This window comes from Crinia signifera, chromosome 6, assembly GCF_055691185.1.
Source record: "Crinia signifera chromosome 6, ASM5569118v1, whole genome shotgun sequence".
Lineage (NCBI taxonomy): Eukaryota > Metazoa > Chordata > Amphibia > Anura > Myobatrachidae > Crinia > Crinia signifera.
This window is the reverse complement of record NC_139222.1, coordinates 211,338,578-211,482,756: the sequence shown is the minus strand read 5'-3', so window position 1 is coordinate 211,482,756 and position 144,179 is coordinate 211,338,578. Positions and strand designations below refer to the sequence as shown.

General features: G+C 44.0%; 1 protein-coding gene and 1 long non-coding RNA gene across 2 annotated transcripts; one reads left to right on the top strand and one right to left on the bottom strand.

The window, feature by feature from the left end:
• Positions 1 to 44,706: 44,706 nt before the first annotated feature.
• Positions 44,707 to 66,810, bottom strand: LOC146008934 (uncharacterized). The gene is made up of 3 exons (XR_014444592.1): positions 66,674 to 66,810; positions 48,412 to 48,609; positions 44,707 to 46,962 (listed from the first exon to the last, which is right to left on the bottom strand). It is a non-coding gene; the product is annotated as an uncharacterized LOC146008934 (long non-coding RNA).
• Positions 50,435 to 88,759, top strand: SOX9 (SRY-box transcription factor 9). The gene is made up of 4 exons (XM_083148771.1): positions 50,435 to 50,546; positions 83,040 to 83,757; positions 84,795 to 85,048; positions 86,498 to 88,759. The coding sequence occupies exons 2-4, from the start codon at positions 83,327 to 83,329 to the stop codon at positions 87,259 to 87,261; spliced, it is 1,449 nt and encodes a 482-aa protein (XP_083004897.1). The 5' UTR covers positions 50,435 to 50,546; positions 83,040 to 83,326; the 3' UTR covers positions 87,262 to 88,759.
• Positions 88,760 to 144,179: the final 55,420 nt, after the last annotated feature.

Sequence of the window (144,179 nt, the reverse complement as noted above, 5' to 3'; positions counted from 1 at the left end):
CCCCTGCCAAAAAATTTGTGGCGCCCCAGACTCCTCTCCAGTGTGTTTCCCCAGCTTCTGACGTAATGACGTCACACGCATAACGGAGAAGCTGAAGCAGGATAGAGGCAGAGAGACCAGCAGACACTGCTGCATCCCTTGGCTCTGACACATCCCAGGCTGCCCTAGCACACCCATCCGCCTGCCCATCCTGTACACAGTAGCCAATAGCCGGCTCTGTATACAGTCAATTGAATCAGTGGATAGATTTGTCATCTCTGCCATGGCCGCACCCGCGCTGCAGCTGACTTGTCTCCGGTGCTCAGCCAGAGGGCAGCTGCAGGCAGCATCATATCAGTGCGTCGAGCGGGTGCCGGCGCCCACACAGACCCCACTGTGGCTTTCTCCCCCAAGCGGCAGCTGGGGCTGCCTTACAGTAGTTACGCCACTGAGCAGTTCTCATGCTTCTCGACTTCATACCGCTCATTTTCGAGGATTGATTTGAAAAAAGTTCATTCCTAGAGTGTCCAATATAGAATATAGGTCTAGAGGGATATCTGACCACTCGCCAGTAGTGTTGGATCTAGAGGATGGTAATGGTAAAATGGAATACATGTAAAGTAATACGCGTCCCCTCACCACTCTTCGGGCTCGCCACACTATATAAAATCAACTCCACGCCGATGTGGATAGTTGGGGTATGAAAAAGTCAGAGGACGCATACCGCAGCCCCTCGCGGGCTCTTTACGCTCGCCACACTTCGGATTTGCGTTGATAGTGGGGGTGGTGTTGGGGGTGCTTTTAACATAGTAAGCACCCATTACGGTGCTTATACAATTAATTATCTTATAGGGGGCACATTTAACATTGAAAACACCCATTAGGGTGCTTATACAATTTTAAATCGCGTACCATTGTATATGGCATACAATGGCCTACAATGCGATGGTATACAATTTAAAATTGTATAACATCGGCTGCCATCGCGTAACATCGCATTGTCCACTGTCTTCCAGTCTGTTTGCTATATTGATTGAGCCACTGGCCTGTGTTTTACGCGATCATCCGGGAATAAACGGATTTAGAATTGGCAGGAAATCAGATGTGGTGGCATTATATGCCGACGATCTCTTAATTTTCCTGGCTGATGGTGTGGGATCCGTTCCAGTGGTGCTGGGAGAGATAGAAAAATTTGTTAACCACTCAGAATTCAGGGTAAACTGGGGGAAATCAAGTATCCTTTTGGTTGGAACCTCAGACTCTGGCTGGTCCTCAGATAGATGTACCTCTCAAATACGTGAAAACGTTTAAGTATTTGGGAATATGGATCTCTCGGGACCCTAAGGAATATATAAAACTGAACTTAGAGCCACTATTGTCTTACTTAAGTGTTAAGAAAAAACAATGGGGTAGATTGCCACTAACTACAATAGGCAGAGTAAACCTTTTAAAAATGGTAATTCTGCCAAAATGTCTTTATGTGCTACAGCAAGCACCTTGCCATATGAAAAATTCCTTTTTAAGAAAAATAAACAGTATTTTTTCTTCTTTTATATGGAAAAATGCACATCCTAGAATCAAACTAGAGACTTTGATGAGGAAAAAAGAGAAGGGTGGAATGTCCATACCAGACCTTAAACTGTACTATCTATCTGGGCAAATAACATCACTGGTGGGGTGGATGGATGGAGCAGTAGATAATGAATGGACAAAGGAATTAATATTGCAGAATGGAGGTGGTAATACACCTTTACAAAAATTAGTAAAGGGGCAAGTGCTAAAACGAGATCCCCCATTGGTTACACAGGTGGCGAAAATTTGGAGGGAATCTAACAAAATAATGGATTTCCAAGCAATAGAGGTAGACTGTCCGTTAAGTGACGTAAAGGGTTTAAGGTAGTTAAAAGACCTCCAGGTAGCGGAGGTATGGGGCCCACATAGGATTGTATCACTAAGTCAACTGTATAGGGTAGGAGAACAAAAATCTTTTAATCAATTACAAGAAGAATATTTATTACCACCATCTTACTTCTTCAGATATGTTCAGCTGAGAAATGCATTAAGTACACAATTCAAGGGATCATTCCCAGAAGAAGAAGATATTAACAGAAGGTAATAAATTTACAAAGGTGTCAAAAATGTACAATCTTTTATTACGGGCGAAAAACAAAGAATGATTAGAAAATTTAAAGGAGAAATGGGAAAGTGATATAGGGCAGATTGATATAGAAGAGTGGAACACCGCTGTTGCATCGGTGTACAAAGTAACGAACTCTAGCAGAGTACAACAAATATAACTGTACTTGCTACACAGATCATATATCACTATGGGGAATCTGGTGAAATTTGGGGGGAAAACATCAGATAAATGCCCAAAATGTAACAAGGCACCAGGCACATGTTACCATCTGTCTTGGGAGTGTCAGGAAGTACAAGGGTTTTGAGATAAGGTTAAATCAACCCTGGTAAATTTGGGGATTGAGGAGGTGATCCTTACACCAAAATGTTGCTTACTAAATATAATGGGAGATGGAATAAGGAACAGAGATGATAACGTATTCATTGCCAATATGTGCGCTTTAGCAAAGGTTATGATAGCCAGAACATGGATGGCAAAAAAGGCCCCAGACTTTGAAGGATGGAGAGCACTGGTGGGCTATACGGTACAACACGAAAAACACATTCATATTCACAGGAACACGTTAAGGAAATTTAATAAAATATGGCAAAAATGGTTAAAAAAGTAAATATTTTAGGGGAAGAAGGTGCATAAAGTGTTGATGATCTAGATAAATTCATGGAATAAAGACGAAATAGACACACAGAAAAATGTAGTGATTATACACAAGCAGAATACATGTAAAGATCATCTGTACATTTATTACATTTATTAAATAGTATAAAAAAAAGGGGGGGGGGGGAGTGTATATAAAGAAATGGTCTCGTGTAGAAACAGTAGCTCTCCAGGCCTATCAAAGAAACTAATACAGATATGTAGAGACGGGATGCGGTCATTTGGTCTACTGCATTATGGTCGACAGTCATTAGGTCGAATCCATTAGGTCGACATGCTAAAAGGTCGACATGACTCTAGGTCGACATGGGAAAAGGTCGACATGATTCTAATTCGAAAGGTCATTAGTTCGACAGGTCATTAGTTCGACAAGGTCATTAGTTCGACATTGTCTATGTCGACATTCACAAGGTCGACATGGAGTTTTTCACTGTTTTTTGAGCCAACATGTGCCGACCGGCGGTATTTCATGCCCTACCATCCACTAGGGCGTGGTGGGAGAATAAAATAGTGTGCCGAGCGTAGCGAGGCACCGTGCCCGACGCATAGCGAGCGCAGCGAGCGATGCGAGGGGATGCAGTGCACTTTAAACTGTGTCCATGTCGACTGTGTTGACATTCAGGTAAAAAAACAGTGAAAAACCCCATGTCGACCTTGTGAATGTCGACATAGACAATGTCGAACTAATGACCTTGTCGAACTAATGACCTGTCGAACTAATGACCTTTCGACCTAGAATCATGTCGACCTTTTCCCATGTCGACCTAGAGTCATGTCGACCTTTTAGCATGTCGACCTAATGGATTCGACCTAATGACTTTCGACCATAATGCAATAGACCAAATGATCCCAACCCGTAGAGACGGGGTTATGAGATAGTATTTATAGACTATAGCATTACGAATCCCATGTGCGTATTTATAAGGCAATGAAGAATAGTTAAAACAAAGGAGCAATGATGTAGTGTACTGTAAATAACGTAAGTAAAGAGATAAGATGTATTATCAGGGCGAACGATCTATGATTATATGTGGGAGAGAAGTGAAGATGGGCGATTGGAAAACACTAGGTTTTTTAATCTGTTGAGAATAAATTTAATAGTATGGGCAGTACTGGACGGACTTCTTTTTTTTTGTGTGTAAACGTTTATGTATACATTCCCAATGGATAAGTATTTCATTATGTAATAGCATCTGGGATGTATTTAATTACCCATGGAAATGTATGTCTTTTGTATCGTAGTTGTTTTTTTAAATAATAAAAAAAATAAAAATAAAACGGGTCAAAGCAAGTTATGCCCCATCCAGACCGCACATATTAACCGGTATTATACCGGATCTAAGCAGGTTTTGTGATGTGAAAGCACACTACATTTGACGGGGCCACTGATCGGCAATGAGGCTGTAGTATTACCTGAGGTTGCCCCGGGAACATGGCGGAGTCCGGCGGAGGGGAGTACGTCTCGCTCGTGCAGAGCAGATGAGGAAACCCCGGGGACGTGGGAGGCCGTTCAATGACAGGCAGTAGGGGAAATGCAAGGCAGGCCCCGGGTGGAGCTGGCTAGTGGCGGTGACACTACGAGAGTCCGGGGGATCCAGCAGACAGAAAGGGGTGTGGAGCGGCCGGCGGGCTCCGGCACACTTATACCCCTTTCACATCACCACTGAGGTCCCGCTCTGTGCATATCTAATTAGCTGGACCCAGTGCAGTAAATATTTAATGAGCGGGCCCTGCTCCCTGCATATGGAATTAGTGGGACCCGCTCATTCCATATACAGGGGGCGGGGACCCACTCATTAAATATTCACTGCTCTGGGTCCCACTCATTAGATATGCACAGATCAGGGCCAGCTCAGTGCTCACTCCTGCCAGGGTCCTAAATACCATTTCAGACCCATTCAGACTGCAAAAAAAAACGGTCTGAAATGGGTAGGACCCTGCTTTCTTACCGATCTTGAAATACAATTTTTTTTTTAAATGGTAAATTCACTCCGGAACTTTCAGACCGCACATATTATCGTTTTAAAATGATAAAAAACTGCACTATAACGGGGATTAAGTGCGGTCTGAAAGGGGCATTATTAATTACCACTGGCTCTTACCATACATATTGCATCTGTTTATCCCGGGGTGGAGGGGATAATACATGTATTATTTTTTAGCTGTGTCTTATATATAAATATGTTCTCTTCTTTTTTTAGAACTGAATTTGTTGGGGGTAGCCATAGGCAAATGCAGGGGGGGGGGGGGGGTTGGCAGGGGTGGTTCCGGTAAATGCTGCAATTCAGGGCTCTTCGGGGGGGTGGTGGATTTAAATTATGTGATTTTCATAATGTTAGTCCTGCCCATAGATCTGTGAATAGTATTTGACTGGCAGAGGGAGGGGGTGTGGAGGCTGATACAGGGGGCCCCGCTAATGCGGGAGTCTTGTCTATCCTTCCAGGTGTGTGTGTGGATAAGAGTCTTCAATCAGTGAAATGGAACTGAGAGTAGCTACCAGGAAGAAGAGACAGGTGCCTTATCATGAAGTGGAAAAATGTGTGCTTAGAAGTGCAGTACTGATTCTATTATGTTTGTGTATTTCTTTATTATGGGATGTTTAACATTTTCCTTACCACTTAATATTATTTAAATGTTTGATGCAGTCTGTACTATAGACCATCTAAAGTGGTAAATATTAATAACGTATTCCATGCAGTAGAGGTTAATCAGTAAGGATCTCAAAAGCAATTTTTTTCTCTAATGGGCAAAGCTATGTTGCACTGCAGGTTGGGCAAATTTACCATGTGCAGAGAGAGTTAGATTTAGGCGAAGTATATTGTTCCGGTGCAGGGTGAAGAATGGCTTCTTTATTTTTACACTACAATTTAGATTTCATTTTGAACAGACCTCATCCAAATCTAACTCTTTCTGCACATGTTACATTTGCCCCACCTGCAGTGCACATGGTTTTGCCCATAAGAGAAACATTTTGCTTTTCAAATCTTTACTAAATAACCCCCAGGGGTAATTTTATTTAGATGGGAGTTCTATTGAAGATGGGATGTTGCCAACGGAAACCATTCAGATGCTATATTCTGTCTTCTAGAAAGAAGTAGAAACTGGCAACATCCCATCTTCCAAAATACTCCCATCTTACTAAATTTACCCCCCGTACCCAGTGTATAAATAAAAACAATGTTTATGCTTATGTCTACGGTCATTACTGTGTTCTTCTACCGCTCCCCCCAGACTCCCGCTCTTGCTCCAGTGTTCCACAGAGTGGGAAATTGTAAACTGCATTTGGAACCCCCCCTCTAGAAATCCTGCTAGAAAATAGTATTACTTTTAGTCATTGCAATAAGAATGTTGATAGAAATGTTGCAGAATATGAGTTGAATATTGAGTAAAAAAAATGAGTCACAGCTGTATCACAGCACCTTGAATCCCCATTCACACTGTAGGCTTCCCTCTGCCACACTTGGAGATGACATCGGTGATCCATATGCTTTTAGCTTGACTTGAGTCACTCATTTACACCACAGGCTACTTGGGTCTTTCTACATGCCACGTTAACAATATAGTCAACGTTGGCAAGGCAGCACAGACGATCATGGGGGGGTTCTTAACCATACATGGTCTTAGTATACACTGGTATATATTGGTCTTAAAATATACTGAATAGTGTCTGTAATACAGTATAATAATTAATACAATATCAAATAATATTTGTTAAATATACCCAGGAAACAGCCATTTGCAGGAGTACCCACAAATGCTAAGTTTTATATATGGGGGACCACACCCCTTTCAATCACACAAGCAGCCCCCATGGGTGCTGCTTAATTGCCAAATATACCAAACTCAGGAATGCTTTGCTAGTGTATAACTGAGTACATAGAGGAAACATGAGTATAGTAATAGACTCATTTCATAAAAGGAATGCCATTGTCTGGCAGAAGAACGACAGGAGAATCCAGGTGGCTAGAATCCCAACAGATCCCAATAGTTTTTTCACCTTACCCCTAATCTTACCTCTAACCCTACCACCCTCAAGCCCAACCCTAAGCGTTCCATCCACAAGTCTAACACTACCCCCCCTGCATCTGAACCCTAATCTCACACAGCCTAATTCTAACACTCCTCCTGGTGCCTAACGCTAACCCCCAACCCTTAATATCACTTTATCCGTCTGGAAGAAGTTTAACCACAATTTTGACCACATTCCATTGCACCAACTGCAAAAGCCACTTCTGTCCGTCTGATATTTTTCTGCAATAGCACGTAGGAATCATATTACAATTAGAGGTAATCATTATGTGGACATTTAGAATGTTGACATGAACAGAATGTTGACATACAGCATGTCAACATACAAACTGTTGACATTGACATAATGTCAACTAAGAATATCTACAGCCATAATGTGAACATAGGATTGTAGGGTTAGGTTTCAATTAAAGAAATGTGCAGACCTTCGTGTTTAGGTTTTGTTTTGTTTTTTGTTTTTTTAGCAAAACTAACCTGGATTCAACTTTGGATTTTTTTAAATTTTTCAAAAATAGCTAAAATCATGCATTGTTTTTGTCCTATACTATTATTAACATCAATAATATTAATTTGAAGGCATTTCCAGACATTTCTGTCACTCCAGCAGCCTTAAAATAGCACCTACAACATGTATGTGATCCTACAATAGGGGAGGACCCAAAAATGGGACTTCAGCTTGGAATCTCAAGAGAACTTATCCGGGACTCGGTTCTCCTTGGAGCCCCTAAATTCAAAACAGCATATTTGTAGTTTCAAATAATGTTAGGGATAGGCTTAGGCTGCAATTAAAGATTAGTTTAACTTGAGGTGAGAGTCGGGCTGCATATAGAGTTAAGGTGACGATTAAAGTTGGGTTGTTGACTGTTGGCATTCAAAATGTTGATATTATAAGTACTTATAAAGTAACAAACCTTATTGTATAAAGTAGATGCATTCCTCAGAGATAAACATTTGACCATGGATAATACAGTAAGTGATCCGTGCCATAACCACACATCTAGCTTACATTGCTTCAGGTAAAATCATGCATGCATTTTTTCTTTTGTAAAATCCTACATTGTGCGTCTCCCAAATCTAAGGCAAAAAAGTTTGGAGCTTTTTTTTTTTACCAAGAATCCGCCTATGTGAAAATTCTGTAAACTAACCTTAAAATCATGTTGAAATCCTGCATATAATGACGTAAGCAGTAGACACCATAGCTAATAGTATCACAGCGGCGTGGCATAAAGATGACTCCATGATAAAGTGGCATCTGGATGAGCAAATAAACATCTGCTGTAGTGCAATGCATCCCGAATGTGACTGAGTCCAAATAAGCCACAGTCCAATCTTTTATAGTGCATTGTGCTTTGTCTTATTGTCCTTACTGTATATCTTAAGATGACTTTATGAGAGAGCTAGGTAAAGGTGTGTACTATTATATAGTGGCCAAGGATACCTTTCTTAAGATCCATTCATAACAGCAAAACAACATGGCAATTGTTCTCTTCTATGCCATGGTTCTTTAGGCCGCTAATCTTACCATCCTTCCTTTTTTATCCATAAACTTTGGTATTCTGCAGGTCTCTGCGCTCAAGTGCTTACAAGAACATTTTTATTTTGGACAGCGTGATTGCTTGGCTGTGCAGTGCAAATCTCCTCAGGCCTGTTTTTTTGTCAGAGGTTCTAAGAGAGCGGGACGGGGATTATTAAGAGGGGAGAGGGAGAGGACAGGTTGCCATCAGTGTACCTGCTCACAGCGAACAAAGAAGCTACACATTCACCTGTCCCTTCATACTGATCTCTCTCCCTCTTTCTCTCTCCTTCAAAGAGACTGATAACTGTGAAGGGGAAGAAAAAATAGGAACATAATTAAAGGGTTACTTTCTTGTTTTAAATCCAGCATTCGATGTCTGATTGACTCTGTGGGTTTCACCCCATTGAGGTCAGAGCAAAGAACTATCTGATTTCACCTGCTGCAGGTGCACGGTGAGAGATTTAACCCTTACCTGCTCTACATATATCTGAATGTAATATATTTACCTTATACAAGTTACTTCCAATTGACTGCAATTAGGCCTCTAGTTACACTAAATAAATGCCCATAGTAACACCGACCTAATGATAGGCAACACTATACATAGCTTATAGGAAAGTAAGGATAGCAAGTGCTACTGTCCTATAGTGTTATGAAGTATAAACGTAGAATCTGACAGCAGATAAGAACTACTGTACTTTGCCTCTCTATTCAGCCCATGTACATACCTACACATAAGAGTTACTTTTTGAGCGGATCAAAATAACCTACCAGTGTATTTTGGAGTTGTAGGAGGAAACCAGGAGTACCCACAGAAAACCCACGCAAGCACAGGGAGAATATACAAACTCCACAGTTAAGGCCATGGGGGAATCGAACCCATGCCCTCAGTGCTGTGAGGAAGTAATGCTAACCATTACACCATCCATGCTGCCAAATGTATAGATCAAGTGGGAAAAGAAATAAGAAAGAGAAAAGCAGCTTTATGGAAAGAGAACATTATTTATTCAGTGTAATTTAACCTTTGAGTGCCAAGTGAATTTGTCAAAATAGGTGTAAAAATTACCAAGAAAACCTTTTTATTCATCATAATGATCTGAAGCTACTTCTTATTTGTTTACCACCCTCTAGAAGATAGTAGACAGGATGTGATTGGTTACCCATAGCAACATGACCTGTGAAGTGTATTTCACATCGAAGTAAATTTCACCCATAATCTTTTTTTTACACAATATTTTTTCGCTCTCCTTGAAGGTTGCCTCATAATAGTTGATGGATATACAGTATATGTCTGCAAAAACCTTTACAGAGTAAAAAAAAGTATTTTTTAATTGATTTAGATTTGTTGTAAGCTTGTAGCCAGCCTGAGATGGTGATAACAGAACAGGTGTTGTGGTTCTACATGATACTTGTTAAATAGATTTCGAAACTATCACCAGCAAACTAACCCGCCATCCAGTGTCTGATTAACCAATAGGCTGATTAGACTGCAGCCTAGGGCTTCAGGACTGGGGGGAATGGGAGGGGGGGGGGGGGGGGGATTGCAGGTGACGATGATTTTGATGATCGAAAATGATTTCTCTGGTGTCACATCTACGAGCGCCATGTGCAGAAAGTGGGCGAGCAGCTGACATGCACTGATGTGTCACCGGCAGGGGCGTAGCAAGGGTGGAGTCGGCGGAGCACGAGCTCAAGGCGCCGAAAGATCACAGGGCACCGGAGCCGTGCACTGCAAATTCTGCCGCTGGCTGCCCCGCCCTGCTCGCCCGCTCCCCGCTGTGCCTGGCTGGAGTCCACCGCTATTTTCAATTCAAGTCTCCCGTTGGACCACCAGCGACTATGCTCATGCGCAGACCCCCACCATTGGGAACGGGGCCGAATATGGACCTGTGCAAACAGCTCTGAATTGGCCCCTAACTTTAAAAGGCCTGAAGCCTCTGAGTGAACTCTAAGGAGTAATCTACTAAAGTGTGAGTTTTTAGAAGTGAGAGATATGCTCTTTGACCAGTTAGATTTTACTTGTCATTTATTTAGCACCTTCTAGAGCAGGCATGTCCAAACTATGGCCCTCCAGCTGTTTTGATACTACAATTCCCAGCATGCCTTGTCCCAGTTTTGCTATTAGGGAATGCTAAAACTATTGGCAAGGCATGTTGGGATGTGTAGTTTCACAACAGCTGGAGGGCCACGTTTTGGACATGCCTGTTCTAGAGGATAATAGCTAGAACCCAATTGGTTGCTATAGGTAACATCTCTCACTTCTAAAAACTCACACTTTAATAAATTTACCTCTAAACGGTCATACACATGGGGCGATTCTATCCCCATTTCTAAGTGATCTGACCAGATCGCTTACAAATGAAGCAGGGATAACTCAGTGTGTACGGCCCAGAGCGACGGTGTTGCGTGGGTGCATCGCTTGTGTGCCGCAATGTGTGCTGAGCGATCTGTGCATAGCACGTCACTCAGCGTGGAGGTAACGTTGCCCTGTGTGTATGAGGCTTTATTCTGTATAACACCTAAAAAGAGCAGCCTATGAATCATTGGTTTAAACATGTGTATGAATGGGTTATGCGCAGAATTATTTTTTACACTATATTTTTAAAAACCCTCAAATTATACAAAGACATTTAAAAGTAATATATGGAATCAACAGGCCGAATGGTTAATTACAATGTGCATAGATTTCACGATGTACTAGATAGCTGAATATGATTTAATATGGAGCCTGTACTGCTGGTATCAGTCCCCAATGTAACAGGCCAGTATTGCATGTTGACCTCAGGGCATTTGGCAGGTACTCACAAACCTTGTGACGTAGGTGGGAAGAGGCACATTTTGCAGTCAGCATGGCCTTCCCAGGGTGCCAGAGGTGAACTGTAGTGTTTAAAGTTTACCTAAAGATAAATAGAAAGTGTCAACAGGGACTCTACCCAAATCTGATGGGAGATGGCTACTGCAAACACTCAATCAGACACATAAATCAAATCTGCTCAGAGACGGCTTAACCCCTTCCATCCCTAGTAGCTGCATGGTTAGCTAACAAAAAAACACACAGCTCTTTTAAAATATGGTCTTAAAAATGACAAGTAGTGCTTTGTAATTAAAGTAATATTTAAGATTAATTGTAAGTTAAAACAAAGTGTTAATTTTACAGAATATTTCAACAAAGTCGGCGTACACAAACAGCTTTAATTATATATCCTGTTTTAGTACAGGTGCACTAGTGTCAGTCACTATTACCAGTTCTTTGGTAATTATCCAATCTCAGTCCATCTGGGATCAGTGAAATTCACCAGGTCCTTCGTTATAAATGGGAACGCTGCTCCCCTCTTTAAACTCCCGGGGTCGCTCGGGCACAAAGTATAGATTATAATAAAAATGGAAAAGGGGGCGCTTCATAGTGTAATACCGTCTTTATTCACACACATAAAACAGGTAATAGTCATAGCTTTAAATAATCAAGACTAGTATCAAGTAGGGTGGCCAATCCCGGGATCGGGATCGGCGGGGTCCCTGGATTTGGCCCCAAAATGTCAGGGATTTCAATCCTGGGATTGGAGTATCCAATCCTGGGTTTTTGGGATTAGACTGACGCTGCCCGGCTGTCCCCGACCCGGCGTGCGGCCTGTGCAGCGTGATCAGGCCATAGCACTCACCACCAGCGTCGGAACCCGCTCGCCGCCGGGTCTCCCCCAGCCGCCTGCCTCCTCGCCGATGCCGCCTGCTTCCCCCGCTCCCCAAAAGTAAGTGTGTGGCCCGGAACCTGCTCACTGCCAAGCCACCCCCAGCCGCACATCTCATACCCGCCGCCTGTCTCCACACCGCTGCCACTTGCCCACCTCCCCAAAAGTCAGTCAGTGTACGGCAAAGGGGCAATTTTCATTTAGGCATGCCAATCCCGGGAATCCCGGGATTGATCATTTTTCAATCCCGATTCCCGTCAAGTCATCCCACTGTCTCGGCTAAAACCACATGGTTTGATTATATATTCATCCAGCACAGCTGCATACAGATCTCACTGGGAGAGAGCACTCGTCACCGCGCCATTAGCTTTCACTGCACGCCAGGACTCCGGCTCTCCTGGTTAAAGCAGCGATCTCTGGGACTCCAACAAAGTCACACTGGCCACAACCATACGCATTGCATCATATGCATAGGCGTGCGCACAGGGGGTGCCGGGGGTGCACAGGCACCTCCTAATGACCCCCCGCACGATTGCTGACTTCCATTTTTTTTTTTTTAAACTAAAGTTCGCCGCGGACGTTGCGTGGTGGGGGGATGTTTGGGATGCTGTGTGCCGGGCGGGGGAACGGATCTCTGCTGTGGATCCGTGGCACTGCTCCCCAGACCCCGAGCACAGTCTCAGCCGCCGGCGCAGTGCGGGGCTGTGATGCCTGACTTTAATGGTGTCTGCGACTGTGCAGCCTGCACTGCGCAGGCTGCAGGAAAGAGACCAGAGCCCAGCAGAGCCTGCAAAGCAGGGAGGCGCTGGGCTGGAAAGGTACCCTCCCTGCTGCATGGCTCTGCTGATGTCTTCACTCTTCAGTGATGTATGGAGCTACCGGCTGCCGCTGCGCCTGGCTGTCACAGTGACAGTGTATGACTGACAACGGCCGGCGCCGGCAGCGGAGGGGTACATGTAGAGGCCTCAGAACAGGGGCAGCTCAGCCCCACGCCCCACCCCCAAACATGACAGACCGGCACCACTGCAAAAGAGGAGTGATGTGCGGACAGGTGAAAGACCGCAATCTCATCCTCCGCAGCCATGTTCACAAATATTATGTATAGCGCCGTCTTCTGTGCTACAGCGGTGCTTGCTCTGCTGCAACGCTGTTGGGGTATCCTAGGTTGAAGGTTCCCCCTGCCCCATCGGAGCAAGGCCGTCCCTGGGACTCTCTCTGCCTCCTCCTTCAATGGTGATGCCCCCTCCCTGCTCTGGTGCCGCCTCCATCCCAGTGACGCTGCCCGACAGCCTGCCTTTACTGTCTACATCAAGGCATGGATCAATTTTGGGTACTACTACAGAACACAGCCAAATTGTGACCCAGGATCAGGCAAGTTGGAAGGGGAGGGGTTAAAAGTAAGTATAAGGGGGAAAGTTATGGGGATGGGGGGATATTTGCTATTATGGGAGTTAAACTTTTTTTTATAGTGAGGGTGGTAATGATTGATTAAATTATGTTAATTAACTTCATATTTGAGAGAAAGCTGACCTATGGTGGAGATGCTGGCAGTCAGAATACCAGCACGGCTATCCTACAGGAGGGAATCCTGACAGTTTTGGTGCACTTACCTTTACCCCATACTTGCCTACCTGACCCTCTCCATGAGGGAGAAAATGCTCTGTTTCTGGACTTCCCTGGTAATGTATGATTGCCATCACCTGTGGGGAGCTAGGTAAAGGTGTTTCACCACATGTGATGGCAATCATACATTACCAGGGAAGTCCAGCAACAGAGCACTGTGTCCTCCTGGAGAGGGGAATGCTGGGAGGTATGGATAATGTATGATTGCCAGCACCTGTGGGGAGCTAGGTAACTGATAAGAAAGGTATCACCACAGGTGCTGGCAATCATACATTACCAGGGAAGCACAGAAATGTTCTCCCGCATGGAGAGGGTCAGGTAGGCAAGTATGCTTTACCCTGCCCCCTCCTCCCCCCCCCGCAACCCTAATCCTCCCTTCCGCCCCTCAGCCTAACCCCAATGCAGCCTAACCCCAAGTACCCCCTTTGTGCCTAAACATTATACTCCCCCATTTCCCAGTGTAAATGTGCAAAATGTGATATTTGGCTCATACTACAAAGCTTTGAAATGGCAACCCATTGTGCCTGGTGGTTTACTTCTGCAGAGTGCCACCGTAGAAATCCTAGTTTCAGCCCTTGATTATGGTGTGCTTTATATTGTGTAATGGGCATTACGGTGTGCTGCATACTGTGTAAGGGTCATCATGATGTGTGGCATAATGTTTAATGGGCATTACTGTGTTATTGGTACTTTTATATGGCAACACCCCTGCTCTATAAAGCCACGCTCCTACATTTTTGCTGCGCGCCTTCGGCGCGCACTTTCCCTGTGTTGTCTGTGGTGGTGGGGCAGTTATCAATGCTCTTTCTGGCACAGGGCACCAAAATGGCTAATTACGACACTGGTGCTGTGTATTATGAATAATGCCCAGTAGGCGGTAATGGAAACGCCCAGTAGGCGGTGATGGACACGCCCCTCCAATGGTGCACCCCCTAATAAAATGGGCTGCGCACGCCTATGATCATATGACTATGTCAATGAATTATATTTGTATATAATTATACTTCACTGGATAGCGGCACTCATAAATAAACCAAATCTTAGACAGAAATATCTTCAATGTTTTGAAGCGATTTAATAAGCTTCTTCTTCAGGACACCAAAAAGAATCTTAAATTGCTGCAAAATGTTGTAGTCATTTCTGTCTAAGATTTGGTTTATTTCTAAATGCCGCCATCGAGTGAAGTATATTGCTGGCCTCCATGCCAGGAGGACCTAGGAAGGCACCAGGCAAGCTGCTCCTGTAAGGCGCACTCTCCCATCTTGTTGCTGTATATAATTATGTGTATATTATATTTATGTATATACAGTATGCACTGTATATATTTTTATACAGCTGTAATTTTTTGAGGATTCACAAAAAAATTAAAACTTCTGGCAGTAGCCTGAGGGGGGCAGCACAGCACACGGCAAGGCCCTCCCAAATACCTGGTTACACCCCCTTATGTCGTCCAGACCATGAACACTCCTCTGTTGTCTGGGCCATGCCCCACAATGTTCCGTTCGGCCCTTGCACTGTGTTGCATTTTTCGCAGAGTTGAGGATTGCACAGATTTCATCGCAATTTTTTGCCAATTTTCCAATAATACTGAATTAGGCCCATTATTTTGCAGTTCTACAAGAACTTCATACAGAATACTGTGTTTGTGGCACCAGGAAAAGTTGTCATTGAATAGTAATTCAAATAAGTCCATTACTTTCTTTCTTTCCTTGCTTAATGTTTCATCCTTTTCAGTATTAGAGAAATCTTAACAAACTATAGTCTGCCTCATACAAAGTGCAATGGGAAGTGAGAGAAGAACTCAGCTTCAGCCATGAACCTATATGTAACATTAGTTACATCGGCGACATGCACACTAGATAGTGTATATAATACAGAATTAATCATTAATACTATATGTAAGATGGTATAGATGGTATAGATTGATACAGCAGAGATTCCCAACCCCAATTCTCAGGGACACCAAACAGTGCATGTTTTTCAGATGTCTTAGCTGGTGCATACGTGTATGCATTACTGACTGACACATTTTCAAAGATCCACGTGTAGTGCTTATTATTATGTGTACCCAGCTTTAATGTTCCCTGGATAATTGAAAAACACTGGTATTTAGCATAAGCCATAGGTGCACCACTATTGGTCAACAGGTCAACCCATGAAAAAGATCAACATGCACTAGGTCGATATGGACAGAAGGTTGACGTGAGCATGCCAGTGGTCGACACATGAAAAGGTCGACATGAGTTTGACGTAAGTTTTTTGTTCTTGTATCCAAGTCGACATAGAGGGAAAATATAATAGTGTACTGAACACGAAGCGAGCCATGCGATAGGATGTGTTACACTAATTGGGGGACCATGTTGACCTTTTTCCATGTCGACCTTTTCATGTGTCAACCTTTGCCTGTCTACCAATAGGGACTGACCTATTGACTGTCAATGTAGATATTGTCAACCTAATAATACACACCCAGGGCAATAGACCAACATTGGCTGCAGGATATTAGTATCTGTGGCCAATAGAATTACAATACAATAAATTGGATGGAATATCTCTAACGGTGCATACCCACCTAGCTGTTACCGCGGCCTCTGGGACCCAATGGGATGCCAGCATCAACAACTGCCTACACACCTGCAGATGCTGGCGGTCAACGATCAATGGAGGAGGGGAGCAGAGCATGTACTGTGCATGTACCTTAACAAGGGGCAGTATTACGGAGGCCATACTGCCCCTCGTTAGGGTACAGTACATGCATAGACAATGTCTACTGTCGCTGCATACGATGCTGTCACCATTGTAAAAATGGTGGAGGATTACTTTGGTGACAGCATCCAAGTAGACATGTCAGATGGTCCTTACCTGTACCGGCAGGAAAGAGAGGCAATTTGGAAGTCCCTGTACAAACTGGCTCTATTTTACCTGAGTTGTCCCCCCTGCAGTGTGTACTCCGAAAGAGTTTCTAGTGCAGCCGGGAACCTGGTCAGCGAGCGGCATAGGAGGTTGCTTGCACAAAATGTGGAGTAGATGATGTTCATCAAAATTAATTATCAATTCTACAATAAAGACAAGCAATTGCCTCCAAAAACTACAAGGGGACCTGTGATTGTGTCCAGAGGGGACGAATTGATAATCTGAGGATGAGGATGTACACACTGAAAGAGATGAGTAAATCGGAGAATGAGGATGAGGATGACATCTTGCCTCAGTAAAGTTGGTTTGTACAGGGAGAGATGAATTGTTTCTTTTTTTTGTGGGGCCAAAACAAACCAATAATTTTAGCCACAGTTATGTGGCAGACCCTGTTGCTGATATTATTGGTTTGATTTAACAGTGTGCATGTCTTATTTAAGCAACAAAAAATGTTGTGTAAAAAAGGATCATAAGGTATAAGGTATTAAATGAGCTAAATCACAGGTCATTATGATGAATAAAAATGTTTGCTTGGCATGTTTCACACCTATTTCAAAAAATACCCTTGACACTCAAAGAGTTAATTAACTCCCCTGTCTAGTTATCTCTCTTGCTCAGTACATGTAGCTTAGAGAAAAAAAAATCAATGAGTTAAGCATTAACATTAAACTTATGGAGTTGTGTGTATGTTTGTAGTTAGAGAGATAGAGAGAGAGAGAGAGAGAGAGAGAGAGAGAGAGAGAGAGAGAGAGAGAGAGAGAGAGAGAGAGAGAGAGAGAGATAAGCACTGTTTGTGAATTTCATTTTAATTTGACACCTCATCCCCTCAATCTGATTTCTGTTCCACCCACTGCACATGCGCGATCTGGCTCATAGCTGGGCATTTCTCTGCAGACTGGCTTATTGGGCCTTTAAATTAACCCATACTGCTTTAGGCCAAATTTGTTGAGTATCGCTCAGCTATAATACCCTTGCTATGTATATTTTATTGATATACAGGTTTAGTATCCCTTATCCAAAATGCTCGGGACCAGAAGAATTTTGGATAATGGATTATTCCGTATTTTGGAATATTTTTATATTTCAATGTTGTATAAGCACATGACACACATGAAATACACACAAATATATTTTATTTGTGCATAACACAAGGTTTTAAAAAATTAAACAAAGTGTGTGTACAATCTCAGACACTGTATATGAATGCCAAGCAATCATGTCCTTGCACATATTTAGTGCCAGTTACATGTTATTTCCCCAGTGGTGCCAGTTACAGATGTCCCCAGTAGGTTTTCAGCAAAAAATAAAAGTACATTTTGGAGACTGGTTTTCAGAATAATTTGGATAACGGATATATGGATAAGGGATACTCAACCTGTATTACAGTATATTATATTTAATCATCCTTATTTACTATTTGCCCTAGCTTTACATATACTTTATTTATTATTATTATTTATTAACAGTTTCTTATATAACGCATACATATTCCGCAGCTCTTTACAGAGAATAATTGAACATTCACATCAGTCCCTGCCCCAGTGGATCTTACAATGTATATTCCCTACCACATGTACACGCACACACATTCATTCTAGGGTAAATTTTGTTGGGAGTCAACAAAATTTATGAGCTTTGGCAAACCTCCCTTTCGCTTTTTTGGGGGATGTACTCTCATATTAGGGATCGGAGCAGGGCCATGTAACCTGCTCATTAAACACTCTGACCATCAGCATATTACACTGAGCAGCAACCCAGACTGTGGCTGCGCAGAATGGTTTTTTCACAACACTATGGGCCAGATTCTCTAATCTTCAAAAGTGATAAAATGGAGAGTGATAAACAGCCAGCCAATCAGCTCCTACCTGCCATGTCACAGACTGTGTTTGAAAAATGTTAGGCAGGAGCTGATTGGCTGACTGTTTATCACTCTGCATTTTATCACTTTTAAAGATTAGAGAATCTGGCCCTATGGCTTTTGGCTAAAGCAAGAAAAAACCCATGCTGGAAAACATGCTGGAGCCTACAAGTGCATCACACTATGGGGTCTACTATATGTACTAAACCATGTATGGAGAGTACGTGGATGGAAATAATATGGGACGCAATCAACTCCTATTTGCTATATTAAAAGTTGGGAGGGAAGATGTATTAAGCCCGGTGAAGTAATACATTGGAAGATGATAATGCAGCAGCTAGTCTGCTCCCAACTGACTGATTCAAACCCATCTTGTAACTTGGCAGTTGCGGGCCAGGGGCGTGGGGTGGCGGAGTTGGGTTTCACCCATGGGAATGCCCAGCATTTCATGGGCACCCCCTTGAAAATGCTGGGGGTTCCCATTGGATTGTAGGCAGGAGGAGGTGTGCCAGGGGTGGATAGCTGACCTCACATGACGTCAGCCGTCCGCCCAGTCTTCGGCCTGTATCCTGCAAATATGTCAGTCTCCACTGACTTATATGCGCGTGCCCAGGAGAAATCATTTGATGGTCGGCGACCAGGGAAGCCGAGGTGGGGGGGGGAGCGAGTACTATTTACCTGGGCCCAGGCTTACTGGAGGGGCCCCGCAGGTGTGTAGGTGTGCTGCTGAGATTACAGTTTTTAGAGTTTTCTTTCACCCTCCTCTAAACATTTTGGGGGTGTGGCCTAAGTGCGGGAGGTGCCCACACCTCCCACACTTAGGCCACGCCGATTTTTTTTTACCGGGGCCCGGCATTCCTCTCGGCTGCCCTGTCGGCGACCATCGAATGATATTTCCGGCAACAGGACATGCAAGGGGATACGGAGGCAGGGGGACGGTGGGGCAGGTCCTCTGGGACTGGGTAAGCTGCAAACTTTGCTGTTTACTGAGTCAACCAGAATCAGGGCTATACTGCTGAAGACAAGGTCAGTCTGAGCATGATCTGCACCATGTATACCCACTTTGATGAAATATACAAGAGTGCACAGTTTGGCTGGATCACTCAATCTGTAAAAAAAGGCCTGTACTGGGCGGCTAATGTGCAGATGCACGGAACAGGTCTATCTCATGGGAGTATGGCAGGCATGAAGGCAGTCTCCGGTGCCTGTTTGCAGACAGACATGAGATGTCTGTATCATATGGACCGTTTGCAACCAGCATGTGGGTGTAAGCTCTGATACAATTTATGACAGTTACTTATGTGCAGGGAAACACGGGGTTCAGTGGTACATGCAAGGGCGTAACTACCATAGGTGCAGGGGGTGCAGCTGCTATGGGGCCCAGAGCTCAGAGGGGCCCACTTTGCCTGTCACAGTATCATGTGCTGTATACATTTTTCAGCATTAGATGAAAAATAGGGGCCCTTACAAACTTTTGCTATGGGGCCCACATGTATCTAGTTACACCACTGGGTACATGCACACGAAGATGGACGGAACCTCACATAGATGCATGGATAATGCATTTGTCTAAGGTAGTAGATTTGGCAGCTGCGGGCTGCCATTTTGTGTACAACTGAGAATCAGGTCCCATATGTGAACCTGCTTGGTTTTTTAACTGTGTGTGGGGGAAATTTACTAAGATGTGTATTCTACTTCACATGTGATGTTGCTATGGGCAACCAATCAGAATGTACTTCTTATTTATTTAGCACCGTCTAGAACAGGCTTTCCCAACCACGGTCCTCAAGGCACACCAACAGTGCAGGTTTTAGTGATATCCAGGCTTCAGCACAGATGGATTAATCAGAATCACTCAGATACTAATTAAGTCACCTGTGCTGAAGCCTGGATATCACTAAAACCTGCACTGTTCGTGTGCCTTAAGGACCGTGGTTGGGAAAGCCTGCTCTAGAAGATAGTAGATGGGATCTGGTTGATGGCCCATAGCAACATCACATGTGAAGTAGGATACACATCTTAGTAAATTTCCCCCTGTGTGTGTGTTACATTGCGTGTTTTGGTTGTGGTAGCAGGTCAGTTTTTTGGTTCCCTAAAGGAGGAGGTGTAGCCTTTGGACTCCCACCTCTATGCATGGTTCTGGAGGCTTTGTATATAGGTGGGCTGTCAGCATAACACAGGGGTAAAGGGGAATCCCAAAATCCTAAGTAATAGGGAAGTAGGAATATTATTACTGTCTGGTATTAGATTACTATGGAAAACACAAATCTCCATATCAGTTATTATCAGCAAACAGGACGAGACAAATTATCAATATCCTGTATTGATGCTTTGTTGTGGCTGCATGAGAAAACACCATCTGGATTTCTTTATAAACTCCTATTATCATACTATAACATATTTACCTCTACAGGATGCACGCTGTTTGCATTCAATGGATGGTAAATAATTCTCAGATTAGATGTGTCATAAAGTTTTAATGAGAAAGCGAAAGGGGAGAAAGATGGTTCTGAAATTAAATGCACATATCCACCATATTATTGTCTAGCCAGTGATGGCTAACCTTGACACTCCAGCTGTTGCTGAACTAAACATCCCAGCATGCCCTGCTACAGTTTTACTATTTGGCCATGCTAAAACTGATGCAGGGCATACTGGGATGTGTAGTTCAACAACAGCTGGCGTGTTAAGCCGTCACTGGTCTAGACAAATAATTTGTAACCTACACTAAGATCCTTAGTATAGGGATTTGGGCCAATTTCACCCTGAGCGTGTGTGATGTCCCCTCAGGTCCAAATCGCAGCCCCTTGCACATCGGACCTAAGTTGGAGGTTGAACTGGTATGCCGGTCCGACCTCTGGCCTCGGACCCTCCTCCCGGCAGCAGAGAACAGGGGTTGCATGCGATCCATCACATGTTGAAGGACCACATGTGATGTATCGCATGCGACCGTGCCACCCAGGAAGGTCCCAGCAGCTCGCAGGGGCTTGACTGGCCATACAATGCTGTCAGAGTTTGCAGTAGTGTATGGCCAGCTTAGCACAGCATGCCTATGATATACTCTAGAATGTAAAGAGCAGGGTCCTCTTCCCAATTGTTTTCTTCTCTTGCACTTCATTTACAGCTCTTTCAAACTCAGGGACTGGCTATACCCACATCTCTCCTCCAGGGCCACCGAGAGGGGGGGGGTTACTAATTACCCAGGCCTGGGCTTGATGGAGGGGCCCGGCGGGGGCGCTGGTCGAACCCCCCATCTCCCTATCCCCTCTGTCCCTCCTGGGCAGCAGCAGCAACACACACCTCTGCAGCATGTGCTGTGCTGACAGCAGGCTCAGCATTAGCATCTCACTCACTGACAGCGTGAGAGCCTGAGGTCATGCTGAGCCTGCTGTCAGCACAGCACATGCTGTAGGTGTGTGCTGCTGCTAAGGGGGAGGGGTGACAATAACACTCCCCCTCACCTTTAGAGTGTTTTTTCAACCCCCACCAAACATTTTGGGCGTGGCCTAATTGTGGGAAGTGGCCACGCCTCCCTGATTAGGCCACGCTCCAAAATTTTCACAGGGCCGGGCATACCTCGCAGCGGCCCTGCACTCCTCCCTTGTAATCCTTCATCTCTTTCCAGGACAACCTTTCCCTGGACAACTCCTCTGCCTCCCTACATCTCAGCTGTATTGTGTACTGAGAATTGTGCTGCTAATTGTTACCTGTGTTATGTTTTTGTTTTTCAATTAATATTATGTCTAGTTCTGTGTACCCTGTATTGTTCTAATGTATGCCATATGTGCCGTGCTGCGAACCACTGGTGGCACCTTATAAATAATTGCGCTAATGCAGTTTTGTGCAATATCAATCACCAGTTCATTTTGATGCATATATATGATCAATGCCGCTAATCGCAGCACTGAACCAAGAGGGTGGGGCCACAGTGACACCCCTCCCTTCCCTGCATCTTTGGACCTCTCCCCCCCTCCCTTATTGAGTATGAATATAGACATTGGGTCACCACCAAGTAGGTCAACAAGCATTAGCTTGACACCACTAGGTCGACATGCAGACAGGTCGACATGAGTTTAGGTCGATGAGCAGTAAAGTTGACAAGACTTTAGGTTGACATGGGTTAGGTCGACAGAGTCAATAGGTCAACATGGGTTAGGTTGACAGGGTCCCTGCACGATCCCTACTAGTAAAGAAATCCTGCTACTTTTTTCCTTCGCGTCATCTCCAGGCTGCATATGCCTGTATTAATCACAGCCACCAAGTAAGTCCAAGGCTATGTGGTGCTTTGGGAGGAGAAGTGGCCAATGAAAACATAATTAGGTGGTGTCTTACCAATGGTTTTGGACATTTGCGATTGGCTGTGAAGTCTTCGGTAGATGTACACATAGCAGGCCCATTAATTCACATGGCAGGATTCACTATAGCGAGGCGGCGTCTTACAGGTTGTTGGCTCCTGCACATTCACTCAGCAGCGAACAAAATCTCCACATGGGTATGCACCTTAGAGAGACTCCCTGCTGTCCTCATGACCCTTCAGCTACCGTAGCTTCTATCAGGAGCTGAGCCTGGTGAAAGGTGCAGATACTCACAGCAGAGGCTGCTATTTCGTTATTTCAGTATATTATATAACAACTAGGTGATTCATCGCGCCCTACGGGCGCTCTTCACACCGTCGTAAGGGGCTGCGCCCCCTTAATTTGTGAACGTTTGTATATGAGAAATATGGTTAGAATTGTATGAAAGATGCCCTGTATTGCAACTTAGGTGTCCGCGAATCGTGGGAGGGGGGGTCGCGGAGGGTGCCGCGAATTGCAGGAGGGGGGGTCGCGGGGGGTGCCGCGAATTGCAGGAGGGGGGGTTGTGGGGGGGTGGATGCTGCGAATAACGGGAGGGATTGCAGAGAATCGCGGGAGGGGGGTTACGGGGGCGGGGGTTGCGGCGAATCATGGTAGGGGGGGTCGCGGGGGGTGTGCCGTGAATCACGGGAGGGGGGGTCACGGGGTGGGGTGCCGAGAATCGCGGGGGGGTGTGTGTGCCGTGAATCGCGGGAGTGGGGGTTCCGGGGGGGTGTGACGCGAATCGCCACAAGAAAAAATCAACACAGAAAGGTCAACACATGTAAATGTTGACAAAGTGTGGCACTTCATTGGTGTCCATGTCGACACATGAGAATGAATATGAAAACATTCAAAAAATAAAAAAAAAAACCCTTCAAAAACTCATGTCAACCTTTTTCATTGTCGACCATAGCCATGTCAGTGTTTTCCATGTGCAATTTAATTCTGGAGCTGCCGCGAATCGCAGGGGGGGGGGGGGGATGTGCCGCGAATTGCGGGAGGGGGGGGTCGCGGGGGTGGGTGCCGCGAATCGCGGGAGGGGGGGTTACGGGGCGGGGGTTGCGGCGAATCATGGGAGGGGGGGTCGCGGGGGTGTGCCGTGAATCACGGGAGGGGGGGTCACGGGGTGGGGTGCCGAGAATCGCGGGGGAGGTGTGTGTGTGTGTGCCGTGAATCGCGGGAGTGGGGGTTGTGGGGGGGGGGGGGTGGGTGGGGGGGGGGTGTGACGCAAATCGCCACAAGAAAAAATCAACACAGAAAGGTCAACACATGTAAATGTTGACATAAGTGTGGCACTTCATTGGTATCCATGTCAACACATGAGAAGGAATATGAAAATATTCAAAAAATGAAAAAAAAAACTTCAAAAACTCATGTCAACCTTTTTCATTGTCGACCATAGCCATGTCAGTGTTTTCCATGTGCAATTTAATTCTGGAGCTGCCGCGAATCACTGGGGGGTGCCACGAATTGCGGGAGGGGGGGTCGCGGGGGTGGGTGCCGCGAATCGCGGGAGGGCGGGGTTCACAGGGGTTCCGGTGGGGGGTTGCCGCGAATTGCGGGAGGTGTGGGGTCACGGGGGTTGCCGCGAATCGCGGGAGGGGGGGTTGCGGGGGGGTGTGACGCGAATCGCCACAAGAAAAAATCAACACAGAAAGGTCAACACATGTAAATGTTGACATAAGTGTGCCACTTCATTGGTGTCCATGTCGACACATGACAATGAATATGAAAAAATTAAAAAAAATTAAAAATAAATCTTCAAAAACTCATGTCAACCTTTTTCATTGTCGACCATAGCCATGTCAGTGTTTTGCATGTGCCATTTAATCCTGGGGCTGCCGCGAATCGCGGGAGGGGGGTCGCAGGGGGGGTGCGGCCCCGAATTGCGGGAGGGGGAGGTTTTGCCGCAAATCGCGGGAGGGGGGCGCTCACCTGGTGGCTGTGGAGTAGCAGTGCTGGGCAACATGGGAAGGCAGTGGGTGTCTGGCACTGTCTGTGGGCTCACTGGGCTGGTTCTCTGTCACATACCTCCCAACATGACCCTCTCCAGGAGGGACACAATGCTCTGTTTCTAGACTTCCCCTTAATGTATGATTGCCATCACCTGTTTTAAACAGGTTAATTTCTCAGAAAGGTGTTCAGCACAGATGAAGGCAATCACACGTTAAGAGGAAAGTCCAGGAACAGAGCGTTATAGACACAGACACCCACTTTGAGTGACAGATGTAGCCAAATATATAAGAGATTTGTTATTACTATTGTCTGGGAGGAATCTACAAATACATATATGTTCATTCCACATATATAGTTTAATCTGGTTTATGAAATAATTGGCATTGAACAAATTTGCTCAATTCTATTATCTTAAGGGGTGTACACCAGGGTTACCTACTTTTAAAGTCTCCTCTCTGGGAGAAGCCCGGAGAGGAGACTGTAAGCAGCACTTCGGGAGCGAGGCCTGATGGAGGTGTCATCACGCCCCGCCCCCAGTATAGCAAATCCCGCAATTCACAGGTCTTTGGGGAGGTGGCGGGGCTAAATGACGCAATGTGCATATTTAGACCCGCCCCTCGAAAAGCCGCGAATTGCGATAATTTACCGTTGTGGCCAGGAAGGGTTGCCCACCTTTCTGGTGTACACACGGGCTGCAGCTGGGCGATTTTGATTAAGAGATTTTGCTTAGTCAGAATCGCAGTGTCGCTGCCGGAAATAAGCCAGCAGCCATCCCCAGCAGCAGCCCGCATGTACAGCCGTATAGACACTGCGGCGTCTAGTCAAAATATTCTTGCCTGCACTGTCTATTCAACTGGGCGATAGGGACGTTGCAGGGCCGCGCATCTCTACCGCCCGCTGTGTACACACGGGCAATTCAGGCAAACCTTTCTGAGCGATTTTGATGATGTAGTCAAAATGGCTTAGAAGAGTTGCCCTGTGTGTACACCCCTTCAGCCGTGTGGCAAATCTGTGCCTGTAGGATAAATGCAGTCCTGTCCCTGTTACACTATCTGTACAGCAGTTATTCTTCAAGCCCCTGGTATGAAGTACGTTTGTTCATGTAGTCATCGTGCAAACAGTATATTTCAGTTAGAAATGTGAGTGAAAGTGTACCACAGGTGTGCGCTTAGTGAACACCCAGCCCCCACCTCTGCTACCCTCCTGTCACTTATCTTTGTGGATGGGAGACCCCGTGGAATTCCTCTCATATTTCACAAGGTCTTTAACCGCTCTGCTCAAACACTGTTGATGACATTCTCAGCTAAATGAGCTAATGCCAGTGACTGTTCCAGAACTGAGACTTTCTGATAATCAATGTAGCAGATTTTTTTCCCACACTTCTTATCATGTGTTTTCGTGCCCCTTTTCCAAGGACCATGAGATGAGGTGTTTGCTTGGCGTTTGGCCGAATGAGAGGCAGCTACTGGATGAGTGGGAGAGCAGTGTACAGTGCAATAAACCCTTTCACTGTCAAGGAGAAGCAAAGCAATGATTTCCCTCTTCTGAATACAAACAAGCAGGATACCCCAGAGCCGAAAGGTTTACGAGCCACATTGGTATTCATTTCTGTAATTACACATACACAGCAGAATGTCCAAATGGTTTAAAATGTCAACAAGCACCATGTCCACCTCCTCAAACTGTCAAATAGTTCACAGTATCGACACCAGAAACGCTGGCACGTGAAATGTAGACATTCTGAGGATACCAGCAGTTAGGGTTAGGTGCCACCAGGAGGCTTAGTGGCCATACACTAGTCCTATTTGGGCCCTTTAAACCACCCTTGTGGAGGGGGGATATTTCCACATGACCATCGGCCAAGATGCCGGAGGTCAGAAGACTGACAGCGACATCCCAATAATGAAAACACAGGGGCTAGGTAACTATAACTACCCTTTCAAACCACCCCCTAATCCTACCTAATGCCTAACACCCTCCCACCCACACAAAGGACTTACCCAAACCTTCTCTATTAGTGTCATTAGTGACTAACCCTCCCTTACTGCAGCTTAATAGCCCCATACACTTGTGCAAGGTATTTCAATGCCTCCATCGCATACGATACCCTGCAACTGCCCGCTGGGGAGTGGATGTTTTGTATGTGATCCCAGCAAGAGCCCGTGCATCGGTATCAGAGGTTAGGAACATCCGATTCGATCGGCCTGATGCTTCAGAAATGGGAGAAAAGTGCCCAAAATGTATGTGCATGGGCACCTTTACCCTATCTCTCACCCCTTATAGCCTACCACTAACCCCCCCCCCACCCGGCGCCCCCGATATGTGATCGCGCAATATTTCATCGCATCGCATGCCATACACCCGATGCACTGTGATGCGATTTTAGCCCCCTATGCGATGAAAAATTGTATAAGCACCGTAATGGGTGCTTTTAAGCACCCTAATGGGTGCTTACAATGTTAAATGCACCCCTACCCCACCCCCCAGTATAAACGTGAACCCGAAGCATGGCGACCGCAGCGAGCCCGCGAGGGGCGGCTTTACGCGTCCTACGACCTTTTCATACCCCCACTATCCACGTCGGTGTGGAGTTGATTTTATAAAGTGCCAGCCAGCGCAGCGAGCCCCGCGAGGGGACGCGTATACCTGTGAAGTTATATGCGGGGCTCGCTGCGCTCGCCACGCTTCGGGCTCGGTGGCTCGCTGAGCTCGACAACACTTTATAAAATCAACTCCACGCCGACGTGGATAGTGGGGGTATGAAAAGGTCGTAGGACGCGTACTGCCGCCCCTCGCGGGCTCGCTGCGCTCACCACGCTTTGGGTTCACGTTTATACTGGGGGGTGGCGTGGGGGTGCATTTAATGTTGTAAGCACCCATTAGGGTGCATTTAACATTGTAAGCACCCATTAGGGTGCTTATACAAGTTATAATCGCATCCCATCGCATTGTATGGCATTGTATGCCATATACAATGCCATACAATTTTAAAATTGCATGACATTGTACAACATCGCGCGATATCGCATCGCATACCATCGCATGCCTTATGGTATGCGATGCGATGGGCGCCGTGATAATACACAAGTACCAAACCTAATGCTTCATCCCCACAGCAAAGTTGGGATTCCGGTGACTAAACGATCAACATGCAAGAGACATATGGAGATATATGGTTTATTTTGGAAAATAAGAGTACATAGTAAAATTATATAACATTGGCGGACAAAGAGGGCAACTCAATGAACCACAAATCGCACAAATGTGTGTTTCCTGTTTATGTAATTGCAAAGCCAAAATTCAAAACACTTACAAATTTACTGGGATAAGAAGAAAGTAAATAGGGCTTAGGGGCTCTTTATGTTTTTATTTTAGTTTATTTTTTATTTTCCCAGAGTAAAAAAAAAATGTTTTCCTGAATAGTTGACTCATTTTTCAACTAAATATTTCCTTTGGAGGACATGACTTCAGGTGAGTGTTCTTCCTGTGAACTAGCATTTGCCCGCTGTAATTTAACCTTTTCCATGCCAATGGAGATATGCTGTGTTTAAGGGTTAAGACTGAGAAGGGTAGTGCCCTTCTCACCCACTCATAGAGGATCTCACACGTCCAAACCGATTCCAAGTTTGAATTCCTCCACTGTTGTGTGAAGCCCTGGTGTCTTGTGTTTACCTTCTGCAGGCAATAAATCCCTGCTTGATGTGGGAATGTAATACATATCTACAAACACTGTGTTTTCCCCTGTATGCTTCTATTCCATGATATTACCTTTTGTATTTTGATTTTTGATTTTTTTTTTAAAGTTGGTAGGAATTTGTACAACACTGACCATGAATAATAAAGTTATTTGGATAAAGAAGAATATTATTATTATTAATAATATTATAGGTACAGTATAACTCAGGAGCAGAGTTTTCTGAAGCCTGAGTGGCGGGACAGAGCCATGGTTCAGGGGAGGAGCTGAGAATGTAACTATTCTCGGCTTCAGTTGTTAATGGTTACGCGTTGTGTCGCTTTTTTTTTTTTTTTTACATGCCATGGATGCCTACATGGAACCAAAAGGACATGATCTTTGCCAGAGGCCTCGTTAAGTGTAATTTCCTTCCACAGGTACCCAAACAGAGTCTACTGGAGAAGAGGACTGGCCTACTATGGAACCCCTAAGTATGTATACTGCGATTCATTGTAATGTGAATTAAAGTTATACTTTTCTTGTGTCTGTGTGTTTTATTATTTCACTATTTTTAATGTTGTAGAACTACAAGTACCAGTGGGCCCTTTATTGTCCCGCATGCTGTGACTTGTGGTTCCTCAAGTCCCTGCATACAGTGCAGCCTTGCTGGGACTATTAGTTTCACAACATTCCACGATAGTTTTTCTATTTTTTTACACTTAACTCATCAGCCCAGTGCCCACCACCCTAGGCAGGGGGTATTCTGGAGGGGGGACCCCTTCATTGAGAGGGCCACCACTCCACTACGGGCCATGCCTCGGCTGAACAGTCAGGGGGTTTAATGCGTTGACCGGGGGTACTGGTGTAAATAGCTTCCCCCAGTTGTGGCATTACCCTGCTGCCTATTTGGGCCCGGTGCTGGTTCTCAAAATATGGGGGGACCCCTATTCATTTTGTCCCCTCTATTTTGTGAACCAGGACTGGCAATTGAGCCTGGTGCTGGTTTTAGAAATTACAGGGATCCCCTATCTGATTTCAACCCTGATTTTCTAAAGGTGCCCATACATGGTACAATTGCTGGGTGCGATGAGATGCGCGCTCCCGTCACACATCTCATCGCACAGTTTAAAAAGTATGTGCTGCACATACTTTTTGTACTAGATCTCATATCATCTCATTGCATTGCAAAACCTATGCAATGCGATGCGATCTAGTCCAAATTGTATACAATAATTGTACCGTGTATGGGCACCTTAAAACTAGGACCGGTTCTTTGAGCCCGGGGCTGGTTCTAGATGTGGGAGGGAGCCCACAATGGTTTTTTCAATTATTTATTTATTATTTTTTACACTGGACAGCGTTGCACAGATCACACTGATGCATGCAATACTGCAACTCCATATGTATTTGCCGTATATATGGCTGCCAAATACGTATAAGACTCGTTATGAATAAGAATGAGTATGAATAGCTACGACATCGGAAAATATGAATGAGAAGAATACAATAGCTTTGTATATTTGTTGTATACTTAATTCGTATTTTTGGGTCGGATACGGCCAATCCCGTTCATTCCCGTTCCTGCGGGAATCGGTTGTATTCGGGCCTGATTAGTAAATTTCCCCCGAGTCTGTGAAGAACCTTTTGTATTTAAATGCAGCATTGTGGGGGTCAACTGTGGGTGCCACAGGGGTCAGGGGGTGTTCTGGGAAGCAGCAGCATGGTAGCATGAGGGGGAGGAAGGGGTGCACTGAGCACAGACTTTATGGGATGTGTGTGTGGATGGGGGAAACATGGGAGCATACAGTGTAGGAGGTGGAGTGGGACAGGGGAGAACTCCTAAATTAAACACTCTCTGCCTTTCTGACACCCACTGCTTCACTCTACTGTTACCCAATGACATTCTCTGTCACCCACTTTCAAACCCCTTCCAAGACACCCTCTATTTCCCCATCACCCTCTTTCACTCACTGCCTCCTCCCTGTCACCCACTACCTCCCTGCCATCAGTGGCGTAACTATGAAAAAATCTCCCCCCTGCCACAAATATTTTGCGCACCCCCACCCCAACCCCCCCCCCACCTCGACCCCCTAACCCCTTTACCCCTCCACATAGTGCCGCTGCGTCTGCCCCCTGAACTTCCGCCAGCGAATCAGTCTGCACTCCGGCTCTCCGTCTCCCTGCTCCTGCTGTCATAAAAAAACATGTTACTCAGAAAATGGCTGCCCCCGTACAGCAGACCGTTTTTAAGGATGCTAGAGGAGGCCTCCGCCTCTAGTAGCATTCTCAAAAACGGTCTGCATTATGGGGGCAGCCATTTTCTGTGTTTCACATTTTTTATTGCAGTAGGAGCCGGGAGAGCAGGGAGACGGAGAGCCGGAGCGCAGACTGATTCGCCGGCGGAAGGTCACCTTCCAAGCGCCTCCCCGCCACCGCGGCGGCTGCAGGGTGATAGTTACGCCACTGTTGAGGGCTCGAACACAGATCTCTCCCAGCATGTTGATGCAATGAGGAAATTTACTAACAAATACAAATATGGCCGATGCTGGGTACGACTGCATATGATTGGAATTGGACGTATTTTTTGGGAAAATACAATATGTAAATAGGGCAGATTTACTAATGCCATATTTACGGGAATCGGCAGTCTGATTTGCAGTGTAAAAATTAGTATCAGTAGCTATTTGGTTCTGTTGTGGAACTTTAAGTCCCAGCAAGCCTCCCCTACATGATGAGACTTGGAGAACCACAAGTCCCAGCATGCGGGGCATTAATTCCACAGCAGACCAATAGCCCAATAAACATACCAGTACCAGCCCTTGAGCATGGTGCTGGTTTAGGAAATTCCAGGAATCCCCTATTCAGTTTGACCCGTTCATTTCTACCACCAGGACCGGCTTTTTTTTTTTTATTATTTCATTATTCTATTTATTACACACGGCAGCCCACGCAGATCTGAGGAGTATTTTCCAGCCATATTTTTGGTTCAATTACCGGCCGTATATTACATCATAGTTGCCTACCCTCCTGCATTCTGCAGGAGGCTCCCTGACATAGCAGCAATCTTCCTCTCTCACCCAGTAGTCTAGCAATCTCCCTCATTTCACCTAGCCCACATTACACTGTTACATTTTTTGGGGAAAAAGGAATGAGGGATAGGTACATTTACATTGAATCATCTGTACCATTTCCCAGCACTGTACTAGGTATAGTAGCTCTTACTATCTGTTTTGGGGTCCTCTACATTCGGATATAAGTCATTTAATAGATTACTCTCAGATGTAGCAGTACACACTCACGCTTCTAGGTGCCACACTCACAATCTCTTTTCATAATCTCACCATATATGTAACTAGACACACCCTTTGGGCGGAGCATGACATGTCCCCTCAATGGGGCTCATGGCAAAATTCTGTTACCAACTATAATCTCCCTGAAACTAGTTTTCAAAAGTAGGCAAGTATGTATTACATATCGCTAGTTAGTAAATTAGGAATCACCAATCAAATGAATGGTGATTTCTATTCACATTCTTTCGATGGCGTATGCATTTGTACTCCTGAATAGGAATACGAATACGCCTAGAATACAAATATGAATGGCCCTGTATCGGCCATAGTATATTCTAAAAATATGAATTTATGGCCGTATACGGCCAGAAATGGCTTCACAAAGGGTATTCTTAGCCATTTAACCTTAGTAAATTTCCTCTAACATGTGTACTTCCCGCTAATAGCATCGATTGCCTCGTAATGGCTCAGTTAATAAATTTGTGTAATATGTCAGTTGCCTGTAGCATTCTTTTACTGTTTACAAGCACAAGATGGATCATAAACTTGCAAAAATGCACAATGCTAGATCAGTTATAATATTAAAAGGTCTTGTCATCAACCAGTTTTGCAGCTGCTTACATCTCTGGGAAGATAAGTGCGATAAGGGCAGATAGGCTAGATCTGTGGCACTCATTTTGTTTTTGGAAATGGTGAAAATCATCTAAAAGTCTTGAAGTTCCTCCTTGGGTGACGCTGCTCCATTCGGGAAATATCCTATACCTGTTTTGGGTGAATAAACTGAAATACATGTGCTGGTAGCAGATCACCGCTGGCCAGAAAAAAATAATTGAATAGCTCAGTTGGGCATTATCTGTCTGTCCCTCCATCCCCACAAAAAAGGTTAAACTGAAGTTTTAGGTTAGAGTTCACTAATGTTATAAAAATGTATTTGCCTGGGGTGTTGTGTTCTCTTGATCTTACAGGTCCCCCGGACTGTTTATCTGTCCAAAGCAGCAATGCCCTAGGCCAGTGGTTCCCAAACTGTGCGCCTAGGCTCCTTGGAGTGCCTCGGGACACTTGCAGGGGTGCCTCGGGTTCAGTGGCGTAACTATAAATTTTGCTTCCCCCTGCCATAAAATTTTGTGGCGCCCCCATATAAAAATGTATATATATATATATATATATATATATATATATATATATATATATATATGCAGGTGCTGGGGGTCCGGGAATAATACTGCATGTACCCGGGGCTGGCAGTGACAGATTAGTGATGACCTGGTTGGCGTCCATTAATGGGGGGGTGGGGTCAGGGCTTGGGGTGAAGGAGCCCAGCTGAGTGTGTGGCTGTCAGCATGTGAGAAGATCCACCGCCGGCATCTCTCCAGAGGGAGGGATGTGAGAAGTGAGAGAGAGTGCACAAGGGAGGGAGAGAGAAAGAGATGGGTGGGAGTGAGGTCTCACATTACATACATACATTACATACATATACTGCCTTACTCATAGATACATACTGTACACTGCCTCCCTCATAAATACTGTACAAACATACATTCACTGCCTCGCTCATACATACATACATACATACATACATACATACACTGTCTCTCTCATACATACATACATATATACATACACACACTGTCTCCCTCATACATACATACATACATACATACATACACTGTCTCCCTCATACATGCATACACTGTCTCCCTCATACATACATATATACATACATACATACTGTACACTGTCTCCATCATACATACATACATACATACATACATACATACATACACACATACATACTGTACACTGTCTCCCTCATACATACATACATACATACATACATACATACACACATACATACATACATACATACATACACTGTCTCCCTCATACATGCATACACTGTCATACATACTGTACACTGTCTCCATCATACATACATACATACATACATACATACATACACACACACACATACATACTGTACACTGTCTCCCTCATACATACATACATACATACATACATACATACACACATACATACATACATACATACACTGTCATACATACTGTACACTGTCTCCCTCATACATACATACATACATACATACATACACAAATACATACATACACTGTCTCCCTCATACATACATACATACATACATACATACATGTACCCCTCCCCCGCTTCCCCGCCACCACCTCCAGGTGCACTTACGGTTCTCACTTCTCAGTGCTGCTAGGGGTGCTCCTATTTCCTTATTCCAGGCGGGAGGAGCGGCGGTAAGCAGCCAGGGCCACGGATGTAACTTCCTGCCGCTGATGCCGTGCTGACCCCACCGGTGGAGGTACAGGGATGGGAGGGAGCCGCAGCAGGAGAGTGCACTGTCTGCCTCTCTGAAACCCTGCCCGGACGGACATCATCATATAGAGCGGCGCCGCTGGAGCAGGAGGAGAGCACATCACAAACACTGTCCCTCCTCCTCCTCCCTGCGCGCGCCGCAGCGGTGTGTACAGTATGTCAGACGTCACTCACTGAGATGATTTCTCAGTGTGTGCCTGCGGGTAACGGCGCCCACACAGCCCCCGCTCCCCCAAGCGGCAGCGGGGGCTGCCTTACACAAACTACGCCACTGCCTGCCATATCCACAGCCTTTACAGCAGGTATAACTTTAACATTCTGATGAATATATTGAAAACACATGCAGGGCAGGGATGAACATTATGCAGTAACTTGCTGGGTCCTCTAATAATTTTTATAGGCTAAAAAGTTTGCGAACCCCTGATTTAGAACATCTTACTATTCTTTTCATTGCTTTAAAGGGAAAATAAACACCTGGGACCGGATTCATAGTTTTACATAAATCCTATATTTACAGAACTCTCCAATGATTTGTGCATGTGCAGATCAGGTCCCGTCCTGTTGATGTTGTTTACAATATGGCTGCAGACAACGGGTGAGTGACAGTTTGCAGCTATTTGGAATTGTGCAGGAGTGGGGGGCATTTCAGAAAACAGAGATGTGTGGTGTGCCGAAACCAGTTGGTGCATACTCAGACACAGTTTTGCATTGCAGGCCCCAGCTGTATTGTTTTAACAGACATCCTGAGTACTCTCAGGGTTGCTCACATGTCCAGTGTTCCTGCAGTACTCTCAGGGTTGCTCACATGTCCGTTGTTCCTGCAGTACTCTCAGGGTTTCTCACATGTCCAATATTGCCCACATGTCCAATGTTCCTGAAGTACGCTCAGGGTTGCTCACATGTCCAATGTTGCTCACATGTCCGTTGTTCCTGCAGGACTCTCAGGGTTTCTCACATGTCCAATGTTGCCCACATGTCCAATGTTCCTGAAGTACGCTCAGGGTTGCTCACATGTCCAATGTTGCTCACATGTCCGTTGTTCCTGCAGGACTCTCAGGGTTTCTCACATGTCCAATGTTGCCCACATGTCCAATGTTCCTGAAGTACGCTCAGGGTTGCTCACACATCCAATGTTGCTCACATGTCCAATGTTCCTGCAGGACTCTCAGGGTTTCTCACATGTCCAATGTTCCTGCAGTACTCTCAGGGTTTCTCACATGTCCAATGTTGCTCACATGTCCAATGTTCCTGCAGGACTCTCAGGGTTGCTTACATGTCCAATGTTCCTGCAGGACTCTCAGGGTTTCTCACATGCCCAATGTTCCTGCAGGACTCTCAGGGTTTCTCACATGTCCAATGTTCCTGCAGTACTCTCAGGGTTTCTCACATGTCCAATGTTGCTCACATGTCCAATGTTCCTGCAGGACTCTCAGGGTTGCTTACATGTCCAATGTTCCTGCAGGACTCTCAGGGTTGCTCACATGTCCAATGTTCCTGCAGTACTCTCAGGGTTGCTCACATGTCCAGTGTTCCTCACATGTCCAATATTCCTGCAGTACTCTCAGGGTTTCTCACATGTCCAATGTTGCCCACATGTCCAATGTTCCTGAAGTACTCTCAGGGTTGCTCACACATCCAATGTTGTTCACATGTCCGTTGTTCCTGCAGGACTCTCAGGGATGCTCACATGTCCAATGTTTAACAGTAGACGATCCCATGCTGCGTCTTTGGACCAGCAAGCGGATCGCAGATCCCTTCAGTGGTGTTTTTTTTAGTTAAGACGACTCACTGCAGCATTTACTTATTTTAGTGATTCTAATGGTAATACATGAATCAGGCCATTCATACGACGGCAGAGAAAATCTTGCAATGAGTATTTAGCCTTGCAATAGAAAACATAACTTTGCCTTATAGCAAACCAAGCAGACGTATGTTGAACTGAATAGCAGCAGCCCTCACCCACCTTCACTTTGTTGGCTCCTGTGTTTTGAAAAGCACAGCCTTCGGCCTTACTGTCAATTGTGCAGAACCCTTGTGAAAATGTATACATGTGAGCCGTCTTCCTATATCATTGTGGTTGATCCAAATGCTACCTAATTGGCTTGACATGGTATTGAAATGTAATGCATACACTGGGTGCAGTTGTGGCCATGGAAGGTAAACACGGCTGATGTGAAACACCAGGCGGAATGTTCAGCTGGGATTGGATTTTTGTTTCATAGGACAACCACTGCAAGGGAGGAGAAGTGACATTTAAGATTAAATTCCATAATCACTTATGGTTTTTGGGGCCTTCAAAGACGTGGAGCAGACATCCTGTGCCCCACAAGTACTCAAGGCTGTTAACCCATTATGAGCTGAAAACAAACAGTAGGTGAAATTTCTTATTATCAGAATTAAAGATTCCAGTTGGTCATCCAGTTCTTCTAAACATATTAATTTTGCCTAATAAATGATGGTACTATGATACAGTAGTGAAAAATGTTATTTTGAACTTTCATCCACCAAATGCTGTGTTATTTAAATTGTACCTGTTCCCTGCATGCACACTGTGGAGACAGACATTTTATGGGCTAAGCTATTATTAACAAGATTGTAGTTTATCAGTTCACTAGAAACCAGTGACGTTGCTGAGGAAGGAGGCATCGCATGTCTTAATGATGTCTCTTATTCCTAGTGTATTAATAAACATAATAATGGTTCTGTTCACATAATGGTACCTATGCATGGGTGACATGTACACGGTAATGGGACATGTATAACCAGGGATCCACTGCAATTTATTATTTATTTTATTTCAAAATGTAAAATTAGTGATGCAACCCCATCCTTAACAAGTGTAAACACATTCATTTCAGCACAATTGCGCCACTGTTTAGTAAATTGCTTTTCAGCAACACAGGGCTGTATATATGCGCAATAGGACTGGATAGAAGTTGGATATAATAGATTGTAAGCTTGCAGCAGGGCCCTCCTACCTCCAAGTCTGTCTGTTGTTACCGGGTTTGTTCTATCACTGTCTACCATTGTAAAGCGCAACGGAATCTGCTGCGCTATATAAGAAACTGTAAATAAATAATATAAAGTAATAGCGATCGCTCTCACATTACTGTAGACTTTGCCATTGTTGGACGCTCTGTCCAGCCTGATTCTAAAGTGTATATTTACTAAAGATGAATTTCCATTGATTGCTATTGCTTTTATATCCATTACAGTCAATCTAAATCCAATTTGTGCTTAGACACACATTGACTAACAAACAATTTTTTCTATAAATTTTTACATTTTATCCCTGGAAACCCAACATCAATATAGATTGAATTTTATTTATTAAAATCGACCTTTAGTTAAGAAACCCCTAATGATAAATTGGTCTAAATCAGTGGTTTGCAAACTCAGTCCTCAAATACCCCTAACAGGTCACATTTTATAGGTCATCCAGGAACACTGTGCATCACCAAGTGTCACATTTAAAAATCCACAGGTACCTGGAGAATGTAAACTGTTAGGGGTCTTTGAGGACCAAGTTTGGAACCACTCACTTGTGAGATTTTGTGAGATTTGACTCAATTCAGGTGGATTGAGTCAATTTATCTGACAAGATCTGATGCGCCTGTCTGACAAAATCTTATGTGCCTGATGTGTAGGACACAATCCACAATCCCGTGCCATTGGGTATAACCAAGAGATTGGAAGAGATTGATCCTCCTGCACATAGGATAAATCTCGAGTCAATCAGGTCCAATTTGTTGAACAATAAGTTGAACAAGTGTAAGGGGGCCTTAAAGTTTCATCTCTTATCACTGTGAAGAGCAGTGTAAAGAGATTATTTTAATGCCATGTTTTGGTAAATCTACATAGATCATTCAAAAAATAATTATTTACTATATCAGAATAAAATATGCGCAGAGAGGGCACAGGGGTTTATTCTGGTTCACTTGCAAAGGCACAGTCACTCTCTAATGGACATAACCATATGCACTGCAGGTGGGGCTGATAAAACATGTGCAGAAAGAGTTAGATTTGGGTGGGGTCTGTACTTCAAACTGATATCTATATTGCAGTGTAAAAATAAAACAGACAGGATTTACCCTGCACAGAAACAATAAAACACCCAAATCTAACTCTATCTGCACATGTTACATCTGCCCCACCTGCAGTGCATATGGTTTTGTCCATTAGAGAGTGATTGTGCCTTTGCGAGTGAACCAGAATAATCCCCAAAGCAACATGGAGGATAGCTGCTAAACATTTACAGGTGCCTAGGGAATTGTATCAATTAAAAAGTCCATAGAACATGAAAAAAAGATACTTGTATATTCTACCTGTATATTTATACTCAGGTAACAGGCTCTTTCCATATGAAGCATGAAATCACCTGTTGAAGGTGTTAACAGTGGCTTATTTGTTTTGTAATAAATGCTTCATACCAAACAGGCATCTGGATCAGTTGCTCCTAGTGCTGTTATGTACGTTACAATCAGCCGCTCTCTACCAAACCTTAATGAGTCCCAGCACTTCAGCTGCAGTTATAACCATTTATTTTGTGTTGTATTTATTTTCACAAAACGATTTTTTAAACAAACGTGCCCAGCTCAACCACTAGCTTTTGCTTAAGGGGTTTATTTAAGAATAAACATTATTTTGCTGCTGTTTAAACATTTGCCACCTGAACTACCTACAAAGTGGATCTCATTAACAGTCAAGGAGTTAATTTGTGTTGTTCTGTGTCATTTTAGAAAGTAGATTGCCCTAATGTCTTGCTCTATGGTTTCCAAACAAAATAATTCTCCAAAGCAGACTCGTCTGCCTGTGATTTAGGCCTGTTTAGACAAACCTCAAGCGTCCCATTTTCCTCACCCCATGTCCCCGCCACTAGTTGGTACCTCCAGACTTCCCAGCAGAGAGAGACTAAACATGAAGCAGGGAGGGCAGCTGAAGACAGCTTTCAGTCCTAGTAAAATTAACCACACAGCTATAGTGTAACAAATTTCCATTTTAAAATAAATCAGTAGGTGAATTAAAGGCTCTTATGTTACTGGGTGGCTTATTCTGCTACCCAGAATCATTTGTTCAACTTTTTATTGACTATATGTGCATCTGGCAATTTGAAATAAGAATTAAAGATTCAATTACAGATTTAAACAAGAATCATTGCTCACCATGGACTTTATTTATGCCTGGTCGCTTTGGTACGGTATCGGTACTTTGTGCATGCAGAGGACCCAATCTGTGTGTGCAGGAACGGGTCATGCAATGTAGGTATTGACTGAGAGTCTGCTGCTCTGTGGACTGGCAGGGAGGGGGCAGCGACAACTCCAGTTTGTGAAAATGGAGATATGCCATTGCCGTTTAGGGGGAGGGAAGAGCTTAGGGATCTCAATCATAGGACAGAGATTTCCAAACCTCTGTAACCGCTGTCTTGTGCAAGCTGGCCGATGGTGTTGAACAATCTAATGCTGCGGCTCAGATCACTACTACAACAGAAGGAATCTACTTATATGTGTCCTGCTACATTACCATACAATGTTCCAAAGAAGTAGCAGTGATAGCAACTCCAGCCACATCTTAATCAGGTTCTACATTATAGTAAATGCATTGCCATAAGGCACTGACACTTTTCAAATGCTTGACAGATCAAGAACTTTGAAATTGCCTTTCTATATGGATAACAGGTTTTCGGTAGGAGGTCAATTCAATTAGAAGTGTGTTTGTGAAACCAAATTTGTTTCATGAAACTTGCGTACATTGCACAAATGCACACACCCAAGTAATGTGAGATTAGGAAATGACAATCAGCGGTGCTTGTGAAGAGGTTGCATGACATTTCCACAAAATACACACATAGGAGAAGTGCATGCTAAAAGTGGGGAGACCATCCTGGACCTATAAAAAGTAACAACTGAGATAGCAGAACCATTTAGAAGGTTGTTGGTGGCCATACTGAAAGCACTGGAGTTTGAAAGGCGTCAAATGGATTTATTTTTGTGGTATAGAAAACGGTTGTAGAGTAAGTGTTTAATTAAACCCATCCAAGTGTATAATAATTCATTACGAGGGGTGCCCTAGAGGTTCTGTGCTGAGTCCTGACATTGTACCTTATAACAAGGATGTTCTCTACCTTTCACCTGCTCAGTGTGGTACCCTCACACAAATGTGGATTTCCTCTGAAAATCAATTGAATTGCAAACCAAATTTGCCGTTTCGAGTTCACTGTAATAATGGCCCCCAGGACCCAATTACAGTAGCAGCTAATTGACTTGACTCCTAGAAACCATGACTTTCACAAGAGGAGCTGTGCAGGCCAGGTATAAGAGATAGGTAACAAGTGCTCTCATCCCAGGGTCCCCACACATTAGGAGCTCCCACATTCTGCAGTTTCAATATCCTCTTGTGACACAGCCAGGGCTGCCATCAGAAATTGTAGACCTGGGTCTGACAAAATAGGCAGGGCCACCCTCTCCTTCTCAAACACCTGGAATACCTGGTGAGACCTGTGTCTGCAGCACTAGCCGCACTACTCATCCTCTACATTGCTTCAAGGGAAATGTGAACTTTTTTATGACAAATTATACTTTATAAACTCCAGTCCTGGGCCCCCGTTCTGTCTGGGCCCAGGACAGGAGTCCCTGCAGTCCCCCCTGATGATTGCCCTGGGAATCTTCTCTGCCACAGGGAAGCAGGAGTTGGTGTCTTAGGGTCAGTGTCTTGCAGAATTTCACAACAGGTTTAGTCTCCCGTATCCAGAGATCTCTTATCTGAAATATTCCAAAAAATGTATTTCGGATTTTTTGTTCCCCCCCCCCCTTTTCATACTTCCCAAGTCCCCCGATGTCCACGGTGGCCTACATTGCATTGGTGCACGTGCCTGCAAACTCACGCAAGCACCCCTGGGACCGCTGAAGAAGATCCTGAAAGCTGCCGTGGACACCGGTTGACGCAGAGCATGCCGGGGGATGCCGTGGGACCATTGGGGGACCAGGTAAGTATGTTAAAAAAAATATCCAAATACCGTAAACATCCCTTATCCGAAATGCTCGTGGTCCCGAGTATTTCGGATAAGGGATACTCAACCTTTGCTACAATGCAAGGCACTGACCCAAACTGGCTGAACCTGCTGCTTTGGCATGCTACTTCTTGGCTGTGGTTTCCTTCAGCGAGTGTCTCACAGGAGGGGGGGGGGTGGTCTTTTGGCATTGACAGCAATTATAATTGTGGGGCCCCCACTTGCCTTGATCCAGCCCTGGAGCTGTTCCCCAGTCAAATTTTAGTCACTTTAGTGGGCAGGGACATCTTAAAATTGTCAGGGGCCCCGGGGCAGAACATTAGCAGGGCCCCTGGGCAGAACATTACAATAATCGTCCCACCACTGCATGCAATAGTGCGGGCAGTGTGCAAAAAATCACACTTGGATGTGATAAAAGAGTTAACTGTTTGTTGCAACTGCAATCTGTGTTGACTATACAACTGGCAGTTATAGTTTATTTAAAACACATTACTGATTTGCATATACAATTAGCAATCAGTGATTGTGCAAACCAGGATATGGCCGTCTATATATCACCTAGCAATGGGATAAGTATGTTTAATACTAAATTACAGGATATGTGCATCACGTACTGTACATGTGTTCATAGATGCTGATGGAGAATTCACAGTATTTGGCCCTTTTCATTTGTAGTTTTTTACAGTAAGAATTCGTTAAGGAAAATATATTCCAACAATTGTGCGTCTGAGCAAGAAGAGCTGCCATGTGGTAATTACTTTTAATAAACATCTTGCCTGTGTTTAGGAAGGAGGCCTAATTACATTACACTATGACAGTATGCGCACTTTTCTAGGTCATAGATGCACAAAACTGAATTCTGTCTTTTGTCATTCAACAGATCTGCCGTACTAACAGTGAGGTCAGTTCTGGGTTCTTTCTACTGTATTTGTATATGTGGATGTTGGTTTATGCAAATACATTCATCAAGTGTCCATCCAGGAAGACACAAACTAATGTTTCATTCTGTTTGCAGGACAATTTACAGGCGTTTCATTGGGTTTTCCACTATTGTTAAAATCGCAACGGTAGATATTGGTGAAAGGTAAAGAATATGACAGGACAAATATACATTTTGTGTAAATATAATAATACTGTACCCAGTGAAACATTAGGTAAAAGTAGGAGAGCACTTAGGACTTTGAGCACTAAATTAAGACTTTAACACCTTTGCATCAAATTGTTGAAGTTAAACATCTGGCACGGGTGTGTAAGTCCTGGGCAGGGGGCTTAAAACATGATTTAGCAGTTTGCCTCCAACGTTTGTTCTGAATTCTTACAAAGTCACTCGAATTTGAACTGAGAAGTTTCCCAAGCTCCACACTGGACACAGAGGTCCGGCATGCAAACAACAACGATGAATCTGGCTCCGCCGTAGGATGCTAAGGACGTAACAATATCCATCTAGGAATGTGTCCAAGACTCTGTGTGCCTTTGAACTCATTAATTCACCAGAAGTCTTTTTTTTTACAGATACCAACGATCTTTGCAGCACATCTGCCTTGGGTTTCCATGTACAGTACATGGTAGCAGGCTAACTTGTCAGTATTCTAGTCCCAAAATCAATTGGGCTCACGGCTTCAGTGCGACGCACTGAACTTCCTATAGGCAACTGCTCTCAAAAATATAATAAGGAGAACAAATTCTGGTTTAGAGGTTTAAGATGATAAATGTTATTGTGTATGTATGTTACATTAGCCATCCTTGTCCTGTCATACATGATGAGAAAGCAGCATACATGGTGATGACAAAGCAAACCTGATTGTACCCTTGCAAATAAGTAGGCCAGGCGATTATCGATAGATTGCGCAGGCGTACAGATTGAAGTGTGCATGCGCAAGGCCGTCCTGCGATAAAATCCTGCTCATTTTTTTAATTACTGGCTGTACGTAAGTTGATTGACAGGAAACCGGCGTTTGTGGGTGGTAAGTGTGGAGCAGCTTGCGATTGGATTTGCAGCTAATTGCCAGTTCCGTGCTAAGCAATCCGCAGGCTTTCATGGGGCTGGATTCTACTCTGGCTGGGCAGTATACCTGATCCCATCACTCTGCAGTTTAGTAGCGCAGTGATCAGGTCTGAATAACCACTTATGAATTCCTCCCAACTGTCCCGCTTTCCGTGGGAACGTCCCGGTTTTTGGGGACATTCCAATGTCCCGCCGGGGCCCGGCAGTGTCCCCCGGTGGGGTGGAGCAATTGGGAGGCTGGGGCTGGCCAGCAGCTGACAGAGCTGCTGGTCAGGCCCCCACAGCGACAAAAATGGGGCGTGACTTCGTGGGAATACCGTAATTTGTAGGCAACGCAACCTTGACGCTAAGCCATGCCCCCTCATTTCATGGGAGTGCCTTCGGCGCACGCAGATGTCCCTCTTTACTTGTCTGAACAGTTGGGAGGTATGCTTATGTCTCATCAGGCATGTGTATGAACAGTTCTGCCATTTTGCACAATCGCACTGTCTCTAAAACTAGATTCCATCCATACAGTTGCAGAATGGCACAGCAAATGTGAAGTGTTTTTGTTTTCTGCAGCAATGGGGTTAACACAATATTTAAGACTTTTCTTTACAACCTTCTGTCTGAAACAATTCTGTTCCCTAATCCTTTAACTTTGTTCAAAATATTCTCAATGTCTCTCAGATTCTAGGACTAATTGGCCTATGTTTATATTTGAAAAGGGATACCAAGCATTGAGCATAATTCTCTCCAGGTCTTTGTCAAGCAATTCCAAACGACCTGGGACATAACATGGAAATCAGCGGCTGATTAGACACAACTCTACTGCAATCACACCTTTCAAGAGTAATTATCCCAGCCGGGGCTCTGATGACATGAAACATCCGCCCCTTGCCCCACGCAGGCGTTACTCCATGCTTTCTGTCATAGGCTGAGGACAGTGATTTAAAGGGACAAAATAACCTAGCAAGGCTTTCTTTCTTAAGCTACAAATGAAGGAGACTTAGAAGGTCTGATTGGCTCATGTACAAAGTTTATGTGTATAGTACATGCTAGAATGCAACACTAATACCATGTGATGTGTCTATTTGACATTATATTTGTCAAATAGATTGATCTCAAGTATTATTATTATTATTATTATTATTACTGTTGTTGTTTTACGGGCATATTTGAAGGGAGGTTGTGTGAAAGCACCCAGCTCCTGTCACTGAAAAAGAGCTTCCAATTTGGTGTCACTCCTTCCGAGGGTGACAACCGGGTATGGGATGTACCCCCTGCACCCTCCTTATGGCATCACTGGATCAATGGGTAACAAAAGCATATGGAAAACGATAAAGAAAAGAAAGAGAAATATAGTAACATATTTAACTAGGATGATATGCTTTAATTTGTCTGCCTTGGAATTTGTGATACTGCATTAAATAGCTTCTCGAAACTACAATGTGTGTCATTGTGCTGGGTGTGGTTGCTGTGTTTTCATGGAACTAGGTGACCAGCTATTGGCCACTTTTCACAACTTTGTTTCTTCTGTGGTGCATTGCTGGTGATAAAGTAGAGGCGAAAACTCTATCGTTCTATCTTTGTTAAAAATGAATTAAACCTACACCGCAACTTAAAGGCACTCACAGTGTTGTATTTTTGTGCAGAGTTCAAACATACATACATCAATTTATATTTCACAAACATACATATGCAGGCGTACTTTTAAAAGTGAAACACTGGAAATAAACAGTAAGCATTACAATTGATCTTTGTTATGTAGGAACACAAAACAATCTTTAGAACATTGTTTACAATATAGTGTCAATAACATCATCAATCACGTAATTGGAAATTGAGTGATTGCGGATGCTGAGAACTGTAGTTTAACTAGAGACACACTGGTTGCTTAGTATGATTCCATGGTTTCTTCAAGTGATAGGGACACACCGGACTATCTCGACCATATTTAGTAAATACATTTTGGAAGTGTGTGCGAAGAAGATTTTTCTTTTTGCTTTTTTTTTTTTTTTTAAGCTGGATGGGAGACAAAAAAGCCAGACAGGAACAGAGAGTAATATGCCGTTCCATCCTCTAAACTCTTTCAAGTCTACCCACCTGTTGCTTTCGCATCCAACATTCCTTCTGTTCCACAGGAGAGGGTGTAGTCTCTGATTGCCCAATGTTCATTTCCAAGCAAGAATTTATGGACCAGTAACAATAGCACATTGTCTTAGACATAATTGTGTTCTACTTTGCTTTCTGTAAATAGAAATGCACTGCAGGGTCTGTGTGTTTGTCAGACCAAAGATGGCTTTTATGTTGTGTGTGGATTTCAGAGATATGTACCTACACGCATCTAGTGGAAATCTCTTAATCTTTCAAAGCCTATAGGTTGTGTTTACTGGCAATGTATAGTTTCAATCGTAAAGTGGGTTCACAAAAAGTGTCTACAATATCAGATTATGAGGATGCCATCTACTCTTGTCTTTGACCTTGGGCACTGTTGCTGATCAGTGTATTAGTGGAAAGTTGGCTGCGTATGTATTTAATTACATACACAGTCCTGTCCGAAACATTTCAAGGTCCCAGGTGTCCCAGGTACTAAAACCTCAGCTCTTTAGAAGGGTGGTTCTTCGAACCACGTGAGAACTCAGGGTTTTACAAAACAACCCTAACAATTACAACTAGATCCCAAGGCTATTTTGCTTAAACTTTGTGGTGTATATGAGGTAAAACCAAATTATGTTCCCTAAAAGAATAACAATGCAAGTGCTCATCAAGTTGTTTGCATGCCAGTAATAGCAATGGGTTTGGATTCTGAGGCTTGATAATGAGGCATAACGATGGGTGCTTCTAGAATCACATCACGGTATCCGCATTGCTAATGCGTGGGAATCCGCAGGGCAAGCTGATATCATTGCTACACTGCCTGTTTGTTTTGGACGTTGGATATGGCATTAAAGGTTGTGACATTACTCCGTCTGACCTGTTATTTCCTGAAGCCTCCGTTGATGTAGGGCAAGTGAGTTGTCAGTTGTACATTCGGATGTAGGGCAAGTTATTTCTCAGTTGTACTTTCGGCGTGCTGAATTGGTAAATATGCATAATAAAGGTTTTTTACCCACAAGATATGAGATTATTAACACAAAGGAGAGCTCTTGCGAAAAGAGCTGTCCTTTGCGAAGTGTCTCCGGACTTCTGGGACTGAGACTCGGGAGACCCTCTGCGCATGCCTAGAGTGACGGCAACAAGCTCAAGGCATGCTGGGAGGGATCTGCAATGGATAGGCATCTATAGAGGATTCCCTCTGCAGCAATGCCCAGACGGAGGGGCTTTAGTGCATTCAAAGATGCGATAAAAACCCAGGAAACTGGATTTTTACAGCACTTTCACTGTAGTGCATCCCGCCAACAGAATGTAACAATCTGTAAAACTTTTCCCTCAATTTATATTGTTCCTTATTTTCTCAAAAGGTTTCATTTACTAATTTTATTGTGGATTCCCTATTCCCTAATGTTATAGTGGATTCCCTAATCCACATCAAACATTGCACTGATGTAGTGACTTGTCAACAGTGCTACAGTATATTCAAATATTCTGCAAGTATTCTTTTAAAACAGTGATAGTTTCACAAACATCTATTATGTTGTCCTTGTGAACAGACTGTAGTGACTAAGTAAGTATAGGTGTAATTCTGGTTACTTTTCTTACATTTTATCTGCTATCTATCTATTTATTTATTTAATATGGTTCTAAGAAGGGAAGGTGGGACCAGGAAAGTGCAAATTAGTCTAGGAAGACAGGATATGTGAGTGACTGGCTGACTAGCTGAAGATGACACTATGATCATTGGGAGTTAATTAGGGGAAATGTATTGAAAGATAATGTCAAACTCCTTCTTTGAACCAGGCTTCCAGGTCGTGGTGCATAAACAGAGGTTGCAAGAGGTCAAAGATCAGAGGAATATGTCACCTGTCGAAGAAACCAGAAAAGACCCAAATTAGCATGAAAAAGTCTGTATTGAAAAGGTTTGTGGCTTGGAGTGTTTGAAACAATTACAATTGGAGACTGCTATAAATTGAATCATTGCTCCAAAATGTATACTCTGCTTGGATTCTATGGACTTTCGTATACCCCAACACTGTACATATTTGGGGAAGGGGTAGGGTTTGAGCCTATTTATCAAGTATCCCAGTAGTTTTTGTAGTGATTCATTCATCTATTTACTAAGCCTCGGGGAGAGATAAAGTACCAGCAACTGTCGTCTTACAGGCTGTCTTTATAAAATGACAGGAGCTGGTTGGCTGATACTTTATCTCTCTCCGCTTTATCTCACAGTCTTAGTAAACAATCCTGATCCCGATCCTTGATTCTTTTTGTGTAAATGTAACAAACTTTTCCACCCCAAGGGCATTACTAACCCTTTACCTGTCCCGGGCCTTAAGTACAGAAACAGGGTATATACTGTGAATGCTACACGCAAAGTGGCGCTAGTTTCAACTTTTATTCATGCCTTGGATTTTGGTATCTTCCTCTAAAAGTTTGCAATAATATAATGGACTGTACTGGGTTCCAGTCACTGGACAGACAGCACCTAGTTAGACAGTCAATAAGTCAACCCCATATGGTGAACACGGTCAAAGGGTTGACATGGTCAAGAGGTCGACAGGTAAAATATTGAATGTGACTATAGTGATGGGTACAAGAGGTTGACAGGTGCACAAGGTCGACATGACAATTGTCAACCCAAATTTGGGGGTTACATTTTTATTCAGCTTTTGCTTGATGTTCCCTCTATGTGGACTACGACTGGCAATAGTAACCTTGCCCAAAGTTGAGATTCGGCAGAAAAAAATTGCAAAACTCATGTTGACCTTTTGACTGTCAACCTATTGCCGACCTAATGCTTGTGTCGACCTTCCGACCCTATCGACCTTAAGCCTGTCCACCTATTTCATGTGTTGACCTACATTCTGTTGACCTTTACAGATCGAGCTGATGTATGTCCACCTTCATATTGTCGGCCCTATGACCCATCTCCCCTGGTCACCCACATTTGTCTCCAGTGCTGCTAATCCTGGTAACAGTGTTATTCATTTGCAGTATTGTCTATGAGTGAGCAGAAGTGCGGTGCTGAGATACCCGTCACTGACAGATGGCAGCCCTGCTGTTGAGTATCTGGCAGAAATATGGTTGGAGTATCTCATAAATTTGGCACCAAAAGCACATGGCCCACCAAGGCGCACCACTGGACAGTCACTATGACTATTCAATATGACAACCGTTCAATGGGAGATTGGGAATTCCAATAACGGGATCCTGGGATCTTGGACAACTTTTGGTCTAGATATTATAAACATTAAATTCCTATGCTTACAGGTTTTCAGTCCCCTATCAGTGACTGGAAATGTTTTTCTTTACCTCTTTCCTTTCTTCACAATATGGGGATCCCACAATCATGGGAATGCCAAAATCCACAGATTTCCAAATGTTTGCAGGACTGGAATCCCTATTCAAGAGTAAAATAGGCCGCAGTACAGGCACTTGGTGTTCTGCACTGCGAGGCTGGTTACTCAGGCTTGCAGCAGACATTGGCCATTCTGGAAACTGGATGACTACCTAGTATGTAAACAACCGAAGGTCTTAATTATTTTCAGTTTTGATATATCTAGTATGGCAAATCAACACTAAAGGAATATTTTATTAGGCAGCAGTATCCGGGAGAATTGCTACAGTCACAGCACAACCATCCACAGCTGGCAATACAAGTACTGCGGCTTCAGTATAACAAGACTATTAATTCTCCTAAATTTTAATCTATTAATATACATCACTGTGTTTTGTTTTTCTTTATGTAAAACACTATGGACCTAATTCTCATTGTACGTAGTTTCTACAAAACTGAGAAGCCCACTTGCAGAGTTGTGTGAGCAGGTGTGTGAGTGGCTCTGTCTTTAGACAAAGCCACTGTCAGCGACATACCCACAAGGCAACTACATCTGCCTTGCCCCCCAATACACCCCCCCTTCTCCGTTTCATCCCAGGAACACCCACATAATTCCACACTTCCTGCATCTAAATGTATTCTGTGTGGTAACTATTGGGACACATAGCAGTGTGGCTGACTGCAGTAGCGTAAGTTTGTCCCAGTTGCCCGGAGGCAAGATTAATATTGGGGCCACCCTCCTCCTCACACGCACAACCTTAAATTTTACATTATATATATATTTTCTGAAATGTATGTGCTCTATATATATATATATATATATATATATATATATATATATATATATTTAGAGAGAGATAGAAAGAGAGAACACATATTTCAGAACTCCATTACAAAAGAGATATTGACAGTTTTCAATTAACTGATTTAAACTTGCAGGGGAGGAGAAGTGCCCCCTTGGGAGCAGGAGCCCGGCGGCAGATGCCTCCATTGCCTCCCAGAGTTCTGCCTCTGGCTGACTGCATGCAGTATGCAACTCTGGGGTAGATGTACAGTATGAAGCAGTGATAAGTGAGAAGTGATAAAGTGTCTGGTACTTTATCACCGGCCAATCAGCTCCCGACTGTTCCTTTTAAAACCCAGCCTGTAACTTCCCAGTCAGGAGCTGATTGGCCGGTGATAGAGTACCAGGCACTTGATTACTTCTCCTCCCTTATCACTGCTTCATACATCTACCCCTCTGCTTGATGTAAATCTTCCTGGTGTATGTGGACTCGCATAATTACTTGCGTCATGACCATTTTGATTTGGTCTATCACAGTGGTCATGTTTTAAATCTTTACTTCAAAGTTTAACCCTTGGAAGATGTACAGAATATTTGCTAAAATAAATGCTATCATCTCTCACATTTGCCCTTATAAGATGTCACAGCTCTAAACACAAATCAATGTATTCTGCACTGTTGGCGTCCTGTAACTCTTACACTTTCATGAATTATAAGGAAGATTGTACCTGCCAACCCTTACATCTTCCACATTTATATACAGGCCTTGTCAAAGATATGGCGTACTCAAACCGCAGAATATCAGAGCATTGATTGAAGTTTATTACACACTAGAGAGCAAGGCATCCTGCACATCAAACTCCCAGCATAGGCCACCACGCACTGTAGAAAGTGATTCACCATGTATAAAGCAGCAATGCCTTCCTATCGCTTCACTCGCATCCTGCTAATAAGTAAAATAAAGAAGCCTTCTTCTCCATGCACGCCAACACAGCTGAGGAATACCAGGAAAGCAGATTCATGCCTTTGTTCCTCTCCTGGGCTATACTGCACAGTAACAATACCTGCATTCAGGCTTTGCCAAGGCAGCACAAAGCGGTTACCCTTCTAACGCAGATAAGAGTAGGCAGGCAAAATGACTTTCAACAATATTTTGCTTCATGTTAACTGTATATGAGCAGCAGAGTACAGTATATGCAGGCACAGTGCAGGTCAGTATGACAGGGAGCCCTAGCAAGCTCTCCTTGGATCTACCACTACCCAGTCATGCTATTAGTGCAGGCTCCTCAGAAAGACCTTAGGGGTACTGGGAATGCCGAGTTCAGGGTAAGTCCAGAAGGTATGTTACATTTCCCTGATTTACTTCTGATTTACTGAGGTTTATTCCGTTTCGATTATATTTTTATTTTAAAGCTGAGAAACTACTCAAAAAGTACAATTTATTCCCCAGAAGTGTAATTGCTGCTTGGAATTGACTCCAAGCAGAGATGGTAAAAATGACAATATAATTCTAGGGAAAACCATACGAGAAAGAACTGAATGGTAGGAATATATTTGGAACATAGAATGAAAAGCTGTCAGATGAGACAGGCTGTATAGTCCAGACACAATCAGTTCTTCAGTTCACATAAATGTTTTCCTAAAATTCACAAGTGCCGTATGCTGACATAGAATCTGCCTTTTCTCTTTGTAGAGTATATGGCTTTTCTTTTTCTATAAGAGTACATGTGAATTGTGATGTATATACTGCCCGTATGTATATATATATATATATATATATATATATATATATATATATATAATGTATATATATAGTCACTTTGATTACATGCTAATATAGCATTATATACTTATGGTGGCTAAGAGCACTGAGTGCAAATCATGGACGAGACCATTGACCATTCTGTAGTCTGGTGTCCAGAGCATAAAACTGTCCTTATTTATGATTTATATAATAACAGTATAAATGTCACATTTTACCATTGCTATACTTAGATAGTAAAAAAAATCTTCCAAATCTCTAACGCATTTGATGTTGCTTTACTAGGAAGCAAGCTACCTACCTGCTAAATATTATTCCTATATGACATCTCTCTACTAAGCCATATTTCCAATAATCCCATAGTCACTCACATTCAGTCAGACACACTCTGTGAGGATGACAGCACCTGAGTCACATGTACAGGCTTACACATACAATTTACCTGTATGTATAATCCCTTCACATGCCTATTTCTCCAGTGTACACTAATAACATGTCTAATTTACATCGGTAATAACTACAAAAAACGGCAACTGTTGTACAAACTGGATTCTCTTTTTACATTTCTTTGTATAGCCCTATATATTGATATTAGTGGCTTTGCTTTGTTTCTTTACTTATTCAAGTTGATTGCATAGTTCACATCTCAGTGGGCCCACCTGCAGGTACACAATGCAGGGTTCCCAATTCCCAGTGCTACAGCAGTAATTAGTTGTTTGTTATGGGCAGGAGACAGCTAACAGTTGTGTTGCCTAAGGTGACAAATAAATTGATGTCCTATTAATTCCTTAAACAGGCCAGTATTAACATTTGTAAATGTGTAGAGTACACTATAAAGGACGAATATCACTATAATCTTATAAGAAACCACTCATGTAGTCAAAAACATTTAAACTTTTTAAACTTTTTGGTGCCTCTGAAATCCTGATGAATACGGTCACCTCATGTTTTGGCGCATATAGGCATTTTTGAAAATACCAATTACTGCACAAGTATTTTCAGAGAACTAATGTACACTGCTGCTGAATGTACGCTCATGGACACAGTATAATCTATATATTAGGGATTCACAATCCTATGTACAGCTCATTACCTATACTCTGCTCTGTCCATGGTATGTCAGGTTTGCAAGAAGTCTGGCATAAGTATTACTGATTCCTATCACATGAAGCTTTAGTCCTATGCATTAAACTGTATAACCCTCTGAGCTCAAGCGTATTTTTGGTGTATTTTGGAAATTTTTTTTTTTTTTTTTTTGTGGGAATACAATTTATACCAATTATTTCATGGCCAACTTTACTTCATTAAATTGTACAGATAAAAAACTAGCCTAGGAAAAACATAGGAACACCATGCAGCACAGCTAGAAACAGACGTACAGAAGGAGCGGAAACATAGGAAAATGAACCATTACGCTTCTCTCATTGTGATATCTTTATGGAATAATGGAATAGTTACAAATACATAAGCATAGGACTTTTTCAAAATTGAAACAATTTAGATTACAAGGGTCAATGCAATCTTCAAGGACAATGGTGTATATATATATATATATATATATATATATATATATATATATATATTTCTATATATGTCTGAATTACCCAGACCCTTGCCCCATTCAATACCCAGGCCCACAGAGGATATTTTATACAATCCAAAGTGCACCATCCCTTAAATTTGTTACTATACCTTGTAAGCAGTGCCAGCGTCACTGGCTGTGTGTATGTGTGTGTGTGTGTGTGTGTGTGTGTGTGTGTGTGTGTGTATTTGTGTAAATATGTCTAAAGTGACTTGTAAATACCTCAAATAATTTGTAGTAAAGTGTAAAATTATTTTCAACAAACTATGGCCCTTATTCTGGTTCACTCGCAAAAGTAAATTCCTTCTCAAATGGACAAAAGCATGTGCACTGCAGGTGGGACAGATGTGTGCAGATAGAGTTAGATTTGGGTGGGGTTCTACTTCAAAGTGAGCTCTATATTGCAGTGTAAAAATAAAGCAGTCAGTATTTTCTCTGCACAGAAACAAAATAACTCACCCAAATCTAATTCTGTCTGCACATGTTATATCTGCGCCACCTGCAATGCACATGGTTTTGTCCATTTAAGAATGGTTTTGTCCATTTAAGAAGGAATTTGCCTTTGAGAGTGAACCAGAATAAGGGCCTATATGTACTTATGAAGAGAGTGTGTAGAGTTTTGGAAAGGAGAAATGATAGGCACTAACAAGAAGTTACTGCATGATGCCTCAGGCCCAGCTGTAACAAAAGCATATTTTCTAAAATGATTGCAGCCAGGGCCATAGTCATCATTAGGCTTACTGGGCTTTAGACTAGGGACCACACAGGGACTATGGCCCATCAAATTAGATTTTTTTGCTAAAGAACTATCACCTGTGCCCTAGGGCTATACTGGTTAAAGGTGCCATAGCAACGCACACTCATAGTCAGTAGAGGTTTGCTTTGAGGCGATGGGGGAGGGGACAATCATGAATACTGGTAGTTGTAAATGATTGCATAATATCTGCTTCCCAAACCTCAGCTGTAGTAAGGTGAATGATTGTATTATAGTGAAGTGTCCAAGGGGCCCGAAATACATGAACACCTAGGGGCCAGCGATGGGTTAATAGTACGGCCCTGCTTACAGCAGGTCTGCTCTGGTTCTCAGCCTCCCCGTTTTGGGGTAAATGTCTAGATATTATGTGTATAGATTGTAAGCATGCAAGTAGGGCCCTCCTACCTCTGTGTCGGTTTGTTACTTCCTAGTTTGTGTTATTACTGTTTCCAATTGTAAAGCGCAATGGAGTATTCTGCGCTAGATAAGAAACTGTAAATAAATAAATATACTATATCAATGCTATCAGTGATTGATTCACCTATGTTTTTTAGGGTCAATTGAGCCTTTTAGCTGACTAACCCCATCATTTATAAATTCCCAGTTTTGGTTTAGGTGTTTTAGCTGCTTTCGTTTTTCTTCATAAAAATGAAGGTGATTTATAAACATGGAAAGGAATGTCGGGATTGCTGGTGACTTCCCCAACACTGTGACTGTTTTGATTGATGGCTTTCTTGCACCATTGCCACTATTCTGTGATATGTTGTGACCACAGAAAAGGAAAGGTGTGGGTCAGAGGCATGTAGGAGTGGGCCAGAGGCCTATAGACATACAGATGGAGCCGCTGTAGTCCTTTTCCCAGCACCTGCCAGATCCTCCCCTCTGGCAAGTGCCGTCGGACGGGGACTGGGAGGCACTTGTGTCTCACGCACACGCGCATCCCAGTATCACGGCGGCTGGGCAGCGCCTCCCTGCCCGTCTCCGCTTCAGGTAGACGGGTAGGGTTAGGGGGGGTCGGGGCAGCAATGGGGACCGTTGGGGGAGGCGGGGGAAGCGGCGTACGGCAGTGGGCAGCTCCGTTGTCACTGGGCGCGGGAGCTGGCCGCTGGCGGGGGCTGGCGATACTTTTACCAGCCCCTGCAAAGACTACAGCGGCTCCCTCTGTAGGCCAGAGGCATATAAACGTAGGTCTGAGGCATATAGGCGTAGGTCATAAGCATATAGGTGTAGGGCAGAAGCATATAGGCATAGCTCACAAGCATAGGGCAGTGGTATACAGGCATATGTAAAAGTCATATAGGTGTAGGGCAGAAGCATATAGGCATAGCTCACAAGCATAGGGCAGTGGTATATAGGCATAGGTAAAAGTCATATAGGTGTAGGGCAGAAGCATATAGGCATAGCTCACAAGCATAGGGCGGTGGTATACAGGCATAGGTAAAAGTCATATAGGTGTAGGGCAGAAGCATATAGGCATAGCTCACAAGCATAGGGCGGTGGTATACAGGCATAGGTAAAAGTCATATAGGTGTAGGGCAGAAGCATATAGGCATAGCTCACAAGCATAGGGCAGTGGTATATAGGCATAGGTAAAAGTCATATAGGTGTAGGCACTAACGTATTGTTAATGGGTGCAAGGTGTGCAGTGCATACGTACATCCGGGTCCAGGGGGGATGGGGGGGCAGTCACCTCTCTATTAAGCTAGTGCATGCTGTGCAGATCCAAAAGTCACTGAAAATGGCCAACGGTGACATATTTCAGTGATTCGCACAAGCGCAATAGAGGTGTCCCCTAGAACGTGGTACGGGCACCATGTTCCCCGAGACCTGCACATAAGTATTAGATTCTGGCACAATGCCAGAGTCTACTGCACCGCCAGGCCAGAGGCGGCCCAATCAAATCTTGCACGTAAGTCAGGGTGAGAGGTCACAGATGTATGATGGGGAGGAGTTGGATACATTACCTAATACCCCTGTCACATAACTATATATTATATCTAGAGCAGGGCCGTCTTTTCGTATGGGCTTAATGGGCACTTGCCCAGGGGCCCCAAGTGTATAAGGGCCCTATTCTGATAGCTGAGGATCCCCTTTTTCCAGGGATACCAGGATTTTGAAAATCGGCCCTGCGGAACTGGAGATATCCAACTTCGAAGCAGCAGTCCACATCTAACCTGTGAATTGCAATTCACAGTCATTCACAGTCATATTTCTCAGGTTCTCTCTGACTAGGGCTCCCATTTACCATTGATCGCATTTACAATGCGATCTGGGCGGAATATTACCACCCAGGATCGCATTGTAAAATGCGATCATTTTGCCCCAATGTATTACCTGCTAGGCGCAGGGACAGAGCTCCAAAAAGAGCCTGTCCCTGCGATGCCTGGAGCCGGAAGCCGGGGGGTCTGAGCATGCACGGTTACGCGCTGACTCCCCCCGCGACCCCGCTGACCGGATGTGTAGCCATAGGCTACAATGGGCTATCACCATATCAGAATGGCGATAGCCCAGGGGTGCGAAGCCGGGCTGCCCGATGTTGATACATCGAGCAGCTTCGCATCCCCCATAGGCGAAGCTGCTCGATGTATCAACATCGGGCAGCGCGGCCGGCGGTGCTGCAGGGGGAGGATCACAGCAGGGATCGGAGATTTCTGCTATAGTCCCCTGTGTTATATTAGGGGGATATTTAATATTTGCAGTTAACCCCCGATAACGGGTGTTTTCGGGAATTTAGCAGCAAATATTGTTTGATAAATGTGGCCCTTAGAGTTTTTCAGAGAGTACTGTATATTCCAAAAGCTGGGACTCTCCCATTTCTGTCGACACTAGCAGCTTGTCTCTATCATACCCAGAACCAGAGATATCAGCCTTCGAGCAGCCGGTCCCTGCTCCAGCTCCAAACGTCTGGTGTACAGTTTTATATTTTTGTCAATGGATTGCTCTGGCTCCTGATCTCTAAACCCCAAGTCCCCAGCACCTCCTGAAAGTTGGGACTCTAGGTTTTTATACTATTGAAGGCTAAGAAATCTATTTCCAGATAATGACGATATCTGCAGTCAAACATGCTGCCCATCCACCGGAAAATGACGAATATTAAGCCCACTCCATTATCCAACCCTCCCCTGCGTATAAAACACCCTCTACCTCCCTGGAAGTAATTTACAAGGGACCCTTCATTCAGCTCAGTGCCCCCTTCCACATGTTAAGGTGAGTACACACGGGTGCAATTTCATGTAAAATCGCTGGGAATATAAATCGCCAGCTGCGCGCTCCCGTGTGTACTGCCTAATGGTGGGTGGTCGTTCCCCGGCGATCGCTGTGCCGGGAGGTCAGCGCCGGGGAGATCAGCATTGATCTCCCCAGCCCCGTGCCGCTGCTCCCTCCCTCCTACCATCAAAGTGACAGCAGCAGCGTCTGCTGCTGCTGCGCTCCCCCTCCGCCCCGTAGCAGTGTCTCCTTTTCATCGCTGATGAAAAGGAGACACTGAGCAATATGATTGCTGGGGATATATTGCTAGCAATATATCCCCAGCAATCATATTACCCCTTGTGTGCACAGCATTAGTGTTCACCCTCCCACCTCCTGTGCAGTAAAGGAGTAAATAGCAGAAGTTACTGCTCCAGGTCCTACATGTTGAGTGGAAGATAGAGCACCCCCTGCCACCCGTGGGACATCAAAGCTGCTGCTGATAGCACCCCCACCCCTAGGAGGGGAAAATGGGTAAGGGCCCCAGTGCATTGCTTTGCCCAGGGGCCCACACTGCTGTTAAGATGGCCCTGATCTAGAGATAAAATAAATGCCAATTTCTTCAACATCTATATCTGCCAATACTTTTGTCTGTCTGTGCAAAAGTTTTAATAGTGCTGGAAGGAGTTAGAGTTAGACTAATAACTAATTTTCTCAGTAAGCTAGAGGTGGTCTTATACATCCACAGTACTACAGAAGCAAGAAGCAGGGTTACTGGCACATTCTACGCTGCTGACAGTATTTTTACTGACACATCACAGTCGGTTCCTATCAACTCCAAAGATGATAGACAGTAGTAACTAGAGGAGATGTTGGTTAAAAAATATTAAAATTAGAGATACTATAACTGCAAAGTAAGAAAAATAGTAATATACTATCTGCCATGAGCATTTGGGGTAGGTTTATGTGGAGTTTGAGTTGTATTTTATTTTATCTTGTTTTACTAATCTGTTTGTCTTATTGATGAGTAAATATGTTTTATGTGTTTTTGTTGTGTGACTAATCTCTTCATGATGGTTGTCATTACCAGAGATTCTGAGAGAGGGGTATGATAGTGATGGCCCTGGCCTATTGGAGGGGCCCCAATAAGCTGCTGACAGAGACACTGTCCCCATTTGTGGCCCTGTACACATTATTTTATCTTACATTTTTTTAAATTATGTTGGGTCATGCCTCACATATTTGGCAATGAACACACCCCCACACCCCATCCCCAATACCCAGCCAACATTCAGTACTTGACAGCCCTGCTCATGTCAAGGATGTGGGGTTCTGTTCCATCTGAGTCTATTTAACCTATTAAGCTGTACTAGTCAATGTAGTTGTATTTATTACTATGGTGTATACCCTGCTTGCTTATGATACTGACTAATGCTTTTTCTTGGGAGCATCTAAAAACATGGAAACATTAAGTGAAAGCTTTCACGAGTGGTGCCCAACAATGCCATGTATCAAACCTTGGAGAGAAAGGAAACAAAGAAGTTGTCCATAGCAACCAGATGGATAAATACTGCTTTTTTATAGACTGTGCTATATGAATGATAGCTAGAAGCTGACATATCCCCTTTATTGAGCCAATCACTGACGAAAGCACCAGTCTGTGTTAAGCTTAATGCATACTTGCCTACTTCTGAAAACTAGTTTCAGGGAGATTATAGTTGGTTATAGAATTTTACACAGAAGCCCATTGAGGGGGTCTGTCATGCTCCACCTAAAGGGTGTGTCTAGTTCCATATATGGAGAGATTGTGAACGTGGCACCTAGAAGCGTGGGTGTGTACTGCTACATACTGTATGAGAGGAATCTTTTAAAATTACTTATATACAAATGTATATTTAGCCCCAGAGCAGTTAGTAAGAGCTACGATACTTGCTAAAGTGCTGGGAAATGGCGCTGATGATTCAATGTAAATGGATCTATCTCTCATTCCTTTTCCCAAAAAAATGTAACAGTGTAATGTGAGCTAGGTGAAATGAGGGAGATTGGTAGACTAATGAGGGAGAGAGGGAGATTTCTGCTATTTCAGGGAGTCTCCTACAGAATGCAGGAGGGTAAGTAACTATGATTTAATTCATTGTATGCAGTGGCTTCGAAGCACTATCTCCAGGGTCGGCGCCACCACTAGGCAAATCTAGGCATTTGCCTAGGGCGCCGGCCACTGGAGGGCGGCATTTTGCCCCCCGTGCCGCGGGGCTACCTGTCCTGCGGCGCTGTGTAGTTAAAGCTGGCGGCAGCGGGGGGTCCCTGCCGTCAATAAGAAGAAATAACCAGCGCTATCCGCCGGGCTATGCGGAAGCGCTTCTGTTGTGAAAACCCTGTCCGCATGCTGATTGGCTGTGCGGGCAGTGTTTTCACAACAAAAGCGCTTCCGCATAGCCCGGCGGATAGCGCTGGTTATTTCTTCTTATTGACGGCAGGGACCCCCCGCTGCCGCCGCCGCCGCCAGCTTTAACCACACAGCGCCGCAGGACAGGTACCCCCCCCACCTCCCCCGGCACCGGGGCGCCCCCACCCCGACTCGCCTGGGGCGCTCCGGTGCCTTGCGCTGGCCCTGACTATCTCTTCCACCTTGGCCAATTACAGTAATCCACCAACACAATTTACTGACATACTCAGCAGTTTCCCAACAGGCTAATGGAGCACCAGATTTGTTTTGCAGCCACACTTACAGTACAGTGTCAAATGCCTCACAGCCAATATCTCACATCACTGCCGATATCTCAGTGTAGCTGGCCACGTGAAGCCTGAATGGTACAATTTAAATTTTTTTCTGACCATTTATATTTACTATTGACGCCGGAGAGGGACAAAAATATAGACGTTCTCTTCAAATAACATCTCACTGCTATGCTTAAGACACAAGAAAGATGCATCTTGTAAAAAGAAGATTAATTGTAATGTTTTAATTGCAATTCATGTAATTATAGAGTCTTATATCACTTTAAATATATTGCACATTGGAATTTTAGTTCCCTTATCTTCAGATTTTTCAGTTGATCTTGGAATTCCAGGCTCCTCAAAAGATTAGCTGCTATTTTATTCTTCTAGGCTGCTTCAGGAACTGTAAATAAATATAATAAGGGGGAAACCAAGGTCAACTAAGCCATCCACGCATGAGGGGGGAAACACAGCAAAGTTCCCCACCTACCCACAGACACACAGGAGTTAAGCTTTGTACTATATCAACAGATATTACTCTATACCAGTTGCCCTGTCTCTGTTAAATAAGCTGGAATTGTGTTTATTATGCAGTGGCGCGGAAAGGTGAAGTTTTTAAATAAATAAGGCCTACATAAATAAACCACCCCCGCCCTCAGCAAACTGAACTGATCCGGGAGCAGTCCTCAATATTTTTCAAATAAATCATAGTTTCAAATGAACCTGAGCTTGGCAGATAAGATTTCCAAATGACTCGGAGTTAAAGGGTGGGTTCAGGATCAGCAAAGTTGGCTGGACAGAACCAAAACAAACATTTTTACAAGTTCCAGAAGTCACCAAACCACCTCCCATATTCCTCCACTTCTTGAGTCAGGGGCCTAGAAGGCTGGAAATTATAGAATTAGCTTTGGGAGGGAGTGCTGGAAAAAAGTATGTGTCTGCTAGTTAGTGCATGTCACTGTGTATCTTATTTTAAAACGTCTCAAGAAATAATAAATGAACATACAGCCAGGGCAGACTGGCATCTCTCCGAGCAGATCTAGCTTTTTTCCAATCATTGATTCTAATGCCCACACTCAAAGCTTTTAAATATGACAGTTTTTTTGTCAAGAAGGATCTCAGCTGTCAGTTTACTTTCAATTGCACTTACAAAGTGCTGATTCGTGAGTACACACCTTTACAATCTACTTGCAATCTGCAAAACTCATCTGTATAAAATATCTAAAAAGAGATAAAGGCAGCATTACTGCTTGAGGAGCATTGGCAGAAGTATCAGACCGAATGGTCGATAGTGTGTACACACTTCACTTCTTGTCCATTATTGTGCCATCGTATATGATAATTATTAAACTGCACATATAAATGTGAGGGTTAGGTCTAAATTGTAGTGGACTAAAGGACCTCCTAAGGGGGTGGAGAGGGGGTGGAGAGAGGAGGAGCAAGGTTGGAAGAAGGGTCCCAATCGGACGCTCACCATGCTTCAGGTACAGTGGCTCGCTCCGCTCGCCACCTGGTTGCTAGAGGCAACCAGTGGTGGTGTAGATAGTGAAGGAGCATGCCCCCCAGCCTTGCTCCTCCCCCTGGGCATGGAAGGTCCTTTAGCCCACTACAATTTAATACCAGTAGCGGCACCTACCTCATTGAAGGAAGGGGCTGCCACTGGATGAGCTTCCGGAAAACCCCAGGCCAGAACCGCTGCTGCCGCTCATCACTGCTCCCATTCATGGTCTGAGCACCTGTACAGTGCAGATGAAAGGCGCCAAGAGTAGAGAATGCACAATATCAGCGACAGTACTACACATACCCCCAGCTTCTATGTGCTGCATCAGCTGCAGCCCATTGAAGCCAAATTGGGCTGCACAACAGGGAGTGGCTTCCTACACAAATCCAGCTCTCTGCCTAGAGCAGCCCGGACTGGCAGTCCAGGAGGGAGGGAACATCACCCAATGGGACTGCCTTACTTCTGGTGACTGGCAGTTCGGACTTCCAAAAGGAAGTAACTGCCAGTCACAGTGAAGCCAATGCAGTCTCCGGGACTTTGTCTTCTGATAAAACAGAAGATCGAAGACAAGTACACAATCTTAAGACTGATTTAGACAGCAGTAAGTTTTGTGCAGGCAAAAGAAAAAACTAAAGATAAAAATAAATTAGCTTACAAATGGTTCACTAGTCACTAGTCCACTATTCAACCTGCCCGAGTAACCACCATTTATGCTGCTTTCCCAGACGTATGTGCATCATTTTATCAGTCAGTATATGTTTGCAGTTACGCATACATGCCTTTAATATACCTGGCCCACATTAATAAATACATAGCGCAATGGGAATGCCCAGCGTTTCATGGGCGTTCTCATGAAAACACTGGGTGTTCCTGTGTAAATCGCCCGGTGGTGCGGGTGCGGGGGGCGGGCAGCTAATGTCAGCAGATGTCAGCTGCCTGCCCTCTTTCCGCACCATAGAGGTGTCTCTGATCTGCGAGCGCTGGAGAAATCATTTGATGGAAAATCACAGCGTGCGAGGGGGGTGGCCATCCCTGTGGGCGGCAGACGCCATTTAGTATACATGCAATGCTGCATTGGTTATTGTCCTTATTCTAATCCATTCGCACCCTTACAAATTCACACGGGTGCGCAATGTTTCTTTACCGTGCATGCACACTTCTGCGCCTGCGCATGCACTGGATGCTTGTGGCGCATTTCTGCACATGCGCTGGGGGTGAGTGGCCATGGTGAACACTCAGTTGAGTTCGCCGGGTGCTTGCACCCACCAGTGCAGGCGGGGAGGCGGCGGGTGGTTGCGCCCATGGGAACACCCAGCATTTCATGGGCTTTCCCATGAAAATGCCAGGCATTTTCATTTTCATGCTAATGGGCTGATGATGCGGGTGCTTTGGGTGGACAGCTACCCACCATGTTCCCCTCTAGGACACACACAAGCCTAAGACACCTTAGATAGTCTTAGATTTGCATGTGCGATAATTTATGCAAAACATCCATTCGCAGCCATGTGGGCGAATTCGCACCGTGAAGGGGGGCGGCGGTAAGTGCGAGTGGCGGGCTAAAAATGACACGGAGTGCTGCGAATTTCGCAATGTTGTATCTCAACCAGAATTACCTTCTATATCTTTTGAACAACTCAAACATGGGTCCAGATGTACAGTACTGGAAAGTGATAAAATAGAGGGATATACTGTACCACTAACCAATCAGCTCCTAACTGTCATTTTTGTAACCCAGCCTGTAACATAGCAACTATGGCTGGTGCATCATAACTCTCTATGTTAGCACTTTTCAAGCTTAGTATATATGGTGCATGCAGAGACCCCATAAAGAAATATAAAATAGTATTTCACAATACAGTTCCTATAATATAATGCAATAATACAGCGAAAAGTCACACATTCACACAAACACACATATATATATATATATATATATATATATATATATATATATATATATATATATATATAAGCCTCTTTTGTGCTGTGACATCTGAAACCTATTAAGTAAACACAGGTAGCTCATGCAAACATGTGCTGACCACATTACACTCTACACAACTACATTTCCACAACTTTTCTTTTCCAAATAAACAATTATGTTCTCTGTACATTACCAGGGAATCTGCACGAACAGGTAGCGGGAATGTGAGTTTTCTTTGAAACCCAAACTGTGCAGTCTCGCTCTCCGCTGGTGCCGACTGCGAACCGAGCTGTTTTTTTGGAAAACATAAGCGGGCAGTTTTAGATTACGCAGACAGATTCATTTATTTGTCTGCGGGGAGATAGGAAGCGTCATGTACAATTTCAGTCTGACAGATTAATATTGCTTTAACCCTTTAACTACCGGGGTACAGGTAATATGTGATGATATTTCTGCCAATGGCAACAAATATTTCCATTTAAAGAAAAATACGATATAAATCTAGGTTCAAATAACCTTTCAACTTTATATTTAATATGACACGGTATAATGTGTGTAAAAGATTTACATCTAGGTTCAAATAACCTTGGGGTGTGATAAAGTGGAGAGAGATAAACTATAAACTAGCACCAAACAGCTACTGTAATTTTTCAAGTTTGTCATTTGTCATTTGCCCCTGTGCACCTGCCAGGTGACCTGGAACATGTGACCTGCTGATTAGTCTGAAAACTGTGACAGTTATTTGCTGTCACCCACTAAGCAGGAGAGAAAAGAGAGAAATTGTTCCACCCAGCAAATCTTTGCCTGGTTGTAACTGTCAGTTAGTTAAAATTTGTTAGACCACCTACAGTATATATATATATATATATATATATATATATATATATATATATATATATATATATATATATATATATATATATATATATATATATACAATGAAGTAAAACATATCACATAGATATATTGCAATACTGTAATAGGTATGGTCATCAACCATCAATGATTCAGAGTCATTGATGGTTTATGGCCAATAACGAATATTTTTGCCATCGATGGGTGAGAACCAGATCCCTCCATCAATGGAACATCAAATCCGATGTTTTGCTTTTGTTTGTTTTTTTCGAAGTGCCAGGACACCTCCTGTAGGATAGCTCCGTCCCCCGACACCTGTAAAGCCCCGTCCCCACGACCTGATTGGCCCACGGGCCAGTCAGTCAAAGAAAATGACTGACCATTGATAGGTAAAAGTATCGATGGTCATGTATCAGTTAGTGATACACATCGATGGCCATCCCTACACTGTAAAACACTACTGAAACAACCTTACATTAACTAAATGATAATGATTAGATATAAAAAATATAGATAATAGGTTACTAAAGAATATTAAATCACTATAGTAAATCTCAAGAAATATGGCAATGTTAATTTCATGAAACAAATTACAGTATATAAGCTTCTGAACAACATGATATTCTAGTGATGGCACAGGTAAAATGCAGGTTATCACTGCAAATGTCGGTGGTTACTACAAAACACAGAGGCCAAGCCCTTGCCCATGAGACGTTTGGCAGTTCGCTTCAGGCCACCTCCCGGTCATCGCCCAGCAGGAATGGCCATGGTCTTTGCCTTTGCTGTCTCTATGCCAGCAGTCAGGGAAACACGTGTGCCATATTTGGGTTCCTATGACTTCTGGCACACGCGTATTAGCAGGGCCACAAAACAAGCTGGAAAAGTGGGTACTAATTCCTCAGGCCTGAACTCAACTCCCCCCTTACCATTATGTAACAGCCTCTCTTTTTTAGCCCAGCAAGTGCTGAATTTGCCCCTAGTTGGGCGTCTCAGAACCTTCAGGGCTTGAAGCCTGGAGGCAGACAACTCCATTGCCTCTTGGAGTTATGTCCCTGGTCAGAGAGCCCCCATTTAGGTAATGAAGCTATGTGTAGGTTGCCTTGTGTGTGACTGTCCCTTGTTAATCCTGCACTAAACACATTGCTAAAATAGTTGCTTAATATGGATGCATATAATGTCCTTGCTCTCAGGGTGCCAGTGGTCAAAAGACTGACCTGGAATCCCAACATGGGATTCTATACCTATACCCCTACTCCCTTACCCTCACCCTCCCTTGCAGCACCTTAACCCTCCCTCACCCCCAGCCTGACCCGAACCCTCCTCACTAGTGCCTATCCTCCATACTATTCTGCCTAAACCTAACCCGAGCCCGGGCTTACTGGAGGAGCCCAGCAGGGGCCATGGTCCAAACCACCCCCCTCCCCCTTTCCCCTCCATCCATCCCGGGCAGCAGCAACACCTACAGCATGTGCTGACATGCTGTGCTGACAGCAAGCTCAGCATGAGCGTTTCACTGACAGTGTAGGTCATGCTGAGTGTGCTGTCAGCACAGCACATGCTGTAGGTGTGTGCTACTGCTGCTGAGGGAAGGTGACAATACCCCCCCCCCCCCTCGACTTTAGAGGGGTTTTTTACCCCCTCCTAAACATTTTGGGATGTGGACTAATCATGGGAGGTGGTCCTGCCTTCCATGATTTGGCCACGCCCTCTAATTTTACCGGGGCCCGGCATACCACTCGGCGGCCCTGCTTGCAGCCTAACCCTACCCCCCATGTAAGTTTCTAAACCTATCCCCACCCCCTCAACACAGCCTAACCCTAACCTCCCACTCCCTGCAGCCTAAACGTAAGTCTCCCCACTAGTGCCTAAATCTAACCCCCCTTTCCTGGCCGCATGCTATCCCACCCCGCATACTCACTGATCGGGATTTCACCTCTCCAGCATGTCAGGATCCTGATCCTCTTTGAGATGCCGGTCTCGGTATATTGTAGGCAAGCATCCTGTCTGCCAGGATGCTGGCCGCGTCCTGCTTAATTGTATTAACTCATGTTACAAAGGAATCAATATAATTATTTCTGATAAATATAGATTAATCATTTGCTTCATAATTGCTTAATTCAAAAATATGTATCAGCGTAAGGTTACTAAATTATGACTTGTGCCCCAGTGATGTCAGCAGTTCCTAGTGAATTGCAGCACAAAAAATTGCTGCACCGTGGTGTTTATAGGTAACACTTTGGGAGGTATCCTATTAGCAGCGGTAATTTACTGCTGTTAATAGCTGTGCTAGGGGTTATCCAATTAGCCCTGATGTGGGTCTCTCCTACACCTACCCCACCCCAAATGTCAGCACATATCAGAGATGCATCAGATACCCGAAACATAATTCACAATAATCAGCCGTCAGAGCCATGGTAACACATGGGATCTGAAGCTTATCCCTGATTCCAAAAATGCCTCTAATTCAGGACAGGCCAACCTGTGGCTCTCCAGATGTTGTGAAACTACAAATCCCAGCATGTTTTGCCACAGTTTTAACACTCCCTTATAGCAAAACTGTGGCAAGGCATGATGGGATTTGTAGTTTGACAACATCTGGAGAGCCACAGGTTGGCCAGGCCTGCTCTAATTGGATACCTTGACAATGACCATCAGCCAACCCAGTGTTGGGCCTAGTTTGAGCCTTCCAGCCAAGACTGAACACTACCTAACCAGAATTACTAGTCATGTTGAGGGCAATGAAACAAACTGCACAACAACTTACTAACCAATCAGAAAACAGATGAATCAGTAACCTTTTTATTGGAATTTGGAAGCAAACTGATTTACATACAACAAAGCAACTAATCACAGGTTTTATTTGGGGAGTCACAGACCAGTTATAATATTTCAGCCATCTGTATATGTATTATTTATATTATTACAGCAAAAACCTGCAACAGCCCAATGTTACATATTTTATTATAAGTAAACTACACCAAGCATGGACAAACAGGATGCCAGTAAAAACATTAAATATTGTCAAAAGTGTATATTGGCTGGAAATTCGGAGCAAACTGCTTTATTTTTACATATCGTATAAAGACATAAATCACTTTAAATAAAATAGAAAAACATAGAATTATGTGGCAGGTACCACCCATGCACACACCCGATGTGCCCATTCCCTACCTGCTCTGAAACCTCAGACACTGTAATCTTCTGCCTTGTTATAAACTGTATGCAGCTCTGTTTCAGTCTTCTCGTGCCCTGAATTTCCCTGTGGTGCAGAGTTTCACTCGCTTCTCCTCTCTCGTGCTTATTTCATTGTTTCTACCAAGTTGTTTCATTCAAGTCAGCAACTAAAGAAAAATGTAACAAGCTGTAAAAGTTTGTCCTTAAACACTGTAGTAATTCTGTGTTACTTCGGACTAGAAGCAACGTTTATTTTAAAATGACTAGAATGCCTTTCATGTCTGTCTTCCCTGTGTCATTATGAGATACTGGTTAGCATGGAGTATAGGTACATTCCAATACCCAATTCCTTGTTACCGTACTTATAAGTTACATGTATTGTAAATGTTCCTGTGCAAACATATTAAGCACACATATATAAAGCCCAAAGAGATTCAATGGATAGTGAGAGCTGCAGTCAGTATACAAAAGGATGGGAATTGTATCGTTCAGTCAGCCAATAGTGAAAAGAGCCACACAATAGCCCCCACAGGAAAAAAACCACACATTGGCTTCCAAGGGGAACCACACATATTGTGACTGGTTCAGACCCCTTTGGAAAGGCTACGAATTTGCAGCCAGTCCGATAATCGCAAGACCGCGCAAGCGAAAAAGTCTTTTTAATAAAAATGTTTGCTTGCCAATTTTCACCCCAATTTTGACAAATTCACTTGGCACTCAAAGGGTTAAAAGTAATCAACAAACATTCCAATTGTAAAGCGCAACGGAATATGCTGCGCTATATAAGACTCTGTAAATAAGCAAAATAAATAACATCCCAATTTATCAGAAGAAGTCATGTGACAAGACTGAGAAGGCAGTATAGGACAAATTAAATGTTTATTGCCATTGAGAATATATAAATAAAAGAGTAAAGGCACCAGCACACTAAGGGGGGGATCTATTTAGCTGCAATATCCCTTTTAAAGGCAATAGTGAATAACTTCTTCCCTGATTTCACTCCGGAGGTGACAAAAATTGACAACATCTTTATATCTACATCTTTAACTGATTATTAGACAGTTCTGACAGCAAGGTTCAAGCATCTGTGTCAGCAATTACTTATGATTCAGACTAGATACAACTCAAGCACTGCAAGATACCTATGCAGGTGATTGTATGATAGGAAGGATAGGAGGCAGTGTATGCCCTACTTCTCTCTGCATTCTGTACTTACAGGTTGCTTGGTATGTAGCAAAAACACCATGTATATTAATCATAAATGTAAGTCACAGATGTCTAGCGGAACTGCATAATACACTTAAATGGTTTATATATCGGTCCCGTGCGCATTGGGTTGGATCCTACAAATTGAACGTGCTGCAGGTTCAATCTGTTGGATCGAATCCATCAGAGGCACATCGCGGGTGCAGTTTAGCACCCATGATGTGTTGGGTCTGATCTGGTGGTGTGTGCCAGGGGTGAAGCACAGCTGGCACACATATATGTGAAGGGGGGGGGGGGGGGGGGGCAGCATGTGGTCTGGGCTGTGGGTGCAGCGTCTCGCCGCTGATTGGCTGAAAGAAACATATATATTATTATGTGCTGCATGGTTCCCCCAGGAATCAGCAGCATTGTGTGCACCCAGGACTCAGCATGAGGGTGCCCATATACTAGTGTGATTTGGGCCCTCACCCAATTCCAACACATTGAGATGAGAAATTAGGTCAAAAGTATCAAATCAAGTATGTTTGACCTCTGATTTCGATCCGATGCATAGATCCGTGCTGTAGCTGTAGTGTTCGTTTTGAACTTGTAATTTAAATGAAGAAGGTCAAACAGAGTTTACAAATATAAAAGATTTTGGCATAATTTCTAACTGTCACAATTCTGTTATGCCATTGCATACACACAACTTTCAGAATCTATTCTTTCTGGGCATAGAAAGTAAGTTACACACTGCGTTACATATATATATATATATATATATATATATATATATCTACACACACATACATATATATATATATATACATATATATATGTATATATATATATATCCACAGCAGAGGGAGGCACTCAAGATGAAGGAAATAAAGACTCAGAACACAGCCTGTTAAAGTCTACGTTTCAATGGTCCTCAGCCATTTTCATCAGGACATAAAAGCATGTACAAAACACTCACCCTTTTGTGCTCCACCATCACCACGAGTCCGTGTGCGCCGTGCGGGGCTTCCTCCCGCCGCGGCACTCAATGATGACGTCACCACGTGCACCCGTCACCATAGAAACAATATAACAAACTGTCAGGAAATAACAATAATATAAGCGGATGTAGATGCACCTTACAAACAGAACAAATATTGTAAGCAACTACATAAAATACAATCAAGGCATTCCTACAAGAAGCAATTTAAACCTAGAGTTTCATTCAGACTATTAGGACTGAGCGTGTCAAGAGTAAAGATCCACTTTGCTTCTCTCTGTAGAAGCAACTTGGATCTGTTACCACCCCCTCTGCAACATGATCTTATGTTTGATTGCGGTAGGTGAATGGCCCATAGTCACATAGTGTCGTGCTACGGGTTGTTCACTCGTACCTTTCAAAATAGCTGCCCAAATGGCCTGGCGATGCTGGGCCATCCTAACTTTAAATTGACAATCGGTTTTCCTGATGTAATATTTATCGCAAGGGCAGACTAATACATATATCACGAATTGTGATGAACAAGTTAAGCGGCGCACACGGACTCGTGGTGATGGTGGAGCACAAAAGGGTGAGTGTTTTGTACATGCTTTTATGTCCTGATGAAAATGGCTGAGGACCATTGAAACGTAGACTTTAACAGGCTGTGTTCTGAGTCTTTATTTCCTTCATCTTGAGTGCCTCCCTCTGCTGTGGATTTGTGTGTCGACACACGCAAGTGTCGACTTTTGGATGGCAACAAGTACAGTTATCACTTTATTGTGAGTGACGGTACCTACATCTGACTATATATATATATATATATATATATATATATATACATATAAAAGCTCTAACAATCTCTTAAAGCGGGCTCACTAGAACCTCACTTATCTATAGGTTTCTATGGAGCCTATTGTCTTTGTCTGATCAAAATCAGATAGAGTATTTGATGTTATCAACCCGTGTACAACGGTATTTCTAAAAGAACTCTCACTGAGAACTTCAGCTTATGGTTCACAGACCAGATTAGGTATGTAAAAAGACTCATTCTTTTAGCTCTTAAACACTGGTGGCTTTATGGGTCATTAAATCCTCACTTAATCCGTGGTCATTTTTTCACTTCACTTTGTCCTCCAAAACCTCCTCCTTCTTCATTATTTTGTCTCCTCCCCTAAAGGTCAATTAGACCTAGTTGAATTTTAAAGTTTCATTTTAAGACATATGTTTTATTTACGGTATATGTCTCACCACCCAGATCCCGATTACCCCCGAAGAAGTCCTAACGGACGAAACGCGTAGGGTCAACTTTATTGGATCGTTTCTGTACAACTATAGGGTCAAATTTATTGGATCATATCTGTCCAACTGTATTCCGGTGTCGGATCATCCTTTTGGATTTATTGTCCAAATTTTACGTGATGTTTTAATATCGAATTTGAAGTTCTATGTATTCTAAACTGTAATAAATACAGATTTTTTAAAGTGTGTAATTTCTGTGGTGGAGAAATTATATAGGGCGCACTCCTATTATTTTCCTTTTTTGTTTCTATCTGTTGTGCCTTTATTAGCAGCAAGGCATTATAGAAGTGCTGCCCCAACATTAGCGCAGAAAAAAGGCCACACCCCCCTTGATGTGTGTATATATATATATATATATAGAGAGAGAGAGAGAGAGAGAGAGAGAGAGAGAGAGAGAGAGAGAGAGAGAGAGAGATCTTTGGTCCGGCACACACCGCGCTATAGTAATCTGTACTTTACCCGGTGCCCTCACTTGTATTGTAGATAGCAGTTTGGAGATGCGGCACTCTGGGCTGCCCAGAGTGCCGCATCTCCAAACTGATATATATATATATATATATATATATATACACACACACACACATACATACATATATATATATATATATATATATATATATATATATATATATATATAAAGCTCTGACAATCTCTTAATCGGTTTTGGATGTGTGTATCATTTAATAATATTTCAGTACATATCAGTGCCTTACAATTTCTGTAGTGCAGTTACTGATAATTGTGGCATATTGGACACATAGGAGAAAACATAGGCACCGAATGAGTAATAATACTAATATTATACATGAAAACCGCATGTTTCTGTAATAGTTCTGGCTTCTGAAATGAATATGACTAACATGACAAATATTTGGTTTTGAATCTTGTTCATTACATCTTATCATGTACACTGTCTACTGGAGAAATCATCACTACACTGGATGCCTATTAAGTATACAAGGGTTGTAGGGCACCTAAGGAAATAGAGTGTGATGTTATCCTGAAATAAAGGTTTAGTCTACTACATTACAATTCTGCGAGACTGTTCTGTTGTGGGTTAGTGTGCATGAAATCACAAGTGCTAAGTAAAGATCACTGATTCCTACAGTAATTGTACATATTGTTTGCACTATGGGGTATTTCTGAAATGTTGTAGAGAGAAAAAAAATTGTGAGTGTTGTGCTGTGTACACACTATAGTGATATAAATTTCAACTCTATGCACGATAACAGGATAATTAGCAATTTTATCATGCATATCGTTTAGTGTGTTTTACAGGCTGTGTATGAAAAATGACAGCTAGAAAATCACTGGATCAAACTTTATCGCTCCCAATTTTATCTCTTTGCAAGCTGTAAAAAATACCCAACTGCAAGGTACTATGGGGGAAATTTACTAAGATGTGTATTCTACTTCACATGTGATGTTGCTATGGGCAACCAATCAGATCCTGTCTACTATCTTCTAGAGGCTGCTAAATAAATAAGAAGCAGATTCTGATTGGTTGCCCATTGCAACATTACATGTGAAGTAGAATACACATCTTAGTAAATTCCCCCCTATATGTTTCCATAATCATTTTCATATATTCCCATGTACATACCGGCTCTTATTAGGGAGAAATATTTGAAGTGCATAACAATAACATTTTTGTTCACAGTTTTTAAAAAAGAAGAGTACAATAGTATAATAAATATTTGAATTTATTGTGTAATATGCAACGTGTTAATCAAACTTAATTGCTGATTACTTGCTATGTCTTTCTTCATATGTGCACATTTTTATATACCTATAGGATCTTATTCTGGTTCATTCGCACGCACCCTTGCGAATGAACCAAACCCCCCCATTTGCACGCCAAATTCATTCGTTAGGGTTGCGAATGGATGTTTTACATGAACATCCATTCACATGCCAGTGGGAACCTCCCCATCTTTCAAAGGCGCCCACATATGTAAGGGTGGCCCAGACCTCTCGTACATATGAGCAAAGAAATGCAGGGATATGGGCGGGCAGCTGACATCCGGCTATGTCAGCTGCCCGCCCCCTGCACATGCGTCATGACCGCATTAGCATATGTACGCCCAGCGTTTTAATGGGAACACCCATGAAATGCAGGGCGTACACATATGCTAATACCCCAGCCCAGCACCCCATACCCCTCTCCACCCCCGCTCGTAAGACAGGGAGTTTGCACGCACCCAGTGTATACACATGCGCAGAAATGCTGCTGCGCATGCCCATGTGCAAAACATTGGTCCCTGCGCAAATTCACGTCCAAGCAAATTAATCAGAATAAGGTCCATAGTTCGAATGAGTATACAAAGATGACAAGCTGAATGGTAACCTGTGCCTGAATATTACATGTAGGAGTATAGTCCTACATTTATACTGGTCTGTTTTAGAAAATGTAATAAATCGAACCCTTTGTCTTACAATCGCTCCTATATTTACACAAACCATTTACAAATACACATGTTTCCATCAATACCAGATAGAAAGAAACTGATGTTATTCTCATTTTATGTATGTATGCTAAGCATAGAGTGTAGTCAGGGCCATCGAGATCGGACACGGGCCTGGGAACTGGTGGGCATGGCCAAATTGGAAAGGCAAGGCTATGCCCCTTAACAAATAAAACATATAATAATATATGCTATGCCCAAGAAACTTACCCAGGCCACTAGTTCCCCCCATCCCAGCCTCTCTGTGCCATTATGAGTTCCCCCGACCCAGACTCTCTGTGCTATTATGAGTTCCCCCGACCCAGCCTCTCTGTGCTATTATGAGTTCCCCCGACCCAGACTCTCTGTGCTATTATGAGTTCCCCCGACCCAGACTCTCTGTGCTATTATGAGTTCCCATGGCCCAGCCTCTCTGTGCTATTATGAGTTCCCCTGACCCAGACTCTCTGTGCTATTATGAGTTCCCATGGCCCAGCCTCTCTGTGCTATTATGAGTTCCCCTGACCCAGACTCTCTGTGCTATTATGAGTTCCCCCAACCCAGACTCTCTGTGCTATTATGAGTTCCCCCGACCCAGACTCTCTGTGCTATTATGAGTTCCCCCAACCCAGACTCTCTGTGCTATTATGAGTTCCCATGGCCCAGCCTCTCTGTGCTATTATGAGTTCCCCCAACCCAGACTCTCTGTGCTATTATGAGTTCCCATGGCCCAGCCTCTCTGTGCTATTATGAGTTCCCCCGACCCAGACTCTCTGTGCTATTATGAGTTCCCCCGACCCAGACTCTCTGTGCTATTATGAGTTCCCATGGCCCAGCCTCTCTGTGATATTATGAGTTCCCATGTCCCCGACTCTCTGTTATATTATGAGTTCCCATGGCCCAGACTCTCTGTGATATTATGAGTTCACATGACCCAGACTCTCTGTGCTATTATGAGTTCCCCCCATCCCAGACTCTCTGTGCTATTATGAGTTCCCATGGCCCAGACTCTCTGTGATATTATGAGTTCCCTTGGCCCAACCTCTCTGTGATATTATGAGTTCCCATGGCCCAGACTCTCTGTGATATTATGAGTTCACATGACCCAGACTCTCTGTGCTATTATGAGTTCCCCCCATCCCAGACTCTCTATGCTATTATGAGTTCCCATGGCCCAGCCTCTCTGTAATATTATGAGTTCCCTTGGCCCAGCCTCTCTGTGATATTATGAGTTCCCATAGCCCAGCCTCTCTGTGCTATTATGCGTTCCCCTGCCCAGCCTCTATTATCTATTTAAAGCTGGGAAGTAAAAGAAGTGGTCACGCGATCAGTCCTTATGTAAGAAGAGACAGAGAGTCAGCTCCAGGGAGACCCTAGTTGCTGCATGTTGCTGATTTCCCAGTGGTACCACAACTCCAAAGCCGCTGCAAAGGGAGACAATATTCCCCTCAGCAACTGATCTAGATCACCCCAAAACACCTCCCAACATGACCTATTCCAAGTTGGATAAGATGCTCTGTTCGTGGAATTACCTGTTAATGTATGAATACCCACAGATGTGGATAATCACCTTTCTTATCAAGTAGTTACTTCAACAAAGGTGACAGCAAACATAAATTAAGAGGGAATTCCAGGAGCAGAACATTTTGTTTCCTGGAATGGGTCATGTTGAGACATTTGTAAACCAGCGCAGGGCCGGATAAGGGGGGGGGGGAGCTCAGGGGGTCAGTACCCCTGGGCTTCCTCTATCTAGGGGCCCCCTGTGATTGGCATGTTTTTTTTTATTTAGCTAAAGGTTTTGTGCATGGGAGTGGGGTAGTGCTGCCTCTTCATCTAGCTGCCCATGTGACAATGATTAATGGTGCTGAACAACGGGAGTCAAGGCACACTGACTGCACAAGTGTGGAGTGCATTACTGGGAGTTGATTAAGTCCCATGAGACTTTGCACAAGAGGTCAGAGACTGAGAGGCTTGTGCTGAGCTCTACTTGGTGGAGCTCATTATATGCTTCTCAGGCCCATGGAGGACAGCAGCAGTGGCTTCACCATGGGAGGGTTTTTAATCAGAGGCAGCGCTGAGCCTGTGAGGGCTTCTACAGGGTAAGGTAGGTACAGAGGGACAAACACAGGCTCTTCATGTGGTTTTTACATATTTATGTTTTCATGTGGTATATACACATATTTATGTTTAATTTATATTTATATGAATCCCCCCCCCCCCCCCCCGCCCTGCAGTTACCCATTGACCAACTTTAAACTGCCTTTACTCTGTGTTTTGACAGTGTATTATTCTCCCGTGCAGTTTGTGGCCAGTAATGTAAAGTAATGTAATTGGGAGGGGCCCCCCCTGTCTAAAGTGACCCAGGCCCCCGTAGGCTTAATCCAGACCTGCACCAGCCCCTCCAACAATCCTGATCCCAGATTAAAAGCACCCCTTTCTTCTCTGCACTCTTATCTATAGACATAAATATCAGTATCTACAGATTTCAGAAAGAGAGATTCATTCATTAAATCATTCATATTGTATGACTGTTAGTTGCCAAATTGCTCTGCATAGTCCAATGTATTGTAACATCTGTACAAATGAATATAATACTGCCACCTAGTGGTCACATAATCATGAGAAAATTCACAATGAGCGCTTGTCATCAGCAAACACAGTAAACAGAATAGATCCCATATAACAGGCTGCTTTTGAAGTTAATATGAATAGATTTGAATAAGAAGGCCACACATCATAACTCACTTGTCCCCCCTGTCACAAGTGAATAGTCTGCTCAATTTTATGATAGCATTATATGGATAAACAGCAGAAAGCTACTATGTAACATTCATGTGCAAGAAAAAGTCTGTCTATACAGTTATGCTGTGACATTTCTCAGATAAGCCTGAAATATATAAAAGTGTGAGAGAGAGAGAGAGAGAGAGAGAGAGAGAGAGAGAGAGAGAGGGGCAATATATATATATATATATATATATATATATATATATATATACCACGAGTTTGCTATATATATATATATATATATATATATATATATATATATATATATATATATATGTATACACACACACACACAGACACACACAGATGGATGGATGACTTTGACAGACTTCACTGCTAATCTTGTGAAATGAGGCCAGAGCTCTGCAAATGGACATGATAATAAATCATTTAGCATTGAATAAGTTGCCTACAGGAAAGTTAATATGTTAATAGGTGAAGGTAAGATATGTTACTTTGTCCACACGCAGATATGGACTGTTTGCAAGGACAAAAGGGGAATGTGCTATAAATAATTCTGTGCCTTGTACATTTGCTTTATGAAATTCCAAGCTATTCCTTTGGTATCAGTGGCATGGAACAACATGTGCCGGACTTGCTTTACCATCCTACATTTGAGTTTATTCATTTTCTTGAGACTATAAAAACAACCGATAGCATAGTTGCCAAATGCTGAGACCCAGCTCCATGTGTCTAGTAGATGATAAGCGGGAATTGTTTTGGAGTGGATAGGTGGATGACAGATGGGGAGATGTAAATACTGTAGAAAGGTATAGATCTTTGTATGGCCTTCTGCTTCTCTGCTAACCTATGGGAAAGTTTGTTTAGTTCAGTGGTAACTGATTTGCAAATGTGCATAAGACATACCGGGCCAGATTCTCTAAGCTTCAAAAGTGATATAATGGAGAGTGATAAACAGCCAGCCAATCAGCTCCTCCCTGACATTTTTCAAACACAGTCTGTGACATGGCAGGTAGGAGCTGATTGGCTGGCTGTTTATCACTCTCCATTTTATCACTTTTGAAGCTTAGAGAATCTGGCCCACAAACTGCTCTCCTCATGAAATATCACAGACACCACTGAACTAAAGCTCTATACACACTAAACAACAGGGGCCGCAGCTGATATAATTAACAATACCGGCTGTGGGTCCCGATATTTTGTGTACATGCTGAACGATATCGGTAAACTATATCGTTCAGTGACATCACTGGGACCTGCTGAACAGGCAGGTCATTTGGCTATATAGACATGTTCAGAAGACCATCACTTGGGAGCAGGGCCGCCGACAGGGGGGTGCCCTGGGTACAGCTGTCCCGGGCCCCGGCCCCTGGAGGGGCCCGGGCATGCGCACGGCAGGGGGGGGGGGCGGCCCGAGGTATGGCACTGTGTCACTGGGGGCCCAGACTATAGGTGAGTCCCGGGCCCCAACATTTCTAGTGGCGGCCCTGCTTGGGAGCGCGCATTGATAGCAATATTGAGTGTACACACTAGAGGATATTGTGAACGATATTGCTCAGAAGGCCCTTAGGGATATTGTTCACAATATCCTCTAGTGTATATGGGGCTTTAAGCATATTTATTTATTTACAGTCTCTTATATAGCGCAGCATATTCCGTTGCGCTTTACAATTGGAAACAACAGTGATTAAACAAACTGGGTAGAAACAAATCGACATAAAGGTAGGGCCCTGCTCGTAAGCTTACAATCTATAGCATAATAAAATAGAATTAAATATAATCAAAGCGGCGCATAACTGGATTCCATATTTTTGTATAATTATAAAATCCATTAAGTTTGTAAAAGTTTAGTGAATGTCCCTAGACCTGGGTGTTATTGAAGAGATGTGATGTCCATAGCAACCAATCAGATTCTGTCTGCCATTTCCTTATTGCATCCTAGAAAATGACAGACAGAGTCTGATTAGTTGCTATGGACAACATCACCTCTTTTCATTTTTAGAAACTTTAGTAAATGTAGCCCTAATAGTTTTAACAAATCTAAACAAATGGACCTGGTATTCAATCACCTGCAATCAGTTGCCACGGTGCTTCACTGTAACTGGCAGTGACTTCCTATTGGAAGTTTGACCTGCCAGTCCCCCAAGGCAGTCCCTTTGGGAGGTGATCCCTCCCTCTTTGGCTTCTATGGGCTGAAGCTGCAGAAACCCATAGAACCAAGGGCATGCGCATTCGCAGTACCTACGTCAGTACAGCGCATTCGCCGTTCCTGGTGCTGTCACCTTTAATCTGTGTTTTAAATACATTATTTATTTACAGTTATTTATATACTGTAGTGTACATATATTGCACAGTGCTTTAGAAGGAAAACGCTATTAATTCATATACATCCCTGCCCAAGTGGAGCTTGCTATCTATATTCCCCGTTTGTCAGCAACCAATTAAAATACCAGAATATTTATTGGAATATGGGAGTGAAGACACAAACACAAACAGGCATGTGGAGAGAACATACAAACTCCATACTGATCAGTCATGCCGGAGAATTGATCTGATGACCTCAGTGCTGTTAATCAGTAATGCTGACTACTGCACCAACCACGTGGCCCATGTTCTACTTTATATTGAGACAGTTAACTGTCATTTACATTTACCAGGCTAATAATGCATTTTATGCTTGAGGTGATTAGGCTGGTGCCTTTACACTAGTGGTGTTCCATTTTACATAGGTGTGACATGTGATTTTAGTAAGTTAAGAGCATAGGAGTGATGTTACTAGTAAAGCAAAGGATGTAGAACTCCTCTATATATTTGTCCCATGTAGATAAGAATGATAACTACTAAGTCATCAACTACAAAAGGGTCTAGTGTCAAAGTTCCTCTTCCGAACTAATGTACCTATTACTCAATTACATAAATTAAATGATGGTGATCATGAAATTATCAGTTGCTATCATTTATAAAACAACTAATACAGGGGTAGATGTAAGAAGCACTGATAAGGGAGGAGAAATGATAAAGTGCTTGGTACTTTATCACCAGCCAATCAGCTCCTGGCTGCCCCTTTTTGAACCCAGTCTGCAATAACTTAACAGTCAGGACTCAGGAGCTGATTGGCCGGTGATAAAGTACCAGGCACTTTATCACTTTTCTTCCATTATCACTGCTTCATTCATCTTCCCCATAGTTACTATAACTATACTAATACTATAACTATGCAAATAGAAGTCACATACAGCTCCAGTCCAGAATGTCACTCAAACACAAGTGCTATACAGTATATGTACTACTGTGTGATTGACAAAGCCAAACCAAACTAATGGTTTTGTATAATACAAATTCAGGATACTAAGGCGTTCAGGATAAATAGAATTAATTAGAACTGGCTATAATTTGATGTGAAATGATATCACATGAAGAGAGTTAATATTAACAAGGCTGCCAGTCAGATACAGAGCTCAGTTGTGATCGGGTGGGCTGAGTATTTATCATTGCACTAGATATATAGGTCACAAGTAGCTATTTACAAAACAAACTCGGTAGGAAAACATCAGCAGAGAGCAGCGTGTCCAAGGCATGGAAATCCTTCATTCAAAAGCAAATAGATCCCTTTTAAACCTTTCATGCATCCTTGATCCTCTGTGTATCTGTTTTAGCTAAAGCCTCTTGTGAGAAGCCTTATTAATCTCCCCTGTGACACGGGCACACACACTTGACAGTCACTTGAATGCTGGCGTCTTAGCGCATTGGCTTGGAGAGCCCTACAGGGCGCATATGTTGTCAGTGTAAATACTCGCATCCAACCTGAGGTCCAGGGGACGATCCTCTGACAGCCACAGCCTCCTTGTATACTTGCATACTGCACTTTGCAGCCCTGACTAGCTTTTTGTTCTCTGTGTTTTGGCAGCAAAGAGATCCTCTCCCAATCCTCGCTGTTGCATCTATTGGGAATATTGCACTGAAATAATATTTACACCAACGTCATACACAGAACACACAACATACACCAAATGCACGCTTCATTCTGATGACTGGCAGGCAGCCGGGGGTAAGGCTATACAGCAAGCCCTGGGCTCGGAAGATTTGTGTCTGACTATATAACTCCTACAGTATATAAAAGATTTACATTGTAGTACATGGCAAATATTTGCCAGGTGATGAGAAAGGGAAACATTTGGTTTACTGTCACTCTGACAACCTTTCTTTGCTCACTAATCTTTCCCATTAGAACATCTACTACCCATTTTACTTTTACCTATCCACTTACTTAACTCTTTCCTTTCCGCCGATGACCCCTATTCACTAAACCTCCTTTCTGCAGATAACTCCTGCACACTTAATTATAGCTATCCAGAGTCCCTGCTCACTATTATTTTACCTATCTACAGAAAGTCCATGCTCACTATTAATTGAACTATCCACAGAGAACCTTCTCAATATTTTACCTATCCAAAGAGGACCCCTGCTCACTAATATTTTACCTATCCATAGAGAACCCCTGCTCACTAATATTTTACCTATCCATAGAGAACCCCTGCTCACTAATATTTTACCTATCCAAAGAGGACCCCTGCTCACTAATATTTTACCTATCCAAAGAGGACCCCTGCTCACTAATATTTTACCTATCCATAGAGAACCCCTGCTCACTAATATTTTACCTATCCATAGAGAACCCCTGCTCACTAATATTTTACCTATCCATAGAGAACGCCTGCTCACTAATATTTTACCTATCCATAGAGAACCCCTGCTCACTAATATTTTACCAATCCAAACAGGTCCCCTGCACACTATATTTTACCTATCCACATTGCCCGTGCTCACTAATACTTTACTTACCCTAAGAAAACTCCTGCTCACTAATATTTTACCTGTCCACAGAAACCCCTGCTCGCTAATATTTTACTTATATACAGAGAGCCCATGTTCACTAATATTTTACCTATCCATAGAGAACCCCTACTCACTAATATTTTACCTATCCACAGAAACCCCTACTCACTAATATTTTACCTATCCATAGAGAACCCCTACTCACTAATATTTTACCTATCCACAGAAACCCCTGCTCGCTAATATTTTACCTATCCACAGAAACCCCTACTCACTATTATTTTATCTATCCCAAAAACAATTTGCTCACATATATTTTTACTATCTCAAGAAAACGTTTGCTCACTAATATTGTACCTATCCACTGAGAAGAAATCTACTTCACATCTACTCTATAATATTTTACCTATTCACAAAGAACTCCCTACTCAATAAACTTCTCCCTTGCCAATGAGAACTACTGCCCAATAAAGTTTTCTTGTACTAGTCCAATGTTGGCTTTAGCTTATCGCACATAACGATAAAACAACAACAAAAAGAAAAAAAAAAAAAAACACGAACAGAAAAAGTGAGCTAATTAAATCAACTGGCAAACATCATACAAAAGATACAGATATACACTCTGGGAAATCTAGTAACGAGTATTGCATTGGGGGGGGGGGGGGGGTAATGACAAACAAATCTTTTAGGTAGTTAAAAGTATCGTTTAATTTGTTAAATAAATAAGTCTATTTTACTGCTGAAATAATGTAAAAACAACTTTAAATGAAATTAGAAAAAAATGACGTCAAAGACAATAATTGCGAGTGTATACACAGTGTGTGTATATTGTCTGTACTGAGTGTGGGTACTGCACGTTGTGTATACAGTTTGTGTAGCACATATTTGGTTTGTGTAACTACAGCATTTCTTCTAAGCAGTCGTTTGTACTGTTCTCGGTCAGGATTTCTGTAGATTTATTTTTAGTCTGAGAGATCTTGTTAATTATTACGAATTATGACACAATTATGTGTAATATCAATACACAAAAATATATTTAAATAACGGGGCAGTTCTAACTCTGTGTAGCCTTGAACGTTGCTTTCTTCCATCGACTTTTATTCTTGTCATTTGCAATATTGTAAGCATCATAAATATACTGTTGGTCTCATTTGTGCCTATGATATTGTTAGATAAATATTTTGTTTTATTTAATTACATGTTTACTCGATTACAGAGATTAATTCGCCTTCCTATGATTCCTTTAATAATTATACTGTATGAATTCCTCTTAAGCGATTTTTATCAGATTTTTGGTTTGTTTGTTCTAAAATAAAAGTTTATTGCTGAGTACCTGGGAATTATATCATTATATTGCCGCAGTAGTGGTGCGAGCTACCTATTTATTATCGTTCTGTGCGGTCGTTTAACAACAGACAATCGGGAAAATACTGGTCGTTATCACAAGGTGGTAACCGGCGACCCCGATGCGGCAGCGATGCGTGTTCTGCTGATCCCGCACTGCAACACGCAACTCGGGAGGGGGGAATTCCGGACTAGCATGATCCTGCTGCTCTCTGCTTGCATGGTATATCCAAGTATGTGAATGTATATAAAATGTAGCATAATTAAATAATATCACAGCAAACTGTGATTGCATAATACAGATAACTTTTATTACTTGAAATTGCTGAAATGTTTCACTTATAAATGGTTGCAATGTAAAGGAGAACCTGCGTGAAATAAATAGTGCACCCGAACTTCATACTGTAGTCCCATGATTTATTTGTTTCATTAACTCCCGTAGGACCGAACGGTGTAAATAACACACAGTGTTGTAGATAAGGGATCCCCCGTCCCCTGATAAGCCAGGCTCGCATTAGAAAGGTATCTGAGCTGAGGTGGCCTCGTTATTTGCCGAAGATAGGTGTAATTAGCAGCAATCAGTGGTCAAACATTGCTACCTATTCTCTGCAGGGTTACTATGCAACGCTTACTAATGCTGCTCAGTGCCACCTCTCTCCTCTCCCCCTCTAATAACTCTGATTCGGGGAGAGAGTGATGGCTCGGGGTTTCTGATGCTTTGCTGCCCCCTCTGGGTGCAATGTAGAATTACAACTACAACTCTCAGATTATAAGCGTGCAAATGTGTTTCTAGTATGTTACATTGCACTCATAAAATATTATCATTGTAAATGATTTGTTAGAATCTATAGAATCTATCACTCACTGACGATCATTACTTGCGGAGTAATATGGATTACTGTGTGTAATGTAGCATCTCTCTCACCATTTCTATAGGCTCAGCAGCAGAACCCTATGTGACTATGTATGCTGTGACATCATATCATATATAATGCACTGTAAGGTATTATTGCTCTAAGCAGCTATAGGTATTTCAGGTATAGGCAGAGGGGCACAGCAGCGAAGAGGGGGAGCTGAGGGGCACAGGGGCATAAGTGTGTATACCTTATACACTATAGCATGGCATGCAGACACCCACATCAGTATACACGTTGGCTGCATATTTGGCCCCACACAATTGCAAAGTTCGGCACTGTATATATACATGAGATGAGTGTGACATCCAGCACTAATAGCTGCGTGCATGCCTATAATTACAGTGGTGTAAAGGTGGTGTCTGGCCATACACAGGCTGCAGGGCATGCTCCTGCTACAGCGCTGCAGCTGTACATCATACTCTGCGCTGCTACCGGTCATGCTGACCGCGCTGCTGCAGATAATAACTTGTGCAATGTGATAATAGCCCGGTGAGTGCCCTGCAGCAGATGATAACATAACATGTGAGTGCGCTCTGTAATGTGACCACTGCGCTGCAGCTCACTTCTCACTCTCTCTCTCTGCGCTTCTTCTTTCTTCTGTTCTGGAACAGGACAAGACTCCGCCCACTGTGAGGGCAGCGGCCTGCTGGGGATTGGCCGAGACGAGTCGGAGCGTGGCTATTTATTGAGTGTTATAGAGCGGAGCGGGGAGAGTCTGGCGACTGGCAGTACTGTGCAGGAGATTGGTGTTACGGATCCTGGGAGACGCTGCTGCCATATGCTGCGCACTGTAGCGGGCACAGGACACTGCTAGCGGCGCCACCCCCTGTACACACACACCACACTACCCCATACACCGCAGAGAGCTTCTCCTGGCCGCCCCCTGCCCATTTCGCGCATGAATCTCCTGGACCCCTTCATGAAGATGACAGACGAGCAGGAGAAGTGCCTGTCCGGGGCCCCCAGCCCCTCCATGTCCGAGGACTCTGCGGGCTCCCCCTGCCCCTCCGGTTCGGGCTCGGACACGGAGAACACCAGACCGATGGAGAACACCTTCCCCAAGGGGGACCCGGACATGAAGAAGGAGACGGAGGACGAGAAGTTCCCGGTGTGCATCCGAGAGGCGGTCAGCCAGGTGCTGAAGGGATATGACTGGACGCTGGTGCCCATGCCCGTGCGGGTGAACGGCTCCAGCAAGAGCAAGCCGCACGTCAAGCGCCCGATGAACGCGTTCATGGTGTGGGCGCAGGCGGCGCGGAGGAAGCTGGCGGACCAGTACCCGCACCTGCACAACGCCGAGCTCAGCAAGACCCTGGGCAAGCTCTGGAGGTAAGTGCTGCCACTGGGGCTCCCACTGCTCTGCTGCTGCTGCTGCTATTATTATTATTAGTGCTACCATGTTGTGTGCCCGGCTGGCAGCCTGTGCTGTAGGTGACAGATGACTTGTGCGCTTTGTGTTGAGCGCTCTCAGGGGTTGCAGAATGTAGTGCCAGCTGCTATGTGCAGTGCTGCCAGCACCAGGTATATGGGCACTAGGTTACCACCTGTGGGTGATAGTGGCTCTTTGCAGATTTCTAAATGTTCCTGATGCCCCTGTTGGGCACCTGTGCTGCTATTATGCCACTATTATTATACAGTATGCCACACTGGTTCTTTGTCTTTTTTATCTTTTTTTTAATTCTCTTATTATACTGGGCTATTGCTGTGCTCAGAGGTTTTTGCAGAGTGCTTTGGGCATCACTAGCTGTTGGTTAGATGTATTTATGCAGTCCTTGGGTAAAACAACTAGGCGCTCGGTTTAATATGATTATTCTAGTGGTAAGTGTAGTTAGGTGTGAATGGTTATATGTAACGCATGAGCTGCCTTGTGGCAGTGTGCTGTGTAATCCCTTGTGGAGCAGCTTGCTGTATCTGGGGCTGCAGGGCAGCTCAGGTGGGGGGTACTGTACAGCCTGAGGTCCCACATCAAAGGGTATATTCTATCTTTATCTGATCAATGAGAAGGCTTCATGTCATGCATGTTAGACCCATGCCCATTGACTCTGCCCCTCCAGCAAAAAGGCAAGACTGGCCCGTACGTTTGCATTAACTCCTTTAGTGACCGTTCATATCCACCAGTATAGAACACATTTACCAAACTAATTTGCAGCTTCTATGGTTTATGTGAAGTCTCACTGATTTCATGTGTAGTTTACGTAGATCTGAATTATAAGCAGTGGTTCATCTGTACATGTTATATCTGTGTGTGGCACAGCATGTGTGATTTAAAGACGAGCATCACGGTTTTTAACCTTTTCCGCGCTCTTTAATATGTACTGTACATGCTGTTGATGCAAGAAGGCTGACTTTTTTGTTCTTATTTTTAGGCTTCTGAATGAGAGCGAAAAGCGCCCTTTTGTGGAGGAAGCTGAGAGACTGAGAATTCAGCACAAGAAAGATCACCCAGATTACAAGTACCAGCCACGCCGGAGAAAGTCTGTCAAGAACGGCCAGTCTGAGCAAGAGGATGGCTCTGAGCAGACACACATCTCACCAAATGCGATCTTCAAAGCTCTGCAGGCTGACTCCCCACACTCTGCCTCCAGTATGAGTGAAGTCCACTCCCCAGGGGAACACTCAGGTAATGAGTTTACTCATTTACTTCTCATTTTTCTTTGCAAAATCTAAACTGCTACTGCTGTCAGTTTAATCTACTTCTAATCTACTAGCCAACCTCTGTAATGGTAACATGATGCAGAGGTATTGTTTTGCAAAGCATTTCAAAGCCAAAGTCAGTGCTTTATCTTACAACTGGCTGAAATACATTTAGCTCAGTTCTTAGTCTTCAATATGTATTTTCTTTGTACAATCAGCAGCTGCAAACTGATTGCAAAACCGTGATTGATGCATTGACATTATTTCTCTTGCCTATGCTGTATAAGGATGTGTATGCTGTATGCAGGACAGTGGTATAAGGATGTGTATATTGTAACCATGGCATACAACCTTCCTAGTACTGTATATAGGACAGTGGTATAAGGATGTGTATGCTGTATCTACGCCATACACCCTTCCTAGTACTGTATATAGGACAGTGGTATAAGGATGTGTATGCTGTATCCATGCCATACAACCTTCCTAGTACTGTATATAGGACAGTGGTATAAGGATGTGTATGCTGTATCCATGCCATACAACCTTCCTAGTACTGTATATAGGACAGTGGTATAAGGATGTGTATGCTGTATCTACGCCATACACCCTTCCTAGTACTGTATATAGGACAGTGGTATAAGGATGTGTATGCTGTATCCATGCCATACACCCTTCCTAGCTGAGAGAACAGTGTATATAGGACAGTGGTATGAGGATTTAAGTGCTGTGAACATGAATTCTACCCGTCACATTAAATAGGACAGTTCGTTAGCCCTTTGAGTGCTAAGTGAATTGTCAAAATAGGTGGGAAAATTGAATTTATGTAACAAATGTGAGTGCTGCTGGCACTTTTACAGAAATGTTGGCACGCAAAGGGTTAATTATCCAATTGCGTTGTCTGGAATTTAATCATGGAACAATTGAAATGTCGAATGCCGTTTGTTAACATTGTTGGGTACATCAGTGTCCTTTTTTAGTCTGCCCTATTTTGAGTACATCAGTAGATTCAAGAAGACAGCTTCTGCCCAGCGTCTGTTACTGTAACCTGACTACAAGTCGGTAGTTAATAATTCTGAGCGTTATCAGTGTAGTTATATGGCACCTGCTAATAAGACTCTTGTGGGCTTTGGGGAGCTGAGATATAAAGTGTATAAAACGCTCTTATGGTGGAATTCTATTTAACCCTGTAGTCTCCATCTATTAGCTTGTATATTAAAAATTGTGATACACATGTAAAAATGTGCATACAATTGTAAAAATACCGAAGCATAGTTAAATATACTGGTTTCTACTATTGTAAAGCGCAACGGAATCTGCTGCGCTATATAAGAAACTGTAAATAAATAAATAAATATACTATGAGGCTTATGGTTTTTATGACTATATTAACATGCTATACATGAACTAATAACATTTCTGTTCTCTTTTGGTGTAGGTCAGTCCCAGGGTCCCCCAACTCCACCAACTACTCCTAAAACAGATGTGCAGCCAGGGAAGCCAGATCTGAAACGTGAAGGTCGCCCCCTACAGGAGAGTGGCCGCCAACCCCCTCACATTGATTTCCGTGATGTGGATATTGGAGAGCTAAGCAGTGAGGTGATCTCCAATATTGAGACCTTTGATGTCAATGAGTTTGACCAATACCTGCCACCAAACGGCCATCCAGGAGTCGCCTCCACGCAGGTTACTTACACAGGCAGTTACGGCATCGGCAATACAAACAGCGCTGCCCCAGGTGCTGGACACACTTGGATGCCCAAGCAACAACCGCAACAGCAGCCACAACAGCCCCAGCAACAGCACACATTGTCAACTCTAAACAGTGAGCAGAGCCAGTCCCAGCAGAGGACACACATCAAAACCGAACAGCTCAGCCCAAGTCATTACAGTGATCAGCAGCAGCAGCACTCTCCGCAGCAGCTCAATTACAGCTCCTTCAACCTGCAACACTACAGCTCTTCATATCCTACCATCACACGGCCACAGTACGACTACACTGAGCACCAGGGCTCTAATTCCTATTACAGTCATGCCACTGGCCAGAGCTCAAGTCTGTACTCAACATTCAGCTACATAAACCCAAGCCAGCGGCCCATGTACACTCCCATTGCAGACACAACGGGAGTCCCATCTATTCCTCAGACACACAGTCCACAGCACTGGGAGCAACCTGTCTACACACAGCTAACCAGGCCATAGAGAAACAACTATAGGCCAATGACTTTTTTAAAAGACTGTTCATAATCCACCACAAGTCAAGTAGTGCCCATAACATATGTAAGGCTGATCGCCCCCTGCTGGAAGCCAGCAAGACTGGGTACAACGCTTCTAAATAGTAAATTCTTGTCACCTGTCTACACAGATGAAGTAAGAGAAGATACTTTAGAGAACCAGCAACTTGATTCTTGAAGAGACTTTGTAATTATACATCCTCTGTGAGGACTAGTCTCAATCCGATATATTTTAGTATGTACTGTGTATGTTCTATTGCCTTTATATGGGAGTTTATACATTTATATTTTAGAAAAAGATACATTGTAAGATTTTTTTTCTCTACAACTGCTCACCTAGTCTTACATCTCTTCATGCAATTGAATAAGTATTTTTGTACAAAATAAAGTTTAGCCTTATACGATGTTTGTTTAAATATTGAGCAGTAAGTTTTTGGCCATAAACCAGCCAGACAGTGGGTTATAATTGGATTTACTGTGAGTTGCCTTTGAAGTAGGAATTGTATTTCAACATTTATACCCAAGTGCCAATAACTAAAAAATCTTGTCAAATATAATTCACACGTTGCCTCAAACAGTTTGTGCCAGCCCAGAAAAGTGCCCTCTGCAACTTTTAATGATCACCAGCAACAAACTGGTTGGTTTAAAAAAATTTGCCTTTTGCAGATTTTACAACAGATGTCACATTCTTAAATTATTTATTTTATAATAAAATAATATTTAAAAAAAATGCTACATTAAGACTCCCAAACTTTTTTAAAATGTCTTTTGTACAAAAAAAAGGTTTATATTAGCATGCTGCTGATTCCGTCTTTGGAAAATACGCTTTTTGTTAAATTATGGGTTTTTATTGTCTTCTTTCATATTTCTGGCTTTTGTGTTCCAAGCTCCTCTTTTTCTTTTTTTTTTTTCCTTTTTGTCTAATTGCAAATGATCTGATGCTCTAATCTGCATAAAAAAAATAGCAAAGCATTTATTAATTACATTATCCAATTGATTCCCTGAGCAATTTTTTTCCCCAGTTCTGTTAAGGTTTTAAGATCTGTTATAACACTAAAGATATTCTGTAATTATTCAAACATGGAAACAGCCATGTATTTTAAACTGTTATTCTCCAAACGATCTAGAAGAATTATGCAAAGTAAAATTAGTCTAGTGACAGCAGTGATAACTATGGACATAAAATGTAATTTGACTTTGGCAAATGAATTTTAACTTTTGCTAAAAAGAATAAAATGTTGTTTTTACAAAATGTAATTTTTATATGTAAATGCAATGTCATAGAGCACTCCACAAAGTATGTCTTCCTTACAAAAAGCAGGCCTTAAAAAGTTTCTTTAAATTATGTATACAACGCTGACTTTGGAAGTCATTTTTCATTGTTTTTTCTATTTTCTGTCTTTTTGTGAAACTTATCCTTTTGTGTACTATTTTGCAATAAATATAATACAATGTACTAAAGTGAATTGGTGAATACTTCCATTTGTAATTAAAACAAAATGGCTTGCTGCTTGTGCAATGCCGGTGGAGTAACCTGGAAAGTACTTGGGGCCTAATTCTTATTTGTAGCTAAACCAAATGGTTTGGATACAAATCTGATGGTGTGGGGTCTGTGCAGGCATTTGTGTGACGGATGCACCTGGCTCCATTTCTCAAAATGAGGGCATGTCGCTTACTTTTTGAAGGCGTGATGGGTCCAAGATAAACTGGCCAGTCTGCATTTATGCAGGCTGACTGGTGCCTAAATCTTAGCGACTCACAATCGATGGTGATCCAAGGCTGCTTCCTCAGATGCAGCACACAGAAAGCATATCCCAAGGGATCCCAATCTTTTTTGAATCATGGCACCCTAGAGTATCAGATTTTTTTTTTTCACGTCACCCCTAGGCCAAAAAAACATTAAGTAGATTGGGTATATATACGATTCTTAGGGTCAGTTATGTTTTAAAGGGACAGGATTTGCTTCTGCTTATACACATTTTCTGATTGGCAGCCACCAGCACTGGTTTTGTCTGTAAATAGTTGACCATAAATACTTTGAATTGGTCCAGGACCACCAACCGTGGCAACACTGCAAGTGTCCTGAGGCACCCCAGGATGCCACGGCACACAGTTTGGGAACCACTGGTCTATCTCATACAGACACCTCCTGCTATATTTGAGTTTTATTATACATAATTGCACAGTCAAGAGGAAGCGGATGTGCAACTCCATACAAACCTAAATTAGGCTCTTGCTGCGTACACACAAGGAAGGCAAACATTTTGTACGTTCAATATTCATGAACCAATGACATTACTGGAACAGCTGGCTACAAAGTTATGGCAGCAACATTTTATACACACTTTTTACTTTGTCACTGGTACATTGACTCCCTACATTCACAATATTTGTAACTACAAGTAAAGTCAAGTACATTTTAGCTTGTATCTGAGCACATGTAAGCTTCTAGGACAGAATATCTGAAGTATTTGACTGAAACTACAATATTTTACGAGGGATATCAGTTTCCTTAAACTGCATATATTAGAATACCACACCTTTCTTTAAAAAAAAGGCATGCTGGATAATGTAGTCCCATAAAAGCTGGACTATTTTTCTGCACATTAAACCTTTTCTAGTATTTATAAATACAAGTAGGGCCTGGCACATTGATCACATAACATAGATTGACATAAAACAGTGCCACCTAGCAGTAAATAATCACAAAGCACTGTAGAATGTTTGCATCACGCTACAAAGCAACATTTTACACAACATATAAGGTTATTTCTATAATAGATAAAACAAAGGAAGGATTACGGGACCTTTTCATTCAAGGAGAAAATAATTTTAATAGAAATGAGGCAGATGCAATGTCAACTGAGGTGTTAACTGCTTTCTTTACATACAATGATAAAAGGTTGGTATATGTGTGGCATAAGAGTAAGGCTCTGTCTTATTGTCCACATACGAATGCTATGTTTAGCATTGCCACTTGAATGGATATTTTATGACTTGTTGCAAGTGCCAGACAGGTTATGCACCTGGAAGTATCAACATATCTGCAGAATGCCATTACACTGAAAATATTGTTATGTTGGCAGAACAGTAATAGGCTGCCACACTTAATAATACTCTGTGCAGTGTCATTCCTCAGTTGGCCAGGAGAGGTCATGTGACACTTTTAACCCCATAAATGGCATTCTTTATGTAGCAGCAGAAGAATACTAAACCCTCACTATGAGGCACTTATGGTTACTCTATCCCAGCATATTATTTTCCAAAATGCTCTCACACACATTGTCCTAACCAGCAATGTGTTTCAGTGTCTGGGTCGGGAATTGTCACAGCAGGAGAGTAAAGGCATGTCAAGACTGTACACTTATATCCAGTTTGTAGAAGAGTTCTATATCTTCCACAGTAATCCCTTGTCACTTCTTATATTGTAAGCGAGACAGCGTAAGATGGGAAATGTTCTTCTCTGTATTACCTGGCTTAAGCACTGCAGGGCTGGATTCTTCTTACAAGTAAGTATTTACATTATACAATACATGACTGTGCTGTGTAAGATACTTTCCCACAAAGGACGCATCTTATTAGTGTTTCTGAAATGCAAACCACAAGGAACCCTAACAGTCAAGATTTAAGCAAATCCATATTTAGTACTTCATTCGAGGCTCCGATTAACCATGCCTCCCAACTTTTTTAATTTTCCGAAAAGGGGGTGAAGCCACGAGAGGGGTAGCCATGGCATTGGGTTAATGGGACATGGCATAGCGCCATAAATCCCCCCTAGTCTTGTTATTTTGGGGGGTGTACCCAGTGCTCTCAAAGTAGCTGGGCAGCCCCCGGCTCCCCTTCCCACACTGATGGATCTTTATTCAGGCATCATCAGCATCCCTGAAGGACAGTGTCCAATCAATGGGACTGTATCAGAACAGTTGGAAGGTATGATTTAACAATACAACATAACCCATATATCCCAAATGTCCTGCTTGTAGGGGACTTCCAATGCCCCATCCATAGTGTCCCATGTGGAGAAGGGAGGGTGGGGGGGCGGATAGCACACCACTGTTCTGAAAAGCAAAGCAGCAGGTAGACTGCTGCACACAATTGTGAACAGTACTGTAAAGGGAGATTCTTTGGGGGAAGCTTTTGCGCACCCACAGAATGATGAAAATGTGAGGGTGCTGCAAGCCCATGCCCCACGATCTTGAGACCACATCCCTTTTTCTGTCCAAAGGTGTGCATGGGGTCACAATTTCGAGATTATAGATGTTCGGAGGCCAAAGCCTTTATGGCTTCAATAAAACGGGATCCCCACCAGCACGCTACCAGCAACAGGAAAAGGATCCCATTAAAAAAGGTTTGTTACTGTATGTTAATTATCACTAAATTAAATATGCCGTTGGGAATGAGCATCATTGTTAAATGGAGATCTCAGTTTGATTTAAACATCCGTACGCAAGAATGCATAGTCCTGCTGGGGTGTCTTGAGTATTGAGATTAGGAGCCTGCTTAGCCAATCAAGTTAGTATACATTAATTTTTTCTCCAAGAGAGGAGTCACTGCAGGATTCTTAAGGGGCAGAGCCAATCACGCTGTCTCACCCCTTCCCCTACCGCATCACTGCAAAATGCCATGATTTGCAGGTCCATAAGAGGTGGCAGGGCTGTGATGCCAATTTCTGTCATTCAGCCATATCCCCTCTATAAGGAGCCACAATCCCTGGTATAATATCCTTATCCTGCTGCCTTCACTAGGACCAGGTGGGATGCAGGTGATTTGATCAATCTTACGTGAAATCAGGAGAGTGTCTGAAAAATCGGGTGCCTCCCGCAACTTGTGGTAGCGTATGCAAGTATGCCAAGTGATGTTGTAGAAATACTTTTTAGTAATAGTTTGTCAAATGTTTCTCACACCCTATCCTCATGAACCGTAACAGTGCTTGTTTTCCAGTGCGGCTACTTCAGGGGGTTCCTGTGACGGCCCTCAACGCTCAGTAAAAGTTTAGATTCAAGGATAGCCAAAGTTGAGCACAGATATCTTAAATAGTATCTTAGTTATTTTGATGAACAATCTGTGCTCAAGCATGGATAGCACTAAAACCTGGACTATAATGGGTTTATTTAATAAGATGGGAGCTCTATTGAAGATGTTGCTATGGGCAACCAATCAGATTCTATCTATTATCTAGTAGAAGGTGCTAAATAAAAAAGTTGATTCTGATTGGATGCTACGGACAACATCCCATCTTCAATAGAACTCCCAGCTTAGTAAATAAACTCCTTGGTGTTTATTGAGAAACTAGGTTGGAACTCACAGACCTACATGGAGCACCGTTGTGGTAATTGATTAAGAAAATAGGTCTACAGGTGGCACTAATAATTCCTGAGGAAATCTTGAAAACATGTACTATTAGCTTTACATGAGGGAACACTGATCTAATGCAAACTTTGGCATTCAACAGTTGCGGAACATGTTGGGTATACTGGAACTTGTAGTTCCACTGCATTACTTCTTACTGGGAGCAACTGATATAGTAATTAATTAAATGATAGAATCAGCACTGTAGAGTACATACTATACCACAGAATAGCTCCATTTGCCTAATGATTCATGAATCATTATTCTAAATGTGGGTTGGTGGAAAGTAAAATAAAATGGCAAAGCAATATTATTTTTGGTATTATTAATGTTTTATTTTATTTTTTTAATCAGGTGCTAACCTGCCATAAATAACATAATATTTCATTTGTATTTAGGAATAATTGTATTTTAAAATTAAAAAAAATCGGAAATTGCAGTTAAAACACCAATAAAAAAAAAAAAGCAAAAAAGTTAAATTTGATAGAAAAGTATTTGCCTCCTAGATCACATATTGGAGAAAATTCAATTAGATGCAGTAAATTACTGAAGGTTAATTGATAGCCCAAAGCTTATACTGTACTACTGTGTGTAGATAATCAGTACACATATATACTGTACAACTGTGCATAGGTAATCGATATGCATTTATACTGTACTACTGTGTGTAGGTAATCAGTACACATATATACTGTACTACTGTGTGTAGGTAATCAGTACACATATATACTGTACTACTGTGTGTAGGTAATCAGTACACATATATACTGTACTACTGTGCGTATGTAATCGGTATACATTTATACTGTACTACTGTGTGTAGGTAATCAGTACACATATATACTGTACTACTGTGTGTAGGTAATCAGTACACATATATACTGTACTACTGTGTGTAGGTAATCGGTATACATTTATACTGTACTACTGTGTGTAGGTAATCAGTACACATATATACTGTACTACTGTGCGTATGTAATCGGTATACATTTATACTGTACTACTGTGTGTAGGTAATCAGTACACATATATACTGTACTACTGTGTGTAGGTAATCAGTACACATATATACTGTACTACTGTGTGTAGGTAATCAGTACACATATATACTGTACTACTGTGTGTAGGTAATCGGTATACATTTATACTGTACTACTAATATATCCCCACCCGACCTCTCCCCTCCGCACAAGATCTGCGTCTCTCATCCACACTCATTACTCGCTCCCACTTACTCTTGCAGGATTTTTGTCAGGCAGCACCCACCCTATGGAATGCCCTTCAACGCACACTAAGGGGGAGATTCTCTATCACAGAAATGCGGTAAAAACCCCGTTATCTGGGTTTTTACCGCATTTCTGTATGCTGTGTTGTGCCTCCGCAGTGGCAGCGCTGCGGAGGGAATCGCCAGCAAAAGCTGGCGATTCCCTGCAGAAGCCTATGGGCTTCTTACCGCAGCGCTGTTAGAGGGATCCGTCACGGATCCCTCCCAGCATGCCCTGCAGGCGGCGGGTCACTCTGCGCATGCGCAGATGGACTCCCGGGTCACATACCCGGAAGTCCGGCACCGCATCGCAAGGGACAGCTCTTATCGCAAGAGCTGTCCCTTGCGTTAATAACAGCATATGTTACAGCATATGCCGTTATTAATAATGCGGTAGCCGGCGATAATGGGCGCGGATGTTACAACATCCCGCCCTATGACTCTCCTCTAGCCTCCAAACTTTCAAGCGTTCCCTGAAAACTCCCCTCTTCAGGCAAGCTTACCATATTCAGGACCCCCACACAACTTCCAGTAGCATTTATATACAATTGCATCCCATCAGGACTGTCCTGTAATCTGATGGGACTGCCATGCTATGGAATTCTATCTTTCTGTATCCCTCCTAATATCCCTATAGATTGTAAGCTTGCGAGCAGGGTCCTCCTACCTCCATGTTGGTTTGTATCTACCCAGTTTTTTTAATCACTGTTGTATCCAATTGTTGTTCCACTGTTGTTTGCCTCACAGCGCTAAGGTCATGGGTTCAATTCCCACCATGCCCTAACTGTGCGGAGTTTGTATATTCTCCCCGTATTTCCTCCGGGTACTCCGGTTTCCTCCCACAATCCACAGCATATGTTACAGCATATGCCGTTATTAATAATGCGGTAGCCGGCGATAATGGGCGCGGATGTTACAACATCCCGCCCTATGACTCTCCTCTAGCCTCCAAACTTTCAAGCGTTCCCTGAAAACTCCCCTCTTCAGGCAAGCTTACCATATTCAGGACCCCCACACAACTTCCAGTAGCATTTATATACAATTGCATCCCATCAGGACTGTCCTGTAATCTGATGGGACTGCCATGCTATGGAATTCTATCTTTCTGTATCCCTCCTAATATCCCTATAGATTGTAAGCTTGCAAGCAGGGTCCTCCTACCTCCATGTTGGTTTGTATCTACCCAGTTTTTTTAATCACTGTTGTATCCAATTGTTGTTCCACTGTTGTTTGCCTCACAGCGCTAAGGTCATGGGTTCAATTCCCACCATGCCCTAACTGTGCGGAGTTTGTATATTCTCCCCGTATTTCCTCCGGGTACTCCGGTTTCCTCCCACAATCCACAAATATACTGGTAGGCTAATTGGCTCATAACAAATTAACCCTACAATGTCTGTGTGCATGTATATGTGGTAGGGAATATAGATTGTAAGTTCCACTGGGGCAGGGACTGATGTGATTGTTCAAATATTCTCTGTAAAGCACTGCGGAATATGTGTGCGCTATGTAAGAAACTGTAAATAAATACAGTACACATATATACTGTACTACTGGGTGTAGTTTATCAGTATGCATTTATACTGTACTCATAGGCGTGCGCAGCACATTTTATTAGGGGGTGCACTGTCAAAGCGGTGTGCATAGCACCACCTATTGGGCATGTCTAACACTGCCATTGGGTTTGTCTAACACCGCCAATCAGGCGTGCACTCACTACACTATAAAACGACTCTCAGCCACACCATTATATCCTGCCTATTTCAGTTTTTATCTTCTAATTACTCTGTGTAACAGTACATGCAAATAAAGTCAAAATCATATCTGGGTGACACAGATATGTAGTGATATGACAATGGTGTAATACAATTAATAATGCAAAACACACATAATTGATTGATGGGCGCTTGTTTTAATGGAATACAGGTCTAAAAAGCAAAAGTCTTTGGTAAAAGGTATTGCTGGTATTACTAGCAGCAAAAAGTGTGGGGGTGGGGGCACAGCATTAGGGGGTGCCTGTGCACCCTTAACACTTAATGTGTGCACGCCTATGACTGTACTACTGTTCATATGTAATCGTTACACATTTATACCATACTAGTACCAGTGTGCATAGGTAATCAGTACACATGTATACTGTACTACTGTGTGTAGGTAATCAGTAAACATATATACTGTACTACTGTGTGCAGTTTATCAGTAAACATATATACTGTACTACTGTGTGCAGTTTATCAGTATGCATTTATACTGTACTACTGTTCATATGTAATCAGTACACATTTATACCGTACTAGTACCAGTGTGCGTAGGTAATCAGTACACATTTATGCTGTACTACTGTGTGCAGGTAATCAGTAAACATATATACTGTACTACTGTCTGTAGTTTATCAGTATGCATTTATACTGTACTACTGTTCATATGTAATAGGTACACATTTATACTATACTAGTACCAGTGTGCATAGGTAAGTGATATACATTTATAATACTGTACTACTGTGTAAAAAAAAAAAAATTTTACTTGGTGTCTGATTATGAATATCTTCTTATGATCAAAGCCACAGTCCTAATAACCAAATGCCAAGATGATTGTTTGTAAAGTGGGGCTGACATCTCCGTGCATGGCAGGATGTCATAAAAGGTAACTTTCAAATTATATAGTGTAAAGAATGCAAATTCTTAGACAAAGTTCTGTTTTTTTTTTTTTAATATCCTTTATATGTCAGTGTAAACATTATATCCTGCATTTTGTATGGTATAAATGGTGTGTGATAAATATTTTACCACCACCTATTTTTGCAATGATGACCTCCAACTGCAGGTGGGCAATTTATGTCTTTACATACTTTGCATAGAGCAGAATGGAGCTGCTTTCCATCTTCCAGCTCGAAGCAGAAATAGACTAGCCTGCCAAGTCTATTTCTGCTTTCGATCCCGGTGCAGAGGGGCGGCGTATCGGGATCGAATCTGGTTCGAAGGCAGTTAACACTGTTCGATTTAGAATTTTGCTTCTAGAAACAAAATCGAATCGAAAACATGTCCAAAATGAACCATGTGTACGCCGTGTGTACGCCCCAATACAGTCATTTATCTAGTACTATCATCCCTCCTGTTGTCACAGCACTCATCTTGCATTTCAATGACAGCTCGTTTACTCACCTACCATCTATACCCGCATCTCTTCTCACTCGCTTCCCAATATCTCAGCTGTATTGTGTACTACGAATTCTGCTGTTAATTGTTACTCGGGTCTGTTTTAGTTCTGTTGCTGTTATGTTTATTTGTGTACCCTGTACTGTTCTAATGTGTGCTATATGTACGGCGCTGCGTACCACTTGTGGTGCCTATTTAATAAAAATTTAATAGTAATAATAATAGTTAAAAACTGATTGGCTACTGTGTGCAATTACAGTACTTCACTTTTTTTAATCTCTAAATGTAAAATCGCTGGGAATATGGTCGCTGAGTGACCATATTGCCAGTGATTTGGAGCGATAAATCGCCAGCTGCGCGCTCCCGTGTGCACTGCCTAATGGTCACTGGTCGCAGGAGCATGCTCCTGCGACCAGCGGCTTTCCCCGGCGATCGCTGGGCCGGGAAGTCAGCGCCGGGGAGATCAGCGTTGATCTCCTCAGCCCCGTGCCGCTGCTCCCTCCCTCCTCCCATCAAAGTGACAGCAGCAGCGTCTGCTGCTGCTGCGCTCCCCCTCCGCCCCGTAGCAGTGTCTCCTTTTCATCGCTGATGAAAAGGAGACACTGAGCAATATGATTGCTGGGGATATATTGCTAGCCATATATCCCCAGCAATCATATTACCCTGTGCGTACACAGCATTAGAGTGATACATATCCCCTGTAGTGAGACCAGACAGCACTGCCTGTGAAAACTGTGTGAAGGCTGCATAAGCTTGAACACATATAAGAGCCCTGACTTAGGTCAGATAAAGTTCAGGAGTTGAAAAAACTTAGCCTGGGTTTTTCCTGCCTGGATACAAGCTGGGATCAGGCAGGAACCTATCAGGGACTAGTGGGAGTAGCCAGGAAAAGGTTATATAGGGCAGATGATCATGTGACCTCACCCTTCTCTTTCCAGTTTGGAAGTGCTGCAGTCCTGCGCGGATCTGAGGTAAGTGAGAGAATTTTCCTTGTGCATTGCTTTATAATTGAACATGCCCCGTCCGAGACGCTCTGCGCCCCCCCCCCGCCGCCTTGTGGATGCGGCCCGGCCGTTATCTGCGGCGGGGTACCGCCGTCCGCGGGTGAGGGTGCTGGGGGCGCAGGAGGCCTCTGTTGCCGCTGGCTCTCCTGTGGGGAACCTAGCGGCGGGGCTTAGCCTGCCTCCATCCAGCCTGGCTGCTCCGGTGAGCGTGGCTAGCGCTCCACCGGGGGTGTTTGTAGCGGCTGCCTTAATAGGCGAGCCGGTAGTGAGCGAACCCGTCGAGGTCCGGGCCTTGCCGGGTCCCTCGACGGAGGATGTGGCTCCCCTGCTGCCTCAGGTCGCGTCCGTCGTGGACGCGACGCTGGAGGCTTCCGACCCGGCGCCTGAGGTCATCGCTGACTCTCGGGCGGCGGGCGGGCTTCAAGCGGTGGTGCGGGTCTCAGCGCCGGCTGGCGCGAGACCCGTTCTGGAGGCTCAGGCTGGAGGCGGGCTTGTAAGTGTATCGCGAGCCCTGGCGCCGGCTGGCGCGGGGCTCGCGTCATCGGCGGTAATGGACGGCGGGTCGCCGGGAGAGGATGATGCCCCGGCGCCGGCGGACGCGACAGCAGCGTCATCTATGCCGGCGCCGGGTATCCCGGCGGCCCCTATACCAGTATTACAGGTCGCAGCGTCGGAGGACGCGCGGCCTGTTTCTGTGGCTAATGAAGGGGGAAGTGTGTTTTCCTCCCTTGCGGGGGGAAGCTTACAGGGGAACGCTGCTAGCGTTCAGAGTAGTATAAATGAATCAGGGGGCTGGGGGGAGGGGGGAGGGGTGGATGTCCAGGGAAATTATGTTAGCCGCAATAGGCTGGGGAGTTTGGTGAACACAGGGGTGTCAGGTGAGTCTGCAGCAGCAGCTGCTGCGGGCTCTGGGATTTTTGTACCCAGGCCAGCAGTTAGTACTGGCCTGGGGGGTGTTTACATGCCCCCCCCTGGTTTAGGGCCGAATCCCAGGGGGCCCACAGGGAGGGGTTTGGGGGCCAGTCAGGCCTGGAATCCAGTGGGGTTTTCAACAGGTATGCCCATGGGCACTGGGGGTTTGGGGCACATGGTTTTCTCCAGTAGCTCGGTAGCGGCCTCAGTCCATTTGCAAGGTCCCTCCCTTGGGGCACAGCCCACATCATCTTGGGGGGGAGGATTGTCAACACCATCTTGGCAGGGGACCCATTCAGGTTTCTTGGGGCAGTTTTCCCCCGGGGGGGGCTTTCCCGGGCAGTGGCCCCCTGCGGGGTCCCCGTATGTCCAGGCCCATTTGGGGGGAGGGGGTTATGGGGCGTGGCCACAGATCGCACCTTGGAGACACCAAGGGGTTCCGGCAATGGGGCCACAGTTTTCCGCGGGCTTCCAGGGTGTGCCTACCAGTCAGCCTCTTCTGTGGTCCACGGGGTCACAGGGGCACAGTCCGCATGGCTCCGCCGGGTATGGTTGGGATCAGAGTTTTGGGCCTCAGGGGTTTTGGTCGTCCCCAAGGGGGCAGGGGGGAGTATTGCCTCAGGTCAGTGGTAATGTTTTTGGGGCTCAAAGTGTTTTTCCTCCATTGGGAGTTCCCCCGTTGCCTAGGGGAGCTCCACCCAGTGCCACGATGTCAGCTCCGCCTCCCCCTCCATCGGATGCGCCGGTGGAGTCGGTAGGTGGGGGCATTTTGTTGTCTTCTTCCCCCCTCCCAGTTGTGTGTTCACAGGAAACAAGGGCCTTAGCATCATCGGTGGTTTCCAGAAGGAGAGATCGGGAAGTCAGAGAGGAGTCAAGGACGACGGCGGGGTCAACGACAGCAGGTTCCAGGTTGGCCGTTGCGGCCGACGAAGTTCCAGGGACGTCTGGTGCGGGTGAGTGCACGGTTACTTATTCCACATGTGAATCATCAGATAGTGATAGCACCAGCGTGGGGTCGGATTCCCCGCGTCGCCCGCGTAAGCTGGCCAGGCTCATTGCGCGTCACGTGGCGAAGGCAGCAAATAAAGATAAGGTGGCGATTTCCGCACCTCCTCCCACGGATCCCCCTTTGTTTACTGAAATGGTGCATTGTGCCAATACAGCAGTGACCAGGGGGCTCCGTAAGAGGATGAGGGAAAAGATTAAGAAAGGGAAGTACGTTGACATGTTCACCCTTACGGAGGACATGCGGCAGGCCTTTGAGAAGGCCAAAAAGGCAGATGGTATTGGGGAGAACGCCTTTAGGAACTTCCATCAATGGTTAAGGGGTTTTCTGGTTTTTGCGGCCTGCTATGCGGAGACTAGGCCGGCCGAATACCCAAATGTCGTTAAGTATTTGTTTTTAGTACACGAAATGTACTTAAAAACAAAGGGTTACTCCTGGAGAGACTACGACGAAAAGTTTCGTCGCAAGCAGGACGGGAATGCAGTGTTTCCCATGGGTTTCAAGGACGTGGAGGTTTGGTTGGAGGTTACACAGCAGACCAAACCCCCAGGGGAAGTGGTGGCGAAGAAAACAGTGGTGGCGGCATCCCCGGCATCCAAGATAGCAGGAAAGGGCAAATGTTTTGCCTATAATGACGGCAAGTGCGCCAGGGGGGCGAACTGTCGTTTTCGCCACTCATGCAGAGTGTGCGGGGGCAACCATGCAGCTAAGGACTGCTCCGCAGCCCCAGCTGGTAAGTCGACTGACGCCGGAGAAGCCGGTGGAAGTCACAAGTAAGGCGTATTCGCCGATAGTGGTTTCCGAGCTGGGTAGGTGGCTCAGGGGATACCCCGATGCCGAGGCGGCTCGTTTTTTATGGGAGGGTTTCAGTTGTGGTTTCCGGTTGCCCATTAGGGGTTCAGTTCATGTGGTGGCATCTAGGAATTTGAAATCTGCGAGGGATTTCCCCCACATTGTTAAGGAGAAAGTTGTGGCAGAAATTAGGCTGGGACGCATGTGTGGCCCTTTTAGTGTTCCCCCTTTGCAGGGTTTGTGTATTTCCCCGGTGGGGGTGGTTCCCAAAAGCACTCCCGGGAAATTTAGGTTAATACAGCACCATGGGGGCTCGGTTAACGATGCCATACCTGAGGAGCTCTGCAAGGTCAGGTATCAGTTGTTTGAGGAGGCCCTTGGTCTGGTTCAGGAGTGTGGGCGGAACGCATTGATGGCGAAAGTGAATATTGAGTCAGCGTTTAGGTTACTTCCGGTACACCCAGATTCCTTGCGGTTTTTGGGTTTTAAATTGAAGGGAGAATTCTTTGTTGATAGGTGCTTGCCTATGGGCTGCTCAATATCCTGTGCGTACTTTGAAAGGTTTAGCTGTTTTCTTCATTGGTGCATTCAGAGAGCTTCGGGTTGCCGGGGTATTGCCCACTACCTCGATGATTTCCTCTTTGTGGGCCCTGAGGGTAGTCCTGCCTGCAAGAAATTGTTGGAGACTACGGAGCAGGTTTTAGGGGTGTTGGGGGTTCCGATAGCTGAGGGTAAGACTGAGGGACCCACGCACTGTCTGTGTTACCTTGGGATTGAAATTGACACAAGGGATGGTTGTTGTCGTTTGCCAGCTAACAAGGTCCATAAATGGTTAGGCCTTATAGAGGATTGTCTGGCAAGAAGGAAGGTTAGGTTGAAGCAAGTCCAGTCCTTGTTGGGTTGTTTTAACTTTGCATGCAGGGTTATCCCCATGGGTCGGGCCTTCAGCAGGAAGTTGGAAAGGGCGACCGCTGGGGTCGCCAGGCAGCACCATTCAGTGTATTTGTCCAAAGAGATCAAGGAGGATTTGAGGACTTGGGCCTCTTTTTTTGGAAACATTTAACAGGGTGGTGTTGTGGCCAGCTCCTCCTTGCTATAACAGTGCTTTGCAGCTTTTCACTGACGCATCAGGCAGTGTAGGTTTTGGGGCTTTCTTCAGAGTGGAATGGTGCGCGGAAGGGTGGCCTGACTCATGGGTGGACAGGGGTTTCACCAGGAATTTATTACTCCTGGAATTGTTCCCGATTGTGGTAGCCCTGGAGTTGTGGGCTCGGGAGTTAGCGGACAGGCAGGTTGTTTTTCGGTGCGATAACATGGGTGTTGTGCACACCATCAACAATCAAAGGACCTCATGCCCTTTGGCCTTGCGGTTACTTAGGCATCTGGTTCTACAATGTCTGCGCTTCAATGTGGTCTTCTCGGCGTGTCACGTTCCTGGCATCGACAATAACATAGCAGATGCCTTGTCTCGTTTCCAGTGGGTTAGGTTTAGGGAGTTGGTGCCGGATGCAGCGGAAGTAGGTTTACCTTGCCCACCTTATATCTGGCAGATTGTCGAGCCGGTATAGTGGGATTGGCCAGAAATGCCTTGGCGCCTTCCACGCAGAAGGCTTATGATGCGGCTTGGAGGGATTGGCAGGCTTTTCTGAGCAGGTATGGTCAGGAAGGTGAGTCCTTGGAGGATAGATTATGTGTATTTGCCTGGGAGCATTTCCAGGCAGGAAGGGCAAAAGGGGCCATGTCAGCTGCCCTTGCGGGCATTGCTTTCCACTCACGGATGCGGGGTCTGGAGGATCCCACACGGTCTTTTGTCCTAAGAAAGGCAATGAAAGGTTGGGCTAAAGTGGTTCCGGTGGGTAAAGACGTAAGGCGTCCTATTGACTTGGCCTTGTTAAAGGAATTAGTTAGGGTTCTGGCAGAAGTTGGGGAGTCCGGGTACGAAATACTGCTTTTTCGCACCGCGTTTGTTATGGCATTTTTCGGGGCTTTCAGGGTTAGTGAACTGGTTGCCAAGAGCAGGACGGATAGTGAGTCAGGGTTGCTTTTCAGCGAAGTTCAGCTGCGCAGCGACAGTGTGTGCTGCAGAATTGCTAGATCCAAGACGGATCAGGTTGGCAGAGGTAAGTGGGTTATTCTGCAGGCTCATGGCGAGGTAGAGGTTTGCCCGGTGCAGTTGGCGCGGGCTTACTTGGGGATCCGACCAGTAGCAGTTGGGGGGCAGTTTTTAGTGCATAGTGATAAGGCTGCGCTTTCGAAATTTCAATTTGCTGCGGTTTTGAAGCGCTGTTTGAGTGTGTTGGGGCTCCCGCCTCATGAGTATGGTACCCATTCCTTTCGGATTGGGTCGGCTACACAGGCTGCGGCAGCTGGGTTGTCCCCAGGGGCGATCCAGGCGCTAGGTCGGTGGAAGTCCGATTCGTATAAGAGTTATGTGAGATTAGATAAATTGTAGTTGCGCCTGTTGCGCCAACCCTAAAACGAAGTTTACTCCCGGTTTTTGAACGACAGCGTTCAGAAATCGTGGGTGTGAAGGTTGTTTTTACTTTTTCCTCCGAGGGGGCCTTTATTCAATTGGCAAACCAAGGTCCACGGGAGGTTTTTTTAAGTTTTCTCCTTCACATGGGTTGATTTTTAAAGTTTTGTGTTATATATATATATATATATAGTTACTGACGGTAAGGATTCTTCTTTTTTCAGTTTCAATGGAATCCTCGGGAGAGATATGGCTCATTGGCCATTCTTTCATTTATTGGGCAGGGAGACACCCAATGGGCAGGAGGTCACATGATTATCTGGGAGACAGAACGGTCAGGTGGATAGGCGTGAGGGGCATGCGCTGGGGTGAGTTCTTGAACGAACTTTTCAGGCATGAGAGGAATTGGGGCCGCCCCCAATGGTTGGTTATCCACCTGGGCGGCAATGATATGGGCATGGTCAAAGGAATCGACTTGATTCTAAGTATCAAGTCCGATTTGGTGGCTGTACGGGCTCATTGGCCTGGTGTGAGGATAGTCTGGTCGGAAATTATCCCTCGGTTCCATTGGCGGGGTGCTGTACGGACCTCAGCCATTGAGAAGGCGAGAAAAAAGGTTAACTCTGCCATAGGAGTCTTTGTTAGGGCTATGGGGGGTAGTGTGGTAAGACATCCTTCATTGGTGCTCGATAACGTGAGGTACTATAGAGAGGATGGGGTGCACCTTTCCCCTGCGGGAAATTGCATGTTTCTGGAAGACATCTACCGTTTGTGGGCTTGAATAGTTAAATAGTTTCTTTCCCGGTTGGTTAGGTTTTTCTTTTGGGGATGGCGGCTGCGGTTAGTTAACCTTTGCGGTGGCGGGAAGTCGCTACCAGCCAGCGGTCAAAGGGGGGCACAAGCGGTCATCGTGGGGCACCATCCCTTTCGTAGGACGGCGGGTGGTCCTTCCCGTGCGGGTGGACAGGGGGCGTTCCCCTGCGGGACCGTCCGCTAAGGGCTCAGCCAGGTTAAGGGGTGGTGAGACCCTCACGATGCAGGTTGTGTCAGCAGGAGGCGGTGGTGAGCCCCTCCTGCAGGTTTTTGCTTTACGTATATCAAGTTGACTGGGCTGGCGTGTTGGTAGCGGCTTAGTCTTTGCCATCCTCCAACCTCTAGTTTAAAAGTTAGGGACTCAGAATCCAAATTTAAACCCAAATTTCTTAGTTAACTTTCAAGGTCTCAATAAATATTCCTCTGACCTTTTTAAATTTAACCCTTGGTGTCAGTGTGGTTATTTCTTGTACGCGTGGTTTATTTAGTGTCGTCTCAAATTATTTTAGATAAGGTTTTGGTTTAATTTAATGTAAAGGTATGTTAAGTTATGGGCTACTTAAAACTGTGTGAAGGCTGCATAAGCTTGAACACATATAAGAGCCCTGACTTAGGTCAGATAAAGTTCAGGAGTTGAAAAAACTTAGCCTGGGTTTTTCCTGCCTGGATACAAGCTGGGATCAGGCAGGAACCTATCAGGGACTAGTGGGAGTAGCCAGGAAAAGGTTATATAGGGCAGATGATCATGTGACCTCACCCTTCTCTTTCCAGTTTGGAAGCCCTCCCTCCCTCCCCAAGAGCGGGCTCACTAGGGGGATGGTTATCCCAGTGAGCAATTTTTTGGTGTTTTGCAGAAGCGTTTCTGCAAGGAATTTTAATTTTTGTGGCTTTCCAGCCAGCATGGCGGGAAGTCGCTACCAGCCAGCGGTCAAAGGGGGGCACAAGCGGTCATCGTGGGGCACCATCCCTTTCGTAGGACGGCGGGTGGTCCTTCCCGTGCGGGTGGACAGGGGGCGTTCCCCTGCGGGACCGTCCGCTAAGGGCTCAGCCAGGTTAAGGGGTGGTGAGACCCTCACGATGCAGGTTGTGTCAGCAGGAGGCGGTGGTGAGCCCCTCCTGCAGGTTTTTGCTTTACGTATATCAAGTTGACTGGGCTGGCGTGTTGGTAGCGGCTTAGTCTTTGCCATCCTCCAACCTCTAGTTTAAAAGTTAGGGACTCAGAATCCAAATTTAAACCCAAATTTCTTAGTTAACTTTCAAGGTCTCAATAAATATTCCTCTGACCTTTTTAAATTTAACCCTTGGTGTCAGTGTGGTTATTTCTTGTACGCGTGGTTTATTTAGTGTCGTCTCAAATTATTTTAGATAAGGTTTTGGTTTAATTTAATGTAAAGGTATGTTAAGTTATGGGCTACTTATAGAGTTTACAATGGAACAGTAAATGTAAATGTAAGTATGATTATAAGGAATTATGACTATGATATCCTCTATTACAGCGGTTCTCAAACTTTGGGTCTTGATCTTCTCAGCATGGGGTCATGACTCCATGTTGCTGACCATCAGGTTGATGACTTTTCTAATCTTACTCAGTGATTCAAGGAGAATGAAAAATCTGTTGAATTGTCTGTAATTTTAGACCCCTCCCATCATGCTGCCATGTATGTGCTGTCTGCTGACTACACATGTAATGTGATGGGTTATGGTATCTTAGACTCCTCCCATCACTCTGTGCCTCCACTTGGATGGAATGGTTGTTTGATTATATCTGTCATATGATCTCTCTCTCGGTTGATGACGCTGTTGTTGTCTATATCTGGAATCAGATCCCGGCAATATACATCCTCCCGAAAATACACAAGGACCCGCTAAAACCACCAGGTAGTCCCATTGTGTCGGGAGTAGACTCCCTAACGTCAAATCTGTCAGAACTCATAGATTAACACTTACAACCATTTGTTCTACAGAATAGATCTCATTTAAAGGACACCAGAGAGTTAATCAACAAATTAAACACTGTCAAATGGGAGGATAATTAAATTTTGGTAAGTGCAGACGTAAGTTCTCTCTACACGATTATTGAACATTCGCATGGATCAGCAGCAGTAGGAGAATTTCTTGGAAGATCCGATATGGCCCCATCACTGCAAAATTTCATATTGGAAAGCATTCCATACATTTTAGAACATAATTATTTTATTTTTAAAGGTGATTTTTACCTGCAGCAAAAAGGAACAGCGATGGTCACCAGGTTTGCCCCCAGTTATACAAATTTATTTATGGGTTATTGGGAAGATAAATACATTTGGAACAATAACCCATACGGGGCCTGGTGTCCTGGTATCGCTACATAGATGATATTCTTTTTATTTGGAGTGGCGATCGGGATGAGTTGGACCTTTTTTGTGAGTTTTTAAACAACAACCCTTTTAACATAAAACTTCTTTTTAACATCGATAACCACACAATTAATTTTTTAGATCTAACAATCTACATTAAGGATGGGAGCTTCTGTACTAGAACCTATCAGAAACCCACGGACTCCCTATCATACATTCAGACAGACAGCTGCCACCATAGGAACTGGCTCAATGGGATTCCAGGTGGCCAGTTCAAGCGGATAAGGAGGAACTGTACAGAAAAAGATGTATTTGAAACACAATCCGAAAAAATGAAGGAAGCTTTTAAATCACGTGGCTATCAGAACATAGAAGAAGTTTTGAACCAAGCCAGAATGATTGAAAGGGATGCTCTATTACAACCACAAACGAAAAACAAAAACAACGATAAAATGAAATGGGCCTTCATCACACAATATAATTCAGAACATCAGGAAATCGAAAAATCGTTCAAAAAAAATTGGTCCATTCTGATAAAAAGATCCCATTCTAGGAACACACCTGCCAGACAAACCCATTCACGTATATAAAGGAAATCAGCCAATATCAAAAACAAATTGGTACGAAGCCTTTGCCCAACAGAGGCAACTAGACAAAGCTATAATCGTTCAATTGGCTTCTATAGATGTGGACTGTGTTTGGGATGCCGAAACATAAGTAGTCCAAATCAATCAAAATTTGAGGCAATCGAAATCAATGGTGAAAATTTTAAGATTAAAGAATTTATCACCTGCAACACGGCAAACGTAATCTATGCCATAAGGTGTTCCTGTCAGAAATTTTATATCGGAAGGACATCAAGACCCCTGAAAAACAGGATTGGGGAACATTTGAGAAATGTGAGGAAGGGTGTAGAGGTGCATTCCCTGTCATCACATTTCAAAAATCATCACAAGTGTTCCACAAATGAGATCACAGGTTTCTGGGGAATTAAACTGGTAAAAAGTACTGAAAGAAACAAAAATATTTCCAAAATACTGGCCCAAACAGAAATTATTTATAATTGCAAAACCCTGGCACCCAATGGGTTAAACCAGGACTTTGAACTTAAATGGTTTTTATAGGTCCCGTTTCAAACAATTTGCCTTCTGCTGATTTTAAAAAATATTCTTTTTAGGAATAGTTTTTTAATGGAAATTAGTTCACCTTTTTAATCATGGTCTTTTAAAAGGAAGTTATAACTGTTGCTGCTAAAATGATTCTCTTATTCTTAGGAAAATTGCCGTTTGTTAGATTCTGGATATCTAATAGCCAGATATCAGCAGAATAGAAGCAGACCCCATGACCGGAAGTAACGCGGAATAAGGTGGCCTGAGATGGAACGCAAAACGCCGATTCCCGGAAGAACATCAAGCCGGAAGTAACAAGATCGTGTACGGAAGTGACGCGCCGGAAGACGCCGGCGGATGCCGTATGATCAGCGCGATTACCTGGATCCCGGCAACATGAATAGAAGACAACACACTGAGGACTGCTGGACTGAGAGTTATTGTTTACACAGCTTGAGGACTGAATATCTAATTGGACCGCACCTGGAGGAGTTTGTTCATTAGAAGCCCTATATATATCCGAATTGCAGAGAGAGCAGACACACCTTGAAAAAGATCCATCAATGATCGAAACGCATCGGTGGAGGCTCTCTTTGCATTTTTTACCCGTGGAGACCAACGGCTGACAGGACGGGAAAGGCTGGAAACATAACAGTGGACAAGGAAACGGGGCCCCATTGCCTTGTTCACCTAAGCTAATATCACTGTGCTCAGCCCTGACCGGTCCCTTAAAGCTAAGTGGCTCCATTGAGGTTTCTCTTTTTTTTTAAGAATTTACCATAATAAAGGATACTTATTTTATAACATAAAGTATCCTCGTTTGCATTATTGGCTACTTACCCGAGTGGAAGGAGAATACCTAAGGAGAAAGACCTCTTATTCCATGCTAATAATTATCTTCTGAAGTGTGAGTACCCTGGTGAGGGGTTTTTTACCCCGTCAGATAATTGAATTACAATTATTGTTCCTGTTATACCAGAAATCTGGGGATATGCAAGTCTAACACTTTTACTTTGTGAGTGCTCTGTAGAGGGGGATACCCCCGCAGAAAATTCTCTATATATACCATCATTTATGTAAAATTTGGGAATATTCCTGTATCCTTACACAGTTAAAGCAGTATTACACGAGGGGATCTGCCCTTCTGTCTCCCTTTTTGTCATTTCATATCTGAACGTGAAGTGGAAAGGAACAGGAGGACCCCGTGAAAATCATAACAGGGGAGTAAGAATATTCCATTTATCAAGCGCCCACATTCACATTCTGAGGTCTTTTTTTGTATGCACCCAGAGCAAAATAGTTTGAGAACCCCTGTTCTATTATATGACTTAGTAATAATTTATTTGCGTTATGCTTGCAGTTGCTAAATATCACTCCTTATTATCATTTAACACTGTATAAGGTGACAGAAGTCAGAATACCTGCACGTATACTTTTAGATTTCGTCCCTTTTCCATTGTGGTATGTGCTATAGCCCTGGGCACAGAGAAACCATGCAGTTTTAGTTATACGCGATTTGTAAATACTGACATCTCATGGAGACTGTCTATGCCTGGTGTGGTCCCCTTGGAATGCGGGAAGTGTTTTTAGAAACCCAGTGAAGCAAGCACAAAAGTGACAGCTTCCTTTCCCCACCCAGAAATAGACCTCAGTGTCACCTGGTTCACCTGCTACAGCTGAGAACTGAGGCCCCTGCACTTAAACTGACTGCACTTGTAAGTTGAAAGGTATGTGGCAAGGTCACGGCTTGTCGCAGAACATTTTCCAGAGGAAAGTGCCAGAGCAGGTCATCAAAGGTGAAAACAAGTAAATCTCATTAATCAGAAGCATTTGTCCATGTGTACTCTAATATTATTATTAATAATAGTTACAAAATAACAAATCACAGATATATATATATATATATATATATATATATATATATATATATATATATATATATACTGTATATGATGAAACTTGGAAACTTAGAATATTGTGCTATATATATATATATATATATATACTTATAAGCCCTCTTGAAGCAAATGTTTTGAAAGCTAGTCTGCTACCTTGTGATTGCCTCTGTATTTGTGCATGTGTGAGAGAGTTGTAGTTTCACTGATGGCAGTGTTTCAGAAACACACAATCATACAGGTGACATTGGAAGAATTAGAATATCGTTCAAAAAGTTAATCTATTTCAGTAATTCAACATAAAACGTAAATGTAATATATTATATAGCCTCATTACATGCAAACGGAGCAATGATGTCAGATACCAGTCGCATACTCTGCTCAGAATTTGTGTATTTGGTAGTATAATGAATTGATCATGTTTGCCAGCTTTGTTAAAATTTGCCCTATATTTTGTCATGCTAATTGTGTGTTTAAATCTTCTCCTAAATAAAATATTCCTTCTTTTCAGTGAGGAGTAAGAAAGATTTAGGATTAAGAATTTAATTTGACATATAAATAATAAGTGTTGTTTAGCTGTCTGTACTCCATGTCCCCCTCCCCCTTGACATGTTTTCTTATCCTCCCATTAGCATCGCTCTGCATAAATGCCAATCCATACTCATTATCATGCAAATGGCCCAAATGACAGCATCGCATCCTGGACAACCCAGGGATAGCGTGCAGAGATTTCTCACGCTGGCTCAGCCAATGCTAACCTGCGGCTTGTAGAGTGTGCAGGACTTTTCTTGACCTCATTGTGGAGTGGTGCTAGGCTGAGACCTCTCTACAGCATAGCGCTTTCATTGCAGCCTTACATCACCCATAAGAGCCAACGTTCGATAACAGCTTGGACTCTCAGATATTTCTGTTAAGTAGCGATCTCTCCCAGCAGCAAAACACCATCACCAAATCCTATTTTTGTATTCTGCTGAAAGAGGAAAAGATTCTACCAAGTACCAAACTAAATCCGATCTCTCATTTGCATTATCAAAGGAAGCAACAGGCACCTAAATACTCAAATTGTAACAAATTTCTAACTTTTGAAAGTGCTAAAATTACAACTAAATCAGGATGTGGAATTATTTGGCCAAATCATAACCTATTATTATAAATATCTCTCCGGTCTGTGAGTACCATTCTTTGAGGTTTGGACTCTACAGAGAACCACATGTTGTTTTATGAATACATTAATAATAATATTGCCGCCTGCATTTGTGGTAACTGAAAGCTGGTTATTGAGCAACTAGCAGCAACGGACTGGGCCGCCGAATCGGGCCTGGCATTTGTACACGCGCGCGACCTTTGTTGTGCGTGTGCACATGCTGGGCACGCGCATGCATGCACACACAATCACTGTGCATGCGTGCGCTGCCTCTCCCGGCTTGTAGGAGAGAGGGGAATAGCGTTGTGTGGTGCCCCCTCTCTTCTGGACTTCAGCGACGCGCAGAGAGAGCCGCCGGACCTGCCACAAGTCCAGCGGCTCTCTCTGTGCACTGATCGGGAGGCGGAGCCTCCAAGAAATCAGCCCACCTGGCCATCGCAGAAGGGCCAGATGGCCAGTCCGGCCCTGGCAACTAGACATCTTCATCGGTAGCAGTAGCCGCAGTGACTGTGCAGGATAGATTAGAACTGCTAAGCAGCATAAAGAGCAAAACATAAACAATTGATTCAAGATAATATATATATATATATTATCGCCAGGGTCCGGCACAGCCTCTTAGAATAATGCTCCACCAGGTGCCTGCTCAATGATAGCAATAGCAAGTACAGGAGGGAGCAGCACACCAGCGTAAAATAGTAAAACTTAACTTTTAATTTCAGCAATTAAAAGTTAACTTTTATTATTCTACGCTGGTGTGCTGCTCCCTCCTGTACTTGCTATATATATATATATATAAATATATATATATATATATATATATATATATATATATATATAGCAGCACTTAATTCTTAGAAGGAAAGAAAAACCAGCACTCACGTTTTGATGAAAGAAGATAAGAATGTATTTCAAATGGTCATCATGGTTACCAGCCTGTCAGCAGTCCCTGGCTGGTAACCATGATGACCATTTGAAATACATTCTTATTTTCTTTCATCAAAACGTGAGTGCTGGTTTTTCTTTCCTTCTAAGGATTAAGTGCTGCTGTAACTTGCTGTCTGGACCTTGCACCACACCATTTGCTACTACTGCTATTGAGTGCCACCTTACCCATGCTTACCCATGCTTTTATATATATATATATATATATATATATATATATATCAACGAAGTCGATGACGAAATGCGTTCGAACGTGGCCTAGCGTCGTCTCTCACCGGAGTTACCCTGGGGATTGTATCACCGCCGCCGCTGCTGTCAGGTGTGACCGCATCTAGAGTGTAACCACTCCAACATCTTGCTTTTGGGACAGCACGTTTATGTGATTCATCTGCGGTGTTAGAACCGCCTTGTCCGGTACATGATTCTCGCCATCTGTATTCTGTTGTACCTGTAATAAACTTTTTTAAACAGATTCATGCACTATAGAGTGCTCGCTCTCCTCATTTCTTTTCTTTTTATATATATATATATATATATATATATATATATTAGTAGATTGTGGGTGCTCCGGTGCCCTCAGCAAGATTAAGATAGAAGCTGTTTTGCAAACAAAATGCAAATCTCATAATCCGACGTTTCGGGGTCTGATATGCCCCGTTTTCAAAGTGAGAGGGTCCGACGTTTCGGCGTTTTCAAGGTGAGAAAAACAGGGCATATCAGACCCCAAAACGTCGGATTATTATCTGCATTTTGTTTGCATTAAAGCACGTTTTCAACTACTCAGTCTCCATGATGCTGCAGCAACCCCAACAGCTTATGTATTATGTATATATTATGTATATACTGACCCAAGAGTGACTTATTATTATACCATGATGAGGATACATTTTCTACTGATCATTCATAGGAAAAATATGCACTTGCAAAATGAAAAGAAAATTTTACAGGAAATGATTTATTTAAAGGCATACAGTAATTGTATTAAAGTATCTTTGGTATTATATCTGCAGGGGCTGATTGGGCAAGCAGCTTACAGGTAAGATTCCCAAAAGGCCACTGTGTACCTGAGGCCCCACAGATAGCTCTCTGTAATCATTAAACTGCATTGTCCGCATTCATTGTGTTACTCTATAGGCCCCCATCCACCTGTGCTACATGGCCACTTTTCATTGGATTCTGAGCTTCCGGAATGAAGGATTGGTTGAAAACTGGCCCCATTGCATGCGTTTTCCTCTGACTGTGATCTAAGGTGCATTCCCGTGCTCCTCGGATCAGTGTTGCAGATTGTAATGGCTGCCATTAATATTTTTTGCATTCCGCAGCCATGACTGGGATCGCATACGATACATTGTATGCAAAAGGACCGCATACGATGTATCCTATGCAGTCCAGTGAGTTGGCAGGGTATCGCAGGGTATCGCATGTGTTACCTCACGCTAGTGGATGGGGGCATTTTCTGTGCAGTACATTAACTTCTACAAAATTTTCCAGGGACACTTTCAGTTCCTTATCTCCCCATGGATATCGATATACTATATATTTATTGATCATCATTTAGTTTGTTCAAATACTGACACCATAGCGCTATGAGATCATGGTTGTAACATATACACAGATGTGCTGTAAATATTAACTTTCCAACCAGCCAACTTGATGACTGGTTGGAACAAAAATCAGGTAATGCATGGTATCAAATGGCAATTGGACATTTGCTTCCATTTGCCTGAAACGTCACTTCGAACAGCTGTTCGTGAGTAGGGTCGGTTGTAGGTAAGGGGAGGTTGGTAAGTAAACTTCCATTGTATTCTCTGTCCCTATTGTTGTTGTTTGTGTGTTTTTGACATGTTGTTGTTTTGCATATTAGTCAATTGTTTGAGGGACTAGATATCTGAGGCTTAATGTAAGTTGTTAAGTGAGCGTAGGACAGTTAGTCTCATGTTAGGAAAGTTTTAGGATAGGGAGGTTGTGTTTCCCCTACAGGTGCGGGAGAATGCCTGTCAAGGTGGCAAGAGCCTGGGAGCGAGTAATCTTTACGTTTGTCTGTATCCCCTTCCCTTATGTACCGGCTTAGGGACTGTAAACGGACGTGTGATTCCCCTATCTAAACACCTGGGTGCGCAAGCGCCTATAGGTGAAACTGGGTGGCTAAGGCTCCGGCCAATGATGACCATTCACCCAGCCGGTAAAGGTCGCGGACACCCATAACCCCCTCCACCTTCGACTCTCTGTGAGTTAAATGGTGGAGCCTGCTTAACCACCCCTTTGTTCCTGACAATACAGCGAAGAATACCGGGAGAGGAATCCATCAGGAATAAGATCCATCGTGTCCGGGTGCCGGAGAATTCCAGGACCGTGGTTTGTCACGGCCTGAAGGTGGGAGGGTGCGGCGTCAGGTAAGTGGTCCGACGACACCTGCACGGCAGCAGGCACCACACCGCACCGCCCCTACACCCCTCTCACACAGTTAAAGACAGCATTTAAGGTGTCAGATCTGATTTCGATAGTCGGATCTGTTTTGTCGGAAACAGCCTTGGATTGTCGAATTCACGGCCGTTATTCGACAATCTGCAACCGTTTTCACCAATCCAAAGACTTTCGACATTCAACAGCCGGAACATTGAATTCCGACTGTTGAGTTACTGTTGGATCAGACAAAAATGGCCTGGGATTCCCATATTGAATACTTAAGTCAACTTAAATCAGAGAAAATTGTCCCTCTGCTCATGGCAGCGAGTCTGGTGAGATGAATCTGCAATGTTTTTCTGTGCTTGCTCTCAGATTATTAAGAAAAACAAGAGAACCAAAAATGTGGTAACGTCCTATTATGTACCTTGGTATGATCCTTTGATCGTAGATGCATTTAAGGTTGTGCAAAATTTCTGGATTTCTAGATCACCAGTAACATTTAGTAATGCCTAATTAAACACAAACAACATTTTTATTTTTGGGTTTATTTGCTCTTTAAGCTAAAATAATGCTTATTTTGTAATAGAGGAGGTTAACTTTAAATGGCAGCTGGAGGTGTGTGATATGGAGGACCAATCAAAAGCTGCAATCTGTTTTACTAGGTTATAGTGCAAATGTAGACACACAATGGTACTTGTGTATTATAGCGGCGCCCATCGCATCGCATACCATAAGGCATGCGATGGTATGCGATGCAATGCGATATCACGCGATATTGTACAATGTCATACAATATTAAAATTGTATGACATTGTATATGGCATACAATGCCATACAATGCGATGCGATTAAAAATTGTATAAGCACCCTAATGGGTGCTTACAATGTTAAATGCACCCCCACGCCACCCCCCCACTATAAACGTGAACCCGAAGCGTGGCGAGCGCAGCGAGCCCGCGAGGGGCTGCGGTACGCGTCCTCCGACCTTTTCATACCCCCACTATCCACGTCGGTGTGGAGTTAAGAATAGAAAGTGTGGCGAGCGCAGCGAGCCTCCGAGCCTGAAGCGTGGCGAGCGCAGCGAGCGCAGCGAGCCCCGCGAGGGGACGCGGATACCTGTGAAGCCCGCGAAGGGACGCGGATACTTGTGAAGGTATCCGCGTCCCCTCGCAGGGCTCGCCACGCTTCGGGCTCGCCACACTTTCTATTCTCAACTCCACGACGACGTGGATAGTGGGGGTATGAAAAGGTCAGAGGACGCGTACCGCCGCCCCTCGCAGGCTCGCTGCGCTCGCCACGCTTCGGGTTCACGTTTATAGTGGGGGGGTGGCGTGGGGGTGCATTTAACATTGTAAGCACCCATTTGGGTGCTTATACAATGTTTCATCGCATAGGGGGCAAAAATCGCATCGCATGCCATCGGGTGCATGGCATGCGATGCGATAAAAACATTGCGCGATGAACATCTATAATACACAAGTACCCACACAATTGATGCTGCATTAATAATTAATAATTACTGACTATTTCACAGTAGATTATTGCACATTTAATCAACATCATAGAAAGACGTTGGTATGAGACTTGTTTGTAGCCATCTAAAGGACTGAATCATTGGCAGAGAGTTTGCACAATCTGAAACATTCATCTCTCACTCAGGGTAATGCAAACAAGACAGAGTATTCATATGAAGCAGAAAATGTTTTCCTAAGATAAAGTGTGTAGTGTGTATATATATATATATATATATATATATATATATATACAGTGTTGATAAATGTATATATATGTACAGGATTGATAAAATGGCCTGCCATTGGCCTCCCTAATGACACACACATGTCCCTCATACCTGCTCCAAATGAGATTTAAGGGGATATTCATTCCCAGATGAATTTGCTGTATTTTTGTCCCAGTTGAAAAATGGGGTGAATGGGGTGAGACGAATTTGCCTGGTAAAAAATTCAGCCAGGATTGAATATCCCGCTAAGGGGTACGCATATTCCACAGCTCTTTACAGAGAATATTTGAACATTCACATCAGTCCCTGCCCCAGTGGAGCTTATAGTTTATATTCCCTACCACATATACATGCACACACAGACATTCTAGGGTTAATTTTTGTGTGGAGCCAATTAACTGATCAGAGTATTTTTGGATTGCGGGAAGAAACCAAAGTACCTTGAGGATATCCATGCAAAGAAGGGGATAATATACAAACTCCACACAGTTAACGTCATGGTTAGAATTGAACCCATGATCTCAGTGCTGATAAAACAATTTTGATGTTGTGTTCAGAATCACTTTTTAATCACCGCTGAATATCATTTTGACTGGCCCACTCCATTCCTACCTGAGTTTATGCTAAACCAAGAGAAACGGACACTTAATCTTGCTGTCAGGGTCTGTGTCTTTGTAATAAATAGATACAATTACTATGTTTCTTATACCCCTATATGTAAGTGGCCCCAGGCATTTTGTACTCCCACCTTAAAAGCCAGCTTAAAAGCTGGTTCTGCACGCCCTTCTCAAGGCCCTAAATTGGCTGTGTAATTAGGAGAGGCATCGCATACCTGTCAGTTGGTCCCCTGTGGGTGTATTGCTGTATTTGGGCTGCTATGTAGCTGTCAGCAGAGATTTTAAAATGGGTCTCTTCCAGACTCCTCACATATCCACTAACCACTATATGCACTGGGTTGGAGCACTTTAACACCATAACCACTCCTGCTTTAGAGGGGGTATATGTGTGTGTCTGAGACAGCAGCCTTAGCTTAATCCCTCCAAAATATATTACACTGATGGGCAGGGTGTGCAGAGCTGTCAGTAACCTGTGACTGACATTGGCTTTAGAGCTGGTACCTGTCAATCTATCACAGATCATTACAGTAGCATTTCTGACTAATCCCCAAGCACTTGTTATCGATACATTGTAGCCAGGCCTGTTTCGCACTGCATTCCACCCATTGAAAAATCTCGATTCCAGGTGTACAGATCACTGCAGGGCACAGTAGTTATGTGTTGGAACTGTTCCAAGTATTTACATAATCTGGACCACAAATGTTAAAGCTAGACCTGTCATGTCAATGGACCTCCTGAAGACCACACCGGGACTGGATCTCATAACATAGTCATCTCATCACTGATGGGGGAAAAAGTGCAGAGCACATGAAACCATTAGCTCTTTTATTGGTATCACAATGCCAAAGAAGTACTTGCTAACGCCAGTCTTCCTGGCTTTGCCCTGACCTTAGTGTTCACACTGATCTGTGCAGAAGATCAGGTGGACATGCAAGCCATGGCATATACTCTGGGTTGTCATTCGTGGGGGTTTTATGTACAATAACTGAGGAACATTTGAACACTTTAGCTGTTCGGGGCATGTTGGGTTATCTGGTTACATGGTGATTTATGAGACTTTATTGGATCATATAAATGTAACCATTTAGATTTAGCTTGGACACGCCTCTCTCAAATCTAAATCTCTGCACATGTTAAATCTGCCCCACCTGAAGCATGGTTTTGCCTGGGTGCACAGGTACTTACGCTTATTCCAAACTCTGATTAGGGCCGGTGCAAGGGTGTTCGCCGCCGCCTGCAAACTATACATTTCTGATCTACCCCATATACGTCAAAAGGAACAATGCGCACCAAAGGCAAGCAAAACAAAAAGGTATGTGGTTTTGTAATTAAGGGGTGTGGCCACACAATAGTATCCCTATATCGCCAGATAATAGCAGTAGTAGATAGTAGTATTTTACATTACACCTCATAGTAGTGCCAATTATTCATATTACAACACACAATAGTACCTATTATAGACATTATGCCACACAGGTGTGCCTCTTATACACATAGGCCCTTATTCTGGTACATTTGCATGGACCAGTTTATATACACAGGGCCAATGGTGGGCGCCTGCACATTTCTGCGAATGTGCAGATGCAGGGTGCGTGCGTCCATTGTGAACTGTTCGCCGGGTGCACACACCCAACATTACAGGTGGTGGGACTCGTTGAGCATTCCCATGAAAATCGCAGAGTGACATGGGTGCCGGGGGTGGGCAGCTGACATCGCCGGATGTCAGCTGCCTGCCTACTGCCTCCCGAATGTGTGAGAGTCACTTTATATATGCGTGCATGCACCACATCTTTCAATGGTCGGTGACCATCAAAAGATGTGGGAGTTTCCCCCTGGCCTGCAAATTAATGTTTATGTAAAACATCCATTCACAGGCCATGCGAATGTACACAGTGTGCGAGTGGGTGAGGAACTAATTGGCTGGGTGTTTATCACTATCACCCTCAAATTTAATTATTTTTAAGGCATCATACTGTACATCTGCCCATATAAATGTGCTACCCAAATTATGATCCCAACACTTACACTAGGTAGTGTAGTCCTGATTACCAGTGTCATGCTTTAGTTTCATATGGAGTTGATATCCAAGCAGTTAAACAAAATGTAATACCGCTTAATGAGCTCTCTTGTGGCATCTGAGGCGGTTACTTCTGTTGCAGATTGTACAGGTAACAACAATACCGGGGCAACTGCTGCTGTGCAAAGGCCCCCATACATCAGAAAGATATTGTACCCAATCGTACAATCTCAACTGGTTGTATGACTGATTGTATGACAGATTGTTAGTACATTGTGTGTCCAAAAACCACCAACGACTGCCGGGAAGTTGAAGGGAAAGTTTGACACAATCGTGATTGTAAGACAAATTACACAAATTTTGGATAATAATGTCCTACTATATATATATATATATATATATATATATATATATATATATATATATATATATAGGATATACTACACACAAGCGTAGTGGGCAGCCATTTTCTATAGTCAGCAGTTCTCTCCTACATTTTGTATAATAAAGAAACTCTTCCAAATTGCTTAAAAGAATAGGTTGCTTTTATTTGATCTTTATTTCATACAACTGAGCCCTAACACGCAGTTTAAACTTCAAAGCAGAATGTTATATTTGTCTTACATAACAAATAATTATCATTTCTTATCACATCTATTTTAGTAGATAAGAAAGTCTGTCCATGCGGTTTGTGGGAAGTGAAGTGATGGCTTATGTGGTAGATGCCAAGTTTGGTCAATCTGGCAAAAAACTGCCCCCCGTAGATATCTATGGGGGCTGCTTGTGCAAACAAAAATGGGAAAATGCAGCCGATATTAATTATACATATATTCGGGGGATACTTTATATTTGCAGGTAAAAAGTCCACAAATAATAATAGATAAATATGCCTCTTAGTCTTTGGCATAGCCACTTGGTCTGTTCACACACTCTGTTACACCAACTGTCCCTCAATAAGATTGAATTTCCCTGCCATATTTGACAGCCAGGACATACAATGCTACATGTTGGATTTATTAGATGTAAAATTGCTTGCTCATTTTAATTGTGAGTATTTTCTCTTTGTCCTTTTTGTTAAGCCAGTAGATATTATTCTGCAGAAAGTGTTTTTCTATATTGGAGTATATGGGATTTTCAGTACTCCCTCCTTTTCTGATGTTAGATTAAATTGTATAACCAGCCAGAAAACAATTGCACTCAGTGTTAAAAATACAATTTAGGAATAACTTTACGTTCTTAAATATAAGTACCATTTACCAAGGCATTTTTATGTAAGGAAAGAGATACAAAAGTAACATTGGTCCTTATTCTGGTTCACTCGCAAATACAAATTCCATCTCAAAATGGACAAAACCATGGGCCTTATTTTGGTTCATTCTTTCTGACAAAATCCTTCTTAGATGGGCAAAACCATGTGCACTGCAGGTGGGGCAGATGTAACATGTGCAGAGAGAATTAGATTTGGGTGGGGTTTTACTTCAAAGTGAGATCTATATTGCAGTGTAAAAATAAAGCAGTCAGTATTTTCCCTGCACAGAAACAAAATTACTCACCCAAATCTAATTCTCTCTGCACATGTTACATCTGCCCCCCCTGCAGTGCACATGGTTTTGTCCATCTAAGAAGGATTTTGTCAGAAAGAATGAACCAAAATAAGGCCCAATGTGCACTGCAGGTGGGGCAGATGTATCATGTGCAGAGAGAATTACATTTGGGTGGGGTTTTACTTCAAAGTGAGATCTATATTGCAGTGTAAAAATAAAGCAGTCTGTATTTTCCCTGCACAGAAACAAAATAACTCACCCAAATCTAATTCTCTCTGCATATGATACATATACCCCCCCTGCAGGGCACATGGTTTTGCCCATTTGAGAAGGAATTTACCTTTACGGGTGAACTAGAATACGGGCCAGTGTGCCTAATTAATATCTATTAGCAAGGCTGCAATGTTGTAAGGGGACATATCCATGCTCCACTGCAGGTGAGGCAGATGTAACATGTGCAGAGAGAGTTGGCTGAGTGGTGTTAAAACTAAAATCTAAATTGTAGTGTGAAATAAAGCAGCCAGTATTTAACTTGCGCAGAATCAAAATAACTCCCCCAAATCTAACTCTCTCTGCACATGTTACATCTCCCCCACCTGCAGTGCAGCACTGTTTTGTCCACTTGCTAAAAAATTGTAGCCTTGCTAATAGGTCTGAATCAGGCCTATTGTCACAAAGTCCCAAAAGGCTTGGTCATTCTAATTAATAATGTGTAATTTTTTTGCAATTTTGTTTTTCCTCCTAGAATGTTTGAAACTTTTTTTTTAACCTGGTGCAACAAAGAATCTGAATCTGGTGAAAATAGAATCTGTCACACTTTACAGTGGTGGTAGAATCCCGTTTGGATTTTCGAAGATTCTAATCCTGAACTTAAAATGTGGTTAGATCTTATCTAAGGGGATTATTCTGACCTTAGATAAGGTCTAAGAGCCCTGTGAACATGTATATGCCACCCAGCCAGAGTGAAATACAGCCCCATGCAAGTGTGCAAATTGCTTAGCACGGCTTACGAAAATTGGTTGTATCGGTGATTATCTGAAAATCCAATTGCAATCCGCACACCATCTAATGATTTTTCTAGTGAGTTCGCTATGTGCATTGCCCAGGAGTTGCGATAGATGCAGTCGGATCAGTGCCAGAGTAGCAGGATGTTATCGCAAGATGGCCTCCTCCATAGTACGCATGTGCGAGGCCATCTTGCGATAGCCTTGCCCAGCCTGTGAATTCTCAGCCGTGCAATCAGGTCTGAAAAACCCCCTAGATCATACTCTCCCAGAATAACCATTAAGCTCCCCAAAAAGTAAGCAATTGTCCCAGAGCTTGCCTACTTCCCCTGCAACCGCCTTCACCGTTCCCCTTTGCAGCCCACTCAACCTTGCAGCCGCCGCTTACGGAGGAAATGTGGGTGGGGCTGTGTGATCATAGCACCATCCCTGCTTTACAATGCTGCCAATGTGGGCATCGTAAAGTGGGGCTGCAATGACGCGTTGGTTCTATCAATTTCTTCCAACCCCTTGACCTCCCACCTATGTTGAACCATGCCATTTGTTTCAGAGAAAGTCTGCATGTATGGTCTAAGTACCAAAAATACATATGTAGAACTGAATAAATCAAATATTCAGTGACCTCGGCAGTGGTCCCTGTGCACGCATGATCTCCTGGCCGTGAATGTGTAGACATCTTTGTCTCCTAATATAGAAGACAAATCACACATCACAGGGATGTGCTTCCCTGACTCTGCATGTAATCTGCATGTAATCTGCATGTAATCGTTAGTAGTACATTCAAGCAAATGTGAAATTCTTACTGGCAGGAAGAGCAATGATAAGAAATGTGTCTGAAACACAATCAGGGCCGCCGAGAGGTATGCTTGGCCTCTGTAAAATTTGGGCCTTGCCCCCAAAATGTTTAGGGGGGTGAAAAAAACACTCTAAAGTCAGGGGTGTTATTGTCACCCTCCCCCCCCCCCCCCCCCCCCCACCCCCTCAGCAGCACAAACCTGCAGCATGTGCCGCGCTGACAGCAAACTCAGCATGAGCTCTCACGCTGTCATGCTGAGCATGCTGCTGCCCGGGAGGGACGGAGGGGTAACGGGGGGGGTTGGATCAGGGCCCCTGCCGGGCCCCTCCAGCAAGCCCGGGTAATTAGTACCCGCTCCCCACCCCTCTCGGCAGCCCTGAACATATAATTAGTAAATATGCTCCTTAGACCAGTGCAGAGACTTTCAGCCTTATTGGAACCACATTTTTTTTTGTATAATTTTTATTTAAACATTACATTTTCTTATCTAAGGTTAAATTAGACTATGACATTGTATATTTACACTTTAGTTATGCTTTTAGTATTTCCTTAAGTAATAAAATAAAGATTGGGTGTAGTAGAACCAGCATTCAGAACATAAGCTGATTCAGCACCCAGGTACTTATACTTAGTAACAAGTCACAGGTACAGTTTGTAGGCTTCTTCTTACATATACTCCTACTTGGAGTTCAGCATACAGTATTGTAGTTTTATTGATGCGTAATCTGACAAGATAATACCTGACAGGCAGTCTAAGAATCAGAGTTAAATATTAACTATTTAATAAGCCTTTATGTTCCATCTGTCTTGGCACGACCCAACAAATGTATTTCTCTTAAACAAACCGCTATACCTAAAATGCAGTATGTTTGTGTAAATCTTGTGATAATATACATACACTATGCATATTTGTATATAATTATGTGTGTTTATTTCCTGTCTATAAACAATACAAGCCGGTACTGTTTGCACCTGCAAATTAAGGATGCTCAGGTGCTTCCAGGGACGTGCGGTGAGGTAAATGGCTTAAGAGTCCCTGGCAAGTACCAGAGACAGATTTGCATACACTATGCGAGCCATGGAGTACATACGAGCATTATACACATGTGCAGCAATATACACTGCTGGAGATTCGCTGAGTTTTGATAAGAGATGTGCAGAAAAGATAGCCAGGTGAGGCACTGCCTCACCTGCCAGAGACTTTTTACTCCAGAGTTTTGACTATAAAAATTATTAGCATAATAAAATAATATTCTTTTTATATATTATTTGTATTTTTGACATACTGTACTTTATAAATTCAAACCGCCAGCATATATGCTAGTATGACAGGAAAGGCTGTGCCTCACCTGCCTCACCCCCACCGCACGCCACTGGGTGCTTCAAGCCAGCAGTCACCCCCAGCTTACAGTTCTTTCCCCACATTATTGCGGGACTAAGTAAAAACTTTGCATTCAGGAGCATGTAATGTCCGGTCCGGGGGGGGTGTCTTCTCCAGGGGAGTGCCTTTGATAGCTTTCACTAGGGACATGGCGAAGGGGAGATTAAGGCCTCCTCGTGTGGTCAGGTCCGTTCCGGGTTTTTTTCCCCATACTCCATTATTGCTGGTCCCCTCAGCAGAAACTCCCTTTCTGATCACATTAACATTTCTTATTTATTTTGTTTTGTTTTACATTGAACCCTAATGTAACTTTTTTTCAATACCTGCAATGATAATACCTGAATAGTTAGCATTTATTTTGCTACAGTGAGGCTCCACAGTACATACTGCAATTATAAATCTGTTCTGCACCAGGTCCTGGTAATGCCACCCTGATCTTCTTTCTGAATAGTTGTTGGTAACTTTCACTAGCTGAAAGACTCTGCATTTCATCTACTTGAGCTGTCACCTTCTCTCCTCCCAACGCCACAGAATATTCTGACTTCTGATTAACTGTCAACCCCCCTCCTCTTGAGCTGCTGCAGTCCCATCCCGGAAGTTTGTGATCACTATGACCGCTGGAGGCCAGGGAAGGTCACAGTCTGTTTGTGATTGGAGTTTTTTGCTGTTTGTTTTGCCTGGCCTGCAGACCCTGTGACAGGACACCAGGACAGCAGGAGTAGCTTGGGGCTGGCCCTTACACTGACCCCTGACCAGGGGCATCACAGCTCCTGATTGCAACCTTCTGTATGCAATAACAGCTACCCGAGAGACCTGATGCTCCTTGTGAGGCCCACAGATGTCAGACTGGTGTGTTGTGAAAAGGCTGATGGTTTGTGTCCAGTTGGAATCTCCATATCCCAATGTGCAGGGCTGAAGGATATTTTTAGCCAACTTGTCAGATTGCCCTAGGCATAATATAGCGTAGAAGTTATTGTCGCTCCAGGTCACATTTTGGCTAACCTCTGACCTTGCACCTAAAATTAACATTTTTATTTCATTTTTAAGCAATATGAGAAAAATTCCAAATGAAAATGATACCATGTAGTAGGACAACTTTGTAACAGCTAAATGGCCAGAAAACAGCTGCCACATGTAAATACAAATATAACTGTGCTGCAGTTACCAGCAAATATAATGTTATCATTATTGCTTATGTACTGTCAGTATACTTCACAGCAGTGTACTGTACATCAATAGAACTTTATGTACACAGACTCCTTCCCAAATGAGATTATAATCTTGTTTTCCCAGCCATTTACACATCATTTAATCCACTAGTTAGGGTGATATCCTATTACCCACGATTGTTGATCATGGGTCATAGGTTCGCTCAGGTTTATCCCCGATAAGCCAGCTGGAGACCCCACATAATCCATAGTTACATAGTAGTGTAGAGTGAAAAAAAACATACGTCCATCAAGTTCAACCTTTGGTTAGAGGGTATGGCCTATTTGTTATATCCCTATATATATATATATATATATATATATATATATATATATATATATATATATATATATATATATATATATATATACAAAAATTGTGTATTGAGATTTCCTAATAATGATTGTTGGTTGTACCACTGGATGTTTTTAACCAATAGATGTTTGTCTAACCTTATTTTAAATGTATTTATTGTGTCTGCCGACACCACCTCTCCAGGAAAAGAGATCCACAATTTAATTTACCTGAGTCGTAAAAAAGTTTTACCTTCTAAGGGTATGAAATCTTCTCTCCTCTAGTCTAAACGCATGCCCACGTGTCCAAGACTCCTCCCTCAAAGTAAATAGGGAGTCTTAAAAGGTCAGTATATTGGCCCCTGGCATATTTGTACATGTTAAGCACGTCTCCCCTTAAACATCTCTTTTTAAAATGTAAACAATCCCAAATTGTCCAGTCTGTCTTCATAGCTCAACATTTCCAGTTGCTTTTCTCCGGACTTATTTCAGTTCTATAATTATTATATTATTATAATTTTATTTATAAGGCGCCACAAGTGTTTCGCAGTGCCGAACAAAGGAACAGTACAGGGAGACAAAACTTGGCATAACATAGAATAAGTAACTATAATGTCCTTTTTTTTGTGCTGCAGAGCCCAAAATTGCACTCCAAATTCCAGCAGCCCAATTTTCTGTGGCTAAATGAAAACACTCAAGGTGCGTACACACAGGGGCGATTTTGTGCAAAATCGCAGGAAATATGGTCGCTGAGCGACCATATTGCCCGCAATGGGAGTGTGCACCGGCGATATATCGCCGGGTGCGCGCTCCCGTTTTTGCCCCTGTGGTGATCGCTGGTCGCAGGAACATGCTCCTGCGACCAGCTGATTACCACTGCCGGGCTCCCCCCGGCAGTTTCTTTTTCATCAGCGACCATCTCTGGTCGCTGATGTAAAGTAGAAACTGAGCAATATATTGCTCAGCCATATATTGCTCAGCAATATATGGCTGAGCAATATATCTCCCCTGTGTGTACACAGCAGTAGATTTGCGTGTGTGTTTCCATGCAAAATTGGTAAAACATCGGGAAAAATAACAAAAAATGTCAGTTTTATGCTTCTGATGTTTTAACGGGTATAATAGGTGCATACATGAAGTCACTCTAATATAAGAAGAACATGCAGATACCACAGTTGCCATATTTGAACTGAAACTCTGTTGATGCCAGTTGGCAGTGCCATGCATGTACTATACTGCTGAATTGGTGTGCATAATCATCAATTCTACCATTGTTATGCCTTAGAATGCATGTGTGCATCAATCAATTCCCTTCTACACAGAAATGTTTTTTGTGTGCGTAATTGTAAGCAGTTGTGCTGTGTAAAACTGTTTTTATGTCATGTTTTATATTGTGAGCCCGAGTTGCTAAGGCCTTAATTCCAGTGGGCACCAAGATGTAATTGTGATATCAGTGTTGGTCTAGTCAATACAGATGACATAATATTTCTGCATTTGACTTTCAGGCACACCTTCTGAATCCTTTTTGGCAAAGGAATACAAGCTTTAGATGAATCGCCCCATTCAGCAGCAATTATTGTTGCAATTCCCTGCTCTTGCTGCAGCTGATTAGGGGAATAGGCAATATTAAGCACTGAACTTTTAATTTCCCGGATGGATGGCCAATCAGCACTGTTCCCGTCGGCGAACATTGGTGCTGGCAGGTCAGGGAATTGTTACTGTAGATATATGAGGCCATAAGGGCAAATATGCTAAACCTTGGAGAGAAATAAAGTGGAGAGAGATAAACTACCAACCAATCAGTTTATAACTGTCACTTTTGAAGCGCAGTTAAACATAAAAATCAGAATACATGGCAGTTAGGGTGGGTAAAAAGGAAATCAAAAGCAGCTAGGCGCTGGTTAATACACACATATTTATCATATATTGATAAAACGTGTATATTCAATCTCAGCAGCAGAAAATATATATGCTCTCTATATATGCTTGTGAACATACAGTATATTATTCTACACATCAATCTGATGGTTGATATATGTATAAGAAGAGAACTCCAATTTAGTGAGGGCATGCGCTAATCTGTCACCATTAAGCCTGATGTGTGGAGGAAGTACTGAACAGGACATAAGGTGCCCATACACGTTGCGATTTTGTGTGCTGTGCGTTTTCTACTGTACAATGGAGCTGTGTGATTTTGCCTCTTCTATGTGATGCGGTGTGTAATTTGTACTGTGCGATGTGATTTTAGCCTTTTTAAAAAAAAAAGTTTATAGTCACCTTATAGACATCGCATCGCATGCACTACAAAAGTGATGTAATGCGATGCGATGTAGCACAAAAAGTACTGCCTGCACATACTTTTTGTGCTATACAATATTGTACCCGCTGGGACGCACATCGCATCCACGCAGGTACACGTGTGATTATAAGCACTGCGATGCGTTTTGAACTTTAAAAGTTCAAAACGCATGCGATAATCGCAACGTGTATGGGCACCTTAATCATTTATTTTATACAGACTTGGGGCCAAATACAATAGGGTGCAATTTTTTTAGTACGCTCACTGTCAAATGTGCGACTTTTGCCACAAAAATCCACAAAATCGCCACAAAACCGCAAAATAATTGGGTTCATTTTTTTTTTTTAGCACAAACCAGAAATCGGTTGTGATTTCTGGTGATTTTATTAGTAACAAGAACGGGCGATGTTTTACCTAAGCTTGCGATGAGATAAGCACCCTGTTTTTGTAGGAAGAATTAGTTAGATCATCTTTCATTGGTGTTTTAGTCTTAGGTGTTGATTGGTTGCAAGTCAGGTGGGCCAGCTAGTAGTGACAGAGTAGGGGGAGGAGTTTAGAAGGTTATATAAGTTGTGGCTGAGGTAAATTATCCCTCTTGCCATTTTTGGATTCCTTGGAGTCTGTCATTCCCTGGAGTCCAGTCAAGGCTAAGTATACTAGAAATATATAATCCTTTGTATTTTTCTGTCTCCTTTTAGCTTTTTCTTATATCACTGCTATTTTTTCCTGTCATAATTTAACCTTTTTTCTTTGCTATTAGCTTCTTGTTTTTTTCTGTCTGTAATTTCACTCATAGCCTCCGTTTTCCTGCCAGTTGTTTTAATTTCTTGCATAAGTTTATTTTACATCACTCATATACCTAATCTTTCCTGTCACTTTTCCTGCTTTGGTAAAAATTTCTGTAGTGCAGCGGCATTATGCCTCGTCCTCGCCGCAGCGCCCCCCCTCCCCGCCGACTGGTTGAGGCGTCAAGGCCTCTTCAGTCAGCCGCCGCATCCCCGGCCACTCGGGGAGCGCGGCTGACAGTGGCATCTTTTTCTGGCGGTTCGCGCCCAGCCCCGGCTCCCGCGGTCAGCACAGCGGGAGCGGGGGTGACAGCGCGTGGCCGCTGCATTTCGACGGTGCGGGTGGCTGCTCGCCCCGCTCAGCAGGCTGCACCTGTAATGGCGGCGGCAGTAGTGGGAACGCCGCGCCCGACCCCCTCGCCATCCGGCCTGCAGGCTCGGTTGGCCCGGGGGTCACAGGGCAGGGGGACACCAGGAGCCCCGGATAATAGTTATGCGCAGGCCTCCGGAGCAGATACCATAGGGGGTGAAGTCGCGGCTAGCCCCGCCCCCTTATCTCCTATGGACATTTTCAATGAACCTGTCCCCTGCTGGCAGGCAGCCATCCATCAGGATTGCTGACTGGCAATCTCCTCAGTCGGACAGGGGTGCTTTTACACCCATTGTGCAGATTAGGTCATCTCCTCTGCCAGTATTTGCCCCGCCACTTTCTCCTGCTGGTTTGGTGCATAGACCTGTGCCAAGGGCGTTATCGCCGGGGTTGCAGGTGGTTAGTGGGAGGTTAAATAACCCTACCGCAGGCCCTCCGGCCCAGACGGGTAGCTGGTCACCGTATTTTAATGCAGTTTATGGCCAACAGGGAACTTCGGGACAAGTGTCAGGCTGGCCTCAGTGGGTTAATACGCAGCAGCAGTTTTATCAGGTCCCTGGCCAATCCTGGCAGCAGTTAGGTGTGGGGAGTCAAGGCCAGCAAGTATGGGCAGTTAACCCAGGCTATGGGCAAGTGTTGGGGGGTTTTTATGGAGTGAGCAGTCAGCAAGTGGCAGCACAGCAGTTGGGGCAACAGTATGTTCCGCAGATCCCCCCCCTCCTCCTCCTCCTCCTCCTCCTATGCCACCTAGTGCTTTGCCTCCAGTTCAACATACTGTGCAAGACAGGGAGCCAGAAAGGAGTATAGTGGTGGACCAGAATGCGGTTGGGTCAAATAATGATGCAGGAAATGTTATGAACCAAATTTCTGTCAGCATTCCATTGCAGGTTGTGCCGGCATTTCCAGGGCCAGAGAGCGTATCAGAAGTTTTGGAATCCTCGAGTCAAGTCGCGGTGGGTGCACTGCGCAGTGAGGGACAGTCGGTTGGAGCTGAAGAGCAGGCGGGGCCGTCGACATCAGGAGCAGGTGAGATTATGCAAACAGCGCAGCATCAGGTAGAAGGGTCTCATTCAGACAGTTCTACTGATTCATCCAGTTTAGATGGTAGGCCGCGCAAGCTTATGAAGTACTTTGCGCAGAAGATTAGAGGGAAGAAGATGGGAGCAGGAGGTTCTAGGAGCATAGCTAGCAGTGCAGCCAGGGTAGGTCCGGATGCATCGGGTGATGCGGTGCATTGTTCTAATACGGCCATATTGAGGGGCCTGAGGTCTAAAATTAGGGACAAAATAAAAAAGGGGCGTTTTGTGGATAGGTTTGCTATATCACATGAAGCAAAGAAGGAATTGGATGCAGCTAAGGCGAAAGGCCTGGCGGCAGAGGAGGTCTTATAGCAACTGGCTGGCAGGGGCTTACGTATTTGCTGCATGCTACACGGAAACTAGGCCATTGGAGCATATGGATATGTTCAAGTATTTTCATTTGGTACATAACATGTATTTAACTGGCAGGGTAAATGCATGGAGGCAGTATGATGAGCTTTTTAGAAAAAAGCAGGATGGGCAGAAAGTTTTTAGTTTTGGGTTTAAAGATGTAGAAGTATGGTTGGAAGTTATCCAGCAGATGAGGGGGTCAAATGAAGCAGGTGGGGGGCGCAGGCAGCCTTTTCTTAACAAACCTGGGTACAGTGTGCCCGGGAGGGGAAAATGTTATGCGTTTAACAACGCGCAGTGCACAAGAGGAGCAGGGTGTAGGTACAAACACGTGTGCTTGCTTTGCAGCGGTAACCACCCAGCAAAGGAGTGTACGAGATCAAGGGGGCAAGCAGCTGGGAGGGGAGAGGCTGGGCCTGGCAATAGGCAAAGCGGAGTCACCAATTAAGATTGAGGAGTTAAAGAGGTGGTTGAGGCTCTATCCTCTTAGGGAGGAGGCAGCCTTTTTGTTACAGGGTTTTTTCAGAGGGTTTTCGTTTACCTGTAGTGGATAGGGTGATTGCATCGGCAATTAGAAACCTGAAGTAAGCTAGGGATTTCCCAAAGGTGGTCCAAAAGAAAATGCAGAGCGAAGTGGGATGATAGGGCCTTTTAGGGAGCCCCCAATTGCAGATCTATGTGTTTCCCCGCTGGGGGTGGTGCCTAAGAGAGAGCCTGGGAAGTATAGGTTGATTTGGCATTTATCTTATCCAGAGGGGGGCTCGGTGAATGAGGTGTTGGTTCAGGACGTTTGTGGCGTTAACTATGAATTGTTCGAACATGCTTAAGGTTTGGTGCAGGGTTATGGTAAGGGAGCCCTTATGGCTAAGGTAGATATTGAATCGGCTTTTAGAATCTTGCCATTGCACCCGGAATCATTTAAGTATATGGGTTTTAGTTTAGGCGGTGAGTTTTATATAGACAGATGTTTACCGATGGGTTGTTCGGTTTTATGTTCATTTTTTGAACGGTTTAGCAGTTTCCTGCAGTGGTGCAATAAGGCGGGTTGTAACCAACAAGGGGTGACTCGTTAACTCGATGATTTTTTTGTTAATAGGTCCGGCAGATAGTGAGGTGTGTAGTGAATTGCTATTTTCAGCCAGTGCGTTGTTCAGGGTGCTGGGGGTACCTATTGCAAAGGAAAAGACGGAGGGACCTGCTAGTGAGTTATCTTATTTAGGTATTGAAATAGACATGGTATTGGGTATTTGCAGGCTTCCGGAGGAAAAGGTTAGTTGTTTGAGAGAACAGTTGGAGGCATTGTTGGCTATTAAAAGAGTTTCTTTGAGACAGTTGCAGTCATTGCTGGGATTGTTAAATTTCGCTTGTAGGGTGATTCCAATGGGCAGAGTTTTTTGTTGAAGGTTAGAGAGGGCTACAGCGGGGGTTAGGAAGCCTCATCATCGGGTGAGAATTTCTGTGGAATTAAAAGAAGATCTGAAAGTTTGGTGGTGTTTTGTGCAGGATTTTAATGGGGTTTGGATTTGGCAGAAGTCGGTGGCAAACGACGAATTGCAGTTATTTACGGATGCATCAGTCGTGATAGGTTTTGGAGCTTATTTTAAGGGGCACTGGTGCGCGGAAGCTTGGCCAAAATCTTGGAGGTTAAAGGGGCTTACGAGTAGCATGTTGCTTTTAGAGCTCTTTCCAATAATTGTGGCGGTGGAGCTATGGGCGGTGCACATTGCTAATAACAGTGGCTTGGAATGAGTGGTCGGTTTCTACAGCAAGGTGGGGTGAGGGTAATTGTGAAGAGGAAGCCATGTTAGAGTTCGTTTGGGCATGCCACCAGGAGGGTAGGTCTAAGGCCGCAATGTCAGGGGCACTGGTGGGAATTGCTTATTTTTCAAAATTAAAGGGTCGTAAGGATCCAACTAAGTCATTCTTTCTGTCTAAGGCATTAAAGGGGTGGGCTAGAGAGCAGAGGGTAGAAGGAGACTTGAGAAGGCCTATCGATCAGGGTTTACTTCAGGATTTAGTTACAGCGGTTTCAGGTGTGGCGGTAGACGCGTATGAATCGGCGCTATTTGGTTTGGCATTTGTATTAGCATTCTATGGGGCCTTTAGGGTTGGGGAGTTAGTAGCAAAAATTAATCTTGGGTGGTCTCTGGGGTTTTAAAAGAGAATGTCGTAATTAAGAGGGATTTAATTTTGATTAAGATTCAGAGGTCCAAAACGGACCAATTAGGTAAGGGGCGCTGGATTTCTTTAAAGGCAGAGGAGAGTAAGGGGAATTAGCGAATAGGTTTGCTTTGGTTAGGCCAAGTGGGGGGGTAGAGTGGTTAGTGCATAAGGATATTTTACATTTTTGGTGAATGTTTGGTGGCTTTAGGCCTTCCAGAAGAAGAATACGGTACTCATTCTTTTAGGATCGGGGTAGCAACTTGCGCAGCGGTAGCGGGCAGCTTGGAAGATGCAATAAAGCGTTTGGGGAGGTGGAAGTCTTCAGCTTTTAAGGCGTACATAAGGGGGGATAAGCTGTAGAGAGTGCGCTCCTGGCGAGTTTGTTCTTTAGGTAACCCAGGGCCATAAGCCGTCTGCCTTTTATCAAGGGGGATTGGATGGCGTTTCACTTTTTTCCTCTTAAAATCTGAGGTTTTGTGTTGTTCACATCCATCTGGGTAGCCTAAACAACTCAGTTTACCTCACCCTGGCTAGTTGCTTTAGATATAATAAGTAATTTTAAGTCTCTAATGTTGGTTTTATATAATTTTGTTATAGGTTCGGCTGATATGGTGGGTAGGGTGTGGATTGTCGGGCATTCATATGTATATTGGGCAGGAAAGCATGAGATTAGGACCAAAGGGGCTAGTAGGGTGAAGTGGATTGGGGTGAGAGGTCTTTGCTGGTACAGATTATGGGGAATCTTATTGAATTCAGAGGCGAAGTGGGGTGCTCCAGATGTGCTGATCATTCACGTGGGTGGTAACGACTTAGGGTCCTGCAAAGGCGTTGAATTGATTTTGGCAATTAAGAAAGATCTTCAGGACATAAAAGAAAGATGGCCCGAAGTGAGATTGTTTTTGGTCAGAGAAGATTCCGAGGAGGGTATGGAGAGGGACACAAGGAGGAGCTGCATTGGATAGGGTGAGAAGAAAGCTTAATGCAGCGGTGTCCAAGTTCGTTTGGAGCATTGGAGGTTTTGTGATTAGGCACCCAGGGATCAGATATTAGGAGTTGGAGCTCTATAGAGCGGATGGATTGCATCTAAATAGGGAAGGGATGAAGTTTTTTGTCACAGCCTTGTTGGAAGTGCTGGGTATGAGGGGTGATTAGCTAAGTGGCGGACTTCGGCCTGCTGTGGCGGCCTTCGTTTTGGCGGAGAGCATGGCTCCTCGGTTGAAAGAGATTAGCGTGACAGAAATTGACTAGCATTTTCCCTGGGAGAGAGGCGAGTCGGTCACTACCTTAGGGGAGGACCAAGTCACCATCTTAGGGAGGGACCAGTACTCTGCCAATGAAGGGAAAATAGAGCTACTCGGTAAGGTTACGCAGGGCGTGGTCATGGCCACGCCCATTTATGCAGTGATACATAGGAGATTACCGAGGGCCATGCTTCTTGGCCACTTTTTGATTAATCCTTGAATTTCCAGCCATTCAATTGAATAAATTTTGGCTGTGACCTTAATTTTCCAATTTATACAGTTGTCTGAGTCATTATTCATTGTCGACGAGTCCATTTATTTGTGTCCGAGTCTTTATTTCAATAGCGGCGAATTCTGAATAAATAAAACATATGGGTGACTTAATAGTATCAAAAACTTACCTAAGCTTGCGATGAGATAAGCACCCTCTTTTTGTAGGAAGAATTAGTTTGATCATCTTTCATTGGTGTTTTAGTCTTAGGTGTTGATTGGTTGCAAGTCAGGTGGGCCAGCTAGTAGTGACAGAGTAGGGGGAGGAGTTTAGAAGGTTGTATAAGTTGTGGCTGAGGTAAATTATCCCTCTTGCCATTTTTGGATTCCCACCCACCCACCCGAAGTAAGAAAATCTTGTTGTGTAAGTGCAAAGGTTTAGGACCTTGCAAATGAAGGGCGAAGGAGAAGTTGCAAAGGCTTAGGGCCTTGCAAATGAAGGGCGAAGGAGAAGTTGCAAAGGTTTAGGACCTTGCAAATGAAGGGCAAAGAAGTTGCAAAGGCTTAGGGTCTTGCAAATGAAGGGCGAAGGAGAAGTTGCAAAGGCTTAGGGCCTTGCAAATGAAGGGCAAAGGAGAAGTTGCAAAGGCTTAGGGCCTTGCAAATTGAAGGGCGAAGGAGAAGTGCAAAGGCTTAGGGCCTTGCAAATGAAGGGCGAAGGAGAAGTTGTAAAGGCTTAGGGCCTTGAAAATTGAAGGGCGAAGGAGAAGTGCAAAGGCTTAGGGCCTTGCAAATGAAGGGCGAAGGAGAAGTTGCAAAGGCTTAGGGCCTTGCAAATGAAGGGCGAAGGAGAAGTTGCAAAGGTTTAGGACCTTGCAAGAGTTTGTTGGAGGGCGGAGAGCATGGCTCCTCGGTTGAAAGAGATTAGCGTGACAGAAATTGACTAGCATTTTCCCTGGGAGAGAGGCGAGTGGGTCACTACCTTAGGGGAGGACCAGGTCACCATCTTAGGGAGGGACCAGTACTCTGCCAATTAAGGGAAAATAGAGCTACTCGGTAAGGTTACGCAGGGCGTGGTCATGGCCACGCCCATTTATGCAGTGATACATAGGCGATTAACGAGGGCCATGCTTCTTGGCCACTTTTTGATTAATCCTTGAATTTCCAGCCATTCAACTGAATAAATTTTGGCTGTGACCTTAATTTTCCAATTTATACAGTTGTCTGAGTCATTATTTATTGTCGACGAGTCCATTTATTTGTGTCCGAGTCTTTATTTCAATCGCAGCAAATTTTGAATAAATAAAACATATGGGGGACTTATAGTAATAGAAAAGTGCATTTTTTGGCAAATTGAATAAAAAACACTGTGGGTAGCTCATATAGATGAAGTTGAGCTTATCTGTAGCGATGGCACGCTGGAACAGCCTGTCTTGGCACGCCACATGCCAAGACAGGGATGCGCGAGTATCTTACACAACTCCAGCGTCCATTGCCACAAATGGGGCATGCGCGCAAATAGAGCGCAAGAGCCGCACAGATGATCGCGGCTCCATCTGTATACTGTACATGTAATATTTTTGGTGTATTTTCCCGTTAAATGCATGCTCTGCACATCAAGGTGCTGACTAGGTAATTGCAATTGTGTCTGCATAAAAATGTTCTGATACAGTGTTTCTTAACCAAATTGAGTAACATTATTTGTTATGCAGATACAGGGTGAGATTCACCAAACTGAAAATGCTGTAAAAACCCCATTTTCGGGATTTTACCGCATTTCCATATGCAGCAAAGTCCCACCGCCGGGGCTTCACTGCGGGGGGTTACGCCAGTTCTAGATGGCGTAACCCCATGGAAGCCTATGGGCTTCCGTTCGCGTCCCCTGCCGCCCCGCGCGCCCCCCGCCGATCCGCGCCGCACTCCCCTCACCAGTGACCTCCTCCTCCCTGCACAGCTTCCGGGTGCAGGGAGGAGGAAAAGGAGCCGTCACACAACCGGCTGGGGGTTCAGGGAGGGGGGACCCGCAACACATCGCCGGCCATCGCCTTGGCGTTAATATCCGCATATGTTACTGCATATGCGATTACTAACAATGCGAGTGCCGGCGATGTGCTGCGCTGGTTGTTAGAGAATCTCGCCCACAGTCACAATTAGAGACAAGCTGCATACAGTATCATTGTATGTGACTGTATGTGCATAACAAATAATATTACACTGTTTGGCTAGGAATCCCTGTATCAGAAAATTTTTATGCAAATAAAATCACAATTACTTACATTATATAGGAATAATATATCATTTTAATCAGCACAACCTGCTTGTGCATCTTATTCGTATTTGTCCTGTAAAATACATGTTCTTCACATGATAATTAGACACACAAGCAGCTTTTGCTGATTAAAATAATATATGTTATGCCTACAGTATATAGTGTACTTGTGATTTTATCTGCACAAACAATGTTCTGACACAGTGTTTCCTAGCCAAACAGTATAAGATTATGCCAGCAGTTATTTGCAAAGAAATCCTCTTTGTAATCATTAAAGACCCAGTATATGGCATATAGTTTTATTATTGTACTCTTACAGATGTTTTTTATTGTGTGAGGGGTTTTGTGTACAACCAATTGTAATAATTTTTATGTGTACATTTATTAACTAACAGGCATAAAAAATACTTAAAAATTTACCCCGGACAGGACCCCCCTGGGACAGGACACCCCCGTACAGGACACTACAACTCGGGAATGCAGAGTTTGATGTCCAGTCCAGCATCCGAGTCTGGTTTTTACCCTTCTGATTCTAGTATTAGCACAGACGCAGCTTGTAGAACTTGGGAAGCATTGATTCTAGCATTAGAATATAGTCATAGACGCAGCTTGTACACCGGGGGACAACCTTATATCTGTCTATTCGTCTGCTGCTAAACTGCAACTCTTTGACAGTCATTATTGTTGATGCAACTTTCTAGTTCAGCTGCAGATTGTGTTTTAACTCTCAAATGTACTATGTACACTGCACACGTTTTTCCCTGAAAGTGTTAACAAAAAGAAAAAAACAGGCTGGCATATACTGTAAGTGTAATTTCCACCCTGTGCCAGATTCCTCTCCCAAGAGACTTTCAGTTTTATCTGTATAGGGTCAAGTATTTGTAAAGCAAACATTGATGAAAGCACTTCCGAGAGAGATTAAAACAGCCGATGGACCAACTTATGGGGCTGTAAAATCTGTGTACACGGGGAGGGGTAAGAGATGAATGAGGCCGCAACAGGAAGAAACCACTGTAAAACTGTACTTACTGTACAAAACGATGTAGTAGCTGATATGAGCATATTCACTCTTGTAGAATGGCTTACCCTGGTAAACGAAACACAGTAAGAACCCGGAATTCTTGGTAGATGTGAATTGTGTGCTGAACATATTTTTCTCTAAGTTGTTGCCGTGTCAGTAAAAATAACTAATGAACTAATCACATATACTGAACAGAGGAAAAGCCAGATCCATATTATAAATACAGTATGAAGTGTACAGAAAAGGTTAATGTTTGTAAATAAATAAAAAAGCAAGCAATTGTGCAAAACTGTTTGTGGGCTACATACAAAAGCAGCTAGTATTTACCTTGCACACAAAAACTAGAAATGTATTTGCATCCCATGCATGGCAACATGAATCCAGAGGTAAAGTTACTTGCTTTTATTTGCTTTACGGCCCTAAATTCACCCACATACACACATGTGGATCTTACCATTGTAAAGGTAGCATTCAATGATCTGCCTGAGGGATCCAATTACCAAATACCCGACGTCGGACAGCACTCACAGCTTACGGTTTTATGTGTGGGAAGAAAAGCTCATTTAAGTCATTTAATATACTTTCCCTGTGCCACAGCAATTAGCCAAATGACACCCAAATATACAGAAAGAGGAGGCTCCATATGCAATATACAGATAAGGCTGGGCATTTGGACGGGAGGCGTTAAGCCACTTGCTAAGCACACACTCTAGAAAAGCCAATTCCAAGTGGCTGATTCTGTCACATGGATCACTGTTACTAAATGCAAATGGCCAGTTTGCATACAGTGCAAGTGCAGAAGTGAATTTACGCATTGTACATTTTTGGACATGTTGGTCCTATTCTGAGTTGGATAGAACTTTGGAAGATCTGCCTTTGTTTTAAGTTTTGAACTTGGCACTGTCTATGTGAATGCTCCTAAACACCCCGACTGATGGGAGTGCATCTAAAGGCCCCCATACTCTTATCCATTTTGGGCCTATTTTGCCCGATACCGATGGATAGGGCCCAGAAATCGTCCCAAATCGGATGTGCTTGACACCTCATCCGACCTGATGTGCGGTCCTCAGGGCAGACCCTACAGATTGAGCCTGCAGCAGGTTCAATCTGTCAGATCGGACCCATCAGCGGAACTCTCTCTAAACATGTAACATCTGCCCCACTTGCAGTGCACATGTTTTTGTCCACTAGAGAGAGAATTTGCTTCTGCGAGTGAACCAGAATCAGGCCTATGATCTCCGGATTCATCTCCCTTTCCGGGGGCAGCGAATGGGGTATCATTCAATACATTGCGTGTGAAAAGACCACATGAGATCCTGCTGCCCGGGAAGGTCCTGGGTGACTCCAGAAGGATCAGATGGACATACACTGCTGCAAGACAACGCAGTAGTGTATGGCCACCTTTAAGAGGAGTGTTTACAACATTGACAGTGCCAAGTTCAAAACTTAAATCAAAATTGCTTTGTGCAAATAAAGTTGTCTTAAGAAGGACTACTAGTAAAGCCACTAACATGGAAGGACTTACAGAGTCAGCAGCAGATAGATACATGTGTGTCCTCATACTTCTAGCCTGGCATCTATACAGCATGAGATGCCAGGCGTGAGTGAGCCAACAGGTCCTGCACAACTTCGCTAATATTGGGTGTCTTTTTTTTTGCTGGAAATGCATTTCAACCAATCAGATTCTATCTATTATCTTCTAGAAGGTCCAGAGGAAAGCAGGAGGCTTGCCCACCTTTGCAGAGGGCCGGGAGAGAGACACAATGGGTGAGATTCTATGGGATGCGCTAAATGCGCATGTTTTATTCGCGCACCACATCGCCGCAAATCGCACTTTTAAAAATCGCACTTTTCAGTCAAAATGCGCATTTTTAATGTGATGCGCATTGGAGGCTGAAAAGTGCGAAGAGGGGCGATTTGCGGCGAAGTGGTGCGCTCTATTTAGTCCTGAAAATGTGCGATTTTCATGTCTGAAAATCGCACATTTGCAGGACAGCGCAAAGTTTAAAAAAAAAACCAAGCGCGGGGTCCCCCGCCCGAGTATAACCAGCCCCGGGCTCACTGAGCCGGTGCTGGTGACATAAAATTAGGGTCCCCGACAAATAGGGGTCCCCTTGATTTCATGAAACCAGCACCAGGCTCAAGGTCCGGCGCTGGTTCCCAAAATACGGGGGACAAAGTGACTAGGGGTCCCCCGTATTTTAAGAACCAGCACCGGACACAACCAGCCAGCAGGGTAATGCCACAGCCGGGGGAAACTTATTATATAAGCTCCCGCGGGCAAAGCATTAACCCCCTGGCTGGTCAGCATGGGCAGGGGTCCTGGGGAAGTGGGGACCCCCCCAATGAAGCGGTCCCCCCCCTCCAGGACTTACCAGCCCATGCTGATAGTCCGGGGCTGTCCCCGATGCCCCTGGGCGGTGGGCATCGGGCTGATGGCTTGTGTAGAAAAAGAAGTAAAACTATTGTTTTATACTGGCGAACTATGAGTCCCAGCAAGCCTACCCCGCATGCTGGGACTTGGAGAACCACAAGTCCCAGCATGCGGGGCATTAAAGGGCCCGCTGGCACTTGTAGTTCAGCAGTACAAAAAATAGTTAACAAAAACACACTGACACACTGTAAAATAAAAGTTTACTACATACAAAACACACACACACACTGATACTTACCTACCTTGAGCCCGTAGGTCGGTCCCTGGATCCTGGGTCCATCCTCCGGGGCTCCAGGGCAGAAGAGTCCGGTTCTGGGGCCTTGGTCCTGGTTCCGGGGCTGGTCCTGGGGTTCCGGGGCTCCTGGGCTGCAGAATCCGGGGTCCGGGATCCGAGGTAGTCCCCAGGGGTACCTAAGGAAGCAAATCCAACTCACCTGGTCCCCGGCGACGACCTCGGAATCCTCTCCGGTGACAGCGCTGCTCCCATCTGCTACCCGGCTCGCAGGACTTTGACAGGCGCTGAGATGTTTCCTCCTCGGCGTCTCTGCACAGAATGATTTCTTGGCCAATCAGGAGCCGAGAAAGTCGGCTCCTGATTGGCCAGAAATCATTCTGAATACAGACGCCGAGGAAGTAACATCTCAGCGCATCTAGAGCAGAGATGTTTCCTCCTCGGCGTCTCTAGTTAGAATGATTTCTGGCCAATCAGGAGCCGACTTTCTCGGCTCCTGATTGGCCAAGAAATCATTCTGTGCAGAGACGCCGAGGAGGAAACATCTCAGCGCCTGTCAAAGTCCTGCGAGCCGGGTAGCAGATGGGAGCAGCGCTGTCACCGGAGAGGATTCCGAGGTCGTCGCCGGGGACCAGGTGAGTTGGATTTGCTTCCTTAGGTACCCCTGGGGACTACCTCGGATCCCGGACCCCGGATTCTGGAGCCCCGGAACCCCAGGACCAGCCCCGGAACCAGGACCAAGGCTCCGGAACCGGACTCTTCTGCCCTGGAGCCCCGGAGGACGGACCCAGGATCCAGGGACCGACAATGCCCCGCATGCTGGGACTTGTGGTTCTCCAAGTCCCAGCATGCGGAGTAGGCTTGCTGGGACTCATAGTTCGCCAGTATAAAACAATAGTTTTACTTCTTTTTCTACACAAGCCATCAGCCCGATGCCCACCGCCCAGGGGCATCGGGGACAGCCCCGGACTATCAGCATGGGCTGGTAAGTCCTGGAGGGGGGGGACCCCTTCATTGGGGGGGTCCCCACTTCCCCAGGACCCCTGCCCATGCTGACCAGCCAGGGGGTTAATGCTTTGGCCGCGGGAGCTTATATAATAAGTTTCCCCCGGCTGTGGCATTACCCTGCTGGCTGGTTGTGTCCGGTGCTGGTTCTTAAAATACGGGGGACCCCTAGTCACTTTGTCCCCCGTATTTTGGGAACCAGCGTCGGACCTTGAGCCTGGTGCTGGTTTCATGAAATCAAGGGGACCCCTATTTGTCGGGGACCCTGATTTTATGTCACCAGCACCGGCTCAGTGAGCCCGGGGCTGGTTATACTCGGGCAGGGGACCCCGCGCTCGTTTTTTTTAAATTTTAACCCTTTATTTTATTTTTTACAGCAGAACCCTGCACAGAACATTGCGATCTGTGCAGGGTTCTGGCTAATTCGCCAAACAGACCCTGGTCTGAAATAAGTGCGATAATTAGGCACCTAAAAAATGCGATGTGCAAATGCGCATTGCATTAAATAAGCGAGTTGTATACTTTTATATACGAAAACATCTGGATGCGATAAAAATGTGAATTAATCTCGCAATTTTTATCAGCATACCTTAACGCACATAATATGCGATTTCAGTCCCTTAGCGCATCACATTAAATTTGCGATTTCAATGAAAAATGCGATATCGCCATTTTGTGGTCTAATTACCGCAAAAAAAGCTAAATCGCATCCCATAGAATCTCACCCAAGTTGTGGGAACCTCCCAGCCATTCCCGGGATGGTAGGCAACCCTGATCTGTAATTAAACAGTTCATGTTGTTTTGGGACTAACAAATCCAAATGTGTTTTATGAAGCTAAGTAAGGAGGTCAACAACATCAGAAGCCTTACCACTAGAGAAAGGAAAGGTTTAATGCATCCTTAATAGCAGTGCTCCTCCCAGCTCTTGCAGAGGGTGTGCAAATGGTGGAAGGAGACTCCTCTTCCCGTACAGTGTTAGTAAGGTTAGGCCTAGACCAGAGCCGGATTAAACCTTTGGGGGCCCGGGGCACTTTAGAAAGGGGGGGGCTCCTACTTGTCATTACTGGCCGCAAACTGCATGGGAGAATATTACACTGTCAAAACACAGAGTAGAGGCAGTATAAACTTGGTCAATGGTCTATATATATATATATATATATATATATATATATTACCACATGAAAAGCCTGTGTTTGTCCCTCTGTATCTTACTCTGTAGAAGCCCTGACAGGATCAGCGCTGTCTCTGATTAAAAACCCTCCCATGACAAGGCAGCTGCTGCTGTTGTCCTCCATGGGCCTGAGAAGCATATGATGAGCTCTACCAAGTAGAGCTCAGCACAAGCCTCTCAGCCTTTGATCTCTTGTGCAAAGTCATATGGGACTTAATCAACTCCCAGTAATGCACTCCACACTTGTGCAGTCAGTGTGCCTTGACTCCTGATGCTCAGCACCATTAATCATTGTCACATTGTGTGAGGGTACGAATTCCTCAATCACTCAGACACCGAGCAGATGAAACCAGAAGAATGGTTTATTTTCCACAGCACGCACAAATAGACAATAAACAGTGGCAAAGGTAAATTGCAGAGTAGAAAGATATTCAGGTAGCAGGCCCAAACAGACAGTCCTTGTATAGTCACAGTCCCAGATCAGTTCCACAGGGCAAACTATCACTTGTCCACACAGCTGTGATAGCAGAAAACTGTATAAGTCCACAAAACACTGGCAACTCCACAGAAGCGAGGATGAGGCGTTCCACAAGACACAGGTAGAGCATACCTCTGAACCTTAAGACTGCGACTAACCTCCTTCCTCCTCTCTTCTCCTTCAGCTCTCCTGGTCTGACCAAAAAACACTTTTTAAAACATTTCAAATTCCCACGGTGATCGCATCATCTGTGGGGTTGCCCAATTTCCTGATTGGTGGATTCAAGCATAAGGTATATCCCACCTTCAATCCACAGTTGTCCAACTGCTGCTCCCAACCCCTGCTGTGTCTGGTTCCACAAAGTCTGCTAGAGCCCAGAGGTTTACAAAGAATTGTAAACCCCCCTGTGGAGATGGTTCCTCTGCTATCTCTTTCCTGTAAATAGCAGCAAAATAGCAGGGTAATTGGATCACCCCCTGTGGAGATTGCCTTTTGGGAGGACAGTTTATGATAACCCTTTTCCTGTCAGGGCACGGGCAAATGGCATCAATGGTAGAATGCTTACATGAATAAAGTCCTGGGACATACAGACATACATAGGGAACAATAGGGCTAAAATGTACATTAATTACTGTGGAGTAGAGGATGTCACAATTCACTTATCGCCAATGCAATTCCTTCACATTTCCTCCCCCACATTTTAGTCCATGTTCCTGGTGTCCTGGGTAATGGCAAGGGCTGGTCTCCTGGTGTTAGGTGGCACTGGGTCTGGTTCCTGCTGACGGGATAGGCCATCCGCGTTTCCATGATCTTTACCCTTTTTGTGAGAAATAGAGAAGTTGTACAGTTGTAGGGCTAAGCTCCACCTCAGTAACCGTCCATTGTCTCCAGCTGTACGTTGTAGAAAACTAAGGGGGTTATGATCTGTTACCACTGAAAACTCACGCCCATACACATAGGGCTGCAACTTCTTTAGTGCCCAGACGATGGCTAGGCACTCCTTTTCAATGGTGGCGTAGGCTATCTCGCGGGCAACTAGTTTTCGGGAAATAAAGGCAACTGGGTGCTCACACCCATCCTCCCCTATTTGACTTAGCACAGCTCCTATTCCACAAGCTGAAGCATCTGTTTGCACAATGAACCGCCGGCGGAAGTCAGGGGCGGCTAACACTGGGGACCGGGACAAGATGTCCTTAAGCTGGGAGAAAGCCTGCTCGCAGTCAGGGGTCCAGTCAATGTTTCGGGTGTACTTTTTGGTCGTTAGGTCAGTCAGTGGTTTGGCAATGGTGCTGTACTGAGGAACAAATTTACGATAGTACCCCGCTGTGCCCAGGAAGGCACGTACCTGTTTTTGGTTAGTGGGGTGAGGCCACTTCAGAATGGCCTCAATTTTTGCTGGTTCTGGACGAATACGGCCTCCCCCAACCCTGTGGCCAAGGTACAGCACCTCTGCCATCCCCATCTGACACTTATCCGGTCTGATTGTCAACCCTGCCTGGCTAATCTCTGCTAAAACCTGGGCTACATGCTGCAGATGATCCTCCCAGGTCTCACTAAAAATTGCTATATCATCCAGGTAGGCCTGGGCAAACTCCTGACACCCTGTCAGTATGCGATCTACTGTACGCTGGAAGGTGGCAGGGGCATTCTTCATCCCGAAGGGCATGTCAGTAAATTCAAAAAGCCCAAATGGGGTATTGAACGCTGACCTCTCCTGTGCCTCTCTGGTAAGGGGTATCTGCCAGTACCCCTTGCTAAGGTCCAGGGTCGACACATAGCGAGCCATCCCCAACCTGTCTAACAGCTCATCTACCCGGGGCATGGGGTATGCGTCTGTCACTGTCACCTCATTCAGCTTCCTATAGTCCACGCAGAAGCGTGTACTCCCATCCTTCTTGGGCACTAAGACCACGCTGGAGGCCCAGGGACTATTTGATGGCACAATGACCCCAAGCGCCAGCATTTCGTCTACCTCTTTTTTCATCATATTGAGCACCTCGGGATTCAGCCGATATGCTGGTTGCCTAATGGGCCGAGTTGCTCCGGTGTCGACATGATGGGCTGCTACATGAGTGCGTCCTGGCCTGCTAGTGAACTGAGGCCCCACTAGCTCCAAAACCTCCCTCATTTGTCGGGTCTGGGTTTCAGTTAACTGTGTGCCTATGGGCACGGCCTCCACCCCCACATCCTTCTTGGTTGCTGCCAGAATGTCAGGGATGGGGTCAGTCTCTGGGTCATCCATTGGTGGGCAGCAGATTGCCACAGCCCCTATTTCCCTGGTGACATATTTTTTTAATCTATTTATGTGGTAGGTGCCCACCCGCTTCCCGGTTTGATCTAGGGCAATGATATAATCTACCTGCCCCTGTCGGTCCACTACAGTATATGGCCCTGCCCAGGTCGCCTGTAACTTGTGCTTTCGTACAGGTACCAGTACCATCACTTTCTGACCCACTTCCAACTCCCGTTCACGTGCATGCTGGTTGTAATACTTGCACTGCCTTCCCTGTGCCTCCAGCATATGGTCATGCGCAAGCTGCATTAGCCTTTGCAGTCTCTCCCTCATTTGGGCCACA

Bases quoted from the DNA above. Each gene is read 5' to 3' on its own strand.
- SOX9 (XM_083148771.1), top strand. From the start codon at position 83,327: ATGAATCTCCTGGACCCCTTCATGAAGATGACAGACGAGCAGGAGAAG. The intron at 83,758-84,794 runs GTAAGTGCTGCC...TCTTATTTTTAG, and splicing joins ACCCTGGGCAAGCTCTGGAG to GCTTCTGAATGAGAGCGAAA. The intron at 85,049-86,497 runs GTAATGAGTTTA...CTTTTGGTGTAG, and splicing joins CTCCCCAGGGGAACACTCAG to GTCAGTCCCAGGGTCCCCCA.